Source organism: Dryas octopetala, chromosome 2, assembly GCF_963921425.1.
Source record: "Dryas octopetala chromosome 2, drDryOcto1.1, whole genome shotgun sequence".
In the NCBI taxonomy this organism is placed as follows: Eukaryota; Viridiplantae; Streptophyta; class Magnoliopsida; order Rosales; family Rosaceae; genus Dryas; species Dryas octopetala.
The window spans coordinates 3,373,585-3,495,609 of record NC_141367.1 but is presented as its reverse complement, the minus strand read 5'-3'; the positions used below and the strand labels follow the sequence as shown (position 1 = coordinate 3,495,609).

The window sequence follows — 122,025 nt, the reverse complement described above, 5'->3', positions numbered from 1 at the left end:
AGACAATCTCATTTTTGGTGAAGCATGTAACACCAAAATCTTCTTATGACATTATAATAGTAAAGATAGATAGATATATTAGAAGATTAAAAATAAATCAATAAAATATTTGAAAATTTTATAATAGTCAAAATATAATTTGAGTTCACATAATGGTCACATGCACATATTTGCTAATTATATAATAGTCAATTGACCCAATCCAATTTGGGTGACCCTATACTATTCCTAGTGTTAAATTACTATCATGTCTTTCAAAAATATTTTGACTCAATTTAAAAATGGTAACTGTGACCAAGTCTAAAAACAGTAATTGTGTGACAATTTCTAATTAAAAAATAGTAACTGTGTGGTAATTACCAATTAAAAAAAAGTAATTGTGTGACAATTACCAATTAAAAACCATAAAAACGGTAACTGTCACATAATTATCAATTAGAAAATGATAACTGTCACACATTTACTATTTTAAAAAAGTATGTGGTCGTTATTGATTTATATGTAATTTTTTTTAGAAAAAATTGATGATGTGGGTAAGATTCGTAAATTCTTTTTTATTTTTATCCAGTTGTTAATTTACATAATTTTTCTTAATTTTATTTTGATTAATAGTAACTAGAGAAAATTACAGATTTGGTCCATTTATTTTATACCTAGTTCAATTTTGGTCCACGATCTTTTTTAAGTTCTGTTTTGGTCCACTAATTGTTTCATTTGTTCAATAAAGGTCCAGATTTGTGACTTTAAATCCTTTGGGTTGTGTTTTCTTCAATTATAATTGAAGTATAAGTTATATTTCATCATTCCTTAGTCATAAAAACAAATTTGGAGAATTATAATCTAAGAGAATTGAGATTAGGTGAAATTTGAAAAATTGGCAGTTTCGGATACCCTACTTTGGGGTCAATTATCTTGAGTTTTAGAACTTCAATTTGAATAATCTTTATATGTTTGTAAAGAAGAAATGCATAGCTTTAAAATAAGTATATATTTGCTGAATTTGAGTGAGATTTGATAGGATAAAAGACAAACCAAATTTGAGAAAACAAATCTGGACCTTTATTGAACAAGTGAAATAATTAGTGGATCAAAACAGAACTTAAAAAAGATTGTGGACCAAAATTGAACTAGGTATAAAATAACTGGACTAAATCTGCAATTTACTCTAGTAACTATCATGATATTTTAAAAAAGTTCATCGATTAATTTGTAATATTTAAAATATTTATTGATTTTTTTGAATTGACCTAGATACATATAGATAAAATAACTCATCCTTTCCGTTTATCATCACCAATAGGAATGGCAACGGGGCGGGTTCGCCAATATCATACTCGCCCCATCGGGTAATCGGGTCCCCATCGGGGGTATTCGGGGCCCCTATTATTTTTTTAAAAAATAATTTTTTATTAATAACATACCAAATTAAGGGGGGTGTATTCAATTAGGATTTTAAATGACTTTGGTGGAATTGAAAAGTCTAGTAGTATTCAATCAAAACTTTTAAAGAGTTTATCAAAGTTTGATGGTATTTAATCAGACTATTAAAAAGTATATGGTATTCAATCAAGACTTTTAGAGAGTCTATAAAAGTGACATGATATTCAAAAAGTCATTGACTTTATTAAATGATAAACTTTAAAAGACTTTCATGGACTTTGAAGTGTAAATTATGTTATCAATAATGCTAGTTGTACCACATTTTGTTTTCCCACATTTGTATCCCACCTGATGTGTCATTACTTTACTGAAAGGGTATTTCCTTTTTCTTTTTTAGGTTTTATTTTTTAATTTGTAGTGTCCAATGTATGAATGCCATGTAAGATGGTATGAAATTGTGGTATAAAAATGTGGTAAGTGTAGCATTACTGTTATGTTATATCAAAGTCAATAATTCTCCAGCGTTCTCCCTGCAGATTTCAAAAGATTTCAAATATTAAAAGGCTATTGAAAAAGTTGTATTTATTTATTATTTTTTTAAAGAGTGACGCTAAACCCCCTAATCTTATTTCTTCACACAACTCTTAATTTATTTTTTCTAATTACTATGTCCTCTTATATTAATTTTCTTTTGACTAATCGTCATATTTTGTTTGATTAAGAACAACATATAAAGATGCTGCCATAGATCAACACTTCTTCATTGTTCATCGAAGATCCGCACATGGTAGAACTAGAGTTCAAAAATTGCATTAAAGGAATGAATATATATAACTCATCAGTGAAACCATTTTTTTTTTTAAGGAAACCCACCACTGAAACTTGAAATATGGAAATAAAACACAAAGACAACAAGGAAGGAAAGTTTCGAGCTCCTTGGCAGTGAGAGCTTGAGTGTGTTGGTTTGGTTGCAATGATAATTAATTAATAAGCGAGCACTGAAATTGCATTTCGTATATGGTTTCCAAAAGCGTGCAAATTAAGGAGCCCATTTGTTTGTGTTTAAGATTCAATGTGTAGACAGATTGTATTGTAGCCTCAAAGAAAAGACAAGTCAATTAGAAGAGGGAAGTATTCTCTCAAACACTTGGTGGGGATCCAAGGAAACAAAATCATTTTTGCATGCAAGTGTCTCTTTCTTCTTTTCTTTTTTCTCTGGACCAGTTCTTTCACAAATTGAATGCCCAAATTTTATACACCCAGACGTCTCCAGCACAACATAGGGCACTTTGAGTATGTATCTCAGTCTTGAAGCTAATCCCCATTCCACACACTCACGGAGAACAAAAAAAATAAAAAACATATTGGAAAAATTCTAAAATAAACAATAAAAAATTATATCAAAGTTATTAGAAGTTTATAAAAATCTATCAAAGTCTATGAGAAAAGTCAAGCAAACTCTATTAAAACTCTAAGCAGAATTCTAGCAAAGTCTATATGGAGTTTATGAAAGTTATTAAAAATCCTTCAATTCTACCAAAGTCAATGACTTTTAAAAACTCTACAAAAGTCCATTAAAATCCTAATTGAATACACCCCTCTTAACATAAATATATAATATAATAGATGAAATATATTAAAATTCATCATATTATATTACAATAACACAAAATTATAAAGATAACACTATTAAATTTTAAAGATATGCAACCAAAATTAAGATAATAAATTAAAATATAATTATATAATATAATATTTTTATTAAACGGGTATACGGGGAGAGGCGGGGACGGGAATGGTATTACTATACCCGCTTAATCGGGGTGAGTCCCCACAGAGATTTTCGGGGGCGCGGAATTTTGCCATCCTTAATCACCAGCCCCCTTTACAAACATGCCACGTCACTAACCCAACAAGCCTATGGACCTATGGTGCACACGCCCACACCCAGTTACCTTCCCACTTCATCATCACTCTTCAGAGTTAATTCTACTTACACCCCCTGAGGTTTATCGTCTTTTCACATACATCCTATGAGGTTTTGAAAATTACACATATACCTCATGAGGTTTCAAAAATATTGCATATAACCCCCTACAAGAGAAAAAAATATTTGTATTGAGGTTGGACCTTACACCTTGAGTAATCTTATTAAGCCATTTAACCTCTTAGCATGCTTTTTTGAATAATCTCTCATCATTTATTGTCTCACTATAGGGGTTATATGTAATAGTTTTGAAACCTCAGGAAGTGTATGTGTAATTATTGAAACTACAGGAGGTGTATGTGAAAAGACGATAAACCTCAGGGGTGTAAGTGTAATTAACTCTGACTCATCGACAAGTCACCGTTAAAGCTCCGGTTTTGAGTTTTCGCTCCGAAGAAAAACCAAAACCGCCCCAGAGCATCAATATCTCTGATTCTCTCTCTCCCTCTCTCTCTCTTTCTCTCTCACCACTCACCACTCACCACTCACCACAAAAGAAAAAAAGAAACAGAGAACAGCTTTCAGAAAGGTTGACACACATAAACTGAATTCGATTTTCCCGCGCTCACTCAGTTACTCCACATTGAATGCCATTGGAGGCCTTTCGAGTGTTGCAACTTCTTCCTTGTAATTTGCATTCTCTCTGTTCCTAGGGTTAGGGTTTTTCTCAATCTTTTTAGCTGTCCTAGGATTAGGGTTTAGGGTTAGGGTTAGAATTTTGATTGGTCGTCTTTTGGGGAGATCACAATGATGTACGCCGATCCTCAACAGCAACAGCAACAGCAACACCACCAACAGCAGCAGCAGCAGCAACATCCACAGCAGCATCAGCATCAGCATCAGCATCAACAGCAACATCCGCAGCAGCATCAACAGCAACATCATCAACATCAGCAACAACATCCGCAGCAGCATCAGCATCAGCATCAGCATCAGCAGCAAGGTGGAGAATTTCATAGGGGCCCACCGCCGCCAATGATGCGTCAGCCATCTGCTTCTTCGACTAATATGGCCCCGGAGTATCACCACCTTTCTGCCCCTGCTCCTCCTCTTCCTCCTTATGATGGTTTGTGCTCAATTATTATTATTATTATGCCTTGCATTTTGTTATATCTTGTTGTTTGGTTTCTGGGAAACCGAAGGAAACAAAAAAGAAAGAATTTGAAGTGTATGGAAGTAATTTACCTTGAGAAAACCTAAATAGATTTAGGGTACATTTTATTTCTTTTAATTGGGGTTTATAACTATGAAATTTAAAGTTTTAAAGCTACAAGGCTATGAAGAAAATAATTTGTAAATGAGACCCCTAGACCTAGATATCCTGAAGTTTTAGGGGTTTGCAATGTACAAGGGTGTGCCAGGTGATTCTGAAGGTGTTAATTATGATTCTATTGAAAATACTAGTAGAGTTTAGTCGGAAGTTTGGTGTAGATGTTATAATGAATTTTCTGTTTGTCTCTGACAAATGGTTTGTTTTTTGCAGCTCATGCTGATGGTTTTGCTGCAAAAAGGATGAGAAAGCTTACCCAGAGGAGGGCTGTTGATTACACTAGCACTGTCGTGCGATATATGCAGGTAAGGTCTAGTTGTTTGCATTATTTTTTGATTTATGTATAATAAAACAGCTGCCAAACTCGCAAAACATCACTACATGTGTGTCCTTCGGATATTTCATTTTCATTTTTAGATGTGAAGAGCCTGAAGGAATCTGCTTGCCATTGTCTCTTAGTCTTGCAAATTTTTATTGGTGATTGAGTATCTTCTAATCTGGTATCATTATTCTTCAGATTCGAATGTGGCAGCGGGATGCAAGGGATAGGACAGTATTGCAACCTACACCAGCAGCAGCAATTGATGTCAGTGATCATTTGTTATTTCTATTTTTCATTTTCTTTGAGCATTAGTAATGGTTGACTGGAAGCATGATTGTAGTCTAATTTTAGTCTGAACTTTGTGTATATGGTCATTTTACTTTTAATAGTCTTTTTTTTTTTTTTGGTGTAGATGTTGCCGACAGTTGCCTATTCTGATAATCCATCTACTAGCTTTGCTGCAAAGTTTGTGCATACTTCTTTAAACAAAAATCGATGTTCGATTAATCGGGTTTTGGTAAGTTGGACTACAATCAAGTTTTGGTCAAAGCTCATGTAAATCCTCTGTGTGTATGTGTGTTTTGTTTAACAATGGGTCATTGAGCATATTGTTGTTTTCTATTCGAGTTTTAAGTTATATTATTTTGGTACTTATGAGCAAATTGTATGTTTTTTGGATAAGTTACGGTATTTGAGGCAGGGGGATGAACTATTGGGGAGGTTTAGCTACAAAATAAAAACATTTTAGGTTCAAAATGGCCAGGGCCAGACAGATCCTGGGTTGACCATGCCCCAGCCCAGCCTGACCATTTTACAGGTCTAGTAATGTTATTTTTTATTTTTTTTTTTAAAATTAAAGAGAGGGGATAATCTGAGAGAAAGGAGAGTGAGAGAGGAGAGATGAGAGTAAGTGAAGAAAGGAGAGGGATAGATAAAATTAAGATTAAAAATTAAAACCATTTAAAATCTGTTTATAGTTTTTTATAAAAGTTTGTCCCTTACCTCTCTCATCTCTTCTCTCCCCTCTCCTTCTGTCTTTAATTAAAAAAAAAAAAAAAGGAAAACAAGAGACAAAATATGCTACCAAACAGATGTTTCTATATATCATTGTTTAGTTTTTTAGTTGTCTATGTTGAACATTTTATTTAGGCCTGAAAAACTATTATGGTGATGTATATTCCAACGGAAATATGTGCTTTTTCTTGTTCCTTATTATGTGTTATGCTCATTGAACTTGAGCTGTCTGCTTTATTGGGCCATGAACCAAAAAACTTTATTTTAGTGTTTGCACTCATATATTTGAAGTGTTCTCGTTTTGTATTGGATTTATGGTTTTAAACTTGTTTGGAAGATCATAATATAAATCTTTATTGTCACTCTATTATCTTTAGTTGCGCTATCATTCTGATGTTGGCTGACCCTGCTCCCCTCCTTTTTTTTCAAAGTGGACTCCTACTGGGAGACGTCTTATTACAGGCTCTCAAAGTGGGGAATTCACTCTTTGGAATGGACAATCATTTAACTTTGAAATGATTCTTCAGGTAAATAATTATACATGGTACATGTTTGCTTTTTTTAATTACAATTATATTGGATGTCAGAATGATATTTTTTGATATTATTTTATTTCAATTTGTAGGCTCATGATCAAGCAATCAGGTCTATGGTATGGAGTCATAATGACAATTGGATGGTCTCTGGTGATGATGGAGGCGCAATAAAGTAATGATACATATAATTTCAATTGTTAATAAGTTTTATTATATGAAAAATCATAATAGTTCTAATATGTTCATACATATGGATGTACTTTTTAGATATTGGCAGAACAACATGAATAATGTGAAGGCCAATAAAACTGCTCACAAAGAATCTGTTCGTGACCTAAGGTAAATGTTCACATGTGTACTTTTCTTCATTCTGCTTGAGTTATGTCTTAACTGACTCTTTTTTACAGCTTCTGTAAGACTGACTTGAAGTTCTGTTCCTGTTCTGATGATACTTCTGTTAAAGTTTGGGACTTTGCGCGGTGCCAAGAAGAGCGCACATTGACTGGTAAAGTGCCTTGACTACACAACAGATGTGGAATGAGTTTGTTGACCCTAATTTGGTCGCTCGATCCCAGTACTGTGGTGCTGGTTTATTGTTATGTTATCTTTTTGATAAGATTGATATGTTGTTATCTAACATGACTTTCTATTAATGAAATGCAATACTGGATTGATATGTTGTCATCTAACATGACATTCTATTAACAAAATGCAATACTTGCCTTTCTAACCTTCATCCAAAGTTCTAAACACATAAGCATCCATTTTTTGTTTGATTACATGTTTATTTATAATTTTCTATCTGATGAGAGAAGAAGATCTCCTCAGTTGACTTGAGAGGAAGTGGGATTAAATACGTAATCTGTTACTGACACCTTTCATATTCTGATTCTACAATTCCTTTTAGTTTTAGCCTACAGCTTTGCCATAATTGGCAGCCCTGGGTGTGCACTGGCATTTATATAATTGGCAGGGGATTGGAATTGTGTGCTAGGCAATAGACTTCATTTAGAAATGTTAGAATGTTCCTAGGGTTTTTCTTATGATATGGGTTACGTGTTCCAATAAAACTGGGTTTAGTTGAGACCTTTGTCTATTTATTTACTTTTTTTTTTGGTTATAAGTGAGTTATATTTCTTTAATTATTTTTAGTTGGGAAAAGAGGATTTGGTTTATGGTTGTTTACCACTTGGGATACAATATATTGCACAAGTTAAACATATACTACAGTTGGTTGAAAATCATTAGTTTGTGAATTCAAAAGTGCACTTCCCCTAAAAGTTTTTGAATGGGGAGTATACTTTCTTTTTATGAGTATGTTTGTGTGTGTGTGGGAAAAAGCGGATCTCGCATTTGCCAATAGGGCCAATATGGCTGTTTGAACAGGCCCTTTTTTTTTTTATTTTTTTTTATTTAAGGTTTTTCCCCCTTTAAACAACAGATTGTATTTCTTAGGGTCAGAGTTGGGTTAGCTAGATCCTAAGCCCTAAACGGGCGCCTTTTAACAAAATTTAAGGTAGTGTGGGATCCTGCTGCAGTGCGGGGTCCTGTTTAAGAAGCAGACTCTATATGTACGTATATAAGTTTTTGACAGTTTTTGTTTGCATCATCTTGATGCATACAAGCATGTTGTGTTATCAGTTTCCGGGATACTTGTTGGTTCCTTTAGTAGCTTACTTTGTTGAGTTCAAAGCATGAACTCTATAACCAGATTATCATAGATTCATAATTGCATGAAGTTTTCTCCTTGCTTAAGTTTTTGAAATTTTGTTCTTTGGCTTTGTATGCTTTAAAAGTGCATGGAGTAACCTTAGAATTTCTATGTGTGTTTTGAACTCAGGCAGGCCATGGTTGGGATGTGAAGAGTGTTGACTGGCACCCAACAAAATCTCTACTAGTTTCAGGTGTTGGCAACAATTGAGCTTATGTGTTAAGATATTTATTTTTTAAGTTGGTGTTGAAGTACTTATTCCTTATCATTGGTCTATGCTTAGGTGGTAAAGACAATCTTGTCAAACTTTGGGATGCCAAGTCAGGGAGAGAACTCTGTTCATTGTGAGTAGAGAATTTGGCAGTTAATCCTGTAAATTTGTTTGTATGTTGAAATTCTTAAAGATTTTATGCATGCCTTTGCAGTCATGGCCACAAAAATATGGTGCTCTGTGTGAAATGGAACCAAAATGGTAACTGGGTTCTAACGGCTTCAAAGGATCAAATCATTAAGGTAGGTACCTAATATTTTGCTTTTATGCTGTCACATAAGTTGATGTAGGATTGATTTTTTTCTTTTGAAAATTTCAATTTCTTTGTATGATCGATAATATTGTTGCACCCTATACTCTCAGCTTTACGACATTAGGGCAATGAAGGAACTTGAATCTTTCCGCGGGCATCGAAAGGATGTGACTGGTTAGTGAAATTTCTTCTCATAGTGCAGACCCCTTTTGAGGTTAATTATTTGGCTAGATTTTGATGGATTTGTTTATACAAATTTCTCGCAGATCATGTTCTGATTTCTTTATATTATTTATTTATTTATTTATTGGGTTGGTCCGTGGTGTGCCATAGTTGCCAAACTTTCTCAAAGATATATCTTCTAAAATGTGAGTCCTAGTTCTTATAGAACTAGGAGGAAGATCAAGAACCTGGGGGTGATGGCCTTAACTTTCTTTTCCAATTACATATTGTTACCTCTTAAATTTTTCCCTACTAGATTGATTATATTTATCACCATCTTTACAGAAGATCCCTTTTTTCTTCGACCTCTTAACCACAAAACCCTAATTTTTTGTGGTGGATGTGTTTCATCAAGCTCTTTCATGTTGTCTTTATTTCTAGAATTTCTTCTGATTTTAGATTAGGTGCTAATTTGATTTGATTTGATTTTAATTTAGTTTTCTATTAAAATAAATCGGTTTTAATTTTTTGGTATCTCCAATATATGTCTTTATGTATGGGGGTTTTGTCCGCTTTTCTGATAATTTTTAGAAACTTATCCACCAAAAAAAAAAAACAAAAAGAGGGAAAAAACAGAAACAGAGGTACCTCATAACTGCTACTCATAACTGAAGTTCTCAGCCTCACTTTCAGCTCTGAGGATTGACCCTTTTAGTGGCAACTGACAAGCACAATTATAAACCCTAAAATCAATTTTACTTGCTTTAAAATCTATAATTATATTCAGTTCCTAAGATCTAGGTACAATGTAAAAACCTGCAGGCAGCTTTAAGTTTCCAGTCAGGTATGACATAAGTTTGGTTTGGAGCTTTTTATTTAAGTCACTTTGGTGGAAGAAGTGTCCACCAATATCAAATTGAGAACAATATATAAATAAGGAGAGAGGTGATAATAAGTCCACAAGTCAAAAATGTGCTCTATTCCCCTTGCTTGCACCATTATAATGGCTCACACCTACCCCATGGAGGGCCTAAGTTGCTACAATATATTTGCTTATGCTTTGTACGAGTATAATGCTTATGGTTATCATCCTTTGATTTTTTTTTTTTTTTTAGCTCTGGCTTGGCATCCGTTTCATGAAGAATATTTTGTCAGTGGGAGTTTTGACGGATCCATTTACCATTGGCTTGTTGGGTAAATTCTATTCCTGATCCGTAGTATCTTTCTATAGTTGTATTTTTCTTTTAATCAGCGTTAGTTTATCACTCATCTCTCTTATTCTTTACCTATCAGAAAAAAAGAAGCTTTTCCCAGTTTCTTTCATGCTTTCTTCTTAATTCATTACGCAAGCCTCTAATTTTCACCCTTACTTCTCTTTTGGTGCAATACTTTAAGTATGTATTTTCCAAAAGGAAAAGAATTGTGTTGAAAGTAGGGAAACCCATATTTGCATTGTAATTCTTGAGGTGAGAAAGGACAATATCAGCTTTTCCTGGAATTTTAAGTATCATATGTAATGCTGGAAATAAAGGAAAAAAAACAATAAATATAAATGTATTTTTTTTGCAAAACTGTATTGCATTCTCCATGACCTTCTGGATGACTGGGGAAAAATGACCGAGGTCTCATAGTAAAGTTTCAGTATTCTTAGTCCTTTTTGTTTGGGTTGTTCGGCTCTGTTTTTTATATTGTTCCTTGTTGCAATTTGGAAGTGCAGATAGTTCTTGTTTCGTAAATTCGTATGACCATTAAAATTTATTCTGATGAACAGGCATGAAACTCCCCAGGTTGAAATTCCTAATGCACATGATAACAGTGTGTGGGATCTTGCATGGCATCCTATTGGTTATCTTCTTTGCAGGTATGTATATCTGTCTCCTTGTTTATGATCATGTACTGCTTTTCTTGGTGTATTTTCTGTTATTTTATATTTAAGATGAAATTTTTGTTGTGATACGTGTGAAAGTTGCCAAAAAAACTGGTGGACTGCTCTCAAAACCAATTCACTGTATAAATTAAAGTTGATAGGTATAAAATGATCTTCTTTGGTAGCCTAGTTTTGCGAATTTACTTTAAAGGCAATGCATATACTTTTTTTTTTTTCTTTTTCAATTGCTGAATATTATTGCTTAAAAGTCATCTGATTAGGCTGCAATTTTCAACAGACTGTGTCCTAGGATATAGTGGTAAACCAAATTGCCCCATTGATTTATTTGTTAAATGAATCTTAAGGGAACTAACCACTTAGGAAAGCAGCTGTAGGGTAGAAACTTGATTGGTGTACTTAATAGATTGTTGGGTAGGGTTTGTGCTTGGGGAGTCACCAAAGTTCACTTTGCTAAATTCCTTCCCCCCCCCCCCATTTTCTGTTGTAATAGAATTCAAATATAAATTGGCTAGGGAAGAGGAGCATAGCACTGTCAAATTGTAAGTTTGTTTTTTGTTAGTAATGTAATTGCCATGAAAGCCTTGTAGAATTTAAATCAAGGGAAATTTATTTGGAAACCTTGTGGTGTGTCAAAAGAGGCGTGCTTTTGGTATAAGAAAATTATTATTTTGCCGTGAATTCTTACATAGATTGGCAGTTATTGCTGCAGCATTGACTTGCCTATTTGTCTGTCTTATCCAAGTCCAAATACGTTGTGATTGTACTTTGGTTAGACGTGTCTAATGTTCGGCTTTTGACCAATAAAGTGGCCACCTAAATCTATATATTTTTGGCAGGCTGCATGTTCAAGTTGAAAGTCCTTCCTGTAAATATGGGCATCCTGATGTTTTAGATTTTTTATATAGAATAATATTGGTACACTGTCAACAAGCTAGTATCATCATTATCTGAATATTTATTACGTAATGACAATGGCTTCATTTACTTGTATTGTTCTTCTGCAGTGGTAGCAATGATCACACAACGAAGTTTTGGTGTAGAAATAGGCCGGGAGACACTGGTCGTGATAAATTTAACACCGGTCAGAATCAAGGTTAAAATCAATATCTGAACACAATATATAGTGTGTTATCTTATCATAAAGAATGCCATTTTTAAGCATTCTAAGTTTGACCTTTGCCGCAGAAATAATGGATCAACATTTCCCTTAATTTTTGTGATTTCATAAAATAATTAATATTGTCAACATACTTGGATGTTTATCTTAATCTATGAATCTTAATGGTGTATATGCTATGAAATAGGGGTGAGATTATTGAGAAATGTATGAATTTGTAGTTTAAATTGAGGTAGATGTAGCCTAACTTGAAGGAAGCACCGTGTTATTTTTGTTTTTCTCAGGTTATGGTGAGCAAAACCCTGCTTTTGCTGGTCGCATGACTGGTAATTTTGCAGTACCTGATGGACCACCAACTCCAGGACCATTTGCTCCTGGGTTGACTCGAAACGAAGGAACCATTCCGGGTGTTGGAGTTGCTATGCCGTTATCTCTTGATGCATCAACTCAGGGAGAGCAACAGCAATCTCATGCACTTTCGATGCCTTTAGGGGCTCCTCCTCTCCCTCCTGGTCCACATCCCTCTCTTCTTGCCGTAAATCAGCAGCAACCATATCAGCAAAATCCTCAACAGATCCCACACCAACAACACCAAGCTCACCCACAACAAATGCCCCCTTTGCCTATGCCACCTCCAAATATGCCACAGCTACAGCCTCCATCCCATTTACCCTTACTGCCGCATCCTCATTTACATCGCCCGCCACCTCAAATGCCCCCCCTTGGTATGCCATCTTCAGCTCCTGGGTCTTTGCCTATGCCTTCATCAGTTCCTACCTCACTTTCAATGCCAATGGTACGTGTGTTTTTTGTTTTGCAAATAATTATTTGTTACATTACTCACCTCTTGTTTTCATTTATAAGTTATATCCACAAAGGGTGATTTCTTTATAAGTCAGTATTCTTTATTTCAAGTAACAAATTCGGAAGATTGCTTTGGTTCGTTTGTGTTGCTTACAACTAGAAGTCAGCATGTTCTTTGCAGGAACTCTGATTAAGAAATTGTATGAAAGTACACTGAACAAGTTTCTCAGGCTTAGCTGCCTTGAGAAACTCCATTAGTCCATTTTTACTGTTTGTTTGATTCCCCTGCCGCTGACATAAATGTCACTTCATAAAAGAGATATAATCTCTTTCAAAAATCATGGTATTTCTGCAGTTTGAGAATTTTTTTTTTTGGTGCTTTCCAAAATCTAATGATAATATGCAATCTGTAACATTTTGTGGAACGAGTAATCGCATGTGGCCTTGGTGTTTTTTATTAACCTTGTCCTGTGTCATAAAACCAAAAGTTAATGAAATGAATATCTTATTTTGATTACATTTATTTGAAGAGGTCTTACTCTAACTAGTACCTTGTAATCTGAAACAACACTGATCTAAAAGTGCCTCCGAACTTCTAATTTCAATTGTAATGATTATTTTGATTTGTTGTCAACCTAACATCCATTGAGCACATGCAAAATTGTAGTTTGACTATTTTTGGAGATGATCCTAGTTGACTATGTACTCTGCTTGGAAAATATTTATAATTGCTAATTAACATTAACTTGGTTCTCTAGGGAATGCAAGGTACAATGAATCAGATGGTTCACCCATTGCCACAAGGTCATTATATGGGCATGAATCCAATGCACTCGGGACCTCTACCTACAAGTGGGGCACCTCCACCTGTTGGAGGTTTTCCAAATGGGATGCCAAACATGCAGGGCCCATCAAATGCAAGTGGGGGTCAAATGTATCCTCAGGGTGGTGGCTTTAATCGGGCACAGTCTGGACAAATGCCAATGCTACCAGGGTATAATCCTTACCAGGTGAGACAGAATTGTTTGCTGCTTCTATGCACTGCATATTGATATTATTAAAGATCTCTGGCAATGGTTGAGAGACTTTCCTAAATTTCGACATTACTCAGCAGAAACTAATGTGTTCTTGTCTTGCTTATTGCAGTCCAGGGGTCAATCTGGTATGCCTCAACCTCCGCCAGGACCACCACCACACGGGCAAGCCCCTCAGTAGATCAATTCCTTTCAGATTTAACTTTTCTAGTCTTCCCTCCCTTTCTCTCACTCTCTCCTTCTCACCGGGACAGCTTGTTTGCATGTACTCAAGTGTAGAATTGACTCTTATATTGTATATAACAAGCTGGGGTACGGAAAAGTTGTCATTTACTCATTTTTGTTTTTTGTTTTTTGTTTTTTGTTTTTATGTACTTTGGCCTCGAATTTTCTAGATGACTTTGGTTGATGAAACAAAAATATTATTAAAGATGTCTTCAGTTCCATTTGGCTTTTATTGTATTGCGTTCGTCGGTTATTTTAGCACCAGCAAAATTGTAATGATCAAATTACGTACTCCTTACATTACAAGACAGTGGGCATGAGTAGTTCTGTTGATTTTGTAATATGTTCACCTTACTCAAACATTTTTCCTACATGTTTCTCAATAAAATGAAATATAAAGAGTTTTTCTATATGAAACTTGTTATTCCATATAAATTTATTTATTTTTATATTCAAAATAAAAAAATAAAAAACTATTTTTCTGTAGCTAGAATTTGGTAGCTACAGATGTAATCTCTATCTGTAACTTAAAACTTGCATCTATAATTTAAAATCTGTCATTTGCAACTTAAAAAGTTTATCTACAACCTAAAATCCACAAATGCAGAAGGGGATGCATCTACATCCGTCGTGAATAGAATGGCCTTTAACTAAGGGGTGCAAGTAATTGGGTTCAGCCAACCTAAACCCACTCAAACCCATCCCAGGTTTTTTGAGTCCAAATTGATTTGCATGTTGTGCAATGTATATTTGAGTAACATATGTGGTGTTTTTGAGTAGCATAAAAAGATTGAAATAACCGTCTACGTACGTGCTACATAGCCACTTTGTCAAAAAAAAAAAAAAAAAATTGGGTTACATTTGGAGGGATTCAAACATTGGGTATATCCTAATCTTAACTCATTATACATTCCCTCTACTTTATGCGGTTGGTTTATTTGGGAGACATATCATTCCCTCTACTTTATGTTTGAGAAATTTTATTAAATGACATTTTTTAATACAAAAAACACCTTTTTGACCCTTAGCTCCAAACTTAATCTTTCTTTACTCCTTTGCCTATTTTCGGAAAAAAATTCCCTGATATACACCCTCCTCTTTCACTTCAAAATTTTTGTCACCTCCCTTTCTTTCTCAGTGCAACACAACAATCGCTAAAGCACAAATAGAGGTCAGTGACCTCGCCGGGCTCTAAATCGGAGAACGGCAACCTTGGACCTTGTAGCTTGCAAAAAATCTCCTTTTATGCTTAATGTGAATGCTGCTCTTTGAATATAATAAATGGAAAAATTTATTTGAAAAAGTGAGTTTGTTGTTAGATACTGTTAATAATAATCTCCTACCTAGATAAGGTTTTGTCTCCTTCTAGTGTTAGGATTGGCTATTCCTTGTGATTGTTGAATTCTTGTACATCAAGCAGTCTGTTGCTTGCATCTTAAGTTTTAGGCTTGTATAAATATGGGTTAACACGTTTAATAGAATTATCAAATTATCAATTCCTACATGGTATCAGAGCTTGGTTATTCGCTTGTAAGGCCCAACGGCCATACGTGCTCCCACGTCACCCAATACAATTTGTTCACGTGTAAGGCTTAAAAATCTCACCACACGTGCGGGGGCGTGTTGAGAGTAATGTGGAGCAATGTCCCACATCGGAAAACTAAGGCTTAGCATATGTGCTTATAAGTCTTGGGGCCTCTCCACCCATTGCCAATTGGTTTTGGGTTGGATGCTCTAATTCTATCATGGTATCAGAGCGGATTTTGCGTTATATCAAGGGTTCTCTTTCCATGGGTCTTCTCTTCCGTCCAGCTTCGGGTCCATTATCTCTGCGTGGCTACTCAGATGCTGACTGGGCTGGCTGCCCGGATACACGCCGATCCACATATGGGTTTCTTATTTTCCATGGATCGAATCCCATCTCCTGGAGTTCCTCTAAGCAACCCACTGTGTCGCGTTCTAGTGCCGAGTCCGAGTATAGGGCCTTAGCCCATGCTTGTGCCGAGTCCATTTGGCTCTCCTACCTACTCAAGGAATTGCGGCATTCTCTCTCTCGGCCTATCATTCTCTACTGTGACAATTTGAGCACTACGTATATGGCTGCTAATCCAGTTTTTCATGCCCGGACTAAGCACATTGAGTTGGATTATCATTTTGTTCGTGAACGTGTTAAAATGGGAACTCACCAGGTTCATTTTGTTCCCTCTGTTGATCAGCCTGCTGATCTTTTGACTAAGGGTCTTCACAAGCCTCGCTTTACTCTCCTTTGTTCCAAACTTGTCTCTCCTAGACCGTCAAGTTTGAGGGGGGATGTTAATAATAGTCTCCTACCTAGATAAGGTTTTGTCTCCTTCTAGTGTTAGGATTGGCTATTCCTTGTGATTGTTGAATTCTTGTACATCAAGCAGTCTGTTGCTTGCATCTTAAGTTTTAGGCTTGTATAAATATGGGTTAACACGTTTAATAGAATTATCAAATTATCAATTCCTACAGATACTAAAAATATATCCAAATATGAAATTTTGACATGAGTGTGTTGTTCAGATCTGGGTTTGTTGTTCCAGATCTGAAATCCGACCTGAGTTTGTTGTTCTAGATCTGAAATTTTGATAGTCGACAAATGAGAGAATATATGAACATGATGAACTGGCTGCAACACCATCTAATGTGGCGACCATTTGTCAACTATTAATTAGTAGATCATGTGTCGACCATCAAAATTTCATATTTGAGTTCCATTGTTGCTAAGCTTTGAAGATAAACACGAACAAAAAATTCAAATCTCCGAACCTAATAAGATGAAACTCTCAAAGTAAAAAAGTTATTTCATTTAGCTTTCCCCATCATCTATCAAATACAGATCTCCAATTTTAACCTTTAATGTCGATCTCCATTTTATTTTCATCAATCTTTCTCATTAATTTTTTTTTTTTATACACAATCCCCATCATCTAATAAATGGAAAAATTGATTTGGAAAGTTGGGGTTGTTGTTAGATACTAAAAAAAAAATCCAATATGAAAATCTTGTTCCAAATATGAGATTTTGATCTGGGTTTGCTGTTCTAGATCTGGAATTTTGATGGTTGACAAATGGACGACAAATGGGAGAAGATGAATTGGCTGCAGCTAGCACCATCTAATGTGGCGGCCATTTGTCAACTATTAGTCGACCATGTGTCGATCATCGAAGATCTGAATTTGAGTTCCATTGATGCCAAGCTTTGAAGATAAACACAAACAAAAAATTCACCTAACTAGATGAAGCTCTCAAAGCAAAAAATTAAGTTCTTTCAGTAAGCTTGCCCCATCATCTATTAAACCCATATCTCCAATTTTCATTGGATCGGTATGGCTAGTCAACCAATACGTGGGTCCGTCAGTGGTGGAGAGAGAAGGAGAGAGATGGGGCAGGCAAAGGAGGAGGATGATAGTGGAATGGTGTTTCCCAATTTGGTATTTCCATACCACATATGATATGGTGTTGATATTCTAGAAAGAAGATGGGTTGGGGAGAGAGAAGGGAGGTGAGGAAAATTCTGAAGTGAAAGAGGAGGATGTATATCAGGGGTATTTTTGTCAAAAAATAGATAAAAGAGTAAAAGAAGATTAAGTTTGGGGCTAAGAGTTAAAAAAATGTGTTTTGTATTAAAAATGGTTATTTAATAAAATTTCCCTTTATGTTGTTGTTGTGGGAGAGTGGAAGAAACTATTGTACATGCAATGTGGAAGTGTCATATGGCTAAAAAATTTAACAACCGACCTTTGTGATGTGGTGTCGATTTGGCATGTTTGTTCTATATCCCACATAGGGGAATTGGAGTTGTTCCTGGTGATTGCGTGGTATTTATGGCCGGTTTGGATGGAACAGTTGCTTAAAATTAAAGGGTCGCCCTCAATCACATGATGTTCTTGACAAGTTGCAGGGTTGCAATAATTTTTTTCAGGCCAAGAGCCTCGTGTGCCACCTACTGCGCGTCACAATCTGTGTTGGCAGCCTCCTATTGGGATGCTAAACTAGAACGTTGATGCTTCTTGTCGATCTGTTGGACGATCAGCAGCTAGGTGTTGGCCTGCTGAAATTGAATTTTAATGATTCTCATTCTTCTATGATAATGGATGTTATATATAGGGCTCGTTTGGTGATATTTTAGGTGCTACTTGGTGTCCTTTTCATCCTTCTACGAAAGATTCTACTTAGGCCTTCCACTACAAGGCCGAAAAAGGATGGATACCATTTGTGATCACACACAACTCCTATGGGCAGGAAATGGAGACCCAAAAGGAAGTGGAACCCAAAATGATACTCAAATTTGGGTCATCACCAAAATTGATACCCAAATACCCTTAGGCCGGAAGAGAGAGAAATAAGTTTGGGCCGCTGACGCAATTGCGTTGTGGGAACCACATGTCAAACCGGTGCTTGTTGCATCGCCTCTGGCGCGCATGGAGCCCACCAAGGTCCAAGATTATTCATAACCTCTCATAATCTCCTAACCTAGTTAACCTTTTAATTATAAAGTTTCATGTACGTGTCACATTGATTTTCCTGCTACAACTTCAAATAAAACAATTAAAAAAAAAAAGAATCGGGAGAGAAAAAAAAAAGAAGAAAAAATTACAATTTAATCCTTCTAACATTTTATATTTAGAAAAAAATCTTATGACTTTTTTTTTTTTCCAAATAAAGTTCTTATTTTTTCTAAATAAAGTCCTTTAACCATTGCCTTATTACAGAAATACGTCATTATTTTTTTATTTTTTGAGGGTATAGAGTATGAGTTAACCTCGTACCTTCCTAAGATATAGAATGAGGTTTGTGCAGGTTGCATGTTTGGTTTTAACTCTGAGAGTTTGAGCTCAAAATCTCAGAGTTAAAACCTAATATAAAGCCGACAAATCAGGACTTGATGAAAAAGTAAAAATACATTACCGAACACTCGAAAATGACTGCCGACCACTCGAGGCCTGGTATGTGTGGAAAAAATAGAAAATAATGGACCAATATTGTGTAACATACAATTGTTACAATATTATTGGACTTTATTTAGAATTTTAAAAGCCATAAAATTTTAGTCAGTAAATTATAAAATTAAAAGACTTAAAATGAAGTCTCCGAAAAAAAAAGGAAGTGTTCTAACTTTTCTTTTCCTTTTTGGAACGTGAGATGAGTTTCGTCTCCTCCAATCCAAAACCCTTTCTTTCTATACCATAGTGTTTCTTTTCTCTGACGTTTGTGTGCCAGTGTTGATGAAACTCACGCGCGTCTCCTCTTGCAAAGTCTAATTTCCTCCATTAGTAAGACCTCCATAACCAGTCTATTGTTTCAGTTATGGCTTTTTTACAATTGGAGCTTAACACTCTTTCCCAAATTTTAGGATTATTGGGGGATGATTTAGGCTTGGGATTTGGGTCTTTTTTAATTTCGTTTTTATAATTTTTATTGTTCATTGGGTCTTTTATTGGCACACAATAATGATATTCCATTGCATCTGAGTCTGTCTGCTCTTACTGGTAGAGATTCCTTAATTAAAACCAACGGACAAGATTGTTCTCTTTCTTCTAACTCGCAGAAAATGGGCAACGCTTCATCCACGAAGAAAACTGAATTGTGCCATAATTACCCACCAACGAACAGTAGTCACAGACCTACAAAACAACAAGAAGAGCAAGAGCATGATAATAAGAAATCCTACATTCTCGAACTACCAAACCACATAATATTTGAGTTCTTCTGCAAAATCCCAATCAAGGCTCTCGTCCAATACAGTGTGTGTGCAAGTCTTGGCGTCGTTCGCTCTCAGACCCGGACTTCACCAAATACCTATTTTCACGAACACACACTTGGGTTTTGTTGAAAAACCCCAAAATGAAGAGCCTCTTCTTAGTTGACGTCGAGAAGGCCACTAACCGTGACTATGTCATAATGAAGTTTCCTACAGACTCGAATGTCCCAACTGATATCCACTGCAACAAAATATAGCAAAGGCAACCAATTTTTTTTGGTAGGAATAGATGCAACTGCCACTGTTGTTAGTTTGTATTGCCCATTGCCACCCTGCAGTCACCATATAGCATGTTGGAGGTTGGTGTTGGCGTGGCAAGGGAGCTAAGGCCACCCACATATAAGAATGGTGGAAGCTTCTGCCAAAACCTGCCATGACAGTCTGCAAGGTCCGGTCCTCACCAATGTTGCAGTTAGTTGGTTTCAATTGTTCACCATATCTAATGAGGTTGCTATATTGGTGGAGGATTGATATTATTAAATAATGTTATGCCATGGTTTCTTCTACTATCTTGTTAAAGGTGGGTTAGCTAGCTCACTAATTCCAACAGTTCCTTGCTGCATTCCCACCTTCTTGGTATTAGTTTCTAATTTGGTTTCAGTAGTTAAATACCCTCTACCATGCAAGAACTTTAGTGACTATTTAACTGAGATTGAAAATGCATTTTCCCACCAAAACGATTGCTGCAGTGGGATTGAATGTACTGCAGTGTCTAATTAATCTTTCATTTGCAACAACTAGATATGCATTTTTTCAGTTCCAAGGTATTGCAGACTTTATTATGAATTAAAAAAATTTTCTTATAAATTAAAAAGACTTTATTATGAATTAAAAAAAATTCTTATAAATTAAAAGACTTTATTATGAATTAAAAGAATTTTCTTATAAATTTAAAGAATTTTCTTATAAGTTTTAAAACACTCCCGGTTTCTATTTAAAAACTGTTTTTATAAAGAATCTAAGCCTAATTATCTCTAACAAGGATCATATTTTTTCTAAATATTTAATTTAATTTAATTTCAGTTTATGTACCAAATCAAAACACTATTCCACCAATTGATCAGTAGCTTGGCCAATCATCAACCAAACAAATTTTTGTTTTTTGGCACCTACATACTCAATTAATTGTAATTGCATGACAATCGGAATTTTCAACTGAATTACAGTACTATCACTGCTCTTCATTTGTCTATTTTCAGTGTTTGGATTCTAGTTTGAGAATCCAAACACAATTTTCCATTCAAAGCAATTTTGACTAGCAAATCAATACCTTTTGAAAATCAATGTTATAACCCCATCCCATTTTCTTCACAAATTCACACTAAGGCCTAAGATCATTGCCTTGAATCAAATGTGCTAAGCCGACTCACTGAAAGTAATGAACTTTCCAACAAATTTACATAACCCTTCTCACCAAAATTAATTTTTGAAAAATGTAATTAGATTAATATACAAACTCAGCCTACTCTTAAAAAATAAAAATAAAAAAACTCAGCCTACCCAACACCGTATTCCTTAGGCCTAAGGCAAAGTAACTTTTAACATAGATACGGGTGATGTAAACTGTTCAAATATTGTTGAACAGTTAGGATTTAAATTCTGGCACAGTCTGGTACACAAAAAATCTGGTAGAGCATCCACATTGACAATTATTAGGTTCGTTGATTTTAGGTACCAAATTTTAATAATTTTTTAATTTAGATACCAAAATTTAATAGCATTTTAGATTAGATACTAGTTGAAAAGTCAAATATAATAATATAGTAATTATACTATAATTCACAAATATTACATCACATGCCATTAAAATAAAAAAAAACATCGTCAATTACAAATAAATCAATAAAAAAAATATTAGATTTGTGTTTGATTGTTATGCAGCAAAATGACTAAGGGTTTAGCTCCCGGGTTTGCCCAGCCATAAGCTCGATAACCATAATTCTAAATCCTAAACCTCATTTATATACACAACACCTCATTTATATACCCTACATCACATCTCTATATCATAAATTAAATTACGGGCAACGTTGTAATTTTATGCTCGATCACAAGTACAATTAGACTACATTAGCCAACTTCTAAGAAAATATAAAAGTCTCAAGGACAAAAATGTCAAATAGAAAGGCCCAAAACAAGGGACCAACATGTTTGTGACATAATCTAAAAAACTATATTTAAATTTAGTAATCCAATTGAAATATTATATTGTCTTTATGATATTCTAAAATATTGTTAGGATTTGATATTTAATCATAATTTTCTATTTCTTTTTTTCTTTTGATTAGTGAATAATATGTTTTCTTTTACTTATTAGTGTTATTATTGCCCTTTTTTTCTGGGCCATGAGTGTTATTATTGGGGTTGAATACGAGTTTTTGGGGTTTACTAGATTACAACATACAGTATCGTTCTTCAACGAAAAATAAAAAAGAAATATTTTTTATTTGGTAAAAAAAAAATTTGTTGACTTTAGTTACCAAATTTCAATGTTTTTTCAATTTAACTACCAAATTTCAATGTTTTTTCAATTTAACTACCAAAACATTTATATCATTTTAGTTTAGATACTAAATTTCAATTTATGTACCAAATTTTAATGTTTTTTCATTTTAACTACGTACCAAAACGTTTATGTCTATTCACTTTAGATACTAAATTTTAATTCAAGTACCAACTTTAAAAAAATAGTTCTACCAAGCACTCGGTACTATTCACGCTCGAGAGAAATTTTTTTATTTTTTATTTTTTACAAACTTAACTGTGACTGTCCAACTGTCATAACTTTTTTACTAATTTGTTGTTTTTCAGCGTTTGTGAGGCTTAAACTTTAATCTTTAATCTCTAGATTGTAGAACTTCATCCCCAAGCCTAAATCAAAAGCATTAAACCCTTATAAATATGAAATTTTTATGAATTTCATATAGTCACAACAGAAAACCACCAAGGGCTCGGCACTTTGGCCGAGCGTTCGGTGTTAAAAAAAGGGATTAAACCATTTTGCTCCCCAGACTATTACACTTGTATCAGTTTGCTCCCCAGACTTCTAATTTGGAAAATTAAGGACTCTGACTTTTTCAATTTTGCCAATTGAGGTTCTTTTGTCAATTTACACATTTTTTATCCAAATCTTTGAGGGCAAAATGGTCCCTTCCAATTAGATCTTATCATTTTTTCCTCATGCATCATTTTTCCTCTTTTATTTCTTGTTAAATTTTGCTTGATCATCTCAACATTTTAGATGAAAAATGTATAAATTGACGGAATAACCTTAATTGGCAAAATTGAAAAAGTCAGGGTCCTTAATTTTCTAAATTAGAAGTCTGGGGAGCAAACTGATACATGTGTAATAGTCTGGAGAGCAAAATGACATTAATCCCTTAAAAAAATCACATTTCGTACAGATTTGTGACCTAATCCAAAATGTCTTGTTCTAAGTTAGTACCTAAACTAAAAAAAAATGTCTTACTGTTTTACTGAAAAACTATTGATATTTGGTATTTAATCATAATTTTCTAAAAAAAAAAAAAAACATATTAGAAAATTAATAAGCAACACTTGTCCTTTTTTTTTTTTTTGGATTGAACACTTGTGCTTTTTTGTTTTTTGGACTGAACACTTGTCCTTTATAAATTCATAATACCTAACGCAGTGTAACCAAGGAATTAAATTTCATTTTTTTAGGGTGTCGAAATCGAAACACATGTTTAATAATTCTGCGGAAAGATTTCGTCGAAATTTTGGCGAAATTTATCGAAATTTACCGAAATTTATCAAAATTATCATATTTTCTATTTTCTCCAACTTCAAAAATTAACCAAAAATAGCTCGAGACTCCAAATAATTCACCGAAAAATTCTACGGACTCGTATTGATGAGTACTAATTTCATATAACCTAAAAATAGTCAAATTGCTTTCAAAAAAATTATGAAAAATCCTACTCTTATAATTTAATTCTGAAAAAAAATAATAATCGTCAAATTCTTGAATTTTCATTTTCTAAAATTCATTTCCACACAACTAAACTCTAGAACCACAACCAAAGGTCTAATTTAGTTAAAATAAATTTAAAGAAATTTTTAATTCCTTTAAACAAACCTTAAAACAAATTTGAAAAATTTAAGTAACAAAATTATCATAAGCCAAAATTTGGGTTGTTACACTTAGTGAAGACAAAGCTTGGCTAGGTAAGAGAGAAAAGAAAAAAGGAACGAAAGAAAAAAAAAAAAAAAAAAAAAGACTGAAGAGAGAGGCACGGGGAAAAAAAGTAAGGAAAGAATAAAAAAAGAAAAAAAAATGAGGGGGGGGGTGTAATGTCCTAAAAAAAAAAAATTAATAATAATAATATTTATGGGCTTTAAAATTGGGTTAAATTTCTAAGTTTGGGCTTTAGCCCAATTGTTTTACAAGAAATGAAAAGCCCAACAAAAAAAAAAAAAAAAAAAAACTAAATGGATTTGAAGATAATAACCAACGCCATCAGCTTATCTAAATAATCATTAGATACATCCCTCTTAACTGAAAATGCATGCCAATTAGACTATAAGAATAGTCTTGAGCAGCAAAAAGAAAACTGAACAGAGGAGACAAAGAAGAAACCCGAGAGAAAAAGAAAAGAGAGAGGAAGAGAGAGAGAGAGAGAGAGAGAGAGAGTGAACTAGAGAGAGTTAGAGAAGGAGAGGTTGGAAACTCTATAAAGGTTAGAAACTGAAATTTTTATCTTAGAAGTTTTTCTTTAAACTTTCCATAAACTAACCCCTTTTTGTCATCTATGGTTTTTCTTTACTGTAGGAACTCACAGCTTTTAGCCTCTATAGAACTCAAGGGGGGTATAAAGAAAGGTGAGTTTAAGGAACCCATGGAAACATGGGTGTCCTTAACAAATTTTTTTTTCTAAAACTTGTTGTTTTATAATTTTATTTACACACCTTTCTTTTATGTTGTAAAACTAAAAATTAGGTTGTAGATAGCCTTATTATAGCCTTAGAAACATGTTTTGCGGTTTGGAATTGAAGGAAAATGAAAAACAAAGAAATATGAAAAATCTGGAAATTTTTCCAGAAAATTCGCATGTTCGTATGGCCTACTTTCGAGCCTTATAACTTGAGTTTTAACCGTCCGTTTTTTATGTTCTTTATATGGTTGTAAAGAGGTGATGCACAGCTTTAAAACAAGTATAAGTTTTCTCAATTTGGTGAAGGTTTGATAGGTCAAAAGTCGAGTAAAAAATGAGATAAAAAAACTGGTAAACAGGGACTGTTTAAAGAAGACGATGAACAGTGACCGGCCAGCCACCCCACTCGCACCGCCGGCGCGTGCGCTGTTTCCGGCGACCGTTTTCGCCCAATTTTTCACCCTCCTAACTCTATTTTTTGATACGAGTCCAATGGTACAAGTTTCGTGTCAATCCGACACCTCTAAGTTAGAGTGTGAGTTACACTCTCCTTAAAAAGAGAGTGAAATAAATTTAAATTTAATTAAGTTATATCTAAACTATATTTTTTAAACTTTTTAGACCCGAACACATAGGAACGGACCAAGAAGGAACTCGTGCTCAAGGAATTAAGGTAGGGTCTCTATTTCCCCAATGGTTGGACTATATTACAATTAATCCTTGTGTCATGTTGTATGATTTTCTTGTGATAATTTATCTTTATTACTTGCGATGATATTTCTTTATTAAATGTATCAAGTCCATTATATTTGTGAATAAGCTTTTATTATTAATCTTGTAGGTGCACTGTGAAATTCCTAAGTCTGTGATACACTTAAATTGCGTAAGGTTAAATTATTATGCATGTACTATTTAATTTTTCTATACATGCATTAATGTTTATCTTTACATGCATAATCATAAGTGCATAAGAAAAGTGTGATTGTGAACAAGGTTAAGAAAATGATTAATTGAGACACCAAGAAGAGAGGGAGATGAACTTGGTGGTCTCGTGATTTATTAGAGATACTATAGAGAAAGGGAGATGTACCTGGTGATCTCATGATTTGTGGAAGAATTATTGAAGAAAAAGTGGAACTAATTATATTCAAAATATTTGGGCTTAAGGGATGGACGGATGTTGGCTCATACTTGGGACATTCGGGGCTACAGTGGAAGGATGCACGGTATGGGACGTGTAGGCCTGTTTGTCTTGGGTATGTGTCAACGGGAATGGTTAAGGAGTGAGTACACACATTCTCATTGCATATAATTGAAATCATTATCTGTATTTATTTTGTTTTACTGAGACATTGATTAAATGTGATAACTGGCCATGAGGGATCACTATACCCTACTGAGCCTTAAAAGCTCACACCCAAATAAATCATGCAGGTGACGGAAATATGACCAATGATGTGGAATACCCAAGAGAAATTTAGAGAATTTGCTGGAGTACTATGTTTTGTTTGTTTATCAATACATTGTAATATATAAGAAGATAAACATCTAGTATGGTACTCTTGGAATAGTAGTTTGCTAAATAAAGTCTATTTTTTATTTTCACTTTACTTAGTCTCTTCAATTATTTTATATTATTATATTTTCTTCTCACGTCTTAATTGTAGAAAAAATTTTATTAATCTGCGATTAGAACGTAAGTCACGCTTCACTCCTAAATATTAGATTTTATTCAGGATTGGGGCGTGACAGGGGGTTAGGGCCTTTGGGCAATTGGAAAGAAGAAAAAAAGGTTTGAGATTTTTTTTAGTTATTTTAAACCCAAGGAATAAAATTTCGGATTTCGAAGAAATTTCGATGGAAATTTTGACGGAAATTTCAAAAATTTTTAAATTTCGACAGAAATTAGACGGAAACGATGGAAATTGCTATCAAACTACGGAAATTTTGAATGAAACTGTATCATATGTTTATTTAACATATTATGTACTGCATTGATAAAAAACATTGAAGAAACCAAATTATATAGTAAGTTTCATATGATATAAGATGAATATAATACGTGCTGAAGACAAATACTGTTAAATAAAATTAGTATAATGAATAAATGAAATTAGTATATTATTTATACTCTATAATCTATACACTGAATCCTAATATTAAACTCTATATACCCTAATTTTATACTCTATAATCTATACACTAAACCTATATATTTTACAATCTATACTCTATATTGTTTAGAATATGATATAAGATATTAGAGTTTAAGTCTTTTAGGATATTTTTAATTATTTTTTTATATAAAAATATATTGTGTTTAAAAACAACTAAATGAAACTCCAAAACGGCCAAACGAAACTCCAAACATTTTTTTTTCTTTCCAATTGTCCAAGGCCCCAAACCCCAATCAATCCTAAATTTTTTTTTTTCTTTTCATTTTTTTCTCTCTTTTTCTTTTATTTTCTTTTATTTTCCTTTTATTTTCTTTTCTTTTATCTTTTCCTTTCTTTTTTCTTCCCTTCCTTCCTTTTCCCATTTCCTTTCTTTTCTCTTCTCCCCCGTAAGTCTCCAGTATGGCACCAAATGATATTAAAAAAATTGTATACTAATAAAATTAGTTATGTACATCAGTACATGATGAAGCCAGAAGGCCCAGAACACAAAAAATAAAACAAATTATCCTCCAAGTCCAATACTCCACTTAACCCAGTCGCAAGTACTCTCCACTACCCAGACTCTCCACTCTTTTCTTTTCTTTTTTTCCTTTCTTTTTTCTTTCTTTTTTCTTTCTTTTCTTTCTTTTCCCATTTCCTTCCTTTTCTCCCCGCAAGTCTGCAAGTCTCCAGTGGGCAGTGGCCATCTTCCCTCTCAATCTCCATTATTTCAGTCACCTTCTCTTTCTCTCTCCCTCAGTGAGTAACTCATCTGATCTCTTCTCTCTCCTCCCTCTCCCTCCCCGATCTCCCTCTCTTCTCTCCGCGCGCCGATCTCCTCTCCCCGGGCCGATCTCTTCCTCCTCTCTTCTCTCTCCCCGGCGACGAGGCCGGCTCTCCTTTTCTTCCATCTCTCCCACTGGTCACAGCCTCCTTGCTCCAGTCGAAAATTTCGCCGAAATATTTTTAATATAGGGTTAAAATTTTCATATCCCTAAAAATCGAAATTTTCGGCGAAGCCAAAAATTTTGAAATTTAACACCTTGTTTAAACCTTAAACTTTAATACACTTTTATATAAAAAAATAATTAAAAGTATCCTAAAGGGCTTAAAACCTAATATCCTACAAAATATAGAGTATATAGAATTTAATGTATAGATTATATATAGAGTATAAAGAGTATTAGGGCATATAGAATATATAGAGTATTAGGGTTTAGATTTTAGTGTATAATTAAATTATACAGTATAAATAATATACTAATTTTGTTTATTCATTATACTAATTTTATTTAACAGTATTTGCTCCAGTGCGCATTATATTCACTTTATATCACATGAAACCTACTATATAATTTGATTTCTTCAATGTTTTTTTATCAATTTAGTAGATAATATGTTAAATAAACATATGGTAAAGTTTCATTCAAAATTTCCGTATTTTTATAGCAATTTCCGTCATTTATATCTAATTTCTGTTGAAATTTAAAAATCTTCCAAATTTCCGTCGAAATTTCCATCGAAATTTTTTTGAAATCCGAAATTTTATTCCTTGAGTGTAACAAACAAAGTATTAAGAGAAGACTGAGTCTGCTCCCCGCTCTAAACCCTCTGTCAGCATACTGACAGCCATTCATCCATGAATAAAGCCAAACTTCGCAATAGACATCCAAAGCAAGAAGATGAAGAAGATGAAGAAGAAGAAGAAGCCAGCATTCTCCAACTGCCACACCACATAATAGTGGAGATTTTCTGCAAACTCCAAATCAAAGCTCTTGTACAATGCCGTTGTGTGTGCAAGTCTTGGTGCCATTCGATCACAGACCCCAAGTTCACCAAATACCTATTTTCACGAACACCCACTTCGATTTTGTTCATAAAACCCAACAGTACTGGCCTCTTCTTGTTTGACGTCGAGAAGGCCTCCAGCCATGACGACGTCGTAATGAAGCTTCCAATAGATGTCCCAATACTCCCAACTGACATAGACATTGAAGATTCCTGCAACGGCTTGCTCTGCCTAAAGGATGGTGTGCTTACCTGTACCCGTTTGTTTATATCCAATCCCATGACTGGTGAGTCTTTAGCTCTTCCAACACCTAAACATGAGTTTCGATCTCTTGCTTGGGGTTTTGGGTTTAGTCCCATCAGTGATGTCTATAAACTAGTTGTGTTTATGATTCCAAGGGCACAATTAGAATTTGGGTATGATAAAATCGAGGCAAGTGTTATGACTATTGGCAGAGGGATTTGGAGAAGCATTGAGAATCCTGGATTTCTTCCTTTGCATCAATCATCTAAGGTTTATCTTAATAGATTTATTCATTGGTTGCATAGGTGTGATAAGCATTCTGTTTCGGCATGTGCTTTTGGCGTTGAGAGCGAGCGTTTCCAACAGTTTCCACTACCACCTTCTTCTTTGGAAGATTATTATTGTAGACTTGGAGTCTTGAGAGGTTGTCTCTCCCTAACCGATCATTCCGGTGATAATGTCATTGTCTGGGTTATGAAGAATTATGGTATTAAGGAGTCTTGGACCAAACAGTATGAAATTAGACATGGTGGTACTAATACTTTTAATGATCAACTACTGAAAGCTACTGAGGAGGGGCAAATCTTGTTGTTTCTTTGGAATCAATTGATGGCTTATACTCCTAGAAGGGGCATTGTGAGAGTTGAGGTTGATGAGACACCATCACCGGTTTACAGGCCTAGGGTATATGTCCATATTCCAAGTTTTGTTTCGCTAAAAGATGCCATCAAGAACTAGAGCTCCTGATGCTCCTAATGGTAATATATGTCAATTAGTTGCTCTTTACAATTTCAAAGTCATTATTATTACTTCCAGTCGACCATTCTTGTTTCTACGTTTTTTATTTGTCAAATGATGGGGTAGCAAATAGCCTGTATGTGTTGTGCCGATTAGGAGGATATGATGTTGTTGCATGTGGTAGAAGATTAGGCATTATCTTCCTTTGGTAAAGGATGAGAGCGTGTACACCACTGCTTTCATCTTCATATATAGTCAAATTTCTGTTGTCTTTGCTAAACGACCTTTGCTTTGAGTTTTGCATTTGTTCTTCTTATAATCCTTGTAGCAACAGCTTCAAGAAATTAGTCAAATTCGATCTGTCGTAACATATTACACCTTAAATGCAAAATCATTCATTTTTTTCACTACTTATGTATATATATACGTATATATTTATATCTCAAGTTACTCTAATGCCTCATAACCTAACAATCAAAGACCAGTGGTCCAGTACCAATGATATTTGTCACAGGTACTGATTTGGTATATATATATAAACATAACTACTTTATTGACATAAAGAAAACTCATTTATAGACATAATTCTCTAACCCAAACTTTTTGTATCCAAGTGAAAGATCTAATAGTGATTGGGCTTTAGCCCTCCTTTGTACCGAAAAAAAAAAAAAAAAAAAAAAGATCTAATAGTGACGGGGTTAAGGAGTCTTTTCCTTTAAGTATTGAAAGTTTCAAAGAAGGGCCAAGTCTCATCATAATTTTTCAATGGATAGTGCTAGGGAGATCATCTCTTTGTACCATGTAGTGTACCATCTCTCTAATAGAGGTGAGATCCACTAATACAAGTAGGTCACACCTCTATTAGAAAGATGGTACAAAGAGATAGTCTCCCTAGCATTTTCCTTTTTCAATTGGAGGCTTATATTCCTTAAAGAAGGGGATTTTTGGGGGTTGAGGTTGATGGGATACCGTCAGTGGTTGACTGGGCATGTGTCCATATTATAATCTTTTGGGGCCTGACACTCCCTCTCTTTCCCACTCTCTCATTCCTTCACCCAACACACCCTCTAGCAATTTAGACAAAAAAAAAAAAAAAAAAAACACAAACCCAGCAGCCCCTCCCCTCCCCTCACCAATCACCCCGACCACCTTCCTCCCCAGCCCAATCTCTCTCCTTACTCTCCTCTCTCCCGAACCCACCCTCTCCCTCACTCTCTTTCTCTCTCCCGAGCCTCACTCTTCTTCCCAAACGCTACCATAAACGATGAACTCGCCGGAGAAGATGGTGGCTGGTTTGGTACTTAAAAAACCTGCCGAACTAACCACCACCTGCAATTTTTTTTTAAGGTGGAGAAAGAGAAAGAGGGTGGTCGCAGCCGAAGGGGGTGGGCCGGGGTTGTTGGAGCTGAACAAAGATAGAAAAGGAGGGATGGGGTGGTCGGTGAGGGAGGGAGGTGGTCGGGGTGAGGGAGAAAGAGGGGCTGGGAAAGGGTGGGCTGGGGTTGTTGTCACCAGAGCTGGATAGAAATAGAAAGGGAGGTGGTCGGGGTGAGGGAGAAGGGTAGGCTGGGTGCATGTGTGTGTGAGTGTTTTTTTTTTTTTTTTTGATGGCCGGGGTGTGCTGTGTTAAGAAATTTTGTGAAATGGATAAAATAGGGGCATTAGGGTAATTGGAGGGGTGTGTTAAGAGAATTTTTAAACTTTAAAAAAAGGTAGAGGGTGTGTAGGAGAAAAAAAGATAAAAAAGGTGTGCAAATAGCAGCACTCTTTTTTTTCCTTCACATGTAGATTTAAACTAAGGGAATTTTTTAAAAATATTGAATCTTTTTTATTATTTTTAGTTTTAATCCTTTTCCATTTTTTTTAGTTTTAATCTTTTTTAGTATTAATATTTGTAGTTTTAATATTTTTTAAGTTAGAAATAGAACGAAAGTTTTATTTAATATGCAAAGACCAATTTGTCTCTCATTTGGACGGAGTTTGTAACAGAATTGATCCATGACCAAAATCAACAAAACTGGAAACTACAAATACCAAAGTAGAACTAAAAAAAAACTACAGGTACCAAAAACAAAATTTGACCTTATTTTGTAGTGGTGAGACAAAGAGAGGATGGTGGTGAGAGAGAGAGAGAGAGACACACACACACACACAACGGTGGAGAAAAGGCGCGACGGTAGCAAGAGAGAGGGCAAGAAGAGAGAGCGAGAGGCGAGAGAAAGAGACAGTGAGAACATACAGAGGGTCGAGTTCAAGTGTGTGGGTTCTCCTTCTGTGTTTTTTTAGCTTTTACATGTTTTAAGAATTCTTAGGGTATAAAAATTTATTTAAACAAAATTAAACAAATATAAACAATTTCCACCGTATGTTCTTCCCGTAGTAAAATATTGAAAAGACGTTGTGGTTATTAAAATTATTAACCACGTACATATTTTGTGGTGTATTAGAAAAATGCGTTGTCGTTATTAAAATTGTTAACCATGTTCATCTCCCGTAGTGAATTTCATAATAGACTATGGGCATTAAATGTCCGTAGTAAATTAACTGTTTCGAACAACGGGTTGGTCATTTATTGTGGTGGTATAACTTTATTTATAACAGGCTTATATTGACCGTGGTAGATATATATTTTTTATCATGGATTTTTCTACACTGTGGTAGAATTAATGTGGTAAATAAACTATTTTCTAGTAGTGATAGTTTTAGTACATGTTTACAATTTCGTCAATTTCATTATTAAAGCGAGGGCAATTTGGTTTTTTGAAGTGTTGCCAATTTTCACTTTTGGTACTTGTAGTTTACTCGAAGTTCGACTTTGGTACTTATAGTTTGCTCGAACTTCCACTTTGGTTCATGCCTGTAGTTTGCTCAAGGTTGCACGGTAAAATTGACGAAATTGGAAATGCATAGTGAAATTGCAACCATTTTTAAACTACATGACCAAAATCAGAAAAGTTGAAACTATAAGTACCAAAATAGAACTTCGAACAAACTACATGTACCAAAGTGAAATTTAGCCTAAAAACATGAAGATTAACATAAAAAAAATTTTGGGTACAAAAATACAATTTTTAAAGTATGCCTGTAAACTATAAAGAATGGCCCAAAAAACAAAAGTATGCCTTGTAAAGAAGGTTGGGTCGACTGGGCCGCTCCAATGGGCTAGACCGATCCATGTTGATACCAATTTTCAGTAGCAGAGATTGGCAACGCTTTCTTCTATCTCTACCTCTCAAGACGGCTCGCCCATCATACCCTCTCGTAGAAAATTGGCATTTGGCAACGCTTGATCCATGAAGAAAACCGAACTCTGCCATAGCCACCCACCAAAACAAGAAGATGATGATGAAGAAGAAGAGCATGATAAGAAGGAACCTTACATTCTGCAACTGCCAAACCACATAATGGTTGAGATCTTCTGCAAAATTCCCATAAAAGCACTCGTCCAATGCAGGTGTGTGTGCAAGTCTTGGCGCCGTTCGCTCACAGACCCTGAGTTCACCAAATACCTATTTTCACGAACACCCACTTGGATTATGTTCAATAAAGGCTGTAGGAGGCCAGGCCTCTTCTCGCTAGACGTCGAGAAGGCCTCCAGCGGGGACGAAGTGATAATGAAGCTTCCTATAGACCCAATTGACCTACAAATTGTAGGTTCCTGCAACGGCTTGCTATGCCTCTCGATTGTATGTCTAAAGGTAGCCCTTTCTATATATCCAATCCCGTGACTGGTGAGTCCTTAGCTCTTCCAACACCTCCTACTAAACATTTGAGAATTTCTAGTTGTGGGTTTGGATTTAGTCCTATTAGTGGTGTCTATAAGTAGTTCTGTTTATGGTTCCAAACGATGGAAGGGAGGAAATGGTTGAATGTGATGAAATGGCACCATTGGCTCAGGGACTTGGAGAAGCATTGAGAATTCTGGATTCCCTCCTTGGTTTTACCCATTTGATGTTTCTCTTAATGGATTTATTCATTGGTTGCGTGGGCTTTTTATGGATTCTGTTTTGGCATGTGCCTTTGACGTTGAAACCGAGCATTTCCAAGAGTTTCCTCTACCGCCTTCTTTGGAAGATTCTTTCTTTCATTCTGGCCTTGGAGTTTTGAGAGGTTGTCTCTCCCTAATCGGATATTCATGTCATAATGATAATATGAATGTTTGGGTTCTGAAAGATTATGGTATTAAGGAGTCTTGGACCAAGGAGTATGAAATTAGAGACGTCGTGCCGAGGCGGGGCCTTTTTCTACTATTGAAACTTACAGAGGAAGGGCAAGTCTGGTTTTTAAATGTGAATGAATTGAAGGCGCATACTCCTGGAAAAAGGGGCATTGTGAGGATTGAGCTTGATTGTTTGAAGAGAAGTCTTGTTTACATTATTGTCCATATTCCAAGTTTTGTTTCGCTAAAAGATGCCATCAAGAACTAGAGCTCCTCGTGCTTCTCATGGTAATATATGTCAATTAGTTGCTCTTTGGGATTTCAAAGTAACTTATTGTCCAACATGCTTGGTAGCTAGTTTGCCTTGGTACGTTGATATCATCTTCTTTTAAAATAAAATTACATTTGCCTTCTGCTTTACTTGGGGGACTTCTACTTTAAATGTCATATTATGAGTGTATGATGGCCTTTAGCTATATTGTGTATTAGTGCTTCTTGCTAGCATCAAATTCTTTGATGTATTGATTCAATCATTCAATGGTGGTTGACTTCTTAAAATCCTAAATCTCTAGAATGAATGACAAGCCTGAACCATCCAAATATTGTTTATTAACTTATCATGAATGTTCCTCAAATGTCCATCCAATTTTGATTACTTCATTTTTTCTACATATTTTGTTATTCCATACTTCTTAACTGCATGTTCCAAGAGGCAACAGGGACATAACATTTGTAGGAGTGTAGGACTGCATTTTTTGGTTTTAGTGGGTGATAGGAATACATTGCATATGTAGCTTCATGGGAGGGACCCTGATTCAGTGATGCTATATATGCATTTGGCTTCTTCCAGAAACTAGTAGAGGCACCATTCCCAAATCTCCATTTAAAACCTTTGCTCAAGAGATCAGCTCCAGCAACCACACTTTTTCAATTTGGTGAGGCACCAGACCAATCCTTGTCTTGCATTAGGCTCAACTCACCATATTTGAGATGTTTCTTCCTGCACACTTAAGCTGAGAGTGAGAGACCGTCATCCTTTTTCGTAAGCCTAAAAGCTACTGCCTTAGCAAGTAAAGCATTATTCATGAACCTGAAACTTGATACCCAGCCAGCCTTTCAGCTTAGGACTTTATTCCAACTCACCAAATGAGGCCTGTATCTATTCTCAACATTACCCCAAAAAGAAATTCCTGTTAAATTTATTAAAAGTTTCACAAATGCTAACAGGCAAACTAACAGTTTACATTGTGTATGAGAGTGGTTCGACATGCCATTGAAAGCAGCTTACTTTTCCTGTCAGCGAGCTTATGTTGTATATTAATTAGAAAACTGATATCCTTAAAACTTTTCTATTTTCCATTTTTATCTTTTTACTTCTAGTTTCTAGGAAACCCACTCTTAAAAGTTTCTTCCCAATTAGTAAAAAAGAATGTGGCAACACCTCCGTCCCCAAATGAACCAACAAGCCACAACAAAGATCAAATTCCAAGCTAGGGGAGCTGAAGTTAAGATTACCTTTCAACCATTCATCCAAACTACCAAAATTCACATATCAAGTTATGAGGAGAACCATTCCAGATAAAAGTATCTGAACCTCCTCAAGGCAAACCAGCAAGTATGAAGAGAATTTGTTGAATGATTTCAAGGGGCACAAGCAAACCCAGTTCACAGTTTTTATCCAGCTTACCTATCAGCTTAGGACAATTGACGAGATTCCAACTCACCAAATGAGGCCTGGATCTATTCCCTACATTACCATACAAACAATTCCTGTTTATTTTATTCAAACATTCACTAATGCTAGCAGGCAAACTAATTAACAATTTTTCCCATATATGAGTCTTTCTTTCTTTTTTTATGCCCAATAAGTCTTAATAATTTCTTTTAGTAGTTTCTCATTTAATGTTGAGATGAGAAAATCAGAAAAGTCACTTATTCTTAGAAGGTTGTTCCAGGAGTTTCCAAGGTCCCCATTTTTTTCTGTTGGGCAGTGAGTTTTGGAATATATATTTATGTTCTTAGTGAACTTTTTCCCTCTCAACTACGTATTTCTCTAATGGATTTCATTGAGTTTAGTGAGTTTCTTTATATTCTGTATCCCCTAATTAAAAAACACTTTTGGGTGGTGAGTTTTCTGTATTTCTTAGGCTTGTAATCTTGGAGCAGGTTGAGTTGTTTAGTGGTTTAACTCATAGAAAAACTATTGAATAGAGAACAGGAAAATAATTTTCATCGAAAAGAAACAAACTATTCCATCAAAGATGTGATCGATGAGCATCCAATTATTTTTCTAGTTCTGTGGACAACTGATTCTTGGACACAAGTTGCATATGAGGATCTGAAGTGACAGGACCTGCTTTATGCTATTTTGTGGTTCGAATTTCACTTGGCTGGGCAAATCTATTTCCATCATGATTCATTGATTCATACAGGAAGTCATGAATTATTAAAGGGTAAACAAACTCCACTTTTCAACTTTGTCATTACTTGTAGAAATCCACTCCAAACATCATCAACCACATAATATATGCCCCCTTTTGCACTTGACAAAAGCAGATACAAACAATTCATCACAACTCACAAGTAGATACATTTACCAAAAAATAAATAGTAGCTAAGATATAAAGGGTAGGTACACCATTGGTGATGGAAAATACTCATTCGAAGTAACTGACTGAATCTCAGAGAAAGTTTTGGACAAACAAATGGAAACTAGACTGAGAAGAACCTATTCCCTATGCTTTATGCTTGCAGCAGTGCTAGTAGTCCTTCAAACTCTGGCCTCTCATTCAAGAAGAGTTGGTGCAGAAGAAAGCAGTGATGGATACAAAGAACATTGCAGTGGTTCTAATTCAATCATAGAATGCAGTGGTGAAACTGGTGAAGAGATGGAAATGGAGTCTGAAACAAGTAGAAGGTTTCTTGTAGCAGGAAAAAAATTTCTATCCTATGGGATTTTCAAGAAGGATCAACCAGTTTGTAAAGGTAAGCCAGGAGTGCCCTATAGCATGAGTTGTCTCCCTCCACCATCAAACCCTCCGTATAGAGGGTGCGAAAAAGTCTACAGGTGTAAAGGGTGACAACTAGAGAGTGTATGAATTTGGGGAAGGAATTGAAAGAACTTTGAAACTGTAAATTTGTCAGTTGTTGTTCATGGCTCTACCACTATTATTGCATTTTTCTTTCTAATCATATAAAAGTGTATCTGTGAAATAAAGATTATCTACTTTTTTTTTGTGTTAATATTGTACTTGTATGCTAAACAAGGTTAATTATAGTTTATATATTTGGGTAAATATTGTACTTATGGTAGTAAACGTTTAGAGTTTAGTATTTAGAGTTGTGTTAATATTGTACTTATGGTAATAAAATGTAGAGTTTATATATGAAACATAATTATATAAAAGCCTGAAACGATGAATATAGTTTTCAATTTAATTACAATTTACATAAATAATAGGTTTTTTTACACTTTATCACTTGAACTTTGAGTTGATTTCACTTTACCATCTAAAAAAATTGTGTTAATTTACCACCTGAATTAAAATATTTATGCAATATACCACATGATCGACCCTCATTCTGTCTTAATTAACTTATGTTTAAAAAAATAAAAAAAACCATGTGTCGTGCATTGACTCATGTTTAAGGTATATTTTAGTCTTTTTGGATTCCCTACAATTCTCTCTCCCTCTCTCTCTCAAATTGGCTGCAAAAATCACCAAACCCATGGGGTGCCAGCGACTTCTTCGACCTCCAATTTGGATTTGGAGGTCGGCGAAGTCGTAGGCACCCCTTGGGTTCGGTGACTTTCACTGCCATGTATTGTGTTTGTTTTTGTTCTTTTAATTTTCTATCTCATTCTCTTTCTCTCTCTCTCTATCCTCTTTCTTTCTCTCTCTCTCTATCCTCACTCTTTGCACTTTTCTTCCCTAATAATAAAAAACTGACTTGAAAAAGATCAAAACACTCTTATTTTGAATAGAAGTTTAGACAAAATGAGTCTGATGTAGTATATTATTACAAATTATTAATTCAAGTGGTAAGTTGACATAATATTTTGTTAAGTGATAAAATGAGATCAAACTCAAAGTTCACGTGGGTAAAATGTAAAATATATAAATAGAAAATCATGGGTTACAAATACAATCATAAGATTTGCCTATCCATATTCTAGTTTCTCAAATATCTTTTACTGGAAAAACTAGAGTGCTATGTAATCCAAGATCAGATGAGAAATTTATTAATTAAGAAATTTACAAAGAAACAACATTTGTATTGAAGACTTTTCTTCTTAAAGTTGTTTCGCAGAATGAGATTTTAGAAATACCCACACCTATTCCTTGGAATGAGATATTTAGAAAATCAAAGAAATAGAACATTTTTCATTTTGGTATTGGGAAAAGTTGAGAATGAAAATAGTGTTGACAAGGCTCCAGTGAAATTTTTGTTTTTTTTTTTTTTCAGAAGGACGTGGATCCTCTGCTCTGATTTTGGGAACATAAATAGAGAAGTACGGTCGGTACTACGGTTGTCATTATAATTTGTTATAAGGTTAGAAATCATCTTCCTTTGGGAATGGAAAACTTTGATTTTGTGGATTTTGGGTATCCATTTGAAAATGAATCTCATATCCATTTCCAAAAGCAAAACCGAAAACCCGACATATGAGTCATATGACTACCAATTGAATTGTCTCAACTATTTGACTTGATAAGATCATAAGACTTCCATGAAATCATTAATTTTATCTTTCGAAACAAGTAAGTGTTTTTCAACACAATATCAGCAACCAGGTAATATATAATATTAGTTGAGACTTAATTGATAAGTGATCCACATGAAAAATAGAAAACATCAATGGGTGACTATTTCAGGTTTGGTGAAGTGCGGTCCCTCTGGTCATCTATAATGCGCATTCCACTACCATCTTTTCTAAAAGAGAAAAAAGAAAGAAAAAAAATGTTTCTTTATAAAGTCCTTCAAAGTGGAAATAGAGGAACCACAGACAAAATGCAAAGGCCTAACATGGTGTCTCTGCAATTTTGCTTACTCCTTCTAGTTGTCCTTGGCCTTTCCATTCCTATCGGGTTGGATGCTCTAACTTCTACGCACACATCATCGTCATCTTGCAATGGTTCGATAGCAGAGTGCGATGAAGAAGGTGAGTTGTTGATGGAGTCAGAGATAAGCAGAAGGTTCCTTGAGCAGAAGAGATACATCTCACCTGGGGCTTTGAGGAAAGACCAACCAGTTTGCAACGGCGGTGCCAAGGGCGAAGCTTATAGTAAATCAGGAGGCTGCGGTCTTCCTCCTCCATCTAACCCTTCGAACAGAGGCTGCTCTAAATATTATCGTTGTAGATCTGACTCTTGATCAAGCAAAAATCAATAGAGCATGTTTGAATTTTGATATGGTTTTGACAGTCCTATGTATGGCTTATGCAGTACACTTGCAGCTAGTTTGTTGTTCTTGGTTGCTTAAGTTGTTCAATAAACCCATAAATTTCTAAGATCAGGGCCTCAAATGTAGCACACTCCTATTACAAGAGGCTGGCGCAGCCAACATGCTCCCTCTCAATAGAAAAACAGAAAAACCATGACCAACCAAAGTTCCAAAAGTCATTTTAGAATATAGAAAATTATGATTAAATATCAAATTTTAATAATTTTTTAGTAGAGCGTGGAAATCATATAATATTTCAATTGAACTACTAAATTTAAATGTAGTTTTTTTTGAGATTAGGTCACAAACATGTTGGTCCCTTTGATTTGAGCCTTTTCCATTTGACATTTTTGTCCTTTGGCTAATATATGATGGATATCAATAATACTAGTTGTCCCACATTTTTTTTTCCATATTTGTATCTCACCTGATGTGTCATTATTTTACTGGAAGGGTATTTCATTTTTCTTTTTTAGGTTTTATTTTTTAATTTTTAATGTCTAATGTATAAATGCCATGTAAGATGGTATGAAATTGTGGTATAAAAATGTGGTAAGTGTAACATTACTGGATGGATATTAGTTAAAATTTATAAGGTTTTGACAAAATTGTCTTTGAGACTTTTATATTATCTTGAAAATTTGCTAATATAGTCTCAACTTCACATTTAGTTGTGACTGTACGACACTCACAACTTCAAATTTAGTTGTGACTGAACGATAATCACATCTAAATTGTGAAACAGTCACAGTTAAGTTGTGACTTAATTGAATTTTTTTTTGAAAAAATATACTACAATATAGTATAAATAGAACTCGAAACAATACTTTTACTCAAAATAATACATAGTATAGTGGTGTGAGTTGTCTCTTTCAATTTACCACAACAGTCACATTTAAGTTGTGACTGGATTGATATATTTTTTTTAATACAATATAGTATAAATTAATGTAATATTTGTATTGTAATATTATTTTTATTTTTTTATTATAGTGGCATGTAATGTAATATTTGTAAATTCTAATATCTTTTACTTTATTATTTTGTTTGACTTTTCAACTAGTACCTAATCTAAAATACTATTTAATTTTAATAGCTGAACTAAAAAGTTATTGAAATTTAGTAGTTAAAATCAATGGACCTTTTAGAATAAGATAAGAGCAAACGGTTATTGGTCTAATGAAATCTCTCACCACATTTATAAAGAGGTTCAAGTTTGAATCTCCTCTCCCTCATATAAGAAAATAATATAAAAGAAAAATGATCTATTTGGTGCTATAGTTGAGTTCCTTTTCAATTCTCTTAACCCAAAAAAAAAGTTCTTTTTCAATTAGTTCCACATAGTTTTAACTTTTTTTAATCAATTCTTGTGTTATCAATGAGAAATTAAAAAATCTGTAAGAGTTCACCTTTGCACCTTTGGTACATTGTTTATATGGATACAGAAACACATAAATTACATAATTGTGGAAAATCTATACCGTAAGTGAAAAAGTGAACCCTTCAACATCCAAGGTAAAAAAACATCACAGAGGCTGCAATGTAGAATTTCCGTGGCTTCAATACCCGTCATTGTACTATATACAGAGCAATGACAATCACAAATATATGGATTTTCCCTTCTAATCCATTTAATATTCAATTAACATATATGATAAAAGACACTATTGTTTGACAAAATTAATAACTATAAGAACAAATTAATAAAAAATAACAATAAATAAGTGATAAATTGGTATAAAAATAAATTCAATCAACAATTAGTATAAAATAAAATAAAGTGAAATAATCCAATCACCAAATATGCTCTACATTGTTTTTGTCTGCATATAGCCTAACAACTGTTAGATTTAATTCTTCATATAGGACCACAGGGGAGGATATTGAAAAAAGAAAAAGGCAAGTGTTTGATCCACATGAATTACAGGCCTACTTAAACGAAAGCTTCCACACCTCTCGGACATTAGAAGAACCATCTGCAACTTCAGCCACCATGCTAGAAGCCAAAACCCCTACAGACAGGAATTCCAAGAAAAAATATTTCAAATTATCTGTTTAAGCGTTTAAGCATAGATATTTTAACTCAATAAGAATATCACTTTGAGACACTGACGTCACTGTAGACTTCATGAGAAGAGAAGCATACTTCCAAAAACTAATAATGCATAGATATTAAACATGTATATATATATATATTACTTGACAACAGTCAATAACCACATTCGTGAAGGTCACAGATTTAAGGCCTCCGTATGCACATTCATAGAAGAAAGATATATTTAACCAGTAATGCTATCCTTACTACATTTTTATATTACAATTTCATACCATCTTACATGACATTCATATATTGGACACTAAAAATTAAAAAATAAAACCTAAAAAAGAAAAAGAAAATACCCTTCTAGTAAAGTAATAACACATCAGGTGGGATACAAATGTGGGAAAAAAAATGTAGGACAACTAGCATTATTGATATTTAACAAAAGAAACCCAGAAATTGTAATTAAGAGACAACATGAATGTAGCATGTTGTAACTTGTTCTTACCCCCATTCACCCAATCCCATCAACCCAAGGAATAGGATAGAAAAGAAAAAAAAGACAACAATTTGTAGAGTGATATAGTTCCTCCATAATTTTCTAAAAACAATTCCGACTAGCTCACCATCTTTCTCCACCATAGATAGGAACCTTCGAGTTCCCCCACCGACTCCAAAATAATGCTTCTTGGCTGCCATGTAGACTACTCCACAAGAAGGAGTTAAGCACTGTAAATTAAACATTATTAGACCTACAGCAGCTGCATGTTCTCAGTCCCAAATTACAAAAAATGAGTAACTAAATAAGAGAATACCTTCTTTATGAGTTCATAGAGATGTGGGAGGGTGGAGATTGAGTAAACTGTCTCTGCCATTAAAATAATATCATAGCGAGCATCTGGACTTTGCCCTGAACTAACATTAAGATCATTTTCAATGTCTTGCGCATAAGGAAGAAGCTTATGGATTTCACGCCAGTCACCAGAGAAAAAACGAACTTCCGCCCCCATATCATCACACTTTGTCACTTGCACTGCTGGGGATTGGAAGCTTGGAAGATTTGAATTTACATTAGGTATGGTGAGGCATCGCAAAACCTCAGCATTGAAGTCCTGGAAATGAACGGCAGCTGCACCCTAATGCAACAATAAAGAAGCTTAAGAAATCTAATCTAAGACACTACATTTACTAGTTTAAGAAGCAAAAATTCACCTCATGGCAGGCAAAGATACCAGGAAGTCCATGACCACAACCAAGCTGAAAAATCATTACAGTAAACACAGTAAGGCATAGTGAGGAAAGCAGGAAAGCACTCATTGCCAAATCACTTGTAATAGTGATATATAAAATTGGTGCACCACAAAATTGGTGTGGCTGCACAATAGTAGTGTATGATGTGTGAAGGAGCACCAAAACACACACATAATTAAATGATGTGTTTGCGGATGTGAAGAGATATATCCAGTGTCAAATAAGACTCCAACCAAACATAACTTCCATATAAATAAGACTCCAACCAAAGTATAGGCACCACTCCATTGGGATCAACAGTCTCAGGACAGTATCACTAAGATCCTTAATTTCTATCATTCTTTGCCCAAGGTGGAGCAAGAAATACTTGTTATCGCAATAATATTTTTATAGTTTCAAAAGTGAATTGCATAATTAATTGAGGATTGGAGTAACAAAATACTGGAGGAAAACCCAGAAACAAACAAATAAAAAGTAACTCTCTCCTCATTCAACCTGCAAACCAAAATCTTGGTGAAACTAAAAAAACCATACAATGTGAAACCAACCCTTCCTCTCCATATCATTCTTAATATTTTGTTCTAAATTCGGGGAAATCTAACATTTTGTTTATGTAAACCAATTTTTAATGTTTTTGGTACCTTGGAAAAAGAAAAGTAGGGTTTGGTTTATGATTTTTTAATGTTTTTATAACTTTAGGGAAAGTTCTAGGGATTTGTTTCTGATTTCTTAATGGGTAAATTTCTATATTTATGGTTTATGCTCGATAGATGAGAATGATTGCATGTTTCTTTCTTCTTATTTGGGACGCCTTTCAACCCACCCTCCCTTCCCTCTCCCAAAAGAGAAAAAAAAAAAAAAACCAGTATATCGCTGAATATTTAAAAAATGGTTCTATTTGACAAAAGCTCATAATCTAGGGTCGGTATTACTCAAATTAGAAATTTAGGGATTAAATTGACACAGGTTAAAGCCAAAGGTTAGGCGGTTATTTGTAATTTACCCTTGTTAAAGTACTACAGAATTTTTGAAGATCACAGTGGTGTAGGTGGGGAGGAGCTGTGTGAAAGGGTTAGATTTTGAACATCTCTTTGGGCTTCAGTTTCATCAGAGTTTAGAGACCTATCATTCTCAGCAATTCTCTTAAATTGGGAGGCTGCATTGTTTTAGAATACAGTCCGATTATGTACTTATTTGGCTATGTTGGTTAGGCTTGTGTGAGATTCTGTTACTTAGTTATGTATATCTTGCTCTTGGTAGATATCTTGTCCACTTTGTATGTACTTTTTGCATTTGAATAAAGAAAAATTTCTTAAGAAGAGAGTGCAGTTCATTAAGAATGAACTAGAGCCCCAAAAGCTTGTTTAGGCATCTATTAGGAATGATTAGAAAGTTAATTCTCTTGAACATAGACCATTGAAGTTGACAAGAAAGCCCCAACAGGGAAAGCCATCTAGAGATTTCAAGAGTCGACATGTAGGTGTATGAACACAAAATTAATGGAGCAATACTTAGCAAGGAAAATTTACAATCTTTATAGAGTAAGCAATAATGTGACCAGAAACCAAACAAGTTTCTCATTGTAAGGTATAATGCATTTCAAGGTAAGGAAGCTAGTATTTCTCATTTCACACAAGCACCTTTATGACTACAAGCCAACTTATTTACACTTGAACATTTGACTACCATGCAAGGAACATGTGCACTAACTATAAATTATAAATTAAAATGACCAGAGTGATTAAGTATGAATCTGTAATAATACAGTAGTAAGGACCAATGAAAATTAACATGTTTAAGCATTTTGGGACAGTATACATTCACCTGAAAATATTAGGATGCCCACCTCTAAAACTCGTTTACCAGTAAATGATAAATGTCCATTTTGAACTTCAGAGCTAAGAGCTTTAACTAGATCAAGTGAACCTTCCCACAGCTTTAATCCCCCTACACGCCCAAAGCAAAAGACGTTCCATCACAATTTGTTGCAACAGCACATCATAAATAAAATAAACATTTTTTAATAAAAAAATATTCCGAACTAAGTTAGAGTTTTTGTTTACTTATTGAATCACTATCAACAAACAAAGAAAGACAGGAAGAACAGTATACACCTTCATATTTTCCAGGAACTAAATCAGAGTTGGATAACGTGAAAACCTCTTGAGTACTAACCCGGCCCTATAATAAAAACAGAAATGAACTCTCAGTTACACTCAGATTAAGCTAAATTTTAGAGATTATCAAGTTTTGCTGTTAATTCTTCTCAGCTTCTTTAAACATATATTTTAAAACCAAAAAAAAAAAAAAAAAAACTCCAAAGAAAACGGGATTTTTTTTTTTTCGAAAAGGAAAGTACTTAGAGATAATATCGAAATTTTCTATTCCTTTCTAGAACTCTCTTTTATTTCGCTCCATTTTCTGGGAAACCAAACAGAAGGAGAAAGGAAAAAAGAGACCTTGAGCAAAGTAAGTCCACCCAAATCCACTGGCTCCACAGTGTACTTCACAGACGACGACATCTACTCCACAGTAAAATCAATCAATTATTCACTACTATAGCTTGAAATGAAACTCATTTCTGTGGGTGCGCGCGAAATTAAAAATTAATTAATTAATACCTCGGAAGGAAGCACTTCGAGGCAAGGAGGTGGAGGAGGAAGAGGGGGCTCTGATTGTTCAAAAAAACCTGACCCAGATGATGAGAATAGCCGAAACGGTTCGAAACTTGGTTTCTGAGAAACGCGGAAACATTAGTCAGAACCAAAAACCGAAGCTTTGGATTACTTAATTGGCAATCAGTATAAGGAAAGAAAGATCGTATGACTCAAACTCACCCCAGACTCCATTGCTGTATGCTCTCTGCTGAGTTTCCCCCTAGGCTTCTAAGAACAAGGGTTTTGGGTTTTGGGGGTTATGGAGGTTTTGGTGGTAATGGAGGTTTTGGTTTTTTATTTTTTTGTTTAAAAGATTTTGGGTTTTCTTATTTTGTCAAGTGACCCAGCCCAGACTACAATTCTTCCCTCCATTTAATTTTGGATTAGGGAGAAAGTGAGGTTATGCATACCGCTATCAATTGCTAAGTTGACCACTCTAATATGTTTTGTTTAATTTTTTTTTTTTTTTTTTATTCTTTATTGCAAAAAAAATGATGAAATCACTCAAATTTATTCGGTGGTTATCTACCGAAACATCCACCAATATTCAGTAAATAAGTATTGAATAAACACAAATATTTCGACAGATAATTATTGAATGTCTTTTTCATTTCTATTTGGTGGTTATCCACTAAATAATCCACCATTGTTCAGCAAATAACTGTCGAATGCCTAGAAATATTTCGATAGATAACTCTCGAATGACCCGACAAATAAAATTGAAATTTTTTGTTTTAAGGGTAAAACTGAAACTTTGAAATAGGACGGTCAACTCAGCAGTTTAGGATGATCGGAATATAACCACTCTTAGAGAAAATTGTACTAATGCGCCCCCGAAGCTATCTGGGATGTTTCTATTTGTCAGCAAACAAAAGCATTTTTATAATCAACCTCATTGTACATGCTCTAAGGACCGCTTATGATGGGTCAAGAATTGAACGACTTTATAAGGTACAAACCCTTGCAAAGACAAGGAAAGTAGCCTAGATTATTGGTAACTTAGGGTAATAAAATATGAGTGCTGCTATCTAGACACCTTTTTTTTTTTGCACACCATTTTCTCCTACACACCTACCCATTTTCTAAAATTTAAAATTTCTCTTAACACACCCCTCTAATTACCTTAATACCCCTATTTTATCCATTTCACAAAAATTTTCACCACAACACACCCCATCAATTCAGACAAAAAAAAAAAAACCCACCTCCCTTTCTCTGTCTTTGAAAAAAACACAACTCAGCCCCTCCCTCCTCACCCAACCCACCTAGCCCTCTCTATCTCTCTCTCTCTCCTCCGAACATCCACCTTAAAAATAAAAATAAAAATTTCGGCGACTCGTTCGGCAGGCACCCGCCGAACAATCTTGTTTTATTTGGCGAATGACTGTCGAACGAAACAACTAGTTTCGGCAGACCAGTGCCAAACAGCATGCTCGAGTCGTCATCTTTTCCTGCTTGGGTCGTTGTCGTCCTTGGTTCTTGCATGGGTCGTCGCCGAACGAAACAACCAGTGGGTCATTCTCCTGGTCTGTTTCTCTAATTTGATTTCAACTAATTAATTGTGCCCTAAGTTGTTTTCTTTGCTGCAAACATTTGATTTTTGTTTTTGGGACAAAGTATAGAGAAAAGGAGATGGTTGGTATTGGCAATATTGACTTGGATGTTTGTGTATTGGGAAATTCTATACATACCCTACAATTTTCTTTTTTTACCCAACAAAAAATGTGAACAACGGACTATTTTATCCCACCATGAATTGACCATTTTGCCCCCGTGTCCAGCTCCTCTCTATTCCTTCCCTTCCGACCCACCCATTGCCCAACACCACCATCTCTTCGCACGCCACACCAACAACACCACCACCTTCTCTCTCTCCTCCCACTTCTTCGCACGCCACTCGTCACCTCAAACCTCCACAAGCAACACCACCCTCTCTCTCATTCCCCTCCAACCAGGCCATCCTGTCACCTCCGACCTCCACAGCGCGTGCCCATTCTCTCTCTATCTCTTATCCGAACACCACCCTCTCTCTCTCTCTCTCTCTCTCTCTCTGCTTCCCCTTCGACCCACCTCGTGCCCAGCTTCTCTCTCTCCCTTCCCCTCCAATCGAACACGAATTAAAAAAAAAAGTTTGGTGGACCAGTGCCGAAACTGAATTATTTCTCTGACAACTACTCTCCGAATATAAGAGGCTTGTTCAGCGGGTATCTGCTGGAGAAAATATTCAGGTTCGGCACTGGTTCGCCGAACCTGCTTTTTTTTTTTTTAAGTTGGTTTTTGGAGGTGGGTCGGAGGGGCTTGTTCGGAAAGCATCTGCCGAATAGAAGAAGCTTGTTCGGCTAGTAACGGCTGGAGAGAACATTCAGGTTTGGCACTGGTCCACCGAACCTGCATTTAAGTGTGTGTTTGATCAGAGGGGAAAGAAGAGAGAAGAGCTAGGCACGGGGTGGGTCGGAGGGCAAGAAGAGGGAAAGAGAGAGAGACAAAATGGTGGTGTTGTTGGTGGTGCTCGCGCCATGGAGGTCCAAGCTAGGTGAAGGGGTGGGTCGAAGGGGAAAGAGAAAAAGAGAGAGAGAGAGATAGAGAGAGAGAGAGAGAGAATGGTGCTCGGAGAAGAGAAAGAGAGAAGATGGTGGTGCTGTACGTTGGTGGCATGCGAAGAAAAGGGAGGAGAGAGAGAGAGAGAGAGAGAGAGAGAGAGAGATAGATAGATAGATAGATAAATAGATAGATGGAGAGAGAAGGTGGTGATGAATAGTTGGGGTGGGTAAGGGTAGGATAGTAAGTTGGGTTGGGTAAAATGAGAAAATATGAATTTCAAAAAGTGATGATTGGGTAAATTGAGAAGTTGGGTAAAAAAAAGAAAATTGTAGGGTATGTATAGAATTTCCCTTGTTTATTCTGCTGAAAGAGGTAAAATTTCTAATTTAAGCATCAAAATTTCTCACTTATATTATATTAGAAATTGTTTAAGTCGATGGCGTTTTTGGATTGGAGACATAGTATGTTTACTGGGTTTTGTTGTTTACATAGAAACTGTAATTGGGTTTGAAGGAATTTTTGTTAGTAGAAGAAAAATTAGTTGAGGAGACACATTGGGCTTGCAAACTTCACTGATGGAGAGAAACGGACCAGTGGGTCATCGTCTTAGGTTGTGTTTCCAGACAAAGACAGAGAAAGAGAGAGAGGAGAGAGGGAAAGAGAGAGAGAGAGAGAGAGAGAGAGGGGGGGGGGAAAAAGAGATGGAGTGTGTAAGGAGAGTTTTCTTTGTCCTTTAAGGTCTTTTTCTTTTGTGTCAATTAAGTAAATTCACAAATTAAGTTTTTGGGATATGCAAGAAGAAAAAAAAAGGTGTGCAAATAGCAACACTCTAAAATATTAAGGTACAGCTTTGCCGAATCATAGGACCGGTAACATCAGTTTAGACTATGAAAAATGTACATGGAAATGTTCGTATCGTGCAAGCAGTCAACTTCCCCGTTGATTTTTTGCCTATGCGATCGTGGAGTCGAGCTCTTCGATTCTAATAATGTGAAGGCTAGGTAATTATAAAGACAAGTCATGAAATTTCAATGATTCTGAGTAGCCTAGCAATTAAGCTAGTGACAACTCTTTAAATCTTTCATACCTTAACCGAAAAAGGTCGAAAATGTTACTTTTAACCATTCTTAATGCCAGTTGCTGTCAGACTAGGAGCTATAGTTACCCAGTAGGAATCAAATGGATGTGGGAAAGAGTAAATGACAAAGGGACCAGACAAGATGTACACTCTATATAAGATAGGGGAAAATGCCACATCCCAGTTAGTGGATTTCCTACCTATATTATTATATTAAATAGTGTAGTTTGAAAAGTGTCTATATGGTTTTTGTGTGCAATATTTGTGTGGTTTTTCTTTTGATATTCTAATACGACTTGAGAGTAAGAGATCACGTTTTGATGACTTTGGGTTTCAATCTCCTAAACATTTGGAGGCAGTGATACGAACGGACTAGTCAATTGTTCTTCTGGGGAGGCTAGTCTAGCTAGGTGGGATCTACCAGGGATAGATACTCTCGTTGTCGTATCGAGGTGTGTTTATTGGTAGAGGTAGTTGGCCTTTATGATCGATCGATAGATATGTTTCTGAACTTTGAGACACGTATCAGATTTTGCGAAAATTGTGTGAGCATGCAAACACTTTTACTCATTGATTATTGGCATTATTAACACTATTTTGGCTATGCATTGTTTTATCACTGTTTTCCCAGTAAAATCATATATGTATTAAATATTTACGATTATTATTTTCAAACCTAATATGGGAAATTACCCAAGGGAAAAATATGAATGTATGTGATGCTTATCTCTTACTATACTATGTGAGTGCATATAATCCGGATGTTGACGACCTGGACTAAGATATGGAGGGTACAACACTTGCATCTTATTAGCTCCAGCATTTTACTACCTGGTTTAGATCATTTCTTTGAGATGGTGGTGGTGTTTCTCCTTTCTCCTCGTAAGTGGTCATGTTCAGTAGTTATCCATGTATCCAATTTGTTGTACTAAATTGTTAATTGCTTGATCACTTTGGGAATGGTTGGTTATCTTTGTTTTGTACATGTGAACATCATCTTTATTATGTACGTTCCTTAGGGTCATATAGAGGGGTGCTATTCCGACCACCCTAAACTGCTGAGTTGACCACCCTATTTCAAAATTCTAATTTTACCCTTCAAACAAAAAATTTCAATTTTGTTCATCAGGTCATTCGACAGTTATCTACCGAAATATTTGTGGTTATTCGACAGTTATCTGCTGAACATTGGTAGATTATTCAGTGGATAACCACTAAATAGAAATGAAAAAAACATTCGACAGTTATTTGCCGAAATATTTGTGTTTATTCGACACTTATCTGCAGAACATTGGTGGATATTTCGGTAGAGAACCACCAAATGGATCTAGGCGATTTCATCCTGTTTTTGCAATAAAGGGTAAAATAGAAAAAAGTTTGGGTAAAATATATTAGAGTGGTCAACTCAGTAGCTGAGGGTGGTCTACATAACCTCACTCGGTCATATATATTGAACTTATAATCCTAACAAGTTGATTCATTTTATAAAAATTTTGATGTTTAAAACATTTTTTCGCTAACAATTTTACTCTCTGATCCAACATGACCCTAACAAAAATGGTTTAACTCATTTTAAGGAACTTGAGACTATAATGCTCAAGGGTTGAGTATAATACTCTTGAGATCCTTTGAATGAGTGTCGCTATGACGTGGCCAGTCTTGGGGCGTCACATATGGCATTGGATTTTATTCAAATATTTTATTGACTTGATCGTCGAAAAGTCTTGGCCAGCACCACATCGATGTCCTCTCACCTCCAAAGGTTTTTTCATGTCTTTTTGGCAGGTTATTTAGGTCAATCAACAAGGTGATAATTTTACGCTTCAACATGAAAAAAAAAAAACAAACTTAAGGTCTTATGTTAGTTCAAGTGGTGAAAGTGAATAAGGTAATGAGTTAAGATTATGATAAATGTAGAGTTGAATTCCTTTAAATATAACAAAAAGAACAAAAATCCCAATGCCTCCGCTCCCTCCCTCGGTCAACCACCTCCTCCCTTATTTCTAACAACATATCATCCAATTAAGATAATATTTGCTTAACCATTTACCCGATCTATTGAAGTGAAAAAATTTCATATCCAAGTGCATCATAAGTTACTAAAGAATACTTTTACCCTTAATATTTTGTCTCATCTTTTAGAATATGATTTTCTAAAATGTTATTTCAGATCCCAAAAAAACTATTGACAAGGTCCATAGGGTGTTTAGAAAGCTTGTGGAACATCAAACCACAATCATAGGCGTTAAACTGGGGCCTTGGGGGGCATGCACTGTCCAACCATGTCAAATTGTCAATTGCCATGCCATTCATTTAATAACTTTGCCCCCCAAAGCATTGCCTTAATTACTGCCACCGCGGTACTCGCTCACATGCAAGGATTGCCGCCTTGGCGGGTCCCCTGGTCAAGTGTCGGCAGACTACATTTGTTTGCAGATATTTATTTTTAGCAAGAAACTAATAATTCAAAATAATAATTTTAGGTCTGATAATAGCATTTTATTTGATAAAAAAAACATTTTCCTTCATTTTATATGCAGCTCACTAAGTCACTGAACCATCTCATTCAGTCATTCCTTTATGGTTCTACTATGTCTTGTTTTTTATTATTTTTTTGGCCATCTACTATGTGTTGTTTAATAAGCCTAAAAACATGAGTAAACCTTTCCACGTAGTGCACAAATATAAAATGAAGAATCTTTACAAGCCGCATTAATTAAAGAGGAGAATGTGAGCTTGCGTGTGGAGTGTGATGAAATTACCCAAAAAAAAAAGGGAAAAAAGTGATATGATTTTGAAAAAGCATAAATGATGCACTAATAAAATAAATGAGTGGCAAATTGAGAGTTATAGATGTAGAACATTCTAAATTCAAACCTTATATGTGTAAAAAAATAAGAATTTAGTTGATAGATTTGTGAGTGATTACATGTATTCAGAATTTGGTTTAAAATTTGAGTGTTATTATTGATACCTTTTTATTTCTAATTGTCATATATATGCAATTTTCTTCTTACAATATATGAATTCTATTATATAAAAATGAGTCTCACGTACATGATGTGAGAGAAAAATTATATACGATCGTCACGTAGAAAAGTTTTTGACGAACAACTCCAACCCTTCATTCTCCGTCAACACCCACTCCTTCAATCCCCTTTAACTGGCCCGTGTGAGGCCCCTCCTCCCCCTTTCTCTTTCTCCTTTACCTCTCTTATTTATCTTCCTCTTTCTGTTTACCTCTCACCCTTCTCTTTCTACTTGGTTTTTCATTATATTCATGGAGATGATCTTTAATTAGAACTTAAAAATTGGATGATTTAAAAGACTTTGCCCACATTACGGACTAGTCCCACAATTTTTTATCCTTGTTTTAGGGCACAAGATCTCCCTCTATTCAATATTATTATTCATTATGTTGTGGTATGAGATTGACCAATGTCCCACCATATCTACGTGTAACAAAGTAACGCACCTTACTCCCTCGGTCAAAAAAAACTTTTGCACATCACAAGTAATCAATTTCTCGTCGTCCAAATCAAACCCTCTGATTTGATATCATTTCCTCTATAAAGTTTATTTTGTACTTTCTTTGTATCCTCCATTGCACCTATCAATAATTCAATACCCACATACACATTATTAATACAGTTGGGTTTCTTTCCTTTTCTTTTTCCTTTTTCTTTTCCTTTTCCACACAACAAAGCCTCTCTCTCTCTCTCTCTCTCTCTCTCTCTATCTCTCTCTTCTTTCTGCTATGAGACTTGAGACTTGAGAATTCAGTAACTGGAGATATTGTCATTGTTGTGTAGAGAGAGCTACTCATCTGGACCAAATGGAGAAACCCATCACCTTAAAGTGCTCTCAAGAGGTCTGGTTTGGCATACTCATCTCTTTTCTTTTGTGCTTTGTGTTGCTTTGCTTTGATTATTCAAGTTTATTGGGTGTCAACAATGGGGTAAGTCTTTTGGTGAATGAACAAAAAGTTCACCCAATTGGTATTGTGAACATTAACCACACCATTTCAGTTACCAATCAGTCTAGCACAGATTCTTGCTCTGGCCGTTACATTTATGCCCATGATCTTCCTGAAAGATTCAACCATGACTTGCTCAAGAACTGTAAGTCTCTCACTAGAGGGACTAACAAGCCCAATTTGTGTCCTTACTTTGAGAATTTTGGTTTTGGTCCTGAAATTGACAACTCTGAAGGGGTTTTAGGTGACAAGGGTTGGTTTTCCACAAACCAGTTCTTGTTAGAGGTCATATTCCACAACAAGATGAAGCAGTATGAGTGTTTGACACAAAACTCCACTCTGGCTTCAGCCATTTATGTGCCATTTTATGCTGGCCTTGATGCCAGTCTCCATCTGTGGGATTCGAATCTCACCGTCAGAGACTCTTCGGCGAAAGATCTTCTTGAGTGGATTTCGGGAAAACCCGAATGGGAAAGAATGTGGGGAAGAGACCATTTCTTGGTTGCTGGGAGGATTTCTTGGGATTTCAGGAGGCAAACAGACAATGTGACTGATTGGGGTAGTAAACTTAGGTTCTTGCCAGAGTCCATGAACATGAGTATGTTGTCTGTTGAAGGAAGCTCATGGCGAAATGACTTTGCTATACCATACCCTACAAACTTTCATCCTGCAAAGGACAGTGAGGTGGTTCAATGGCAGAACAGAATGAGAGAACTAGAAAGGCCTCAGTTGTTCACTTTTGTTGGTGCACCAAGGCCTGAAAAGGAAGATTCAATCCGGGGCAAACTTATTGATCAGTGTCAATCTTCAAGTACTTGCAAGTTAATAGATTGCAGTTCTGGTGAGTACAACTGTGACAACCCGGCTAGTGTTATGAGGGTGTTTCAGAACTCAGTTTATTGCTTGCAGCCTATAGGGGATTCATACACTAGGAGATCATCTTTTGACTCTATTCTGGCGGGTTGTATTCCGGTTTTCTTTCATCCGGGTTCTGCTTATTCCCAATATTTATGGCATTTACCAAAGAATCATACCAAGTATTCGGTGTATATTCCAGTGAGGGAGGTGAAAGATTTGCCAGGGAGCATTGAGGACATCTTGCTTGGAATTTCAAAGGAAAAGGAATTGGCCATGAGAGAGGAGGTTATAAGGCTAATACCAAGGCTGGTGTATGCAGATCCCGGGTCAAGATTGAAGACCCAAGATGCATTTGATTTAGCTGTCAAGGGAATGCTTGAGAGGATAGAGAATGTTAGGAAGATGATTAGAGAGGGTAGGGATCCTAGTATTGGTTTTGCAGAGGAGGATAGTTATAAGTACACATTTCCTGAGACACTAGAATAAACTTATTGAATGCAATTATTTGTTTTTAGAGAACAAAAAGAGATAGAAGAAGTGCAGATCTGGAAATGGAACTAAATTTGTTGCAATTTGGGTGTAGAAACTGTATGAGACAATGCCAGTTCTTACTTCTCAGGTTTTACTCTTACTCCGGGAACCAAAAGAATATATTTCCTCCCCAGAGCAGAGCAAAAGCTGATGTAGAGGTCCCTAGTTCATACTCCCTCTCTCAGAATATGTACTTATATAGCACAAATTATAAATTAGAGATATGATGTTCTTATGTTTTTAACTTTAAATTTAAAAATATTAACATTTTTATTCCATTACATGATTGTTTGCCGTTGATTGATATGAATTCCATTGCCGGTGTTTTGTGAGTGTGTTAGTGTGAGTGCAAGTATGTGTGTTTTGAACTACCAGCTTTTCTCATAGTTCAGTCATGAAATCCTGGAAAGGGCCATTGTTGCATAACCATCCAAGCATGTACTTATTAAACGCTAGTAAGTGTTATGGTGAGAGCAGCCAAGTGGTCTAAGATACAAATTGTAGTTCAATAAGCAACATACAGTTATTTAGAATGTGTTGAAGTGTGGCAGTGCCTAAAATTTTAAGATGGTTTTGGAAATTTTGGCAAATGGTAATTTTTATTAGGAAACCCATACAGATTATTACTATAGATTTGGAAAATAGGAAAGAAAGTAAATCAGACGTATGGGAAAAAGCTCAATCCAAGAAAACCAGGATGATGGGAGAAAAAGGAATCTGATCTTGAGAGGATAAATGAGACAACTATCAAAATGAAAAAAGTAAAATAAAGGTTTAACTCATTCCATACAATCAAGAAAGAGGCCTGATCTGATTCGCAGGGGAGTTTCCACCCTTACCAAATTCCTAAAAAGCTATTATCGATTATTTTGTGTGACTTTTTTCTTTTTTGGCCAATGATTTTGTGTGACTTAATTGCACATATATGAGAGGGAGATTGTAACTTTGTAGTCTTTTTCAAATAATCAATATTTTTAAGAATGATGGTGGTGGTAGTCTGGAAGATATAACTTAGCTAAAGCTTAACACTTTAGAGAAGCAAAAACTTGATGCTTTTCAAACTTGTCTGAAAGAAATCTTAACTACAGAATTTCCTGTTTAGAACTAAGAAGCAAAGAAGCATTGCCATGTCTTGCCATATATAAAACTTTGAGATTTTCAATCACTTGGACTTCTTTCCTTGTTTTTTTCTTAATAACTTCATCAATTTACATTATACCCTTGCCTTTGTAAACTTCAGATGGCTTACAACTACGAAATGCACAAGTTTGCTGCTGCCTCATCTACTTATCAATTACAGTGCAGCAAACCACATTGTTCTTGAAGCAGATAAGTGTTGGCCAGTATCAAATCCATATCTACAGCCTTGTTTCCTTGCATTTTTCTTGATTTATATCTTTTATCATTTGTAAATGTCTATATAAGAAAGAAATATAGCCTCTTGAGACCCACACTTTAGGTTACAGAGAATTCATTCAATTATCTCTTTATTCTTTCAAGTGGAATTAATCCACGAACCAATGGCTAACAATCGTGTAGTGCAATACAAATGTCTTATTTATTTTTTTTTTTTTTCTAATTTAAAGTTAAAAACATAAGAACAGATCTTTAGCTTATAGTTCCGCTATATAAGTACATGTTATGAGAGATGGAATATGAACTAGGGAGTAGCAACCTCTACATAAGCTTTTCACCTTTTGTTTTTATCAAAAAAAAAAAAGAGAGGAAATATATTCTTTTGGTTGCTGGAGTAAGGATCTCAAAGTAAGAACTGGCATTGACTCATATTGGTTTCTAGACCCAAAGTTACAAGAATTGCATTCAATCAAGTTTATTTTAGGGTCTCCGGAAATGTGAGCTTATTACTATCTGCCTCTGCAAAACCAATACTAGGATCCTTTCCCTCTCTAATCACATTCCTAACACTCTCTATCCTCTCAAGTATTCCCTTGACAGCTAAATCAAATGCATATTGGGTCTCCAATCTTGATCTGGGATCTGCATACACCAGCCTTGGTACTAGCCTTACAACCTCCTCTCTCATGGCCAATTCCTTATCCTTTGAAATTCCAAGCAGGATTTTCTCAATGCTGCCTTTCAAATCTTTCACATCTCTCACTGGAATAAACCCAGAATACTTGGTATGATTCTTAGGTAAAGGCCATAAATATTGCGAAATAAGCAGAACTTGGATGAAAGAAAACCGGAATACAACCAGCCAGAAAAAGAGTCAAAAGCTGATCTCCTAGTGAATGTATCCCCAGGAGGCTGCAAGCAATAAACTGAGCTCTGAAACACCCTAGAACCATATCCGGGTTGTCACAATTGTTCCCACCAGAACCACAATCTATAAATTTGCAAGTACTTGAAGCTTGGCACTGATCAATTAGTTTTCCCCGGATTGAATTTTGTTGGTCAAGCCTTGGTGCACCAACAAAAACTAACAAGTAAGGCCTTTCTAGTTTTCTCATTCTGTTCTGCCATTGAACCACCTCACTGTCCTTAGCAGGATGAAATCTCGTGGGATATGGTATAGCAATGTCATTTTTCAATACAGTTACTTCAATTGAGAACATACTCATGTTCACGGACTCTGGCAAGAACCTCACTCTACTACCCCAATCAGACACATTGTTCGTTTGCCTCCTGAAATCCCAAGACACCCTCCCAGAAACCAATAACTGGTCTCTGCCCCACATTTTATTCCATTCGGGTTTTCTTGAAAGCCACTTGACAAGGTCTTTAACGATAGAGTCTCTGGCCGTGAAGTTAGGATGCCGCAGATGGAGACTCTCCTCAAGGCCAGCATAGAATGGCATATAAATGGCTGAAGCCAGAGTGGAGGTGTTTGTCAAGCCCTCATACTGCTTCATCTTGTTTTGGAATATGACTTCTAACAAGAAATGGGTTGTGGAAAATCAACTCTTGTTGACTAAAACCCCTTAAGTTGTCAATTTGAGGACCAAAACCAAAATTTAATAACAGATTGGGACTTTCATAATTCTCTGCAGTAAGAGACTTACAGTTGTTCAGCAGGTTAAATTTGGCAGGAAGACCATCATGGATATGGATTTGAATCTAAAGATCAGAGCATGAACCCTCTGTGGTAATTAAAATGGTGTGGTTAATCTTCATAACACCAATTAGGTGAACGTTTTTATTCAGTAAAGGATAATGAAGTTGAATAATCGAAACACAGCAATACAAAGCACAAAATAAAGTAGACTAGAATGCCAAACCAAATTTCTTGAGAACACTTTCCATTGAGTAGTTTCTCCATTTGGTCTTGATCAGCAAGTCTGAAAGAAGAAAGAAAAAGATATTGGAAAGACTCTGCTTGGAAAATAAGCAAGAGGCTAAAATTAGTTATGGCTTTCAACTTAACAAAATGTATATGTTTTTAGAGTAAAAACATATACATTTTGTTAAGTTTGATGACCAAGAAACATCCTAACTCCAGTTAAATTCACTTTCCATTACAAATATTCTTGTAAACGTTTTGTTGTTTGCATGCCCACAGAACAAGAAATGAAGACCACTTAATTATGTCCAGTCGATGTAGTAGCATAGTACATAGAAGACAAGCTGAAGCTTCAAGGTCACCTTCTTCTCCAACATAATTATAATGTTAAGTTGATAATAATAGATCGAATGTGAAACTAAGAAGACCTTTGATCATCTTAAAAAGTGAGATTCATCAAATGGTCTAAAACTCTAAATCAGTTGTAGAAGCAAACCATGTATCGCATCAAATTGTGAGTATCCACCATAGCCTTTTTATTGGAACTCTTTCATGAATTTACTTATCAGTGATTTTTGGTGTACCTATGATCTTTCGATCTTAAGAGCATGGTGGTTGTGGTTTAATTAAGAGACAGTGTACCAAAGATCTGATTGACAATGTTGATGCGCAAAATTTGTTACGCAGTCAACCTTGCCTTTGACGTCCACGTCAAGGCCTATGTCGATCACCACGTCACTCTCCTTCTACCCTGCACACTAGAACAGAGAACACTAAGCGTAAACAGGTGTGGTAGGTACCAGCCAAGGACCCTCCGATGCTCAAGTCAATAATTACACCTTTAGAGTATTCTAGAGAGCTAGAGTTGCATATCTTACATGGGGGCTAGCGTGCCCTATTTATAGTGATTATGGCCAAGGGTCTCCTAGTCCTTGTCCAATTAGGGTTCTTGAAAGCTTGTCGCCTAAGTCTTAGCTTAGGACAGGCCTCGACTCCTTGTTCAAGTAGAACACGCCTTCTCCTAGGCAAACTCTCGCACAAGCTAGGGCCTTTTGATTAAGAGGCCCATCTAGCCACCCTAGTCGCCTACGGATCTCACCACCTCCCCTATGGGTCCCTAAGTGTCAACCTGGACCAACACCGGTACTGGGCCATCTCCAAAGCGCCTGCTTCCCAGGGCGTCCCTTGGGTGTAGACCTTCGAGACTCTCCTACAGCGAAGCCCTAAGCCTATATCATCAGGCTTGGGCCTTCTATTAGTGCTAAGGCTAAGCTAATCCTTGGCCTCGCACATTTAATGCATCGAGGCCCACTCAGGCCTCGCTCCTTTATGATATCGAGTGCTCGTATCCATGAGTGCCAACTCATGGTCCATCACAAGCTACCACCCATGTCTAAGCCGAGGCTAACTGCTTCGCTTCTTTAGGTCACCAAGCCTCCTCGGCCACTACTAAGCCTTGGTCCCTTGGGTCTCGAGCCTATATTCGGGCCTCGCCCCATCCACTAGACTCTTTTGGGCCTATGGACGCTTTATAATATTTTGGTCCTTTTTTTAGCCCACGTCTAGGCAAACAACAATCCAAAAATCACTCGAGTCTCGTCGTTTTCATTCCTACGATGCAAAATTTTGCTCAATCAATATAGGTATCAACGAACAAGACAGACTAGCAAAAAAATTGGTTATATCTTTCCTAACATAATTTTTCCTCATCCAGATATCCGGAGTTTAGCTAACATCCGTTTTTGTGATTTGCTTTGCTGAATTCATTGATATAAAGTAATATATCTTTGCACAATTGTTTATGTAATAATTTATGATGCACTGCAATATGATGGAATAAAGCAATTTTCTGATGGAAGGCCCAACAAGATTAATTAATGAGTTATTGGGCTTTTACACTTATTTCTTTACTTATTTTTTATGCCGTAGTTTTATCATCCCAACCTTTCAATTTTTAGATAAAAATTACCATATTATAAAAATAAAGTTTTTTTCTATATTATCAAAATCATCTGTTTATTTAATAACAGTTATATAACCAAATGATTTTCGATTTTGGTGATTTTTTTTGCAAAGATGATCTTTTAAGAGAGATCTAAAAAATAAATACAATTTAATTTGAACATAAGACTACAATGCGGAATAAGAATAATAAGAGAGAATGTCAAATGAGAAGGTAGAAAGGAGAAGGTAGCTAGCATTTCTCTTTTGGATATATGATCGAGGTCTCAAATGAGAACCAACATTTCTCCAACTTAAACGTTAAACAAATCTTTATTTAATAACAATTACATAAACAAATGATTTTCGATTTAGGTAATTTTTTTACATATATGATCTTTTAAGGGTGATCTAAAAAATGAACTTACAATTTCGATTAATTATGAGACTACACTACGAAACAAGAATAAGAAAAGAAAAGGTTGAAGAGAATGTAGCTAACATATCTCTTTTTGATATATAAGATCTCAAATGATAATCGACATTTCTCCAACGTAAACCCTAAACAAATCTTTATCCCCCCGCCACCACCAAAAAAAAAATATATTAGGAAAAACTATCAAAATTCTCCTTAGACTTTGTTACTTTTCTCAATTTTCTCTAAAACTTATTAATTTAAACATTTGGTACGCAAACTTTTGAAAGTGCGTCAATGTAAAACCTACCGTCAACCTTTTCGAATTCCATCCAAGTTGCGGTTAAAAATGTTTGGGTTAAATACATTTTTGGTCCACGAACTTTGAGAGATTTCTCAATTTGGTCCACAAATTTCAAAACATGACAAAAATGCCCACGAATTATCCAACTTTTGTCAATTGAGGAAATCTGTTAGCTTCCATCCACAAAGCTAATGGAAACGGCCATGTGAGAAACATGTGACCACATCCCCAAGGGTGGTTTCGTCCATTCAGACCCCCTTCCACCCAGTTCCCTATGTCCTTCCACGTACTTCCCTCCACTCCCTGCCAATTTTCCCGCCATTGTACATTCATTTTCCAAAAAAAAATCTAATCTTATACTATTTATGTCAGGAGGTAGAGATGTTATTAAGGCTTGGGTTCTGAACAAAATAAAGCATTTAGCATTTAAGAAACATTTGGATTTTTGGATTTTAGGGTTGGGTTGTGTGAGAGAAATCTGAAACAAGGAAGAAGATGGATCCAGTTTTTTGTCATTGTTCAAGGTTGGCCCAACAAAAGACATCATGGACTGATGCTAATCCAGGGAGAAGGATCTTCGCATGTGCAAGATATCAGGTGAGTTTTATTTTGGTTTTAATGAGAGATCAGTGAGGGTCTCATTCCTGGTTTTTTATTTCACTATATTTCTTCATGTGGCAGAGCCATGGTGGTTGTGGGTTGTTCATGTGGGTTGATCTACCCATTTGTGAGCAATCCAAACAAGTGATCCCAGGGTTGTTGAGACGTATTGGGCAACTCGAATCCAACAAGGGTAGAGCAAGAGAAAAGATTTTGTGGTTGTTGTTGGTTGTATCTTGGTTGGTGATACTGGTGATGTGGAATGGAAAATGCAAATAGTAATATGGGCAGCTGATGAAGGCTGTGTGGTGGGAAATTTCTAGTGTGATGTAATGCTAGTTTTAGTAATGTCTAGGTATTTCTATTCTATATGCTATGTAATGTATGGGTGTGGGTGGAGTAGTCTATTTTGGCTTGTGGGGTTGGAATATGTACTGACTGCTTTTTCAAATGAATATGTATTGACTCTTTTGAACTAATGAATTCAATGGCTACAAGCACATTGTCTTACTGGAAAAATTAATGGAACGTGACCAAATTGACAATTGAAAATTTACATTTGTTTAAAGTAAGTGGGGGATTTGTTTAAAGAACAAAAAGAAATGAAAAAAAAGGTGGGGGGTTGATTAAAGAAAGGAAATGGAATGATGTTGTTGTTTAAAAATATTGGCTTACTAGACAGTTATGGTACCATTTCATTTCATTTCATCTGAAAGAATGCACAATATTGCCAACATTTTTCCACAAAATATCATTCATACTGATTATAGGATTTTGACAATAATTGCTACAAAATATACATGAGTGAATTCTCACCAAAATGAACACTACTCTCTCATACAAATAACATTCATATCCCATCACATGGCCAAAATAACATTATAACTATACCAGGGTTATTTAATTGTGCAATATTTTAACCCCCTGCCAAAATAAGTCAAATTGATAAACTATAAGTCCCCTAAATAATTAGATTTCCAGGTACAAGTTCCAAAATAAACACTCTTAAGAGTTAATTCATCAGCTTGATGTCTCAAATTAATTTCATGCATACTCCCCACCCAAGTCAGTTTGAGAATTGGCATTTTGTGATGGCATCCATTGAATACTTGACTAAGTATTGGTTTGCCCAGTAGGCTGAAATAAGACATTTCCAGTGGACTGAGATGAGTGATTCATAGTGGTCTGTCTTGGCCTTCTAACCTGTAGTCAAAATGAGTTATGGCTTCAATTGATTGTAGTGAATTTTACATACAAACACAAAAAGTTAAAGGCCTTTATCTGATTGCTTACAGGGCATTTTTTGGCTTGTCTGACATGTATCTGGCTCCCTTGAGTGTTATGTGCTTGGCTGCTCCCCTGCATTGATTAATTAACTATAGTCAAAGTGTGCATTGATGCTGTGATAGAATATAACAGCAAATAGTTACTAAAAGCATATTTGTGTAGCCTTTTTTCTAGGTGGTGCCCTCCTTGATGTTCTAGCTTATTCTCCACCAGAGGTTCCCTACATGAAACCAGGTGCATATAGTCAAATGAATTAATTAGTAAACAATTACAACCATCTATACCACATCATTTTGATTGTGTCATACCTGAGTTGAATTCTTCCTTCTTTGACAAGACCTGATGTTATGACCTTCTCCACCACACATGCTACACTTGATTTTAATAAAGCCTCTTCAACTTTGTTGGATCATGCTCATAAGTTGCAGGTACCTCATCTGGCTCTTTGTTTCTATTCTTCTTTGGCCTCCCAGGTTATTTGTGGTACACTGGGGGAGAAATTGGAGGATATGCTGTCTTAAACCACTTTTGTTGATCCCTAATTGGATTGATATAAGGCTCATATGCCTTCAGATATGTGGACTTCTTGTAGTACTCATCAATATAGTCAAGTGGATCATGATCGTTCCAGAAAATTGCAACAAGGGCATGTGGACATGGGATACCACTCAAGTCCCATTTCCTGCAACTACACTCTTTTGCATTAAGATCCACTGTCAAGGTTGTACCATAGTGACAAGTTACTTGGAATTTCCCTTCCCCATTCCAATGAGCCAAGCACCAACCAGCATCCACTTTGTTCTTCTCCAGTATCTTATGAATTTTAGGCCCAATATCGTCATGCCACTTCTCCACAGCTTGCCTTCTAACTGCCATTCTGTTAACAACATACATCCTAACCCTTTCAAGCATTGTAAGGATTGGTTTGTCTCTTGCTTGAATGATAGCTGCATTGAAGAATTCACATAAGTTGTTAAGCAATATTTCACATTTTGGGAAGGTATGAAAGTGAGACCTAGACCAGTTTGTTGGTTAAAACTTATGCAACTAGTTATATGCTTCAACATCTGCCTCCTTGATTACATCCATTGCATTGGTGAATTTTTCCATTGTAGTTGCTCTAGCTGCATCCCAAAGCATATTCTTCAATGTGAGGCCTTTATGATCGACTTTAAAATTGTTATAGAAGTGACGCACACAATGCCTATGGTGAGAGTGAGGTAGCTCAAGTTCAAGAGCAAGAACAAGGCCTTTTTGCTTATCTGTAATAAAGGTCCAACCATAGCTATTGTTGATCTCCAGATCAACCTTCAAATGTTGCAAAAACCAACACCATGAGCTTTTGTTCTCAACCTTTCCCACTGCCCAAACAATTGGATATAGTCCATTGTTGGCATCAATACCAACGGCTACCAACAGTTGCCCTGGATGAGGGCCTTTGATGTGGCAACCATCCAGGCCAATCAAAGCCCTACATCCATTCCTAAACCCTTTCTTTATTGCACTAAAGCATATGTAAAACCTTTTAAAGATGATCATATTTCCATTATTGTTTGCATCATTCTGCAGTTCAATTGTGCTTTCCGGGTTAGTCCTTCTTAGTTCTTCAGCATAATCCCAAAGACAAGCATATTGCTCCATATAGGTCCCTTCAACATCTTTGAGTGCCCTCCTCCTGGCTCTATACAGTGATGCCATTGAAATCTTAACATAGTGGTCTTCTTTAACAGTTCCCCCAAATGCATTCACATTCCAGTCTGGATTAGTTCTAAATACATTCAAGTATTTCTCTAAGATCCATTTTGCGGTTGCATTTCTGTTTTTCACCATCCTTGAACATTTATGTTTGTCAACAAACTTTCTAACCTGAAATGTACCACTTTCATCTGCCATGTTTGCAGTGATAGTCCAGGGACACTTTCCTTGACATTTTGCCATCATTCTCATAGAATCATTTTTCACAATCTTAATTTGTCTGCCAATCTTGATTGCATATACTCTCACTGCTTCCCTAAACAACTTCTTCGACTCATACCACCACTGTCACAATAAAAACTTTGGATTTTTTAGATCTATCTTAGGATTGAAAACAGGAAATTTTGGCAACTTTTTTTTGGGGTTCCCATTTCCATCATCTTCAGAATCACCATCCACACTTCTCAGCTCATCTGCAGACTCCACAATTTCTGGCTCAACCTCATGGTTTCTTTTCTTTGATGTTCCAACTTGAGTTTTGGTCCTCTTTGAAGTCCCAGCACCATCAGTTGTCTTAGCTTGGCTAGGGCCTACATACTCACACTCGGGATCTATACATTCATTAAAATCCAAGTCATTATTAGTTTGCTCATACTCGGAATCCACAAAGTCAGGATCATCCTCTTCATTATCACCATCCTTAGCTGACTCTATATAGTCCTCAATAAGCACCTCCTCTTGTCTCTTGTGTGCATGCATTGACTCATGCATTAGTGGGAAAAACTCTTCATCTCCATCAATAACAGGTTCTATAGTAGACAAATAAACATTTATCACTTTGTTAATTGGCACACAGTTACACATATCATACACCTGCAAGTCATTGGTGAGTGCCATCAAGCCTTCATCATCTATTGTACCTGGAAGTTTAAAACAAAACTCACAAGCTCCTGTATATCCTTCAACCTTAGCCATGTCTGTCAAGTCTAACATGGACATAAATTTCTTGTCACAATAGTCAAAGTATGTTATTGAGCCACCCACATATATCCTGTGCGACTCATTTGCACCTATATTGAAGAATCGTCCCCCATGGTGCATTTCAACAGTAAAGTGCTCATCATAATTATCTGTAATTTAAGGCAAAACATAAATATATATGAATGTCACTCATAATATCCATTAGTTCATTTTGTAAAAGAAATCACGTAGTCAATAGATTTAACCATCAATACAATGATAATGCAGACTAATATGGTATACCATAATTTGAATATGAATTTTGACATTAATAACCTGTAGATTTAACTGGTTGTCCTTCTTTTTTTTAGTATGATGGTGGGCCTAAGCCCACAAATTAAACATAAACAGGAACAATCCTAGCTCTACAAAACTGATGGACGTACATGGCTCTAGAAATTTAATGTAATTTCCAAATGAATAGATGAGGCCACTACCTCTTGAGTAGTTGTCATATGTTTTAGGTAGCATAAAGAAAGTGCTTTGTGTTATATTGCATAAAAAAAAAAGGCAGCATAAGGGTGCAAATGAATGTGGACTCTTTCAACTAGTAGTCATTTATTGCAGGGAGTAGTGCTTTGTGTTATATATTGCAAGGATTAGTGCTTTGTGTTAAGAAAATATATACGATCCAATATGCAATGGCAAAACAAAGAATTAAGATACCAACTCCAACCATGGTAATGACATTGAGAAAATAAACTATTGTATTCAATGCATAGATCCATATAAATAATACCCACCGACCAATTGTATCAAAGCTGCCATAACTTATTGCAATGCAACAAAAATAAAACCCTAAAATTCAATATTGGGGGACCACATGAAAAATCCATAATGAGCCAGACATACTGGGACCACAAGTGAAAAACAAAGGAAAAAGTATAGATCACAGTACTAAACAAGAGAATAAACTATAGATCTTAGGTCAAACACTGACCATACACTGGTTGCAGGCTTATATTAGTCCTTCTTCGAAAATTCATCCTAGCTTTGTTGAAATTTCAGACTCCAAGTGTCGCAATAGCACCGATCTTACACCTTGAACTCACACTTTCTCACTTACCAAACAGGAATTCATCTTAACTTTTCTCTACAAGATTCCTCTTTTTTTTTTCTGCAAGATTCATTTTGTTTTCTATCTTCAATACTTTACGCAGGGAGTGGAAGGACATAGGGAACTGGGTGGAAGGGGGTCTGAATGGACGAAACCACCCTTGGGGATGTGGTCACATGTTTTTCACATGGCCGTTTCCATTAGCTTTGTGAATGGAAGCTAACAGATTTCCTCAATTGACAAAAGTTGGATAATTCGTGGGCATTTTTGTCACGTTTTGAAATTTGTAGACCAAATTGAGAAATCCCTCAAAGTTCATGGACCAAAAATGTATTTAACCCAAAATGTTTAATAAACTTCCAAATTTTCTTTTCTACCAACCCTACATCTTTTCTCATAAACCTTTAATTTTACCCTCAATTTCAATTTTTTTTAAAAAAACTCAGAAATCACCTACCCCACCACCTACCTCCCCATCCAAATTAGTGGCGCCCATGGATGGCCTAGCCCCTTATTCCTTCCCTCTCTCTCTCTCTCTCTCTCTCTCTCTCTCTCTCTCTCTTCTCTCTCTTCTCTAGATATTCAAAATAGGCATGGATGGGTCAGATCCTTTGATCTTGAACCCTTCTACGGTCAATTACTTTAGAATCTCATGTGTTAGTTTGATATACATTTTTGACCCATTTCTTGACAGCTTACACTATTATGACACAATGATTGTCTGACATGATATTATAGCTTTGTTGGCATAAGGCCCTGATTTCTTATCCTCCATCCCCCAATTTTGTTTCGGTCTTAAATTATAAAGGAAAGACCAATCAATATAGACAAATTATAATATTACCACGAATTGAATGTCAAAATGTAAAAATAAAAATTATGATCATAGTAGGAAGGAAAATTCTAGAAGGATCCATTATTTTCTTTCAAAACTGCACAAATTTTTTATTTTTTCCAACTTTACCCCTTAAGGCCTGAATTGAAAAAAAAAAAAAAAAAAACCAAAACCACCAAAACAGCCCCACACAAGATACAACACCCTCCCTCTCCCACCACCTAGGATGCCTTCCCCATCCCTGCCGAGGAACTGAATTCCCCACTGGGAATGGGTTCCCCATTTATATTGAATATAATTTCAATTAAGTAAAATTAAAATCTCAAAACTATTATATACAATGTCAATATATAATATTATGTATGCATAGAGGCTCATTCCGTTGAGGTATACCTCATCTTAAACATGATGAGGTATGACTTGTGAGACTCACTTCGCATTGTAATTTGATAATCGAAGCCGTCAATTTTCTAAGTCTTTATACAAGGATCATCCTTGTAAAAAATTAGGTAAATCGGAAATCATTAAAACATCTAATTGTGATAGAATAAATAGACGAATATATGGATTCTATGAACACTTGAAATGATGGCCTTTTAATCAAGTGGTTAAACGATTTCTGATTTATCTGATTTTTTGCAAGGATGATCCTTGTATATAGACTTAAAAAATAGATGGCTTCGATCATCGAATTACAATGCAGAGTAGGTCTCACAAGTCATATTTCATCATTGGTAAGTTGAGATATACTTCAATGGAAGAGGTCTGTGTATGATCCAGATAAGAAGTTCCTCTTATTTATCATCACAAACAAGGTTTAAAAAGGGAAAATCAATGCTATTGACAAACAAAAAATAGACAATTATGTGACTGCCTTAAAATAAGCCTAAGAAGGCTTTCCGCATTTCAAAGAATATGCCTAATAGCCTAACATTACTTAAGAAAGCATATGAAAGTTGTAGTGGGGAAAGATGTATTTACGGCATGCTTACTGTTTGATAAAATGTCTATTAATTATTTAAATGTTGTTCACTACTCTGAAAGATGCCTGTCTTTGTTTTTGTTGATTCCTTCATCCTCTCTCTCTCTCTCTCTCTCTCTCTCTCTCTCTCTCTCTCTCTCTCTCTCTCGACTCTGTGTGTGTGCATGTTAAATTTATGTGGCGTTTTCGTTTCTGTGGACTTGGAGTGCTGCCCAACATCTCAAAGTGAGGATTTCTGGCCCCTTTGGTGGGAGTGTCTTGCTTTTCGCTCAAAAGGGTTAGGGAAATTTAATTAAATATACCTTTTTGATCCCCACCTAAGCTATTTTGACCCCCATTGGTAAAAAAAAAGAAGCTATTTTTACCCCTATTAGAAAAAGTTTGTTTTTTTAACAATTTTCCTTGTGAAAGGACAACTACATCCTCACATACATACCAAAATTCAGATTATTTTTTCTCACTTTTTCTCCTTCTCTCCTTCCTCCCACCAACTCCTTCTCTCCTCTTTTGTCAGATCAATCATTCCACAACTCACTAACCCAGTATGACACAAGCCATACATTAGATCTCTTTCAGATCTCACTTTTTCTCCTTCTCTCCTCCTTCGTGCTTTGGAAGCAGGAGCTTCAATATTGGCACATTTGGAAGAAACCAATTGAGAAGAAGATACTTACACTTCAACATATATACTTTGCATCAGCAGTCAATTGATGGGTTGTTCATGTTAGTGAAGAAACTAGTAGAAATTTTGAGTTTATTAATTATTGTATTAAAACTTTTGAGTTTTAATATGTATTTTGGAAAACAAATATGGGTTCTTTAATTGTTTATCCCTTTATTACGGGAAGTTTCTTTCTTGTTTGAAAGTTGAACAAAAATGTTCAATTTGTATTTTTAAGCTACAATTAATATGAAATTATATTACAATGGTTTAGAGATTTGGTTTCCAGATATGGTGTTGATGGTTTAGAGGTCTAATGTATTTTATTTCAATGCACCCAATATGATGCAGTTTAGATCTAAGTTGCATATGTGGTAGAATTTTATTTTTCTGGGTTTTCATCTAAAAGAGATGGATACTGTGATAGTGGAGTTTATAGATTTGGGTTAACAAGATGAACTATCCAAAGAAGACAATGCTCAAAATCTAGATCTGGATTTAATGGAGAAGAAGAAGATGCAAAAATTACAGATGTGGACTTTTCGGTGGACTTTCTGATGGATAAGTGCTATAGCACTATTTCAAGTGGACTTTTCGGTGAACTTTCTGGTCGGCAGGTGTTATAGCATTGTCTGGCAACCACAAATTCTACAACAATCAAATCTGAGTTTCTTCTTAAATTCCACAACAATTAGATCTAAGTTTCTTCAACAATTTGATGTGATTGGTGGTGTTCATGTTGCAGATCTGGGTTTAGAGATGGCTCTCTCCCTCTCTCCCTTCTTCCCCCCCCCCTTCAAAACCAGATCTGGATTTAATGGAGATTCATTGATAGATCCTGAATTCATTGTACGGATGGGGTAATGGATTCAATAGATTAGCTCAAGCTTCTTGTTTGGGTTGTCGCTCTTCATGGCTACTGTAGGAAGACGATGGAAGAGGGTTTGGCAGCTGCAGGAAGAAGGTGGAGGAGCTGGTGGAATTTTTTGTAGACTATGTGGTAGACTGTGGCGACCAAAAATTCCACACAAGGGGTATTTTGGTCTAAAAACAAAGAAAAATGTTAGAAAAATAAGTTTTTAAGAAAGGGGTCAAAATAGCTTAAGTTAGATAAAAAAAGGTTATTTAATTAAATTTTCCAAAGGGTTATCTTCAAGGTTTTTGCTTTCATTCTTAAATTCAAACTTTATCATCAATTAATTGTGTGCTCTCTCTCTCATTGGCTCACTGTTTTTCTTTGGTCGGACACTCTGTCTTTCTGTGAATTGAATCATAATTTTTTCACATTGCCTATCTAAGCTGAAAACAACTATACATATGCTATGTTATTGGAGCTGTCCAAGAAAAATAGTTACGACTGTGTTGCACTTGACACAACTGATCCAAGTTATTACTCTGTATTATTATTTATTTTTTTCAAATTATATTTTGCATGAATGCCAGTCTGTCAATATTCAATGTTATTATAGCAACACGTGTTGAAGAAGCTGCAAAAGTTGAAGGAGTTCAAACCCACTATGACATTCTCAATATTCCATCACTGAATGATAAGAAAAAGAAGAGGAGCCCTGGAAAGAAAAGGGCAGCCCCTCCTGGGAGTTTGCATTCAACATAAACTATCAGACACAATCACATAATTAAGGAATTAAGTGTGCATACTGAAAATAAATTTAATTTTTAAAAGGAAGAAGAACAATAAGAAGTACCGTATGCAGATTCCTCCCTTCCGAAAACAGACGCCTTGCCAACTATTTTGAAGAGTTTTAGGATGAAATAAAAGAATAGGTTGGGAGAAGGTTGGCTGGCCGGTTAATGATGATGTACAACAGTATAACATCGTGGGTTTTGATTGTGTTTTTTTCTGTTTTGATTTTTTTTTTTTAATTTCTTAGTTGTTGTTTTAACCTTTTGACCTTAGTTAATAAATAATGTCATCAATATTTTTTAGTAAGATTTAGAGTTCAGTCTATTTTATGAGGTCTTTCTTAAACTAAGACCAGTAGTGATTTAGGGTTTTTAATCAAGTCATTTTATTTTTCTTTTTTGACGGCTTTATATTAGGTTTTAACTCTTGAATTTTGGGCTCCGCGCAAAATTCCGGAGTTGATATACAATTTCTATAAAGTTCACTCTACACCCTAGGAGAGGAAATACCCTTCAAATCAGGAGAAGACTTTATTATGAATTAAAAAGATTTTTTTATAATTTTAAAATCGGAAACTTCCGATCTTCATTTAAAAACTGTTTTTCTAAAAGACCTAACCCTAATTATCTCTATTTTGTTTTTTTTGAAAAGGGGTAGTTTTGGGGTTTTTGAATGTTTAACCTTACTCCCCTTCTCCCTTTATATATATATATATATATATATAATAGATTACTAAACTTTAAGTTTTTTTTTTCTCTGATACTATAGACCTTCATTTTTTTTTTTTTTCTACACATTATATAAAATTTGTTAGTTTTGTACATAAGTAGGATGTACATGCAACATACACATGAATTAGCAGTCAACCAATAATTTCTACAAGAATGGTGAAAAACTGATCATCGGAGCACCATTTCATGTACCAAACAATTTTCCCGACATTCATCAACTGTATCTTTTTCTTTTGTCTTATGCAAAAGTACTTGTACTTATGAAAATCTTGCTCTCATCCCACTAAAAAATTTATGAAATCTCTTAGAGCCTGTTTGGTTTAAGTTTTGGAAACTTGAAAATAAGAAATCAATTTCATTCCCATGTTTGATAAGTATACGGAAGGGAAATCAATTTCTAACCCAAGGGAATCTGATGCCCTTATTTGGGGGAAAATGAAACTTTTGCTGGAGCAATGAAATTGATTTCCCTCCTTTTGAGAAAACATATATTGCTTCTTTTGGAACAAAGCTAACTCTGTTATTATTTCTAAATAAATAATAGATTAAGGTATAATTAGAAAACTGATCAAAAACAACATTTATTGCTTCCAATTCCTAGTTTATTTTCCCAAACTTACTAAATACAGGAAATGAAATTTCACATTCTCTTCCCCCTGAAAAATGCAAAAGAATTGAATCTGTAAAATTCAAACAAACTCCATTAAACTCTATATAGAATTCTACAAGTCTATGTATAATCTATGAAAATCAATAAGAGTTTATGAGTCTATTAAAATCTATTATAATCTCAATTGAATACACCATTTAAGGAATCGAATAGAAAACATTTTGAAACATAAAATTTGTCAAATAAAATACAATTGAAGTGACTGATTTGATTTTAAACATCGTAGGGGTTTGTTAGGAAAAGTATCTGAAACTTCGAATATTAAATAATGGACTGATTGACGATAAGGTAATCTCTTATTAACTTGATAATGATCAAAATGTTAAATGTTTAGTTTGTCAACATGAAATTTCCTGGTAAAACAGGTGGAAAAATTAGTATTGGCGGGTGCGTTGGACATAACGAAGTCCTTTCTATCAGTTTCGGTGGAAATTATGGGGAAGATGTGTGATTTTAGTGTCTGCAGATTAGTTGTTAAAGAAAAATTAGCCCCAACTTCTGCCCTTTTTTCTCTAGAGAATGAGGACAAATGTTCAACTCTTGTGATGAGGGTGCACTGTTATAAAAATAGATTACTGTCTATTTCTCTCATGCAACGTTCAAATCCTCATTGTGAAGCGCTCAAATTTCAAACACTCAGAGGGCCTCTCCTCTTATATTCTACTAGAGCATTCTAGTATTTATATAATACATTAGTTATCATTTTTCCAAAACATGAAAAACATTTATATGATAAAATATAACATCATTTCCATACAATCCAAAGGCTAATTTTGTCACGGTACAATGTTTATCTGTGTTTTTTGGCTAGACATTGTATAATATTCATCAAAAGCACAAATTTGGAAGATGATTAAAATGCATGTTCATGCCGTATGAATCCTACTTGTGCATAACAGAATAATCAATAGCCATTACAATAACATAAATACATACTAATTTAAGTAGGGAAATTTTGAAAAAGCAGCCCAAATTTGAGCTCTTTAAATATATTTGGCCTTTGTTTAAATTTTTTTTTTTTTTTTTTAAATATAACCCTTAAGTGCTTGAGCTACTATCAAATAGTGGTCGAACCCTCCCATCAAGACATGCATGAACCCTGTGGAGTAGTACTTGTGGTCGAGCACAACTCCAAGGAAGCTCGAGCACTGTGGAGGGTAATATTCCTAAAATTCTAAGGAAGCTCGAGCACTGTCGAGGGTAATATGTAATATTCCTAAAATTCTAAGAAAAGCACTAAATGTCTTCATTGGAAATTAAAAAAGGCCAGTTTTCAAAAGCTCCGCTCCATGGATGTCTCCAACAAATTAAACATATCTACACAGGTTTACCATGATCAATTTAATATCTCGAAATGGATGCCCATCTCAATCTCTTCTTTTCAAAATCACTTTATAAACATAAATCATAGTACTCCCACGGATGTCTCCAACATATGTCAACATTACTGTTAATTGAACAGTGGGCGCAGAAAAAATCTCTAGTACAATTTTCCAAATCCCACCAAATAATAAAACATAGAAAATTGACATCTTCCATCAATAAACTTACTCCTCCATGGCAAGGGTTTTGTCCAGTTGCGATTGGGAAACCTTGACTTTGATCGGTAAGGTGAGTGATGGATCTTTTTGTAGCGCACTCGGAGCTTTGACCAAGTTGATGCTCTGTTCCAACTCTTTTGCTGCCTCCCTGTGCTCCTTGGTTTTCTTGCCCTTCATCCTGCTCAAAGTATTTCAACAAATTTCTTAATATGAAGAAAAAAAGAAAAAACACCTTATACTGTTTTCTACTGTAGATAACAATGAGGAGGAGGAAAGTACCTCTTCTCATGGTGTCTGGCCTCCCTATCAACTCTAACTTTATCGATCTTCTTAATGGCCTTCAGAGTGTTCTCTGCAAGATTCCTGTCGTATCTCTCTGGCCTATTTCGCTTTCTCTCAAACTCAAAGGTTGAGTCCTATGAAAAGAATGCAAAGAGTAATATAAGATTAACAGGGTATTGCCCAAGCTTCTGAAGATACCAATATTAAATAGTAATATCACCAGGATTGTAATAAGAAAAAGCAAGCTTGTTTACCTGTGTCATATCCTTTCCACGCAACCGCCTATAGGCCTTAGTCCATTTTACCTTACGAGGATTCCTCTTCATTTTAAAGTTCTTGTGGCATTTGGATCTACAAAATCGAAAAATCTAGAAGGACAAATGGTCATAAGGCAATTGAACAAGATATTACCTTTAATGGAGATAATGTAAAGACAAGGTTAGTCCAAAGTTGGAATTCGACAGTGGTCAACTAGAGAATCCCATTCATTAATGAAAAGCATTATAAAAACCATCATCCATTTCATTTAAGGCAAACTATAAGGAGTAAAGAACAGGACAACTATATCTGAAGTAAAGTTGGGTTAAAAGATCAAGAAATTAACACAACCTGAGTGCCAAAGAAATTGACTCACCCTCAGTGTCAGTCTCATATGTATGAACTGCACATAAAATTGCATCCCAATGTAACCATGCAAACAAATCTAAGCTCACTACTTCCCTATCAACGCAACCCAACAGTGAACTAGATAGTATTTGATAACAGGAATGGAACTCATATATGTTCAGGACTACAATGAGTAACATTTTCAAACTTTTAAAATTATGTTAACAAAGTTACCGTTAAGTTTGAAAACAGAACCAAGCAACGGAAGATAAAATGAGTCACTTAGCACAAAGTTAAAATGATAAATCACAAGTGCATCGCAATAAATGGAGCTAATAGAAAATCCTATGATAGGAGTAAAGCAAGTTTACCTTTGCATCATTACGAACAAACTGAATCCCATGTCCAGGATATACGGTAGAGGAACAGAACCAGCATTTCTCCAACCTCATTGCTCCTTTTGATTATATAGCACTATTTTCTGAGGAAAAACATAAGACACTGCCATTAACAATTAGTACCCCAAAAGAAATTTAAAAAGAACAAAAAAAAAAAGAGTATATAATTGAAGTAATTGAAAACCAACCATGGTCCCACTTGCAATTAATTATATACAAGTAGTTGCACCCCCTTTTTGTCCAAAATCAGAGGTCAATTGTGAAAAATATTATAACAATTCTGCTTAGTACCACAATAAAATACTCCATTCAAATTAATCTAGCACGTATTAGATCAGTTGATATACCTCAATAGTAGCTCTATAATCATGCTCCTATTGTCCTACAACTACACCAAGTTAGCACTAATGATGCAAGGACAGAAGCATAGGGCTGCTGTTCAGCTATAGTAATAGGGCAAAAACCACAGTAGAAAGGAAAATCCAACAATAACAGTAGAAAAAAAGAGAGAATAAAGCTAAAGAATCAAAGTTGGAACGTAGATAGATGAGTTCTGGGGTTTAGGAACCCAAAAGAAGCTCTCACATCAGAAATCTCTGAATAATATTATGCCAAAAACTGTCTATTACAACCTAAACCTTAAGCTTATATAGGGAAAACATAAACCTAAGATAACTAGGAAAAGCATAAACCTAAACTAACTAAGAAAACATAAAGTAAAATTATCTTAAAAGACCTAATGAAATAAGGAAACTAGACTCTAAATCCAGCTAGGAAATAAAAATTAAAAAGCTACTAAAAATAATAATAAGTCTTGGAACCCTAGGAGATGCTCCTGCATCAACTAACACTCAACGAGAATCACAAGATCATCTCAAGTGTCTCGCTTGTAAAACAGCACATAGTGAGGAAAAATAATTCCGGAGATGAATAACTGCGTAGTAAGCCAAAATAATCAGAGCGCGAGAACACAATCTAACTCTGCCATAGAGAATACCAATAAAAAAAGGCTTCTATAAATTTTTAGGAATACCAGAAAATTAGGAATAAAAGAATGATGGTTGCCTAGGTGGCTTTCACTTCCTACCATATGGAGTAAGTGGAACTAATGTGGTAACAACTGTGGTAGATTCAACAGGATTGTGATGAGACTACAGTTTTCGAACCTTCAAGTCAAATTTCGGAACTCAAACTCAAGTTCAGAAATACAAGAAAAGAAAAAAAAAACAAAACAAAAATTATAAATCAATCTTTGTTTGCTCATCATTAAAAACAAATCAATTGCAATCAATTCCCAGTATTTTCGTAACCAAAAAAAAAAAAAACAAATTCCCTACAGACTACAGTATATAAAACTCATCAACAGCAAAATGAAAAAAAAAAATCTGAGAAAATAAAACTGCAAGCATTTCCAATTGACAAATAATATCCAAAATGAACAGATAATCCTTTTGTTGGAGACTAACTAACAGTTACAGATAATCATAGCACCCAAAAATTCAACGAACCAATTAGCCAAGCAGGAAAATAAGCCGGAAAAATTTAATAAACGAAAAAAAAACAAACCTCAACTCCTTTGTCGTTGACTGAGGCTGTGAGGCCTGACAGAGCCTGAGACAGTGCGACACTGAGAGAGAGAGAGAGAGAGAGAGAGAGAGAGAGAGAGAGAGAGAGAGGAAGAAGAAGAAGAAGAAGAAAGAAGAAGAGAGAAGAGAAGGGGGGAGGTTTAAGACACGAGAGAGAAGAGAGAGGTTACTGGAGACTTCCGGACTTAGGGTTACTTAAACTTTACCAACACAAAAAAAAAAAAAAAAAAAAAAAAAAAAAAAAAACGAAAGGGGTTATTGGGTTCAGTGTGATAAGAACTATAATATGTGTTTGAAACCACAAATCAGAGAAAGACAAGTGGCAAAATAATTAGAGTTTTTTTATGACTGCTATGTACACAAGAGTGACACTATTCTCAACCCCATTCTTATTTATGTAAACTATTTAAAACCCCCAAGTTTGAACTTGGTTATTTATAAACCTCCACCTTTAATAAAACTATTTTCTAACCCCCTATTGGACATTTAATCTCTCCCAAAACCCCCTAGTCAACTAATAGTTTAACCCATATTTTTTTAATGTTCCAGTTTTACCCTTTTTTAGTCTTTCCCGTTGATTATAACACAATAGAGGATCAGACTCACTCAGACTCTCTCTCTCTCTCTCTCTCTCTCTCTCTCTCTCTCTCTCTCCGCGTAGCTGTCGCCGGTGCGTGCTCCGTCGTCCGGCGACGGTTGCCGGCGATACCGGTCCTGATCTTCTCGTCTCTCCTCCCTCTTCCTCCCCCTGTATTCCACTCGCCATGAAAGCTAGCGTCCACACCGGATCGGGTCTAGGCAGACCCGAGCTCCCCGCCGGAGATCTGCCAGTTCCGGCGACGACGAGGTGCCGGACCGCCATGGATGGCTTCCTCTCGTCGTCCCGAGTCTACTGGTGCCATCAGAAGATTTGGACGACCCCTAGGCTCGCCGTTTCGAAGGAGAGAAGCCGGCGACATCCTTGTCGGCGATCTCTATGTTCCGGCGACCATTTCCGTCGAGTCAGGTACCCATCTTCTTCTTCTCGTTGTGCTCTTCAATTCTATGTGTTTGGATTAGTCCAATTGTTGATGAATCAAAAAACCCCAAATTGATACCTCACAGCCACTGCGGCGGCTCCGCCGCAAGTGGTGGCGATTAAGACCTGGTTTTGTTCATTTTTCTTACCCATCCATCATTTGGCAGGTATTTGATAGCCTCTCACACAACAGACTATCAAAATCCAATACTGTTCTTTAACACACTTGCAGTTTTTGTGCTGGTAGTAGCAAAGTTTCCAAACATGCACAAGGTTCGTATATTTGGAATCAATGCTGATCACTGACTTCCATAAGGTCAAAGTTTGACTTCAGTTTTCTTCGTCTAATCATATTGGCATTCCAATTTACTGGTAAAAATCCCTGTGGGGGATGTTGAAACTGGAAACACACTGTATTATTCTTCTGGATGAAGTGAAATTTTTACCCCTCCTGCTCTTTGTTGCATACTAAACGAATGGGGAAATGTCTGCAATTTGTTTTTCTCATTGTGAAATTTATGTCTTTTATCATGTAGATTCTTTTGGTCTTTAGAGCTGGGTGTGAAAGTTTGTTGGTATGGTAATTGTTGCAGGTTGGTTGATTGTGGTGGTGGTGGTGCAGTAAATGTCATGCTTATTTAATTAAAGATTAAAATGTTATTTAAATGCTCCTTAGCCATCTTTTTATTGATGGCTAAGGAGCATTTAAACATTTATTGATGAAACAGTTTCAGTTCGTGAAACAGTTTCAGTGAAACAGTTTCAGTTCGTGAAACATGAGTTTTAAATGAATTTTGAATGAAATTATGGTTCTGAAATATGATGAATCAAATTTGCAGGTTGAAACAGATCGAGGCAGTGGCGACTGTCGTGTACTCGTCGCGCGTGAGGTGATCGGACGACGTTGTATTGTTGGCTACTCCTCTCATCTCAATGCTTGTTGTATTGTTGTTTTTTTTTTTTTTTTTGATAAGGTTGCTGTGTTCTTTTTAGTGCAACGGAATTCAGTAAAGGTGTAACTGTTTTAGTGAATTGTAATTGTTTTAGTAAAGGTGTAATTGTTTTTTAATTAAGGTGTAATTGCATTTTAGTCGAGGTGTAATTGTTTCATCACTTAATTCAGTTTCAGTAAGTGAATTCATAACTGAATTCTTCAATTTAGTGTAACTGAATTTCTGAAATTCAGTTTCAGTGTAATTGAATTCTTGAAATTCAGTTTCAGTGTAACTGAATTTTTGAAATTCAGTTTTAGTGTAACTGAATTTTTGAAATTCAGTTTTAGTGTAATGAAATTCAATTTCAGTGTTTGATTTTAGTTTTAGTGAAATATTGAGTTTTAGCAAAAACTTCAATTCCAAAAAAAAAAAAAAAAGTTTCACCAAAATACAGTTACAGTGACGTCAGCATGTGTCAGTATGCGTCAGCGCGCGTCAGTATGCGTCAGAAGGGTAATTTAGGATTATAAATTTTAGGGGGTTTTGAAAGAGTTTCTAGATGGGTGGGGGTTTAGACAAATTTTTTTGGTGAGTAGGGTGTTTAAAATTAGGCACTATTCTTATTTTATCACCACCATCCATTGAATTAAAAAAAAGACTAAATTACACAATAATACCTCAATTATATCCTATTTTCAAGTTAGTACCCCAACTTTAAAAAGTTGCAAAAATATTCGTCAACTTTCATTTCATGTCAACTTCATACTTCCATTATATTTTCTGTTAGAAATGCAATTATAAACTATATTGTTTGTATAGTTTAATTTAGGGCAAATTACACGCAGGTACCTCAAGTACACACCCTTGTTCACTTGAGTACCCCAATAAAAAAAAGTTGCTCAGAGGTACCTTAACTACTGATTTTGCACACCCAAGTACCTCCATTAACTATTCCGTCAGGGAGGCCGTTAAGTGCCTACATGGCACACTGACATACCCTTAGAAACATGCCACATGGACAAAAAAAAAGAAATAAATTTAAAAAATGAACTAATTATTTAAAGAAACTAAAAAAATTAAAAACTTAAAAAATTAAAAATGGAGTTGCAAGGGCTAGTGCAGCCTCCCACCCCTCCTTCTGAGACCCAGCCACCCACCCCTCCGACCTCAGCCACCTTGCCGCCGACCCCAGCCACCACGCCGCCGACCCACCCCCTCTCTTTCCACGCCCTTCTAACTATCTCTCTCTCCCCGAAACCCCAGCCCAAGCCCAGCCCTGAGCCCTCCTCCCTCCGCCTCCCCCAGTGACCCACCCACTTCCCTCCCCTCTCCGGCCACCAGCTCCATCTCTCTCTTTCTGTCACTCTCTCTATCTCTCTCTCTCTCTCTCTCTCTCTCTTTCTCTCTCTCTTAGATCTGAACGAAGGTGGAGCTCGGGGCGGGGCGGGTCGGGACTGGGGTTTCGGGGAGAGAGAGAGTGAGGCAGAGAGAGAGGAGAGGGGAGGGGAGAGATGAGGGTGGGTGGCTCGGTCGGGGAGAGAGAGAGAGTGAGCAAAGAGAGAAAGTGAGGGGCGAGGAGAGAGGGAATGAGGCAGAGAGAGGAGAGGGGGTGGGTGGCCGAGTGGGTCGGCGACGTGGTGGGTGGATCGGCGGCAGGGTAGCTGGGGTCGGAGGGGTGGATGGCTGGGTTGGGTGGGTCTCGGAGGGAGGGGTGGGAGGCGGAGGGAGGCTGCAAGCTAGCCCCTGCAACTCCATTATTATTTTTTTTAAAATTTTTTTATTTTTTGAGTTTTTTTAAATAATTAGTTCATTTTTTTAAATTTATTTCATTTTTTATTTTTTTTGTCCACGTGGCATGTTTCTAAGGGTATGTCAGTATGCAACGTAGGCACTTAACGGCCTCCCCGACGGAATAGTTAACAGAGGTATTTGGGTGTGCAAAATCAGTAGTTAAGGTACCTTTGAATAACTTTTTTTAATTGGGGTACTCAAGTAAACAATGGTGTATACTTGAGGTACCTGCGTATAATTTGCCCTTTAATTTATATTGTTTTCGGTATAGACTTATAGTTTAGTTTATAAAATAAAACTTACATATCTTTGAGATACCACCTGTGTGTTATCACCAGGGAGAGAGAAAGAGAGAAAAGGAGAGAGAAAGGTGGAGGGAGAGAAAGAGAAAGAGGAGAGAGATAGAGAAAGAGGAGAGGATGGGGATACCATCTATTGGTATCCCGGTGCAGGTAAGTCCTCCTCTAGTTTATATAGTTTAGTTTAGTTTATAAAACCAAGGGTTTAAATTTCGAAATTTTCGGCGAAATTTCGCCGAAAATTTCGATTTTCAAGGGTTCCGAAATTTTAACACTCATTCGACCAAATTTTGAAAAATTTTGCCGAAAAATTCGAAATTTCGCTAAATAGAAGCCAGTGAAGGACTGAGCCACTGAGGAAGGAAGCAGAGATCAGAGGAAGAGAGGGGAGAAAGAGGCGAGCTGGCCTCGTCGCCGGCCGTCGCCGAAGACAGTAGATCGAAGAGAGAGAAGAGATTGGCGTGGGTCTGGTGGCTGGGCAGTGGGAAAGAAGGAGAAAAGAGGAAGATAAGGAGGGAGGAGAAAGAGGGAGGAGAGAGAAGGTCTTGGCGTGGATCTGGTGGCTAGGCATGCAGTGGGAAAGAAGAAGGAGAATGGGTATGGTGGCTGGGCGCAGTGGGAAAGAAGAAAAGAAGGAAAAGGTGAAGTTACGGGAAGAAAGAAGAAAAGAAGGAAAGGAAGGAAAGGAAGGAAAAAGAAAAGAAAAGAAAAAGAAAAGAAAAGAAAGAAAAAGGAAAAGAAAAGAAAAAGAAAAGAAAAGAAAAGAAAGAAAAGGAAAAGAAAAGAAAAGAAAAGAAAGAAAGAAAAGAAAAAGAAAAGAAAAGAAAAGAAAAAAAAAAGAAAGGAAAAAAAAAGTTTAGAATTGGTTGAGGACTTGAGATTTGGGGTCTTTGTGTAATTAGAAAGAAAAAAAATATTTGGGATTTCGTTTAGTTGTTTTTAAATTTTAAATCATATTATATTTTTATATAAAAATAATTAAAAATATAGAAAATTAGGATTAAATACCAAATATCAATAGTTTTTCAATAAAGCAGCAAGTCACTAATTTTTTTTAGTTTAGGTACTAACCTAGAGTAAGACATTTTGGATTAGGTCACAAATCAGTTTGTTATATAGTTGTGACTGTCGAATAATCACAGTTGTGATTAAACTGTGACTGTTTCAAATTTATAAAAATTTAAAATTTTTAAGAGTTTAATATTTTTTATTTAAGCTTGGGGGATGAAGTCATATAACTCAAAGCCTAAACAGTAAAGTTTAAGCCTTATAAATATTGAAAAAACCAAAAATCAATAAAAAAGTTATGACTGTTAGACAGTCACAGCTCGATATAACTATGTTTTTTAAAATTGGTACCTAAAGTAAAATGACATAAATTTTTTTGTAGTTAAAATGAAAAAACATTATAATTTGGTACCCAAAATCAACGGACCTTTAAAAATATCTTTTTTTTTTTTTTTGGCCACTTGACCTTTAAAAATATCTTAAAGAGCCTAAACTTTAATATCTTATACCATATCCTAAAAAATATAAAATACACATTATAAAATATATAAAATTTAGTGTATATATTATAGAGTATATAAGATTTAGTATATAGAGTATATATGATTTAGTGTATAAATTATAGAGTATAAAGAATATAATAATTTTATTTATTCATTATACTAATTTTATTTAATAGTATTTGCCTCCAGCGCGCATTATATTCATCACATATCACATGAAACCTATCATATAATTTGGTTTTTTCAATGTTTTTTATCAATGTAGTAGATAATATGTTAAATAAATATATGGTAAAGTTTCATTCAAAATTTCCGTATTTTGATAACAATTTCCGTCGTTTCCGTCGAATTTTTGTCGAAATTTAAAAATCTTCGAAATTTCCGTTGAAATTTCCATCGAAATTTCCATCGAAATTTCCTCGAAACCCGAAATTTTATTCCTTGTATAAAACAATATAAACTATAATTAGGTTTTATTATATTTTTAATACCCTAAATAATGTCCGACAAAAAAAAAACCTAATATCTTCTCTCATTCTTGATCTCACTCTCACTCAGTTACTCTATCTTCTCTCAGACTCCCACTGTGTTGCCGCCCTCTATCTTCTCTTAGACTCTTATAGTCTCGCTGCTGCTATGTCTCGCCCCTCTGTCTCACGGTGCTGCCTCCCTCCCTCTAATTGGTATTGTTAAAGTTTCAATTTTTTACTATATTCTTTGGATTTTGGTATGTGGGTATGTGCGCTTGATAATTTTTATCACTTTATAACTACAATTTATGTTAATTTGAATGGGGTGAATGGATTGAAGGAGAAATATTGGAATTTTGTTATCTCCATTTCATTTGATTTGCAAATTTTGAGATGGGTTTGCTGCTAAGGAAAAAAGGTCCAATTTAAGGCCAGCAAAGGAAAAAGGGGTCGAGGATTCGGGGCAAGTTTGAAGAGACTCCGCAGCGGGGTCAAGATGGGGAATCCACGTTTAAGTACCCGGGGAATTGGGGTAGATTCAGGGATTCAAACAATTTCAGGGCGAGGGACCGGGTGGCACCCCCGGCCCCGACCCGCCCCGTTGCCATTCCTAAATTGCGCAATAGAAATAGCCGCTTTGCTGGCTCTCGCTAGTGCAGAAAGGCTAGAAGTAATTATATACCAGGGGTCCAGGAACCTAAAGTATGTTGTTAAACTATTATAAAATAATGATTTATTATGACTTTAGTAATATACCACTTAACCTATTAACCTAACCCTCAAAACACTTAAACTATAAAACCCATACATCCTTGGCCGCCGCCACCGCCGCACTCTCTCTCTCTCTCTCTCTCTTTTCCCTCTATGTGATTTCTCTCTGTTCTCTCTTCTCCCTTTCTCTGCGATCGGCTCCCCCTCTCTGTGATCTCTCTTTCTTCTTTCTCTTCTCCCTTTCTCTGTGTTCGCCGTACCAATCCGAACCTGTCGGTTTTTGCTATAGTTGGTTCGGTTTCAGTTCTAAGATTGGCCATTTCGATAAGGTCGGTTTGGTTATGGTTATTACCTTGTGGTTCGGTTTTTCGAACCGTGCCCACCCCTGGCCGACTTTTTTTTTGGTAACATAAAAAGGCTAACTTTACACCTTCTTATCTCTTCCCTTTGAGAGAAACGAGAAACTTTTTTCTCGATCTCTCTTTCAATCTTCCATCGTCTTCTCTATCTCTATCTATCTCTCTCTCCCACCCTCTCCCAGTGTCTCTCTCTCCCTAGGCCTCCAAAAAGTCAGGGCTGGCCCTGGCAGAGACAAAGAGTTTAGGAAGAGAGACAAAGAGAAAAAGAGATGTTGTACATTGTAGGACTAGCAGTGAAGAAATGTGATTATGTGACAAGATTTTCATGGAAGCCTACACTTCCCTCCTGTCTTTTGGTATCTCCTCGAACGACCTTTCCACGTTGGTATCACATCCACACCCTCTCTTTTCTCTATTTATCTGCAAAACTTGTTGAATTTCTAATTTTTTTTTTTCATGGGCATGAAAACTTGTATGGAAAACCGATCACACTTGCAGATAGAGAATGGTGGAGGAAAAGGCTGATCAAATTCTAAGTGCAGCTGCTGCTTCTGACATGGCTTTCCTTGTAGTTGGGGATCCTTTTGGGTATGTCCTATTTTGAAGTGAAGCATTGCCTGTCTTAGATTTTCAATTTGGCTTTCTTAGGAATATCATGATGTATTTTACATCTTTGTTTCCAAACAATTTCTTGAGTAAGGAAATAATTAAGTTTAGCTCACAAGAACTTTTTCTTTTAGTGCATTTTGAAGTAGAATCTATGTGTTATGATTGAAAGAATAGCATAAAGAAGTTTTCAACCAAGGTAGAGAAAAGTGTTGAATTGGGGCATAGGGAAGCATTGAACTGGAGCAGAGAGAAGCATTACAAAATCCACCTCAACCAAAAATGAAAAAGGGAAAAATTTACAAACACAACTTGATGATTGTTTCATTTCAGGATATTAATTTTGATTCGTGTTAATAAATAACACATACTTTTATTTTTTGTCAATTAATGACTCTGTTTTATCTCAACTTTGGTCCAACATTGAACTCATCAAAACTCCACAAAATCTAGCAAAATTATACTTTGTTTAAAGCTATGCATCTTCACTTTACAACCATATAAAGATTACTCAAATCAGATATCTATAATTTCAGATAATTGACCCAAAGATAGGGTACTTAAAGCTATCCAATCGAATCTCTGGGAAAAAATTTGAAAAATCGGACAGTTTCAGGTACTCTACTTTGGGGCCGATTATTTGGAATTGTAGAGATCCGAGTTGGGTGATCTTTATATGGTTGTAAAGAGGAGATGCATATTTTTAAACCCAATATAATTTTCTGAATTTGGTGGAGTTTTGATGGGTTCAACGTCGGGCCAAAGTTGAGATAAAAACTGAAAAAAAAATATAGTCCTTAATTGACACAAAATGAAAGTATGTTTCTTTTATTAACACAAAGTAAAATTAATGTTCCGAAATGAAACAACCTGTGTCATGTTTGTAAATTTTTCTAAAAGAAAAAAAATATCTCATCTGTATTTGATGCTGACGTGGCGACAACAGACCTACGAAACCGTACATATTGAAACTGTATATGTATTAAAGTCAACTCTGGCAACCAGCTCGAACGTTCTATTCTCTCCTCTCGTCTCCAGCTTGGACTCTTCAATTCATCTCTGTGTTCTTCAATTTTTCTTCTCGGCTGTTCTATTCGTTCATCTTCACCACAATCAATTCAATTCAATTCTGATCGGAACCCGAGTCGGAGCCGCCGAAACCCTGACCCAACCCGGGCGCCCGAGCTCGACGTAACGATGGAGGGAGCTCAGGCGGCGGCGATGGCCGGCGGAGGCGGAGCTGGTGGTCCAGCGCCGTTTCTGCTGAAGACGTACGAGATGGTGGACGACCCTGGAACCGACGAGATCGTGTCGTGGAGCTCCAACAAGAAGAGCTTCGTGGTTTGGAACCCGCCCGAGTTCGCTCGGGTTCTGCTTCCCACCTATTTCAAGCACAACAACTTCTCCAGCTTCATCCGCCAGCTCAATACCTATGTAAGCTCTTCTTCCTTTTGATATTGACATTTTTCTTTGTTTGGATGTAACTTGGAAAATCTTCATGTTTTACGTTTCTGGGTTTGCTGGAAAATGGGTATACTATTTAACAAAATCGATAGAGATCGACTTGTGGTAATGTTTGGTGAAAAGATTAGAGAAGGGAATGAAAATTGTACGTTTTGAATAATTGAGTTTTGCTATCAAACATCAACTTAAAAGAGCCTTATTTCTTCTTGGTGGTTGTCAAAGAAAGCTCCGTAGTGCTATTGAATCTTCTTGCTAGTTTTCACGTTTTATGAAATGGCACAAATGGACCCTGGTTCTTCTGAGTTTAGGGAAATACCGTATTTCTCTGTTTTTGCAGACTGGAAAGCAGTTGTTATTTAGTTTGTAGATGATTTTTTTTATATCACTTTTGTGTATGGTAGTTGAGTTTTGAGGTGTACTATGTATTTTATATTGGTTTCAATACAATTTGTTTCTCATAGGAAAAAAGGGACCTAGTTGGTCTGAGCTGATTACATAGGGGCTCATTCAAAATCTTCAGTGAGTAAATTTAAATTCTCACTCAACAAAACTTTAAACAAACTTATAAGGTTATCTTTTTTTTTTTTTTTTTTTTTTTTTTTTTTTTTTTTTTCCTCTAAGCAATATAAGAAGAATATATTGCTTTAGAGTCTTTGACCATAAAACTTTTACCACATCTTTAGTTATACAGATGAGTTTTGGAGTTCTTGAAGGTACTTTTGCTTCCTGTTAAGGTTTTCAAGCAATAAGAGGTGACAGAAAGCCTTCCCTTAGCTAAGGTGTCATGTCCCAAATGCCCCACATTGAAAAACTATAATATTTTCCCTTGAAGTATTATGTATGGGCATAATACTAAGCCATTGTATACTGGTAGGTGATAGGTAAGTAAAAGCCACCTCAAGGAAAGGGCTACCATCAAGCTAGTGTCAATAATGTGCGCAGACGAAGACATCTGGTATGGAAGCATGGTGAACTGTCATGTTGTAGATATCCCACATTGAAATGATTAGAATTAGCACAAAAAATAAAAGAAAAAAATAGAATATCTTGGGGGAGATATATAAGCTCTTGGGCACCATCTTTGTACAAGTCGGTTTTGTAAGAGCAAGTTCTATCCATGGGCCATGACACAATGATGGGAGCATGAAACTTTCAATGGGATTGATTTTTGGTTCTAGGCAAGTGCCTTAACTAGAATAACAGGCAATTTAATCTAAGTCACCTTCATTAAGGGCAGGCCTGGTAATTTTGAAAGATGAATACTTTGATGCCTTGAAAAGTGAATCCATAATTAGATTAGAATTCTTCAGGCCAATACAAATTATTAGATTAGCATTCTCACAAAAAGATGCACTGTTATAGGTGATATTTGATCACATTGTTGTTGTGATATGTATGAAAGTCTTTCTCATCAAAAATTTGTGTGATATGTAAGTTTGAATTAAATTGTTGGCCCATTGCCTAACAACTTAAGCTTTTGGGGTAGTGGTTGTCTAAGATGGTATCAAAACCTTGTTTTGCATGAGATCTTGAGTTCAATCCCTATTCCCCAATTCTTTGTAGATTTGCAGGGTGTAGGGTGGGATTGCACCTATATGTTTGTCTCTTTCCTGTTTGCCCCCCTACATGCTGGATGGGGCTGCACGTGAGGTGAGGGAGGGTGTAAGCTTGATATACATTGTTGGCTCATTCTCTGACAGCATAAGCTTTATGGGCTAGTGGTTGTCCAACATGATAAACTATTTTTTTTCCTTTGATATGTGTCTAGACCATTTTGGAAACTTTTTTGGTTTGAAAATTGAAATGTAGTGCACGAATTTTGTTCGTATGCAAGCAAGGATGAAAAAATCACTAATATTGGCAATATTTCGGCCGAGATATTGGGTTTTTTGTACGTCGATATTTAAATGCCATGTAAGATATTTCTTTCATTATATCGGCGATGCCAGCGAGCGATCGGAGGTACTGGTGAGCTATCGGCAATTTCAATCTTTATGAGTGAATGTCGGCAGGATCTCTCTGTCTAGCTGTTGCGTGTAAGGATGAAGCTTGCACTTTGTGGCAAAAAGAAAAAAAACAAAAGCTTGCAGTTTGTGGCCTTGTGGGTGGATTAATAATGTGGTCAGGGGCTTGAATATGCGCCGATCCATATTGCATATGGATGTGGGCTGGTATATTGGGCAAGTAAATAATAAATTTACTAGTATAATGGGTAAAAAAGAAAATTTACTAGTATGTTGGGTAAGTAACTAATAGATTTACTTGAATATGGTTGTTTAATGTAATATGCTTGTGGACTTTTATGTAATATGGGTTTGGAGATGTGGGTTATGACAGTTATGTTATTTAGGTTAATCAATTAGGTTTTCATTGGAAATTATGTGTTCGTTGAGTTACACCGATATTTTCCAATATCGATGTATCCGTTGATATATTTGTAAATTTACGGACCAATATTTAAGGAATTTCCGATATTTTCAACCTTGTATGCAAGTGGTTCCATATCAAAACATGTGAACAGACTTGCTTCAGGTTCTTTGCTGCAGTGTGGTAAAGATTTCAATTATTATATATATAATAAAATATAACAAATGGTGTATTTCTACATGTATGACCAGTGATGCTCAAATAGTGAAGGGTTGACCAGTTGTTTTTAATTACTGTGTAATCACTAATCAAGAAGGTCAAACAATTTCAAAACTCCCAATTGTTTCCAAGCTATCAACTAAACCAATAAGCAATTATTTGACTATTAAAAGTGAAAATTTGTATGTTCTTCCTTTTCTATCCACTACTAGCACTAAGATACATTTAGATTTTGTGACTTTCATTGTTAATCCTGTATTATCTTCAAATTCATGGTACTTTGGACTATTAGAAACATGTAGTCTCTTCATAGTCAGAATTTTTATTATCACAAATCACCAAAAGTGGAAATAAAGGTTCTGATTTGAGCAGGAATCGGCTTTTAACAACTTAAAGCAAGTAACATCTAATTGAAGTAACATGTCATTTTTTGCCACATAATTGCTTTAAAAACTTCTTTAAGTCTCTTTACCTTCTTATGGTTCTCTATAATTACTCTCTTTTTTGTTTTGATTTTGTTTTCCTGTCATTTGAGTAGTCTCTGGGTTATGCAACAAGGAGAGGGCCAAAAAGTTGATACTTTTCTTTAAAATTGTCAGATTTGTATATTTTTAAGTTTTTGATGTGTGGGCCCGACATGTGGCGTTGGATGACAGCAAGTCTTACATGGTTTTGAAGGTAATAGTTAAAACAGTCTTTAGTTTGGGAGTTAGTTATATTTTTTTTGCAAGGGCAGATCTGGAATTTCCCAATTTTTTTGCTTAGAGTATCTCCAATGCAATGCCTATATTTGCATGCTAATGCCATATTTGGCATCAAACAGAAAAAATGTGCTCCAATGCAATGCTAAATGGCACCCCTTCTAGAATCTATTATGGTACCCAAATACAATGTGTTCCTTTTTTTTTTTTTTTCCTTCTTCTTTCGCCCATCTGTTCTAGTTTATCATGTTTCATGCAGTTGCTACATTGCATTGTATTTGCAAAAATTCGCTGATTTCTTTGTTTTTATAATTGGATTATTCTTTTTAAATTTTAATGAAAGAGGGTATTGTTGACTGAGGTAAATTTAAATGTGTGTTCCAAATTATAGGGTCTTCCATGGTTGTGTTTTCCAGATTCCAATGCTTGAATTCATTTCTTGTTCTTTACTTTATTCTCTATCATGAACTATGCTTTTAATATCTCCCCAACTCTCTCTCTTTCAAAGTTTCAAACACATGCACAATATGCTCCAAAATAATTTTTTTTTGTAATCTCCAATACATTTGTCTCAGGGGTTTAGGAAGATTGATCCTGAGAGATGGGAATTTGCTAATGAAGAATTCATACAAGATCAAAAGCATCTTCTTAAGAACATCCACCGCAGAAAACCCATTCACAGCCACAGTAATCCTCACGGTTCCATGGTAGATCCAGAAAGAGCAGCTCTTGATGATGAAATAGAGAAGCTTTCGAACGATAAAGCCGCACTTGAGGCTAATATTTCAAGGTTCAAGCAGCAGCGATCTGCTGCAAAGCTTCAGTTGGAAGAGCTAACACAGCGGGTGAATGGTATGGAGCAAAGGCAGAAGAAGTTGCTGACATGCTTAGATAATGCTGTTCAGAAACCTACTTTTGTTGAGCATCTCACTCGGAAAATTGAATCTATGGATTTCTCAGCATATAATAAGAAAAGAAGGCTGCCTGATGTTGACCACGTACAGCCAGTTGTCGAGAATAGTTTCATGGATAACCAAAGTAGTTCCAGAACTGAGTTTGGGAGTATTTTCCACCAAGACTTTTCAAGTAAACTGAGACTAGAATTATCACCAGCTGTTTCAGACATTAACCTGGTTTCACACAGCACCCAGAGTTCCTATGAAGATGGGGATAGTCCAACTAGGAAAATATCCGGAGAACTTAAAGGTGCACAGATGAGAACAGAAGGCCTTTTATTTGCACCTGAAACCTTAGAACTTTCAGATACTGGAACATCTTTTGCATTCAAAATGGATTCATTGTTATTGCGAAAAGCACCAACAGTTGGAAGCCCTACACTTCATTCCTTGCAGCCAGGTTTGCCTTCTAATGAAGAAGGTGACGGCTATATACCCTGCCACTTAAATCTCACTCTAGCATCTGCTCCATTGCATGTCAACAGCAGCCCATATTCAGCTATGTTAACCCATGTAGGTCAGGATATCAGCAAATCCCCAGTGTCTTTAAATGCCAATGGCAAAGAATCAGATGTAAGAGCCTTTCCAAACAAAAGCCTGGCTGATGAAGACAGATCTAAAACTTCCCCCCAAGAGGCCACCAATAACAATCAAGGGCCTGCACCTGCTCCAGTTAGAGTAAATGATGTTTTTTGGGAACAGTTCCTAACTGAAAGACCTGGCTGTTCAGAGAATGAAGAAGCAAGTTCTAATTATAGGGCAAATCCATATGATGAGCAAGATGATGGAAGGTTAGGCCATGGAATGTCCCGGAATGCTAAGGATGCCGAAACACTCACTCTTTGAGTACCAAAGTTGTGGTGAAACCCCGAACCAGGTTCACGAAGGCTCTCTCCATTTCTTCCCATGCTATGTAAGGTTCACATTTCATAAGATCTGAAACATGACTTGACATTGCCTGTTCTTGGTTTTGAATAAGTTCTTGCCAATATGCCATTAGTTTTAGCTGCCACTGGCTACTGGTCATGGTTATGTCACTGCTGTTATTCTCATATAGCAGCATTATCCGTGTGGTATTTATGCATACATTGTAACAACAAACTTTAATATATGGTATAGATTTGTAACTGATAAATAGTTAGGCGATTTTCAATTCATCTGACATGAGAACATATTAACTTGATAAATAGTTAGGCGATTTTCAATTCATTTGGTTTAGAGTTCAAACTGATAAATATTCTACTGCCCCACGTGTTGGAAGGAAGCATATTAACTTGATAGCTTCATGTTTCTGTTCTTTGTTCTAAAGTTTCGTATACATTGAGTGACCAGGTAGGAAGACATGGCATATCCTTAAGTTGATGGCATATCCCTAAGATTCGTGTTTTTTTTTTTTTTTTCGTCCAAGTTGATGGGGTGTGTTGTGGTGAGAAATTTTGTGAAATGGATAAAATAGGGATATTATGGTAATTGGAAGGGGTTTATGTATGAGAAAATTCAATTGTGAGAGGAGTGTGGAGGTGTGAAATGAGAAAAAGTGAAAAAAATGTATGCAAAAAGAAAAAAAAGAGTGCAAAAACAGCACTCAAAATTTATTAGTATACCCAACAAGTTTTCTTAAATTGCCCTTACTAAAATCCAACACCATATCCAACCTATTTTACTTTCTATACCAAACATAAACACCCAACTCCATTTTCACTACCACCACCAAAACATAATATATTGAAATTAAAATAAAGTAGAATCATACATTCCAAAGGACAATATGTCCACTAAAACCTATAATTTAACAAAAATACCAAAAAAATTACCAAAATGGAACTTTGTTCCACAAAACCTTCATTTGCCCTTTAAATTGTAAAAAATCCTTTTATTTCTAAATAGGATCGCCACTTGGTTTGGTTTTTACTCAATCTATCATTTCTTGACCAAAATTTTTGGTTTGTTAAACTGATTTCAGGATTCTAAAATTGAAATTGAAAAAAAATAGAAAAAAGTTGGTTTAGTTTTGAGAAAAGCCAAAAAAAGTTGGTAAATCAACCGATTATCGATAATTTTTATCAAAAACCCGAATCGATTATTGCCGAAAAAAATAAAATATTTACTAAAAAAACCGAAACACTTATCGAAATTGAATTATATATATTTATATATAATATAACTAAATTAATATGCTTATAAAATACTATTAAGTTAGTAGAACCATAAATGCTAAACTACTAATATCATATACAAATATAAGATAATATAAATATATAATGTTATCATATTAATATAATCAAGAATGTGGGTTAAGATATAGTCATTTTTTAATAAAGTGAAGGTTGTTATTTTTAGGAAATTTGGGCCACATAAAATTAAGTGTTGTAACGTGGAAGAGTTCTAACAAAATGTTTCATAAACTTCCAGAATAAATGTCCATAATCCATATTATATGATTTGCATCATACTTAATTAAATTGTATTTATATTGATAAATAATTAGTATTACTATAATTAAACCGAAAATGAAATAAACGGAACATAAACCGAAAATGGTAGATACCGACATCACCGAAATCGAATCTTACCGATGATTATTGAAAGCAAAAAATACCAAAATTTTGGGTTTGATTTTGCTAAGCCGCATCAACTAAAAACAAGCGATCACCATTTTCTGCCGGTCTCTTGCATATTATAAATGGGGAGAAAGACAAGCATTAGGTTATTCTCCTTTGAACCAATGGGGAGAGTAGCAATGATAATTCTCCAACTTCAGAATCCTTTAAATTTCTATGAAAACCAACTAGCAGTACGTACACATTTGAATTGTGTGGAAAGTCTAATAAGATGAGGAAATTAAATGAATAAAGGAGTTTCTTTCTAAAATCCGAACCCTTTCTCCATTTCCCATCACTAAGCAACAACAAGAAGAGAAAGAATTAATGCCTTGATAAATATCTTTTCATGGGCAGCAAGCAAGTATTTGCTTCTGATGATGGCATCTTATAAAGAATCCCACTCCAAGATAATCCTCAAACTATTTTCCAAATATAACCTCATTTCTTTCACCAAATTCTCCACCTTTTTCACCAATGAATTTAAGACTCTAATATGAACCTACAATAATCCTGTAAATTGCATTTATTCAGTACATAGACTATTAACCACGTGGTGGCTTGGAACTTGGATGGACTTATTTTTAATACATTGATCTTGGCTCATTTACTGAAGAAACAAATATTGCATGAAATGCAAACAAGGAAAAACGGATTAACATGTCCCCATTAATTCTCCCATATATGCCAACCCCATTTTTTATAGCTAGTGGAACTAGACTATACATAAGTAACACATTTCTACTATCTCTACAGGGCAATTAAGTTCACAAAAGGGACAAAAAAACAGAAAAGAAACAAAAAAAGCAAGATGTAGTGGTCACTACTATTTTGCTGCTCCAAACACAAAATTGCATAGGACTGAGACAATACTCGTTTCACATCAGATAGAAAGAGGGAAGGAAGTAAAGTCAAAATAGCCAAGACATGAAGAGGAACCCAATTCATTAAGTGAAACTAAAGTCTCTGCATAAGTAGCTGCTTCAAAGCATAATCCTCACCATCATCCTTAGTAATATCCTCAAATGTCTGTTTTTGGGGATTATATAATATCATGACCCTTCCATCATAATTCAACAAGACTTCACCATCTCTAAAATGTATACAGGCTTCAAACAAAGTTCAGTCTCTTCAACATAAAACTCGTCAGCTAAATTTTTTGAAGAAACTTGTAGGACTCTAGTCCAAGATTCTTGGACTCCATATTCCTCCATAATCCATATTGTAAAAGGGGCATTGTCAATGGGGTCAGTGTAAATGAAGAGACGATCTCTAGAAGTCCCAATACCAACAAATATACAATCTTTGTTGCCACAAGAGGGCCATGACACTATCTTCTTAAAATTTTCATCTGCCAAGTCAAAAGAGATGATTTGTGAACTCATTGTGCTAAGCTCTGCCCAATGTAGAGCTCCATTAAACAAGCACCCCATACCATGCGCACTAACATGTTTGGGGTCTTCATAAGTCCTCCATGAATTTGTTTATTGTGAAAAGACCTCAATCACAATTTCCTTATTCACTGTACTCCCCCGAATTACCTTGTAATCTTCAATGTTGGAATCATAACCAAAACCATAAAGATGGACATCATTCTTAGAAGGAGGTTTAGGTAAAACCTTAGTTTCTCTTGTAGAAGGGTTCCATAAGATAATGATGTTGTTGTCAACTTCTAGACATACCAAGCCATTGCAGGAACCCAAAATTTTCACATACGAGATCATTACCTTAGGAGGATCAAGCTCTTTTGTTGCAAGAAGACCATCATTATAGTCTATAGAAAGGAGAGGACTCGTTGAGACAAACATTTTGAAGTTGTTGGTACTGTTGTTGTCCATGATTGTGCGATTGTGGTGTTTCTGATGTAGGACAAGTTAAGGTTCGATTTAAGAAAAATAAAACCAGGAAAAGAAAGAGGCTGAAAATTAGCAAGAAGACACGAAATAAAAAAACAAAATATATACAGTTAATATGGCAACATAAAAGGCAGGAAAGAATATTTTGGTGTCAGAATTGGGCGCATAATATATCGATTTCGAGAAAACGACGAGATCTACAAGACTTATAGTAAAAGACTTACAGTAAAACTATGAGCCCGTTCAGTTTTTGGCCAAATTCTTTTGTTTAGGGCCTCAAAACAGCGTTTTAATTATTTTTCGAATTTTCAAACATTTTATTAATTTTCGCTTCTATTTTATTTGGGTTTCCTAATGTCAGTGGGCTGGTTGTTAGCGCCTTAGGGTTTTCCTAAACATATTTAAGCAGAGTCCGAATCCTCTGCTGACATTTTTTTTGGTGCTGATGATTTGGAGGAGATGTATTCAGATTGTACCAATCTTGCTTGGTGCAGTCATATTATCAAAACTTCAGCTCCCTCTAGAAGGAACAACTCGAAAACAGATGACGACCACACAGGCCAAGTTTAACGAAAGTAACATTGAAAACAGAAAAAATAAAAAATAAAAAATAAAAAAACAAAAGAAAACCAGAAAATCTTCTGCAATAAAATTTTGATGCTCCAAATACAAATTTGCAGAGGACTTGATCATATAAGATAGAAAGAGTGGAGGAATTAAAGACAAGAAGATGATCCAAATTCATTAGACTGGAGCAATGCTGGTTTCACATGTCTGCACCGCTCCCAATTACTGGTGAAACTAAAGTCTCTACATAAGCAGCTGCTTCAAAGCAATCATCCTCAGTAATATCCTCAAATGTCCGATTCTGGGGATTATATAATACCAGGACCCTTGCATCATAATTCAACAAGACTTCACCATTCTCTAAAATATATACAGGCTTCAAAAAAAGTTCAGTCTCTTCAACATTAAACTCGTCAGCTAAAATCTTAGAAGAAACTTGTAGGACTCTAGTCCAAGATTCTTGGACTCCATATTTTTCCATGATCCATATTGTAAAAGGGGCATTGTCGATGGGGTCAGTATAAATGAAGAGACGACTTCTAGAAGTCCCAATACCGACGAATATACAATCTCTGTTGCCACAAGTGGGCAATGGCACCATCTCCTTAAATTTTTCATCTGCTAAGTCAAAAGAAATGATTTGCGAACTCATTGTGCCAAGCTCTGCCCAATGTAGAGCCCCATTAAACAAGCACCCCATACCAAGTGCACTAACATTTTTGGATTCTTCATAAACCCTCCATGAATTTGACTTTAGTGAAAAGACCTCAATCACAGTTTCCTTATTCACTGTACTCCCCCGTATTACCTTGTAATCTTCAGTTTTGGAATCATAACCAAAACCATAAAGCTCGTGGTTATCAGAAGGAGGTTTTGGTAAAACTTTGGTATCTCTGGTAGATGGGTTCCATAAGACAATGCTGTTGTCATCCACTTCTAGACATACCATGCCATTACATGAACCCAAAATTCTCACATACTCGATGGTGACCACGGGGGGAGCAAGTTCTCTTGTCCCAAAAAGACCATCATTGTATTCTATGGAAAGGAGAGGATAAGCTGAGACGAACAGCTTGAAGCTGTTGGTACTGTTGGTGGCCATGATTGCGCGGGACTGGTGCTTTGAAACAAATTGAGGGTTGGAGGTTAGAACAGGCCAAGACTTGCATGCACAGCGAAATCTTACTATAGATTTCACTGGTAGCCTGGAGAGTATATCCGCAATGAGAGCTTTAGTGATGTATGTGCTGCATTTTCTCTTTTTTGATGATGTGTTGATAAACATTGTGTCCAGCCACATTCTGCGGTCTAATTTTGTTGACCCAGCCATCTACAAAAATCACACAGGAAAATAACCAAGAAATGACCAAAGCAACAAACAGAAACACAACCAAACAACTAAACAACAACAATACATGCACCAATACAGCCAAGATGTATACTTTTTCTTCAACTCTAGATTTGATTTTCCATAAGAAACCTTAAGAATCTTCAATTAGGGGTCAGAGTTGGCGCTATTAATTTTCATTTTTGGTTACTTTTCCTTAAGTTTCTGTTGTAACATATTGATTGATCTAATTTAATTCTCATTAATTGTTTTCTTCTTCTGTACATTGAGTCTCTTCTAAATTCCTCCACACGAAATCTTCTCACAAATTAACAGTTTCCCATAAGAAATTTTAATTAGGGGTGAGAACTTTCCATAGGCCAACTTCAATTAGGGGGTGAGAACATAAGAATTCTACTCAAAATAAGAAAACCCAACAAATCGATAGAAAAAAAAAAAGACCCAAAAAAGAGAAGTAAACTGTAAACATTAAAAAAAAAAATTGAAACACGAAACATTTTAATAGATTTGGTAGGTTTCTTATTTGGGAAATAACAAAATCTCTAGCTAGCTTGTTTGGCCAAGCTTAAATAGCAAATCCTAGTAAATTTTTATTTATTTAATTTTTTAACTTTGGAAAATTATACAGTATATCATTTATTAATATGTTTTGTAATGCTAAGAGTGTGCTCCACTTAATTCAAGCCTAACCCTTATGACAAAATGGTAATTTCCCAAAAAGTACAAGATACCGAGCAATCTATATATATACTCTATTATCAATTGTAATAATTTAATCATTAAATACTTCAAGAGAATAATTAATATATTCCAAGACAACTTCAAAGAATGTAATGAATCTAAGGAGCTAGACAGATAGTAGATATGAAAGAGATACAAGGTATTTGGCATTTCACAGAATGATTTTGTATTACCCGACAATGAACAATTACAAAAACATAGTAATTACAACACAACCAAGATGTAAATGATTCTTTCAATTCCAAGTGAAGCAAGAATTTAAATAAACTTAAATTAAAGGGCTAATAATTAATAAAGACAATCTCCTATTCATACACAAAATATGTTATATAACACTCGAAGAATAAATCAATCTAGTCAACTTTTAAGTTTTCATATAGATTTGCATCCACGTCTAATCACTCAACACTCAAATGAAGTGTTCGAATGATGAACAGAAATGTTTGAACACTTTGCTTACAACTATGTACCAAGTGGTTAAAAAATTAATTTTAGTACACCTTTCGCTTGTCAGCACAAGAAATCTGGTCGACTTCGGCATGCTTGATTAACCGCAAATATTTCGATAGGTTATTCATATTTAAAAAATGAACAACTAACAAAATGCATATGGTCAACTATGTACCAAGGTTAATTTAAATAGCTTGATCTCTTCGCCTATATCCACTATCATAGTGGGAATTTCACATAAAATTGGGATTTCACTAGGCTAAGTAGATCACAATGTGTGCTCAAAGGTTGTCTAAACATTCAAGCATGCAAAACACACACACACACACACACACACACATATATATATATAGTCTTGAAAGTTTACCTTAATCACTGTGATCCTTTATATATCTTCAAGAAAATTTCCTCTCAAAACTTAAGGTCAGGTGCTACTACACTACTGTATGAGGATTGGTGGAAGCTATGACCCTTATCGAATTTGGCTCTGGTCGCCGGCCCTACAAAACTTATGAAAAAATCTTAATAATATGTATATATATGAGTAGCTTGCTTAGTAACTCACAAACTATAGATAATTTCCTTATATGTTGTGTTTTTTCTTATATATTATTAAGTCAAATTAACTGTGAAGGGTCATAAAAACTTATATATACATACATATATATATATATTATCTCTACTATGGTTATCTTTCTTCCCCTAGTTTTGCATATAGAAGTGATATATGATTGGTCAATTTATGCAATTAAGATAGGTTGGGTTGAAATTAGGACAGCGATTAAATTTGAGATTACGTTTGGTCTTCATTTCCAATTATAACTAGATTTGTATTTAATTCCTTTCTAATTAGGATTAGCTTTGGTTTTTCCATTTAGGACTAGTTTGGGTTTTCTTTCCAATTAGGTTAGGTTCGGTTTTTCTTTCCAATGAAGAGGTTTGCTTTTCCTTTCCAATTATGATCAGGTTTTGTGTTTCTACTATCTAATTAACGGAGTGCTTTATATTTTTTCATTAGTTCTTTTACGAAGGATTTTCTTACTTTGTTAGACTTCGGTTCTTATTCTTTCAAACATAGAAGCATGCTTATTTTTTTCTTGTGTCTAACCTACGTTAGTGTTTTATGATAGCAAATATTATATTTGGCTTAATAACGAATAATTAACAATGCAATCGCACAATAAAACACCTATGATACACATAAAGACAACAATAGAGGCGATAAAACAACATACAGAGGCGATGTCGTACGATGGGCAGAATTTAATAATTGTTGATAGGTATGTTTTAGGATATTCCGCTCAAAACTTAGTGGAAAACTACTTGGGAGTTGTTTGGAATGACTAGGAGAAAGTTCCTCGTGAAAACGAGAAAAAAATGGGATTATAAGGCTTAAGCCTCGTTAGGGAAAAGCTTGAGAATCATATTTGAGGCTTGAGCATCAAAGTGGCTAAGAGGGTGAAGCTCGAGAGATAGACGCAATTTTAGCTTTCCTTCTTCCTTTTTGACGCGTTTTGAAGCCCAAGTTTGGTACTTTTCTAATGTAATCTAGGGTTTTAGGAAGCTTATATATATGTTCTTTAGAGCCTTAGCCTATGCTTGGTGCAACTCTTTGAAAGAGTTTAGGGTTTTTGTGGTTTGTGAGATTGTGAACCTTGGGTGTATTGGGAAATTCTAATCTATCAAAAATTGGGATCAGAGAACAGAGATTGGCTATGGCAAAAGCGCACAAAGAGGGTTTGTACGATATACCTTGATGGTGGGGAACAAGCATATCAGGTGCAAGGTAGTGTGGAACAAGCTAGAGAAGAAGAAGATTTGGCTTTGGCATTGTCATTTAGGTCATACTTTATTTTAGTAATCTTAAGCGTTTAAAACCTTAATTTATTGTTTACTAGTTGCAAACTTAGATTTTCAGCGTGAAACTTGTATATTTGCTAAACTTCTATATGAATTTTTTAGCTTTTTTTTTTTTTTTTTTTTTTTTTTTTTCTGTATAGTGAGAAATCAGTTTAATACAAGTATTCTGCTTTTGCTATTTGACAATGGTAGAGAATATGTTAATCATGAATTTTCTCAGTTCCTTCATGCTCATGGAATTCTACATCAGACGACCTATTCACACACACACCGCAACAAAATGGAGTCTCTGAGCATAAAAATCATCATATCATGGAAGTAGTTTGGTCTCATTTGTTTTGGCAATGGGGTCCTTTAATGTTTATGGGGTGATGCTATGAGCACTGCAATTTATCTAATTACAGGGTTTCGTCGAGTGTTCTTCAATTTTGATCTCCCTTAGGCGCGTTATCTGAATGATCTCCCAACATACCTATTTGGATGGGTGGCATATGTTCATCTTCATTCTCATCAATGGAGTAAGATGGATAAGTGTGCCTTAAAGTGTGTTGTTGTGGGTTACTCTCAATCTCATAAAGGATTTAAGTGCTATCATCTTCCTACTAGAAAATTTCATGTTACCATGGATGTAACCTTCCATGAAGCTAGATACATTATATTATTTCGGTGGTGTTTTGGATTCTTCCCTTCAGGGGATTAAGGTTTGAAGAGCAGAATCCCGAATTGGGTAGATTGGGGGTTTTCGAGGCTCTTGGTTCACAACAAATTGTCGAGCGCTGGGTCTTTGATGGTGAAGTCTCGGTGCTTGTAGGTAGTTACGATGCAAAAAAGAATATCTCTGAACGAGTGCTCCACATCCTGTGGCGAGAGCTCGGCACTAGAGCAAACTTCCTCCCCTACAAAAACTTCGAATACTGTACATCTTCAACCCCCTTTATTGAGCCATCAGTTATAACTCCTCCGGATGCTCCTCAATAGGTACCTTCTAACCATAAGTGTAATGTTCATAATTCAATTGAATTAGTTAATCCTGTGTCTTACCTTGAATAACAAAAATATAAATTTCCACCTCATTCTACTCGAGGTATATCTACAACTCATTATTCACCTGACCCAAAAGCCATGGTAAAGTACGTATTTCATCAGTAATTATGTGTCTTCTAAGTCATATGGATCTTTTGTACATCAATTGTCCTATGTATCTGTTCCAAGTAAATTGCAGGATACTCTTACAAATTCTAGGTGGATCGAGGCCATGGTAGAAGAGATGAAAGCATTACAAAAGAATTCTACTTGCGAGGTTGTTCCTTTACCTAAGGAAAAGAAGACAGTAGAGTGCAGGTAGATCATATCTTTACCATTAAACACAATGCATATAGTACTATAGAGAGGGTTTAAAGCTAGGTTGGTGGCTAAGGGATATACTCAGTCATATGAAGTGGATTATGGAGAGACGCGCGTTTGCACCAGTTGCAAAGCTCAACACTGTGCGTGTCCTTTTATCACTGACAGAAAATCTAGATTGGCCATTGCTACAGTTTGCATGTTAAAACTGTTTTTCTTTATGATGATTTAGAAGAGGACATATACATGGATCTTCCACCAGGAATGTCGAAGTCTGAATCTTTTAATCAAGGTATGGTGTGTAAACTAAGGAAAGCTTTATATGGTTTGAAGTATTCTTTTAGAGCTTGGTTTGGAAGATTTACCAAGTCAATGAAGAAATTTGGCTACAAGCAAAGCAATTTAGATCACTCTTTTCTTGAAGCATAAGACTACGTAGTGACTTAATTATTTATGTAGAAGATATGGTTGATGAAATATTTAAATTGCAATGTTATTTACCATCTATGCTTGAGATGATGGAGCTTAGTGATCTTAAGTATTTTCATGGGATTAACCAGGTCCAAGCATGATATATTTCTCTCTCAAAGAAATATTTATCAGAGATAGGTATGCTTGCTTGTAAGCCTTGTGATACACCCATTGAGCAAAATTATAAATTAGCATAGAATCTTGATTAATTAGGTACCCACTAATAAGGAGAGGTATCAAAGACTTGTTGGAAAGTTGATTTATTTATTTCATACTAGTCCAGATATTGCGTATGCTGTGAATGTTTATGCATTATCCTAGGAAAAGTCATATGGATGTTGTGGAGCGTGTTTTAAGATATCTAATTAAAGTCTGCTCCAAGTAAAGGATGATTATTTTCCAAGAATGGACATCTAGATGTAGTTGGCTACACTAATGCATTTTGAGTTGGGTCTACTCTAATATATATATAAGGTCAACCTCTTGATATTTTACTTTTGTGGATGGTAATCTAGTTACTTGGCGAAGTAAAAAGCAACATGTTGTTGATAGATCGTGCTGAGGCAGAATTTAGAGGAATGAGTCAATTAAGGTGTATTTGAGTAATTATGGTTAAGGAACTTGTTAAGAGTTTTAAGCCTATACAAACTATGAATTTAATTACATTGTAACAACAATGTTTGTTATTGAGATTGTTTATAATTCTGCATGTACAATATGATCGATTGTACAAAATATGTGAAAGTTGATCGTAATTTTATAAAAAGAACAACTAGAAGCTAAAATAATTGATTTTCTGTTTGTGAAGTTTGAATATCCATTGGAAGATGCTCTTACTAAAACAATAAGTGAAGAGTCCTAGTTTGTATAGCTAGGATTCCTATTACTTGTTGACTTAGCTTTATTATGATGTATTATTGTATGCACTATATATACCCTATATTAAGAACAATAAAATTAATTGAGTTATTAATCCAAAGCTTAGATTTTGACGGTTACCAAAAAAAATAAATCCCTAAAAAGAGATTACAAAGAATACCAAAATATGTGGAACTTTGTCCCACATGATCGAGCAAGATGATTCTCCAAGTTTAGAGTCCTTTAAATTTCTATGAAAACCAAAGTCCCAACTTATTTGAAAGAGAGGACATACATACATATATAGTAGCAGTACAAACATTATGAAAAGCAAAAGTAATTTTAAAAGACAAGGAAAATAAATGAATAAAGGGGTTTCTTCATTTCCCACCACAAATCAACCACAAGAAGAGAAAGAATTAATAACTTAAAAAATATCTTTTCATGGACAGAAAACAAGTATTGCTTCTGATGATGGCATCTCAAGAAGAATCTCTCTCCAAACGAAGTCTTCATAACCATTTTTCAAGTAGAGCCTCATTTCTTTCACCAAATTCTCCACTCATTAACCTCCTTTTTCTTTCATCTTAGACACTATTTCCAGCTAATCAGATGTTCCTTTTTACAAAAGGTACACACATGAATTATGTACCTTTGATTTAGACAAAATAAGAAAAAAAAAATACAAATGTACAGTTTAGTATAGTCTAGTCTGGTACGGTCCCATACGGCATACCTAATTAGTCCCAAGGGTGTAGATACAATTTTTTGCATATTTAATTTTGTCGAGTAAGTCCTACAAGGATCACTGTTGTAGTGAGGTAACATAGACAAGATTTTCTTTACCAAATAAAATAACAAATCGGACAGATCTTGACCTGCAAAGATTGGCTTTGCAATTCTTTCATTACATATTGTGATGTAGGACAATGGTAAGATAAGGGAAAATAATTAAGATAGATCCAAACTAGTCCCGCATTTGGAATTGCACTAAAGGTGTATTCGAATCACTCCAATAGAAAATAGAAATAGAAAATTTCGACTTGCACCGGTTCCACATCTGATTGCAGGTGGTTTGGAATCATTGAAAAGTAGAAACTTTGATATCTTTTACCATTCACTTAATTTCATAGCTTACAAAATAGCCCTTTTATAGGGCTGTTGGTACATAAATAGTTGAAAAAAATCCACATTAATGCACTTAGAAACTCCAGAAGACATAATTCATCCATGACACTTAATACATCTAATATGTACAAAAAGAGACTCAAATATAATGATTATATGACTCTAATACGATGAACTAATAATTATGGAAATTGAATTTATTGAGTATATATACTCTTAACCATGTAGTGCGTGCTTGGAACTTGGATGTACTTTTTAAATTAACTTGGCTCCTGCAACACGTTGTAGATACAAATATGGGCAATGCTTGGTTCCTCAGCACTAGTCCTGAGGACCCTCTTGTCCTCAAAACTGACGTGGCTCAATAAAATGAAGCCATGTGTTGCTTCTTAAAATTTTTTAACATGTATCTCAAGTTCCAAACATTCCATTCACTTGTTTTAGCAATCCAAACAATCAATTTATTTTATTTTTTTTATCCTTTTAATTTTTCTTTAATAATAATAAAAAAAGTTGTTTCTCTAGCTTCCATTAATCTAACATCGTTCTTCACCTTCTTCCAGTGCCATGGCTCCCATCACCCCCACCACACCCATCTCTTCCCTCATAACGATTTTATGTGCCCCTCTTTTATTTTTGCTCTCTTCCCTCTTTGAATGAGGTCGAGGTGCATGTAGTCCCCGTTGTTTGGGAATTTTTGGTCGCGATATTGATTCTTTCGCCATGTGGATTCGCCCGCGAGACTCTCGTGAGGAGGGGAAGACTGAGAACTAGTGCAATGTGAAAGGAGACACCGGAGGCAGTCTGCCACCATCTTTACTAGCATATCTAGCGAGATGACATCATATTCCAATGCCATGGAATTAGAAGAAGGTGAAGAACAATGTTGGCTGGGAAGAGCAACAAATTTTTAGTTTTTTTTCTAAAGCAAAAGAAAAAAGGATAAAAAGAAGGAAAATTTTTAGCAAAAGGACTTCAACTATACCTTGTTTTGCAGTTGAGGATTCCGATTTAATTTTGTTCCAACTAAGGATTATAATTAAATGTTAGTCTCAATCAAGGAATTTTCGTCAAATCTATTATAATTCCGTCAAATATTGATAACGTGCCAAGCACGTGACCAATATTATAATTCCACCCCACCCATCTTTTCCCCTCTTCGGCCACTAGCCGGCGACTACACCCTCCCCCTACCGGCGACTCGCTTCCTCCCTTGCGCTGGCTACCCTCTCCCTTTTCCTCTGTAACTTATCTCTCTCTCTCTCTCTCTCTCTCTCTCTCTCTCTCTCTCTTCATCTGCAACAATCTACAACAAAACCCCACAAACCCAAATAAGAGATACCCGCCAAATTGCATAATAATCAAGAATATTAGAGATACTCAGATGATTAAATATGCATAAAAATCAATCAATTTGAGATGAGAGAGTCGAAATTGATTGAATCCTACCCGATGGATGTCAACGAAGGAGACAAGGAGGGAGAGAAGGGCAAAGGGAAGGCCCGGTAGAAAACCCAAAGTCCAATGTCGGTAAGTAATGCCAAGTTAAATGGAAATATATTACAAGAGGTATGCTATCCACCTTCACTAACCTTCTCCTTTATTATTCTCATTCCACAATATATCTTCATGATCAAAACCATTCATCCTTTAGATAATTATTTGAAATTCATCTCTGCAAAAAATCAACTAAATCGGAAATTGTTTGATTATGTAATCATTACAAATAACCTAACATTGAATCACATTTTACCAAAACCGTTTGTTTATTTAATCATCGTTACATAACCAAACGATTTCCGATTGAGTTGATTTTTTGCAGAGATGATCTTCATAGTTAGATCTAAAAAATGAACGGTTTCGATCATTAATTTACATTGCGGAATGTGAATAATAAAAGAGAAAGTCGGTGGAGAATATGAATTATATATAGAAGATGGAGAAGATAGATAACATTCCCCATATTACAAAAGCATAAATATCATTTATTGTGATTGAGATTATATAAGTATGTGTGTGTGTGTGAGAGAGAGAGAGAGAGAGAGAAAGATGGCATGGAGGTTTGCTCACAAGGATGCTCTTTCACAACCATGCTTGCAGCAAGGTGCACCAACGTGGGCATAAACATCTTAATAATTTAAAGCAGCCATCTCAAAAAGGTGTTGTTAAGCTTACTATGTTTTTATTCTCTACTCTTATGCAATTGCCTCTCTTGTTCTTTTCCCTCTCTGTTTCATCTCCAACAGGTGATCCAAATACTTTTTTCAGTTCGATTATTATATATAGTACCAGACAGGCCAAGCTTTGATATATAAACCAACTGTTTGGGCCTAAATTCAACAATTGGCCAGTATTGAAATTTATGGGATTAATAAGATGATATTTTGGCTGGATTACCTTGCTCGGCGTAAGTCTTAAGTGGTCGGATAGAAGAAACCTTGTCGGGCTGATGCATGTGCTAAAACAAAGAACATAGCCGGCGAACAATGGTGCACAGCGGGTGGTAGGCTTGGCCGGCATGCGATTGAGGAGATGTTGACCAGCTGGAGTTGGTCACAAGCGGGCAGCTTGGTTGAGATTTTGAAAACAAAAAAAGATTTGATTGTGGGAGAAAGAAAGAGGTGTTGGTTTATTTTAATTTGATGGCCAACTTGGTTTATAATGGCGACCGGTCGGGGTTATTAATGGTAAGTCCAATTAATTTTGGGTTAAGTTCAAAATTGAGTTTGATCGGTTTGATTGGCGCATTTCCTTTCAAAAAATGAAAACGGTCTGGCTATCTAGTAAAAACGGTGGGTTTGCCTTATGTTTCTCGGCCGAAGAGCTTTTGTTCAAAGGAAATTGACCGTTTTTGATATATATAATATTGGTACCTTGACCGTAATAAAAATTGCTTCTCAAAGTGCAAACGGTCGGGCTTTTTGATGAGAATAAAATGTGTTAGGCCCGGTCGGATTGATTGTCCTTCATACAAAAATTGGCAAACAGGTCAAGTATTAAACCATAAAGGGGACCAGTGTAATGTTGTTTGAACTTCAAGGGAATACAAAAATGGCTAAGGGTGTGGACAAAAGAGAAGCTCGCCATTTTGGTTTAATGAAAGCTAGCTATCCGATTGTTTTGATGTTTCCACAATGGCTTCTTAAAAAATGAGAACGGTCAGGTACTTTTGAGTAAGGGTGGAATTCTAAGATGACTACCGACCACCAACCGACTACCGACCAATCGGTTGCCGACTGGGTCGGTAGTTACGTGAGAGGAGTCGATTTTAATGGTCCAACAAAACCGCTCCGACAAGATCGGGGTCGGCCGCAATTTGCATGCCACCCTCGTCGAACCACCAAAATGCCCAAACCGCCCGACCCGCACCGCCTACCAACACCAACTGACCCTAAGAAGTTGGTGAGGAATTACTAAGCTTCAGTAACTCACCCCTAGAACTAAATAATCAATGCAATGGCTGGGTTTTAAATAAAGATGTAGGGTTGGATCAAAGATAATTCAGCAGCGGATAATAAGAACATAGTTATATTAAGGGAAAATTTTAGCAAAATGACTCGACTTTTACACCGTTTTCTAAATGAGAATGCGACATTCAAAGTATTCAAATTAAGGACTCTTAATTTATTTAAGCACCAATCAAGGACTCTTCGTTAATTTTCTCATAACGAACGTTTAAAAAATGTCATGTGACTGCCCGTGCTCGAAAGGAAAGTGCAAAGTTGTCCTGTCAATCACCATAACAAATTAATACTATGAAAATTAAAAAAATACAAATTAAAGGAATTAAATAAATAAAAAAGGTAGCCCCGACCCTCCTCAGTCCTCACCTCCACCCCAGATCCCTCCCCCTCTCTGGCCACCACCGACTACTGATCCCTCCGCACTAGCGGCTTCGTTCCCACCTACGTCAATCTCTCTACTCTGCCACGTACATCTTTCTCTTCCTCTCCATATATATACGTATATATATATTTCTCTCACTTGGTGTTCTTCACTATGGCGTGCTCAGTTGTGAATCAAATCATTAAATAGAAAAAATTATTATTTATAAAGAGCATGAGTAGGGATTAATACCGGTGGGTCTTGAAGAGGGTTTGAGAGGAGCAAAACGGAGGTCTTGGAGGACACGATAATGGTTGTTGTTCAGGCTTTGTGGTTTGGTAGTGGGTAGGTTGGGTGGCCGACGGGGGAGGTAGAGGGAGAAGGGGCTACCTTTTTTTATTATTTAATTCCTTTAATTCCTTTTTTTTTATTTCTTAGTATTAATTTTTTATGGTGATGGAAAACACAACTTTGCCCTTTCCTTTCAAGCACGTGCAAGTTACATGATATTTTTTAAACGACCGTTACGAGAAATTAACAAAGAGTCCTTAATTGGTGCTTAAGTAAATTAGGAGCTAGTCCTTAATTGGAACACTTTGAATGTCGCATCCTCAATTAGAAAACGGTGTAAAAATCGAATCCTTTTGCTAAAATTTTCCCTTATATCAAATACTCTAAAATCAAACAAACCCCCAAGATTACATAAATTAATAGTAACCTTGAAAATCAGTATTCGAAAACTAATGAGTTTAGATAAACACAAAATACTCTTCACATATTAAAAAAGAAAACAACTCTTATATTGTCCATTGCCACAACCTTTCCACGTTGTCTCCACAGTTTGAAATCTCACGGCCGTTCCACTTTGGCCAACCACTACCCTTCCTGGATAAATGTAAACACTGAACTGATAGGGAGGATAACTAATCCTGATTGTACAACCTGTGCTACCTACCATATACAATCAACCCTGGTACCTCGGCCTGCCTGGCCCAATATTTATATATGGCCTAATTGGCTCACCAACTGTATTCTTAAGATATATAATAATTCCAAGAATCAATCCGGCAGACAAATCTCAGCCTAATCATGAATCACTAACTTCAACAACAATTTAGATGCCTAATTCAACATCTCCAAATAGTAATCTCAGGCAATCTAAAATAAACAAATTAATCACATAAGATCAAAATCATCATCAATTCAAACTCTGGATTCAAACCTAGAATTACCAATTCTAGCATACAAGTAAAACTGGGGGTGAGTTCGGTACGGTTACCGTACCGAAACACCCATACCGAATTCCGACTGATATGGGTCGGTAACCGATCACTTCGGCATCGGTCGGAGAGTGGCGGTATCGGTCGGAGAGCGGCGGTCCGACTACAACACCAAATTAAAAAAAATCATAGAGAAGGGGAAGAGATAAGACAGAGAGAAGGAGAGAGGGATGAGGTGCGGCAGAGAAGGAGAAAGGGACACAGACATAGAGGAAAGGTGGGGAGGGAGGGTGGTGAGTTGCGCTGGGTTGGGCGGGGTGGAGAGGGGGTGCGACATAGAAGGAGAAAGGGACAGAGACATAAAGGAAAGGTGGGGAGGGTGGGTGGTGAGTTGCGCTGGGTTGGGCGGGGTGGAGAGGGGGTGCGACAGAGAAGGAGAAAGAGACAGAGAGGGAGAGAGGGAGGAAAGGTATTTTTGGGAGAGGGAAATAGATGATAGTGGTGGACCGATGGTGGTGGTGGTGATGGTTGGAGATGATGAATTGATTGTGGTGGACCTGGTGGTTAGGGCTGTGGTCGCACACAGAAAGAAAAAGAAGGGGAAAAGAAGAGAAGAGAAGATAAGAGAAAAAAAGAAAAGAGACACGGGTGGGAGGAGAGAGAAGAGGAAAAAGAAAAGAAAGAAAGAAGAAAAAGGGGGGGGGGGGGGCACGTGGGTTAGGGGGAAAGGAAAAGAAAAAATAATAAAAATAAAGTTTTATTTTGTATATGAATAAATAAGGTATTTTGGGGTTTCATTTAGGGTTTGGATTTTAGGGTTTAGGGTTTAGGGTATTTTGGGGTTTCAAATTTCAATTGGGATTTGGAGTTTTATATTTTTATTACATATGTTTTTTATAATTTATAGTATATAGTCAATAACTTAATAGTTTACATGTTTTTTAATTTATATCATCTTCTAAACCTTAGGGTATATGGTATAGGTCATATACCTAATAGGGCCGTTAGGCTAAATGGCTAATACCATATACTAATAATAATATATTATACCATATTATACATTTATGATTGAGGAAATTACATAAATCATAAATAGTCCATAACTCCATAATTCATTTTGATATTAATATATTATATCATATTATACCATATTTTACTATATTATATCATATTATACAATATACTAAATTACTAATATTATATCATATTGATATAAATTATAGAAAATTAGAAATGTATTATATAAAATTATAAATTATATAGAAAGGTAATACTAAGTATTTTATATTTAGGGTATACCAGTATAGTATAGAAATGTATAAAAATGAATTATTTTAATTATACTTTTTCAATATACGGTCGGTATCGGTATACCGTCAGTACCGGGTTTTGTAAACCAGTACCGTTACCGAATTCATCAGTATTTTTCGGTATAAAATCGGTACGGTATCGGTATTTTTCGGTATTTCGGTATTTTTACCCAGCCCTAAGTAAAACAGTTGTAAACAAAACTGACAAACAAAATAAAGTTCTACCCACAATAACAAAATGAGACCAACACAAGGAATCACCCACCTAGATTTTGAGCAACCTAAGTCAACTCATACACGACACCATCACCACCACACGAGAACCACATCGCCGACATTGGCTTGCCGAATGGCAAAGAAAAAAACCACAGGAAACTCTCGGCAGAGGAGAGAGAACATAGATAAAAAAGAGAAACTAAGAGGAAACGATGTGAACACTCAGAATGTCACGCCCCAAAACCCGAGTACGTAACAGAGGCACCCACCTTGAGAATACCTGAGACAACAACAACCAATCCCCCGGTGTTATAATCCCAAGTTTTCACAAAATAGGTTAAGCCTTTTGGTTTAATAAAATGGGTTGGATCAGAGTGCTTAAGTTTGCAGCGAAAAATTAATTCAAAAATAATTAATTCATAATTAATCCAACCCTCGGAGTTACTATTGTTTAGAGTAACTTCAAAGAAACTGTTTATATAGACTCGATAATTCAAAAGTAGATAACCCAAGGACTCAGTGTATATACAGGATATGACCAAGGGTATATAAAGATAGTAAAAGGTCACCAAAGACCTGCTCAAGGAAATATACTGACTAAGCAGGAACACAGGAGTTGACAAGCTCGAGACCGCATCACCACCCCCTTAATCGAGGCCGTCAAAGTCCACACGCGCAACACCTAAGAGGGAGAAAAACAACAATGTAGGGGTGAGCATCACATACGTTCATTGCTCCCCTTCAGGGAACTCCCTGCTAGGTTTGAAGAATAGTTTGAGATAATTTAAAATCAAATGCACAACATAAACCAGTTATCAAGCTTTGTAAAACTAGTAGCATGCTCATACAGTTTTCAAAATACAGTTTTCCCGGCCCAAGTTCATAATCATACATGTTGACCAGCCGTTAGGGCTAACTACCCTCTTACAAAAACATAACAAAGTCCTGCAGTCATTTGACCGGGACAGGGTAGCGAAAGTGGCCATTTCATGGTTATACCGCCTAGACTGGCCTTCCAAGAAGGACAATCGACCAGTCCGTCCATACAACCCCTCATGAGGTTTTGGGGATCGAAACCCAGGTTCTACCGTAAGGGACCTTTCACTCTTAAGTCAAACACAATAACAATCTCACGAGAATATGCATAACAGTCATCATTCCCATTATCATAAAACCAAGCAGATATGCCAATAAAAAACATGCATCTTTATCACACAGTATTTATTATATAGTACATGCAGGAAATCCACTAGTCAGAGTGTGTTGTCCCCCAACCTAGGGTCCAAAGCTTTTGTCTGTTCTCGAGTACAAATCACAATTTGCCACGTCGCAACGATCTCTTTTAGGTAATTGGAGTTCCTAGTTTGACAACAACTGGTGTTAAAAACGGTTTTCACGTAAATCGATGACCTTGTCTGTTAAGACCAGGTATAATTCAGAGGTTTGGCACTAGCGTAACTGCTAGGCTTCTCTGAATTCTTAATCCGACATGACCTTGCACCCCGAGGCAAACAGTCATGTCAAACCGTGTGGTTTCTATATCTATTTTAATTTATTGTCGAGGAGGTTGATCAGATATGAACCTACAACGTGACCAGGTTAGTGCATGGGGAAATTGAGAGAGCTCTGGCTCAGTACCCAACGCCTGTATACTCATGGACTGACCTTAGTCATCACGTTATTTGGTTACCACTGATATGACCTCAATATTTATTAAGTTCATTTGATAACAACAGTTAAACGACGTTTCGTCTATAACCACAACTTAAATAACATCAGATTAGATAAGCTGGGTTAAGGGTATACATGTTGAAGACTTCCCACGGGCAGAGCTCGGTACTACTAGACTTGCTAAGTAACAAGATTAAAAGAGCCTAATTAACAAGAGATTGATCTAACAAAATTTTTGCAGAAGTTCGACAGGGATCAAGAAATTACCTATGGAGCTCAGAAATGATTTTTTTAAAACTTCACCAAAACATAGCCTTCACACTACTAGAATTGAAGAGCTCATCGCCACGATCGCGTAGGCAAAATCGGATCGTCGATCGGAGCTCTAGAATTCAAGATAAACTCAAAACAAGATTGAAGAAGAAAGAGAAAGGAGGAGAGAGGAGAGAGGAGAGAGAGGAGAGAGAAGCTCTCTCTTGGGAAGCGTGCAGCTGAGAAGGGATGAAAACCAGCTGAGTGTGCGCCACTATTTATAGGGAGAGAGAGTGAGTCAACTCAGTTGACTCATCCGAGTTGACCGGGTTGACTCAAGTCAACCGTCCCAATTTGGGCCAATGAGAAAGTGACACGTGGCATGTGCACTAACACTTGGTTGCACATGCAGCTATCAGATCTTGCTGCCATGCAGCGATGGACGCTCCAGATCGTGCCACGTGGCGCGATCTGGTGATTTCCTATTTTATTTTATTTTTCCTATATTCCCCAACTTCAAAAATTAATTAAAAATAGCTCGAGACTCAGAAAAATACCCCGAAAAATACTACGGACTCGTATCGACTAGTACTAATTAACTATGAGGTCAAATTACCAATTTGCCCTTAGAAAAATTTTGAAAATTTCAAGCTCCACAAACTAAGATAAAATGCTTTAAAGAAAAAGAAAATTTGAGAAATTCATAAAATAATCTCCCAGACTCGGAATAATACGAGACTTGCACCGTTGGGTTTGTGAGTAAAAGTACTACCTTTTAAAGGTCTAACTTGGGTCAAAACCCTAGTCAAAGTTGGTCAAACAATTAAAGCTTAAGGTAAAAAAAATTAGATTTTCTAACAAATAAATTCTATAAAAAATTTTAGAAAATAAGGAAAAATCCCAAAATAAATTTGGAAATTTCCGGGTCTCACACAGAAATAAAGGGCTGGGGGTATTTATAAGTCAACCACCAAGCTCTTGCCGATTTGGTCAAGATCTCGGTAAGCCTGTTGAGCCCACGGTGGCTTTGCCGAGCCCTCTGTAAGGTTATCCAGAAACTACCACCGAAATCCACAAATTTCGCGTGTCTTCCACCTTTCCAGTTGCCTAACCATGTGGCAGCATCTCAGCCATTGGATAAAAAACAAATCCAATGGTTGGGATCACACCACTTCAACCAACTCAAACTTTCTACACTCTTCCAACTTCAAACACTCCCCAAAAATACAATTGGACTGCGAAAAAGATTCCGAAAAATTGCTACGGACTCGTAGTGAAGAAAACTAATTTCCTATTGGCTCAAAACAAACCTTTGAAAATAGAATAACCAGAAAATAAAACACAAAATTTTTTTGAGGTCTCACATCTTCCTTGGACTAATTGGGTATGAATTATATATGTAAAGATATGGTGGGTTTGGATTGTTTTTAGAGAGACTTAGAGTGCAGTCCATTTCATAAGTCTTTCTTAGACTAAGACCGGTAGTGATTTAAGGTTTTTAATCAAGTCATTTTATTTTTCTTCTTTGATCCAAAATTCCGGAGTTAAAACCTAACATGTAGCCTCTACAAAGCCCACTCTACACCATAGGAGGGAAAATACTCTTTAAATCGGGGGAGGACTTTATTATGAATTAAATAGATTTTCTTATAAATTAAAAGGACTTTATTATGAATTAAAAAAAAATTTCTTATAAATTAAAGAACTTTATTATAAATTAAAAAGATTTTCTTATAAATTTTAAAACACCTTCAGTCTTCATCTAAAAACTGTTTTTCTAAAGAACCCAAGTCTAATTATCTCTTGTTTATATCTCCAGAAATGAAACCTATTTTTCTTAACCTTCTAAATTGCATACTTACTCTCAATTTCTTTATGGGATTTGGTTCTTCTTCTTCAGCTTGGTAGTTGAATGTGACTGTCAGTCTGGCACAGACAGTGGCACAGCCCAGCCAAGAATTCTGCTAAAAAAAAGTGATTATATATCATATAGAAGCTCAGTATCTATAGAAGTTAAGTCAATTAATGACTTATATAATACCTTTTACTTTGAAAAATAAAACTCATTAAAATTTAAATAAAGGATCTGAAAAGTCGAAAAAGAATTTTGTTTTAAGTTATTAATCCTTTTTTTTGGTCAATTAAGTTATAGTTTAATAAATATTTGTATAAATATACATTTTGAGGGGTAATGTTCAATATGTCCCTCATGACTAGGTTGATATTTTTTTAATATTAATAAAATTTTCTTGTATTGTTCTGATTTTTTTTTTTTCGAGTTCCTGTATAAATATTTTATGTGTATTTTTGTACTAAAAAAAAAATAATCAAGAGATTTAGCTTACCCGAGTTTTAAATCCTGGTTCTGCCACTGGGCACAGAGAGAGAGAAAAAAAAAAAAGTGAGAGAGGGAAAGAGAAAGGAGATTAACGGCGAGGGGCCGACCGATGTCCGGAGAGGAGAGGGAGCGGGTGGGGTGTGGGGGTGGGGATGCTTTTAAATTTTTCATTCTTTTAAATTTTTAATTTTTATAACCATTTTTTAACAAATGATGAAAAAGACAAATTTTCTTTTAAAACTTGGTCATGTGCCAAGCACGTGATCAATATTTAATGGAATTATAAGAGACTTGACGGAAATTTTTTAATTAACACTAATATTGAATTACAGTCATTAATTAGAACAAAATAAAATCGAAATCTCAACTACAAAACGGTATAGTTGTGTTTGAATTTTTTTTTTTTTTTTTTTTGTTGGCCATGATGTTTGGATTTCTTTTTTTTTTTTGGCCATGATGTTTGGATTTCTAAATAACAAGAGAATGGTTGTGTTTGGATACAATTTAAAAAAAAAAAAAAAAAACTTGACTTTATTTGATTGGACCGCATCAGTTTGAGGACAAGAGGGTCCCTCACTCCTCAGCACTGCCCCCTCTCTTGGATACCCAAGCCCAAGGCTCCCAAACTAATGTTTACACCTGGGTTTAAAGTTTAAACTCTGATGTCTGATTGTCTCCATATTCCTTCATAACCCATCTAAGAAAGGAATCACAATATATGCACAATATCACAAATCCTTTTCCAGATTCTCTTGGATTCAAGTTGGTGTGTCCTCACATGTCGAGGAGTCCGAATCTTCTGCTGATATATATATATTTTTGTGTCGATGATTTTGGTGGAAATGTATTCAGATTGTACCAATCTTGCTGGATTCAGTCATGATCTATCAAAACTTTACCTCTCTCTGAAGGTATGTCAATGATTTCACTCTAAGAATCGTTCTTCTGATTCTCCTAGACTATACTTAATCAATCTTGCTTGATTCAGTCACTTGTTTGAGTTGTTACTTGTATTTATCCCCATTTTTTTTTATTAATTTCTCTGGATTAGATTTGATTACTATCTTGTTCTGATTTCCCAAATCTTGACTTCTTGGTTTACTAAAGAATCCTGTAACATTGGCAGAAAATCATGACTTCTTAAATCTTCATCTTACTGCCTAAAATCATGTGGGCTTGAGGCAGAAAAATCATTAGGTTAGTTTCTTACTACTACTTACAACTTCTAAGAAGTCTTTCAATTTCTGGGCATCTGATGTAGTCATACCTGTAATGCCTGGGAGTACCAATAACTTATGAACAATTGGAAAACAGATAACACCACATCTACTGTGTACAGGGCAAGTTTAAAGAAAGAAACACTGAAATCATAAAAATAACAACAAAATAACTGAAAGTCTTCCACACTAACATTTTGCTGCTCCAAACAAAAATTACATAGGACTTGAACATATCAGATAGAAAGACTAGAGGACATAAAGTCAAAAATAGCCAAGACAAGAAGAGAATCCAAATTCATTAGACTGGGGCAATGTTAGTTTCACATGTCTGCACTGCTCCCGGTTACTGGTGAAACTAAAGTCTCTACATAGGTAGCTGCTTCAAAGCAACAATTCTCACCATCATCCTCAATAATATCCTCAAATGTACGTGCCTTGGGATTATATAGTACCAAGTCCGTTCCCTCATAATCCATCAAGACTTGTCCATTCTCTAAAATGCATAGAGGCTTCAATGAAATTTCATCATCTTCATCATTAAGCTCTTGAGCTAGAATATCTAAGGAAATTTGTAGGACTCTAGTCCAAGATTCCTGAACTCCATATTCCTCCATCACCCATATGGTAAATGGGGTGTCGTCAATGGGGTCAGTATAAACGAACATACGATTTCTTGATGTCCCAATTCCGGCGAAGATATAATCCCTGTTAGCACAAGAGGGCAATGGCACCACCTCCTTGAATTTCTCTTCTGCTAAGTCAAAAGAAAATATTTTGGAGCTCATTGCGCGAAGCTCTGCCCAATGTAGAGCTCCATTAAACAGGCACCCCTGCTCATGCACACTGACTTCATTGTCGTCTTCCAAAGTCCTCCAAGAATTTGATTTTATTGAAAAGACCTCAATCACAGTCCCCTCCTCATAAGCTGTAACGCCCCGGATTAGCTTGTAATCTTGAGTAGAGGAGTCGTAACCAAAACCATAGAAATTATCATCATCAGAAGGAGGTTCCGGCAACACCTTGGTAACTCTGGTACAAGGATTCCATAAGATAATTCTGTTGTTGTCCACTTCTAGACAGACCAAGCCATTACAGGAACCTAGAATTCTCACACAAGATACGACTTCCCTGGGAGGATCAAGCTCTCTTGTTGCCAAAAGACCATCGTTATAGTCTATCGAGAGGAGGGGTCTAGTTGAGACAAACAGCTTGAAGCTGTTGGTACTGTTTGTGGCCTTCTGGTGCTTCAAAACGAAATCAGGATCGGAGATTATGGTAGGCCAGGACTTGCATACACAGCGAAATCGTACTACAGATTTCACTGGCAGCCTTGACAGTATGTCCGCAGTTATTTCTGGGGTGATGTATTTGCCACAATGTTTCAGTTTTGAAGAATTGAGCAACATTGTGTAACTTCTGCCATCTAATGTTGTTGATGCATCCATCTACACAAATCACACAGAAAATAACCAAGAAATGAGCAGAGACAACAAACAGATTAAAACACAACCAAACAACTAAACAATTACAATCCTCAACTTAATTCACATACTCTTAATCTCCAAACCAGACCCCAATACACCCACGATGCATACTTTCTTTAACTCTAGAGTGGATTTACCATAAGAAACCTTAATAATCTTCAATTAGGGGTCAGACTTCAGAGTGAGCGCTATTAATTTTAATTTTTTATAAATTTCCCTTAAGATTCTGTTGGGACTTAAGGGAAACCTTAATAATATTGATTGATCTAATTTATTTCTCCCTACTTGTATTTAGGCTGATTGCTTGTTGTAATTAGGTGGATAGTTTGAAATTGTTTTCTACTTCTGTATATTGAGTCTTGGTTGATTTCCTCCATATCTTCTCATATATTAACAGTTTTCCATAAGATACTTCAATTGGGGAGGGGGGAACATTTCTATAACCAACTTCAATTAGCCGTTAGAAAATAAGAAATTTCTTATAAGAATTCTATACTCAAAATAAGAAAACCCAACATGAAATATAAAAAGCAAAAAAATAAAAAATAAAAAGAAACTATATTTGAAAGATGACACATATTTTAATAGATTTGGTAGGTTTCTTACTTTAGAAATAATAAATCTCTAATGCTTGATTCGCCAAGCTTAAATAGCAAATCCTCGTAGATTTTTATTTTCTTAATTTTTTAGCTTAGGAAAATTACACAGTATATCATTTATTAATGTAGTTTGTAATCCTAAGAGTGTACTCCACTTAATTCAAGATTAAGTCTAACCCTTATGACTAAAATGTTAATTAAACTCTTCACCAAAATTTTTTTTAATTAAACTAGAAAGATTAATTCCTCAAAAAAAACTAGAAAGATTAAAATTCCATAAACAGTAAGGTACCGAGCCATCCATATACTATTAATCATTAAATACTTCAAGAGAATAATTAATATTTTCCAAGATAACTTCATTAAAGATTTTAAAAAATGTAATGAAGCTAAGGTAACAGAGAATAAAGACAAAAGAGATTTTGTATTTGGTATTTCAAGGAAGGATTTTGTATTACCTTACAACGAACATTTACAAATAAATATATATGAAGTAATATTCATATTACTCAACTCAACCAACTAACCAAGATATAAATTTTCTTTCAATTCCAAGTTAAGCAAGACTCTAATTTTAGTTAAATTAAAGGCCTAATAGTTAATAAGGACAACTACGAGGATTCATACACAAAACAAGCCAACACTATAAATAAATCAATCCAATTTAGTTTTAAGTTTCAGCATACATTTTCATTGCCGGTCCACCTATAAGCTCATCCTTGAGTATTGTTTAAACAATTAACAAAAAGTGTTCAAGTACTCGACAAAAATGTTCAAACGCTCAACTTCGAACTGGCAATTACATCAAAAATAATAGTCATTTACATGATTTTTTTGTTACATGCCATTTTTGGAATGTTAATGCAACACTATAAGAAATTAATACACATAAGTCTAAAGAAAAAAAAAACTTAAAAATTCAAAAATACAGTTTCAATTGTATTGTCAATTGACTGACAATTACAAGAGGGTTCAGAATGCAACTCTCGATTAAAACATGAACTAGAGTGATATATAATTAACAAGTTGAGTTTTTAACATTATAATGTTTGCAATGGGCTTTTTTAATATTAACTATAAATTAAAAACTTAGTCTTTAAAAAAAATAATACCTGAAGGCTAGAGAAAGGTTAATTAGTACACAACAAAGAATTAGTTCTTGTAACAACTTAAATTATTAGTCTAATTAAGTTTTATGGAAATGTTAATTAAAATCATCTAATTAGTTTAGCCCCAACAATATTAGGACATAATTAATTTTAATCCAGGTTGGACCTACATAATAAGTCCATCACACAAAGGTTCAAGTTCAATTAGTTAAAAAATTAATTCTACTAAGAGTACGCATTTCTCGTTTGTGGAAGCAATTTGGTCGACTAGGATTTAACGCCTGATTCACCGCAATTCAACTTGTCATTCATATTTACAAAATTGAACAAACAACAAAATGGACAACTATGTACCAAGGTTCATTTACAGTAGCTCGATCTCGATCTTTGCCTATATCCACTATCATAGTGGGATTTTGTCACACAAAATTGAGATTTTACTAGGCTGATTAGATCACACTGTATGCTCAAATGATGTCAAAATATACAAACAAAACACAAAATCTCATACACAAAAAAGAAAAATATATAGGATATACATGATAAGCGAACACAAATATTCTTGAGAGTTTACCTTGATCGCTATGATCCTTTATCTCCAAGCAATTTCCTCTCAAAACTTCAAGGTCAGGTGCTACTACCCTATTGTATGGTGACTAAAGAAGGCCAGGACCCTTATCGGAGTTCACTTCGGTCGCCGGCCCTATTAAACTTATGAAAAATTCTTAGTAATTTGTATATATATATATATATAAGTAGATTTACTCAGGAACGGACAATATACAGATTTCTTTCCTTATATGTCAGTTAAATTCCTTATATGTTGTAACTTCCTTATATTTGGTTAACTTCCTTTTATGTTGTATTTTTCCTATATAATATTAAGTCAAGTGGTGGACGGTCATAAGAAACGTCTTTTTTTTTTTTTTTGAGGAAACATAAGAAACGTCTTTATATATATTTTCATGATACTAAAGTTATCTTCCTTCCCATAGTTTTCTATATAGAATAGATGTATGACAACTTACATCTCAATTCATGTTATAAAGGTAGGTTTGGTTGAAATCAGGATTAGGATTAAATTTGATATTAGGTTTGGTTTTTCCAATATTTAAGAATAGGTTTTGTTTTTCTTTCCAATTAGGATCATGTTTGGTTTTCTTTCCCAATTATTAGTGGTGTCAAACGGGCCAAGTCGGTGTTTAAGTTGAGCACATTTGTGCTTTCGTGCCATGCTCGTGTTGTCTCGTACAGCTAAGACTTGAGCTCGGCATAGCCCGCGGCCCATTCGTGTTCGTGCCATAACTTAATTAAATGGGCCGGCCCATGACGCTTTTTCTTTTTGTTTTTTAGGGTGAGAAAAACTAATATTATAATATTTTTTCTTTTTTATAATTAAATATAAAAACATTTTTTCAATTGATAAATTGAATTTCCTTATTGATCAAAAAGTTCTTTAAAAATGGAAATAACAATCTTAAACGATTCATGCCTAGTTCGGGCTCATCTCGTGCTTGTGCTCATGTCGTGTAGTGCCTGATTGGCTAGAAGCTTCAGTCGGCCTTGCCCATGTACTCATGTCGTGTCATGTCACGCCTATATCGTGCTCGTGCCAGCCAGTCTGTTAGACACCTCTACCAATTATGATTAGGTTTTGTCTCTTTACTATATATCTAAATGTGTGTTTTACATTTTTCCATTATTTTCTTACGATGATTTCCTTTTTTTGTTGGACTCCAGCTATTATTCTTCCAAACCTAGACGCATGTTTAGTTCTTATCTTGTTGTTCGTTCTTTTTTCCAACAACTCACGTGACAATGTTCAAAGGCTGTGATCTAGATAGTCCTTTCTTTTTGGGTATGGTGTTGGATTACGAGTGTGCCACTTTGATGCTTTCTTGGAAGAACCGTCAAGGAAATGTGGATGTGTTTCATGGATATGGATTATTGGTGGTTTTCACGCTTTTTGACTTTTGAAATAGGACAATTTTTGCGACCAAATAAGGAATCAATGTTCTTTGCCTAAGGTCATTTTTTACCTTTAAGGATTGAAGGACTTTCCCCTAATTCGATGGTGATGGTAAGAGCCTACGCGTGAGGATTTGTGTCCATTCAATCTTCATAGTGTGAAACTGATCTTGCTCCTAATATCTATATTGCACGATGAAAAACTATTATCGAAACCAATGGATTTGTTATACAAACATGCACAACGTTTTGAATGATAAAGATTATGAAATAAGGGTAAATAAAATAATATTATCTTATTATTAACATATATTAGTACAATAGTATGTGATTTATTCAAAATAGAAACAACCGACTCATATGAGGCATAGTGGTGGAGGACAAGATGGTAGCATAAGACGAGACGTGAATCACCTCGAATTGTAAAATGTCTAGAAGCCCGGGAGCCTTGGATCACTATGTGATAGGTGCGCGTGAATTGTTCTGGAGAGCTATGATCAATGCTAGGATAACACTACACTATATTACTTCATGTAATTGTGCATGATAAGTTGCTTTTAAGATAGGCTAGGATAAGAGAAACACATTGAAACATTTATACCTTAGGCCTAACCCGAAAATCAGCCCAAGTCCATGGATTTTCAATGTGTTATGTAGATATGACTTATCCACGTGTCGGCACCCTTAAGCTCTACTGCTGTCACATCACCAAGGCAGAAAAATCAAGTGAAGCGCCACGTGGTGCAATGTGGTTGGCTAAGACGCATTGATGCGACCGTTTTGACTCAAGGGATGCACATAGCTTACTCGTTTTTGCACGGGCGACCCGCTCGTTTCGTTTCCCTCTTTCCCCTTGACCCGTGCCTCGACTCAATCTAACCCATTTCTCCTCCTTTTTTTTTTTTTTTTTTTTTTTTTTTTTTTCTCTTTGGGCCTCTCCTTTCAGCCTTTTTGAAGCCCAATTTGGGCTGTTTCAAGGCCCTTTTCTTTGTGTTTTTGGCCTAGCAGCCCTAACCCACAACGCCAAGAGTCCATGGAATAGAGTTCTCTAGAATTTCCTAGAATTCTCTAGGATATTATAGAATTCTGATTTTTATTTTTATTTCTATTTATTTAATTCCTATTTTTGATTCTAGAGTATTTCATTCAATCTTAGCCACACATTCCCATTTAATCCTAGCCATCCATTCACTCACCACCCACCTATAAATACCCCACCACTCTTATCATTTTCATTCACACCAAAAGTCCGATTGAGTTTTCATTCTCTCTCTAAGGATCAAATATAAATTTTCCTATTTTGATCATAGCTTGAGTTTTAGAAGTCCAATTGGCGAGCCGTCTTCGCTTACACGTTCGTGGAGCCGAGCCCCACCTTCTAGAGTCAAAATTTTGCTAAAATTAGGGTTTCCATTTTGAAGCCTTTGGTAACCCCTTTCAACCCTTGTTGAAACTCTGTTGAAATTCTATTAGATTTTTACTATTGTTAATTAGATTATTTTATTTTATTATTTTGCTAGTCTAATTTTATCGAGGTTTTGCCCGTGCACCGTCTTCTACAAAGTAAGCTTGTAACTCAACTTCTTTAACAGTTGTTTATTTAATAAGTTGTGGTTTTAGACGAAACACCACTTAACTGTTTAACTGAAATTGGATTAATAATATATTGAGACCATATATGTGGTAAACTCAACAACGTGTTGTATGAGGGCAGTCCATGAACATACAGGCGTTTAGGACTGGGCCAGAGCTCTCTTAGTTTCCCAATGCACTGACCATAACACGTTGTAGGTTAACACCGATCAATCACATCCATTTAAATTAAAATGAACCTAACTAGAAACCAAATGGTTTGACGTGCATGACTTTTGCCTCGGGGAGCAAGGTCATGCTGAATCAAGAATTCAGAGAAACTTAGTAGTTACGCTAATGTCAAACTTCTGAATTTTACCTAGTCTTAACAGACAAGGTCGAGGGTACATTTTGTACATTCCTAATGGTTGTTGTCGGATTTGGAACTCCAATTTTTCCAACACGTACATGTGGACAAAGTAGACATGGAGACATGCATGGCTTTCACATTGGTAAAAATTAGAGGGAAAGCATCATGTCTCGGTTAGAGGATTTCCCCATATTTTGATAAATACTATATATTATGAATTTTTTTTCAAGTATTGCATGGATTTTGTATGACATACTTGTATGGATTTTATTGTGATTATTATTGCGATTTGAGAGTAAAAGGCCTTAGTGTGGTGCCCTTGGATTTCGATCCCCTAAACCTCATGAGGCAATGTTTACAGATGGGATAGTTGAATGTTCTTCTAGGAGGCTAGCCTACGTGGTATTCACCAGGAATGGATACTCTTACTACTATATCGATGGTGACTGGATTCTGGTATGGGTAGTTGGCCATTCGTGTTTGGTCAGTAGGTAAGTATTCTAAAATTGACATGCACATGTCGGATTTTCACGAAAGATGTGTGAAAGCATGTAAATGTTTTACTTCCTGATTATTATTGTAGATATTTTTTTGTGTTGCATTGTTTCACCTTGGTTTTCCTCTCAT

At 35.7% G+C, this 122,025-nt stretch overlaps 11 protein-coding genes and 2 pseudogenes across 14 annotated transcripts; 6 read left to right on the top strand and 7 right to left on the bottom strand.

Annotated features, from left to right (window-relative positions):
• Positions 1–3,800: 3,800 nt before the first annotated feature.
• FY (Transducin/WD40 repeat-like superfamily protein) lies at positions 3,801–14,193 on the top strand. 2 transcript variants are annotated; one of them, XM_086231585.1, is made up of 18 exons: positions 3,801–4,433; positions 4,851–4,942; positions 5,155–5,223; positions 5,372–5,476; positions 6,405–6,500; positions 6,599–6,681; positions 6,777–6,848; positions 6,917–7,014; positions 8,354–8,413; positions 8,504–8,564; positions 8,646–8,733; positions 8,855–8,918; positions 10,022–10,100; positions 10,678–10,767; positions 11,799–11,875; positions 12,196–12,707; positions 13,474–13,725; positions 13,862–14,193. In XM_086231585.1, the coding sequence occupies exons 1-18, from the start codon at positions 4,115–4,117 to the stop codon at positions 13,928–13,930; spliced, it is 2,286 nt and encodes a 761-aa protein (XP_086087711.1). In that variant the 5' UTR covers positions 3,801–4,114; the 3' UTR covers positions 13,931–14,193. The 2 variants fall into 2 exon arrangements, with proteins under 2 accessions (XP_086087711.1, XP_086087710.1); XM_086231584.1 differs by having other exon boundaries at positions 11,799–11,887.
• A 14,256-nt stretch (positions 14,194–28,449) lies between these two features.
• Positions 28,450–29,580, top strand: LOC147292540 (F-box protein At3g07870-like). The gene has a single exon (XM_086230877.1). The coding sequence runs from the start codon at positions 28,450–28,452 to the stop codon at positions 29,578–29,580; it is 1,131 nt and encodes a 376-aa protein (XP_086087003.1).
• Positions 29,581–32,873: 3,293 nt separating this feature from the next.
• Positions 32,874–34,007, top strand: LOC147292539 (F-box/kelch-repeat protein At3g23880-like). Its single transcript, XM_086230876.1, has 2 exons — positions 32,874–33,234; positions 33,478–34,007. Exons 1-2 carry the CDS (start codon positions 32,874–32,876, stop codon positions 34,005–34,007), a joined length of 891 nt encoding a protein of 296 aa, XP_086087002.1.
• Positions 34,008–38,629: 4,622 nt separating this feature from the next.
• On the top strand, positions 38,630–39,251 carry RALFL32 (ralf-like 32). Its single transcript, XM_086233892.1, has one exon. It carries the CDS (start codon positions 38,651–38,653, stop codon positions 39,113–39,115), a length of 465 nt encoding a protein of 154 aa, XP_086090018.1. The 5' UTR covers positions 38,630–38,650; the 3' UTR covers positions 39,116–39,251.
• Positions 39,252–40,922: 1,671 nt separating this feature from the next.
• Positions 40,923–45,435, bottom strand: LOC147292537 (Putative methyltransferase family protein). Of its 2 annotated transcripts, XM_086233579.1 has the most exons (9): positions 45,314–45,435; positions 45,098–45,211; positions 44,936–44,998; positions 44,591–44,657; positions 44,323–44,423; positions 42,438–42,482; positions 42,041–42,361; positions 41,852–41,954; positions 40,923–41,196 (listed from the first exon to the last, which is right to left on the bottom strand). In XM_086233579.1, the coding sequence occupies exons 1-9, from the start codon at positions 45,323–45,325 to the stop codon at positions 41,114–41,116; spliced, it is 909 nt and encodes a 302-aa protein (XP_086089705.1). In that variant the 5' UTR covers positions 45,326–45,435; the 3' UTR covers positions 40,923–41,113. The 2 variants fall into 2 exon arrangements, with proteins under 2 accessions (XP_086089705.1, XP_086089706.1); XM_086233580.1 differs by lacking the exons at positions 44,323–44,423; positions 44,591–44,657.
• A 7,021-nt stretch (positions 45,436–52,456) lies between these two features.
• On the top strand, positions 52,457–54,383 carry LOC147292536 (putative xyloglucan galactosyltransferase GT14). The gene has a single exon (XM_086232154.1). The coding sequence runs from the start codon at positions 52,588–52,590 to the stop codon at positions 54,070–54,072; it is 1,485 nt and encodes a 494-aa protein (XP_086088280.1). The 5' UTR covers positions 52,457–52,587; the 3' UTR covers positions 54,073–54,383.
• Positions 54,384–55,948: 1,565 nt separating this feature from the next.
• On the bottom strand, positions 55,949–57,397 carry LOC147292535 (putative xyloglucan galactosyltransferase GT14 pseudogene; annotated as a pseudogene).
• A 4,982-nt stretch (positions 57,398–62,379) lies between these two features.
• Positions 62,380–62,781, bottom strand: LOC147292534 (uncharacterized). Its single transcript, XM_086230875.1, has one exon. The coding sequence runs from the start codon at positions 62,779–62,781 to the stop codon at positions 62,380–62,382; it is 402 nt and encodes a 133-aa protein (XP_086087001.1).
• A 9,775-nt stretch (positions 62,782–72,556) lies between these two features.
• LOC147292533 (putative ribosome biogenesis protein RLP24) lies at positions 72,557–75,753 on the bottom strand. 2 transcript variants are annotated; one of them, XM_086233247.1, is made up of 5 exons: positions 75,595–75,753; positions 74,002–74,111; positions 73,279–73,392; positions 73,022–73,158; positions 72,557–72,920 (listed from the first exon to the last, which is right to left on the bottom strand). In XM_086233247.1, the coding sequence occupies exons 2-5, from the start codon at positions 74,080–74,082 to the stop codon at positions 72,749–72,751; spliced, it is 504 nt and encodes a 167-aa protein (XP_086089373.1). In that variant the 5' UTR covers positions 74,083–74,111; positions 75,595–75,753; the 3' UTR covers positions 72,557–72,748. The 2 variants fall into 2 exon arrangements, with proteins under 2 accessions (XP_086089373.1, XP_086089374.1); XM_086233248.1 differs by having other exon boundaries at positions 74,002–74,131; positions 75,595–75,713.
• Positions 75,754–84,328: 8,575 nt separating this feature from the next.
• On the top strand, positions 84,329–90,033 carry AT-HSFA5 (winged-helix DNA-binding transcription factor family protein). Its single transcript, XM_086232765.1, has 2 exons — positions 84,329–84,748; positions 88,641–90,033. The coding sequence occupies exons 1-2, from the start codon at positions 84,512–84,514 to the stop codon at positions 89,865–89,867; spliced, it is 1,464 nt and encodes a 487-aa protein (XP_086088891.1). The 5' UTR covers positions 84,329–84,511; the 3' UTR covers positions 89,868–90,033.
• A 2,551-nt stretch (positions 90,034–92,584) lies between these two features.
• On the bottom strand, positions 92,585–93,461 carry LOC147292531 (F-box/kelch-repeat protein At3g06240-like; annotated as a pseudogene).
• Positions 93,462–94,243: 782 nt separating this feature from the next.
• On the bottom strand, positions 94,244–95,374 carry LOC147292530 (F-box/kelch-repeat protein At3g06240-like). The gene has a single exon (XM_086230874.1). The coding sequence runs from the start codon at positions 95,372–95,374 to the stop codon at positions 94,244–94,246; it is 1,131 nt and encodes a 376-aa protein (XP_086087000.1).
• A 19,397-nt stretch (positions 95,375–114,771) lies between these two features.
• On the bottom strand, positions 114,772–115,980 carry LOC147292529 (F-box/kelch-repeat protein At3g06240-like). Its single transcript, XM_086234471.1, has 2 exons — positions 114,875–115,980; positions 114,772–114,789 (listed from the first exon to the last, which is right to left on the bottom strand). Exons 1-2 carry the CDS (start codon positions 115,739–115,741, stop codon positions 114,772–114,774), a joined length of 885 nt encoding a protein of 294 aa, XP_086090597.1. The 5' UTR covers positions 115,742–115,980.
• Positions 115,981–122,025: the final 6,045 nt, after the last annotated feature.

Coding starts and splice junctions, on each gene's coding strand:
- FY (XM_086231584.1), top strand. CDS start 4,115: ATGATGTACGCCGATCCTCAACAGCAACAGCAACAGCAACACCACCAA. Junction 5,477..6,404: donor GTTCGATTAATCGGGTTTTG/GTAAGTTGGACT, acceptor TTTTTTTCAAAG/TGGACTCCTACTGGGAGACG. Junction 8,734..8,854: donor CAAAGGATCAAATCATTAAG/GTAGGTACCTAA, acceptor CTATACTCTCAG/CTTTACGACATTAGGGCAAT.
- LOC147292540 (XM_086230877.1), top strand. CDS start 28,450: ATGAATAAAGCCAAACTTCGCAATAGACATCCAAAGCAAGAAGATGAA.
- LOC147292539 (XM_086230876.1), top strand. CDS start 32,874: ATGAAGAAAACCGAACTCTGCCATAGCCACCCACCAAAACAAGAAGAT. Junction 33,235..33,477: donor AATTGACCTACAAATTGTAG/GTTCCTGCAACG, acceptor CCATTGGCTCAG/GGACTTGGAGAAGCATTGAG.
- RALFL32 (XM_086233892.1), top strand. CDS start 38,651: ATGCGCATTCCACTACCATCTTTTCTAAAAGAGAAAAAAGAAAGAAAA.
- LOC147292537 (XM_086233579.1), bottom strand. Junction 44,424..44,590: donor AGTTCCTGGAAAATATGAAG/GTGTATACTGTT, acceptor TTGGGCGTGTAG/GGGGATTAAAGCTGTGGGAA. Junction 41,955..42,040: donor TCTATGAACTCATAAAGAAG/GTATTCTCTTAT, acceptor TTTAATTTACAG/TGCTTAACTCCTTCTTGTGG.
- LOC147292536 (XM_086232154.1), top strand. CDS start 52,588: ATGGAGAAACCCATCACCTTAAAGTGCTCTCAAGAGGTCTGGTTTGGC.
- LOC147292534 (XM_086230875.1), bottom strand. CDS start 62,781: ATGGCAGTTAGAAGGCAAGCTGTGGAGAAGTGGCATGACGATATTGGG.
- LOC147292533 (XM_086233247.1), bottom strand. CDS start 74,082: ATGAGGTTGGAGAAATGCTGGTTCTGTTCCTCTACCGTATATCCTGGA. Junction 73,393..74,001: donor TTGTTCGTAATGATGCAAAG/GTAAACTTGCTT, acceptor TTGTCCTTCTAG/ATTTTTCGATTTTGTAGATC. Junction 72,921..73,021: donor GCCAGACACCATGAGAAGAG/GTACTTTCCTCC, acceptor TACTTTGAGCAG/GATGAAGGGCAAGAAAACCA.
- AT-HSFA5 (XM_086232765.1), top strand. CDS start 84,512: ATGGAGGGAGCTCAGGCGGCGGCGATGGCCGGCGGAGGCGGAGCTGGT. Junction 84,749..88,640: donor TCCGCCAGCTCAATACCTAT/GTAAGCTCTTCT, acceptor CATTTGTCTCAG/GGGTTTAGGAAGATTGATCC.
- LOC147292530 (XM_086230874.1), bottom strand. CDS start 95,374: ATGGCTGGGTCAACAAAATTAGACCGCAGAATGTGGCTGGACACAATG.
- LOC147292529 (XM_086234471.1), bottom strand. CDS start 115,741: ATGGATGCATCAACAACATTAGATGGCAGAAGTTACACAATGTTGCTC.